Below are 144,179 nucleotides of genomic sequence, written 5' to 3'. Positions count from 1 at the left end.
GGGGTTATATATTTAACCCCTTCCCGACAATTCATCCCACACTCGCCCGCAGCGCTTGCATTCAATGGAGCCGGCTGTATTGCCGGCTCCATTGAATGCAATGCGCTGGACAGCTCCGGCCCGTTTCTAATGAAACGCGGCTAGGAGCAGATTTTCGGGCGATTTTTGGGCCGATTTTTGGGCGCCGGTCACGTGATTTGCGCATGCGCATCCGTCATGCGATGCGCAAATCGCGTGAAAAAATGCCCGTGTGACTAAGGCCTAAGAAGTTACAGAGGGTCATTGGCTGGGCTCACAGCCAGAACCCACTGTGGGCCTCCCATATCTGACCCATTCGTGTGAGCCTGGCCTTAGTCATACAACACCCCTATCTATTGACTGTATGAAACCTGTGAGAATTTGTACAATTGGGGGGGAATTGCCAAACCTTGGTTCCCATTACCATGTATGTCTTGCTCAGACAACTTTGCCTGATAATTCTAGGACTCATAGAATCATACAAAAAATTCACCATATTCTATCAAATTTTTTAATGATTTTTTATTGAAACTAAATAATTGGTGTCACGGATATCAAAGGCTCAAGACACGCGACACAGGGTTGACCTATTCCCGACTCTCTTAATCCTTCACTCAGTGAAAGATGGAGCAGTCTTGCATGCTACAAAAAACCTAGCTGCCACCACTGACTGTTTTACTGCAAGGCAGGTCAGCCACCGAGGTTCTGCTCAATGACTGAATACAGGCCCATCCAGGTCTCACCAGCAGCCCAAATTGTCACACTTATCAGGGTTTAGGGACTGTTTATAGAGCTTTGAGGACGGACTAATAAAGGTTTAAGACTAGAGATGAGCGAGCCTAGTCGGCCACGCCCCTTTTTCGCCCGAGTACCGCGATTTTCGAGTACTTCCGTACTCAGGCGAAAAGATTCGGGGGCGCCGGGGGGCGCTGTGGGTGAGTGGGGGGGGGGGGGGGTTGCAGCGGGGAGTGGGGGGGAGGGAGAGGGCTCCCCCCTGTTCCCCGCTGCTACCCCCCGAGCTGCCACGCCTCCCCCCCCCCCCCCCCCCGGCGCCCCCTGAATCTTTTCACCTGAGTACTGAAGTACTCGAAAATCGCGGTGCTCGATCGAATAATTACTCGAAACGAGTAGGTTCGTTCATCTCTATTTAAAGGGGTTGTCCCGCGCCGAAACGGGTTTTTTTTTTTTTCAATAGCCCCCCCGTTCGGCGCGAGACAAACCCGATGCAAGGATAAAAAAAAAAAAAACGGGTAGTACTTACCCGAATCCCCGCGCTCCGGTGACTTCTTACTTACCTTGTGAAGATGGCCGCCGGGATCTTCACCCTCGGTGGACCGCAGGTCTTCTGTGCGGTCCATTGCCGATTCCAGCCTCCTGATTGGCTGGAATCGGCACACGTGACAGGGCGGAGCTACGAGGAGCCGCTCTCTGGCACGAGCGGCCCCATTCAGAAGGGAGAAGACAGGACTGCGCAAGCGCGTCTAATCGGGCGATTAGACGCTGAAAATTAGACGGCACCATGGAGACGAGGACGCCAGCAACGGAGCAGGTAAGTGAATAACTTCTGTATGGCTCATAATTAATGCACAATGTACATTACAAAGTGCATTAATATGGCCATACAGAAGTGTATACCCCAACTTTGTTTCGCGGGACAACCCCTTTAAGACATAACTTCAAAAAAGGCAGCAATGCTTATAAAAAAAAAGGATATAAAAAGAGTACTATACAAAAGGGAAGGGAACATACATGCAAGACAGTTATTGAAAATAAATGGGCTAAACATGAAAACACCAGTTCTTGCAAAGTTGGATCGATCATCCTGGCTGTGAGTGACATGCGGAAATGTTCTGGACAGTCCTGTATAATAGATATAACCCCTTTGAGTCTGATAATTTTGGGCTTGTGCCCCTAGAGTCCTAATAGATCTTCAAGCCGCACTCCTGATCTTCCACCTGTGACATCAATATGAAAATACAATTCAATGTTTTGGTCATATTTCCTCAATTGATTAATAAAGTATAATACCAGGCCATACTCGCCTGTTGCTCTCCGGCCCCTGGTAGTCGGCGCTGCTGCTCCCCACTGACTTCTTGTTTGTGCGATCATGTGACATACACATGGTCACTGAGGTTGGGAACTGACTGCAGCGATCATGTGTGTCACATGATTGTACAACCTGGAAGTCAGCAGAAGTCAGCAGTGCTGACTGCCAGCAGCAGGGGACTGACCGGGAGGGGAGTATGGCCTGTTTTTTTACTTTACCACATATTTATATTACTGTTTGTAAAAGGGGGTACAAGGTGGCATCTATTGGTAAAAGGGGGGCATCTATCTGAAAAAGAGGCAAAATGTGGTATCCGTCACGTAAAACGGGGCACAAGGTAGCATCTATAGCAGTGTTTCCAAAACACCCCCTCATGGACCACCAACAGGTCATGTTTTCAGGATATCCTATAGTAAGAACACCTGTGGCAATGTCTGAGGCATCGACAATATCCAGAAAACATGACCTGTAGGCCGCCTGCAGACGAGCGGGTCGGATCCGGCAGCGAGAAATCTCGCCGCACGATCCGACCCCAGAGCCTGCAGGGACGAGCGCGTACTCACCCGCGCCTGGCAGCCCCGGCTCTTTGATGTGCCGGCTGCCGCGCAGCCGGCGCATGCGCAGACTGGAGCCGGCGGCCAGGTGAGTGCGTGCCCCGCAGAAAATTAGAACATGCCGCGGTTTGTTTGCCGCGCGATATTTCGCGCGGCCAAACCGCGGCCGTCTGCATAGGAGTGCGTATTGTAATGCACTCCTATGCAGACTTTCAGCGGCGGAAATCCCGCGGGAAATCCCGCGGCGGGATTTCCGCTCGTCTGCAGGCGGCCGTAGGGGGTTCCTGAGGACTGGTATTTGGGAAACACTGATCTATAGTGTAAAAGGGGCAAAAGGTGGCCTCTGTCATGTACAAGGGGGCATATATAGTGTTGAAGGGTGCAAGGGATAGCATCTATATGTAAAAGGGGACAAAAGGTGGCATTCATATGTAAAAGGGGGATGAGGTGGCACCTGTATGAAAAAGAGGGGCAAAGGGTGGCATTATATCTAAAAGAGGGGAAGAGGTGGAATTATATCTTAGGGGGGCAAAAGTGGCATATTAAATCTAAAAAGTGGCAAAAGGTGGCATTGTATCTAAAAGGGGACAAAAGATGGCATATCTACATATTAATATTATATAATTGAAGAACCCAATGAAATTGTGTATGGGCATGGTACTTTAATTGACGTAAAAAGAGAATAATGGAATATCGCCTGAGGACCCACATAAATCTGGAACCGGCCCTGTTAATGGCATATCCTGGACTGTAACCAAAAGAAAGTATGGGATCAAAACTCCTTATCCAGGTGTGAACAGAAAGCTAATACACATTAATGAGCCCAGCCTGGACAGGATGCAAGCATCATAATGTTGGCGAATCTACAGATATCATACTTTATAACAATTGCTACAAGCGGTTGTTGGGGTAATGCCATACATTGCGCATTTGCTGCAGCATTCTGCCGCAATTTTCAAAAAAAATCACTGCAAAAATGCTGCAATAGAACTGTATACTCATTTGGGCATTTCAGCTGAAAAATAAAAATATTTGCAACTACAGTGTGTATATATATATTATATATATTATTATTATATATATATATATATATATATATATAAAGCAAGGAAATAACCTAATTGAAACTCAAATTGCTTTAGGGAAGAAGCACCTGAGGAATGTCATAAGACTTCCTTAAGAGGTGTGTTTTCAGAGGCTGTTGAATACTAAAAGTTTAGGGTAGGTCTCAAACAACAAGAGAAAACATTCCTAAGAGTGGAGAATGCAGACATGGAGGACAAGGATTTTTATCTAATTTAAAAGTCTGACAAGGACAGACCAAACAGATCTCTATTTCCCAAAATGATCCTTGTGGTTCTGTCCTTGTTTTGTCCTACTTTCTGTCCTCATGCAGTTTTCTGCATAGAAGATTGCTAACAAGGACAGAACCAGCGCTGGATCTAAGAGCTCAATGTGTGAAAACAGACTTATCTTAAGGGCTCATGCCCACAGCCGTGACGGACTCCGCCAGCGGAATATCACAGCGGGGTCCGTCACAGCGCCTCCCAAAGACCCCATACTCAGCTCTCCGGATCTCAAATCCCGTGTGGTGCGCCGGCAGTGGGCAATGACGCGGCTGGAGGTGTCACGTGCTCACGCGATACTTTTGCTGTGTTAATAGCGAAAGTATCACATGATGGCCGGCTTCCATTGACTACAATGGAAGCCAACCGCGTGTTTTTCCATGACAATTGAAGCATGGCATGGTTCCTTTCACACTGCGGAATTCCGCGGTTGAATTCTGCAGCGTGAACATTGAGCTATTAGGTTCAATAGAACCTAATAGCTGTGGAATAACGCCGCGTTTCACACGGCAGAAATCTGGCCGTGGGCATTAGCTCTTAAGGGGTTTACCAGAATTTGAACAAAACCCTGTTACATGTGCTGCTGGGATCTGTATGTCTAAGCTTCCTAGCAGCACAACCCTCATGGGGTTAATTGATTGAGCTAGCTGGCTGTGATGATCTCCTGCTAGCCAATCCCCTGGTTCTGTGCTCACATATAAACCCAGCTCCTGGTCAGTGTCTGGCTGGGTCCCAGGATGAGCAGTCATGTTACTTTTGTGTTCTGTAACTTATCAGTCAAGTGCAGCTTGTTCCCTTTCTGATCTGTGTAGTCCTGGTCTGCAGCTAATGCAGCTCCCCTTTCCTTCCCCCTTTACAGGTGCGGCCTCCAAACGTCTTAAGTCTTACTCCGTGTGTCAGTTGGTGGATCCCTGACACAGTTCCCTGTGTCAGCTTGTGTGGCTGATTGTCTATCCCCCCTGTATGAGGGCACATGGAATTGCTGTGAGTTTCATCTGTGTGCATGTGAGTTCTATATGTTGTAGTCTGCTGTTAGCCTGTGCCTGTAAGCAGGTATCCTGTGCTCTGTCCTGTTCCTGTTGCAGCTGACTGTGTGATCTGTGCTCTGTCCTGTTCCTATTGCAGCTGGCTGTGTGATCTGTGCTCTGTCCTGTCCTGTTGTAGTGTGCTGTGTGTACTGTGTCAGGTTCTGCTGGACTCCTGGTTAGTGTAGGGACTAGCGGTATAACCAGGAGCTGTGAAGTTGGCCCGCTAGCTTCCACGTTTTGTACAAAATGTCAACTAATACCTGGTATTTATATTCAGCTTATCATCTGTTACTAGTGTTTGCATCGTGGCTGCTGTATGGTGTGTATTCTGGCTCTGTGTGTCCTGTGGTTCAGTCCCTGTCATGTGGCATGTGAACACATCCTGTTTTGGTGTATGGCTCCTAGGATCAGCTAGGGCCCAGATCCGAAGACCACTGGGCAGCCCTTTATTGGGGCAAATCCCACGCTTAGGTAGGGCCATGCCATCCTCCCGTGTAGAACAGGGTCAGTTGCCTGAAACCCGTGTGACCCTGGCGCAACCTGTGTGCGTGCACCCTTCCAGCCCTCTTTGGTCGTGATCGTGTGGGCCCCGTGCTTAGTCTGCCCACATGATCATAACAAACCCCTGTCCACAAGATAGGGAATCAGAGGCATAACTAGAAGTTTTTTGGCTGTAGCAAAATCTTTAACAGGACCCACTACCTACCATGTGCCATTCATAATACCTACCATGTGCCATTCATAATACTGGTGTTGTCTTATGTGATAGAGGGGCCTTTGGGCCCCCTAAGACTACAGGGCCCGGTACTGCTATCTCTGCATCCCCTATAGCTATGCCCCCATAGATGATAACTTGCAGATTGCTGGAGGTCTCACTCCCGTGTCCCATTCTCCCGTCACTGCGGGAGTTGCTTTTTTTCCTGTGAGGAGGATAGGGACACAGGACCCTTGTTCTTGTGATCAATGGGGGTCTCAGTGCTGGGATTCCCACGGATCAGCAACTAATTCCCTATCCTGTGGACGGGAGGTAAATTCAGATACAACCCCTTTAAAGCAGGTAGCAAATCACATGGCCATATGTATGAGTGATAAGGAATGTAGTTTCATTACCACTACCTAATGGGAGTAAATACCAATAATTACATTACATGAGGTAATTAGTTATTCACTACAGAGTCCTAGGGTGTGGCTGCTCAGTGTTACACAGTACCAGCAGAATATTATGCAGACTTTTCCAATGACACAACCAGGTCACTTAAATGGAAATTATGAGTATTTGCTACTTGAAAAAATACACCAGTGATATCATAGAGTTTAACCCAGAGATGCAGCACTTTTTATCTTAGTTTTTTTTGCTCCGCCTTCCAAGAAGCATAACATCTTGATTTTTCCATTGACGTAACTGTATGAGGCCTTGTTTTTTTAAAAGAGGGGTTGTATTTTTTTAATTATATCATTTAATATACCTTATAATATTCGGGAAAACTTTAAAAAATTAAATGGGGAGCAATGAAAAAAAATGCAATTTTTGGTGGGTTTAGTTTTTCCAGCATTCACAGTGCAGTGACATATGAACTTTGTTGTATGGTTCAGTACGATTACACGGATACCAAATTTATATGGATTATGAACATTTTACTATTTTTGAAAAGTACATCAAGTTTTTTATTACACAAAAAATGCTTTCCGTCACCATATTCTGAGACCTGTAACTTTTTAATTTTTTGTCAATTGGGCTGTGTGAGGGCTTGTTTTTTGCAGAGTGAGCTATGGTTTTTAGTATCACTATTTCGGGGTGTATAAATCTTTTTGTTCACTAATTATGGAAAAAATTTGTGAGCCAGGCTTAAAAAAAAAAAAAAAAATTTAAAAAAAATTGCAATTTTGGCATTCCAAACTTTTTTTTTTATACAGCCTTGACCGTGCGGGATGAATATTGGGATATTTTAGTATATAGTTTGTACTTTCACGTATAAAACGATTCCAAATATATATTTTTTAAATTGTTTAAGAAAAATGAGAAAAGGTTCTTTTTTCACTTTTAATATTATTTGTATTTTTTTAATTATTAAAAAAAAAACTTTAAAAAAAACATTTTTGTACATTTTTATTTAGTCCCCACGGGAGACTTGAAGTTGCAATCATTTGATTGCTTATACTATATACTGCAATACTTCAATATTGCAGTATATAGCTATTTTTGATGTTGTTTTACAAGCTCTGCCTCAGAAGAAACTATGCATGACAGCCGTGGAAGCCTTCAGTAGAGTCCAGGCTGCCATTGAGGGGCTGTGGGGGTTGGCGATGAGGTGTTGGAAGAGATCCCCCCAACCCCCTGACTGCTTAGATGCATGGTAGGCTTTAACTATGGCACCTAAACAGTTTTCCTAGTCTGCAAGTTCCAACACTGTAATTGAAATTAATGGACTGGCGGCATGCATGTGTAACCTCCGCTTCATGCATGCGGGAACTGACAAGGCCCTCATTTTCTCTGACTGTTGGGACCCCCACTGATTATAAAGTTATCGCCTATCTTGTGGATAAGGGATAACGTTAGATCTTGGTACAAACCCTTTAATAATAGGGGAATCTGCCTATATAGTAACTACTGTTACTTAGCTCTCTGCTCTGGCTCATAGAGAGCCCTATGCAGTCCATATATCCTATGAGGGAACATAGAAAACAATTTTTTAGAGCTTCGGTTGAAAGTTGCTGTAAAAAAAAAAGCGTGCAGTTGGTTAAAAGATAGATATAAAAGATAGTGTTGTTAACGGAAAGTGTATTCTGAACAGGGATGAGTTACATATGGGGACCACAAAGCTCTGTCCTGGGTCCTATTTTTTTTAATAAGTGACATAGGGAAGGTTTAAGGCCTTCTTCACACGGGCAGGATCCACTGTGGAATTTACGCTACCGGAAGCACTGTGGAAATTCTGCAACATTTAAAGCACAAGCCATGTGGAGGGGGAATTTTAAAAAATACCCTTTACATGGTCAGCGAATTTCTGCGACAAGTTTCCAACATTTTCATAAAACACTGCAGATTGCGATTCTGCAGAAAGTATATTTCTGCTGTGGAATTACGCTGTAGAATTCAGCCCGTGAAATACAAGGGTTAAAATCTGCAGCTGTACTGCAAGTGAAAACACAGCCAAATCCACACCATTTGGGTGTGGATTTGGCCACCGTGGAATTCTTGCGGAATTGCTGTGGATATTCTATTGACAGCCTCAAGGTGTGTCCACAGTGCTGTCTGGCAGCAAAGAAAGCAAGTAGGATTCTCAGCTGTATAGTTAGAGGTACTACCAGTAGAAAGAACAAGATAGTGATCTTGCTGTATAGAGCTTTGGTAAGACCACATCTGGACTACTCCATTCAGTTCTGGAGACCTCACCTACAGAAAGACATTGATAAAATATAACAAGTCAAATGGTGGGCTGCAAAAATGGTGGAAAGTCTTAAGAACATAACTTATCAGGAAAGACTTAATGAATTTAAAGATTTCCTGCACTTTCACCTTTGCAGCGTCTATGCTCAGTCGGATGTTTTTTTTGCTCCTTCTGGCATCTGAAGACGGCCTCATATAGTGCTATATGGGGTTATATGGAGCCATCTTGAGCTGCCGGACGGAGCCGAAAACGGTCAATGAAGCAGAGGTGTTCCAAAGGTGAAAGTGTGGGTAGACTTAATTTGTATAGTCTGGAGGGAAGCAGGGCAGAGGGTACATGATGGTAACCTTTATATTTGTTATAGCAGGAGTGTCTGGACTTGAACCTGGGACCCTCTGTGCTCATGGATGATGTCTCTCTCCAGCGAGATATCGAGGTTGTTGGACAAGCTCCTCTGCTGAACTTAGCTTTGTTCCATTCTCCTATGAAATCCAGTTTCTGTCTCCCTATCCTGGCCCTGCCCTGCTTATAATCAGGCTCACTATAAAAGCCTGACCCTGCCACCTTCCAGCACTTTATCAATGACATATTTCAAAACCTGTTGGACCAATTCGTAGTGGCATTTCTCGACGACACCCTCATCTTCTCTGATAACTTGGAGGAACATCTCAGGCACGTTTGGGTGGTCTTAAAACAACTCCAAAAGAATAATTCATACATCAAACTAGAGAAGTGCGAGTTTGAACAGACCCAAATGCACTTACTGGGATACATTATCTCCCCAGACGGCCTAAGTAAGGATCCCAGCAAGATTAAAGCCATCCTGGATTGGCCCATTCCAAAAAATTTGAAGGAAGTACAGCGCCTTTGCAAACTTCTACAGAAGAATTATTAAGGACTTCTCAAAAGTCATCTCTCCCATCACCTTCCTCACAACGAAAGCATATACGTTTTCATTGTTCCCAGCGGCACAAATCGCTTTGGAGAAACTAAAGACTCTTTTTACTTCAGCACCAGTATTGATCCACCTAAGACCGAAAATGCCTTTTGTTGCTGAGGTGGACTCCTCTGACTCCACAGTGGGAGTTATCCTGTCACAACGAGTCAGACAAAAGATGCAATTACATCTGTGTGCATTTCCATCCTACTCCTTATCACCCGTGGAGAAAAACGATGATGACGGGAACAAGGAGCTTCTAGCCATCAAGGTCGCTTTCACTGAATGGAGGCACCTTTTGGAAGGAGCCCAGTATCCAGGAATGGTTCTTACTGACCATAAGAACTTAGAATTTTTCTGCAATGCCAAGAGGTTATCTATGAGACAAGCACAATGGTCCTTGTTTTACTCCAGGTTCTATTTTCTTGTGTCCTACCTCCCAAGTTCAAGAAACGGTGTTATCTAGGATGTTTTCAGAGCCTGAAAAGGGGGGGTTTAATACATACTACAGAATTCTGTCCCACAAACTTTTTTTGGGTATCCTGCACTCTGAAGACCTTCTTTGAAACTCCTGCTTCGTTCCTTCTGGTGGCTCGACTGCAGGAGGGATGTGAAGAACTATGTCACCTCTTGTGAAGTATGTGCTTGAAGCAAGATGCCACAAGCTCACCCTCTGGGTTTCCTACAACTTCTACCAATCCCATCCAGGCCAAGGGGATCTATATCTATGGACTTTTAAGTGAACCTGCCCCCCTCTTAAGGAATGACTACCATCCTAGTTGTCGTGGACCGACTCACAAAGATGGGTCACTTCATCCCCATTAGAAAGATTCCCACTGCCAAGCAGATTGCGGAGTTGATGATCCGGGGAGTTTTATGACTATATGGAATTGGAGATGATGTAGTTTTAGACAGAGGGGCTCAGTTCACCTCAAAGTTCTGGAAACACTTCTGCACGTCCCTGGAAACTACCGTGAATCTCTCCTCTGCCTTTCATCCTCAGTTTAATGGCCTTTCCCGAAGAACAAACCAAACTCTGGAGTAGTATCTTCACTGCTTCATCTTCCATCTCCAGGATGATTGGGTGGATTATTTATCAACAGTGGAGTTCACCTATAACAATGCCCAACACAGCTCAACCACCCAGAGCCCATTCTATGCTAACTATGGGATACATCCTGTCTTTATTCCGGGCCTTCCTACCAGTACTCCTGTCCTGATGGTCAATCATAGACTGACAGCGTTAGCTGAAACCCAGGGGAAATTGAAGGAAACTGTTACGTTCATGTGGGCAACTAAGCACCGGGCCCACACGAACGTGACCCAAGAAACGCGGGTTTAAGACAACTGACCCTATGCTGCAGGGAAGATGATAAGGCCCTACCTACTATGCAGGGCAATCGTCTCTATAAAGGCGGCCCCACGCTGGAACCTTAGCCCTGCTCTCCCTGAATGGGGAATACTCACAACCAGGCGGAACTGACACAATGCACCAGCACACCACACAACCTCGCGCTCCACAGCAGATGGAAAAGCTGAATATAAAAGCGCAGTGTTAGTTCGTACATTGGCCAATGAACTTAAGCTGCAAGCTCCGGCAAGGCCCCTCGTGTCTTGCAGTCCCTACTCTAGCAAGACACTAAACCGCAGCACAGGACACCATTCACACCACAACACAATAGGGTTAGCATGCAAGACACCCAACCACATTGAACAGGACAATTCACTCCTCAGGTCTAGCCACCTGCTCAGACATACAGAACTTGACACTGTTCACACCATATACACCCTACAGGGCTATCCACACCTAATGTCTGGCCACCTGCCAAACACTGGACACCAGTCACACAGCGAGCTGCAACAGAGAAGTAACATGACTACTCACCCTGGAGACCAGACAGACACTGACAGGAGCTGGGTTTATATGTGAGCAAAGACCCCTGGGATTGGCTAGAAGAAGATCACTACACCCAGCTAGCACAATTATTCACCACCTGTGGGGCTGTGCTGCTAGTAGCCATAGCACTACAGGTCTCAGCAGCACAACCTAACAGAAACATTGCAAGAAGCCCAGGATGCCTACAAGAGAGCAGCGAACAGACACAGACAAGCGGCCCTTATCTTCCAGGTTGATGATAAAGTATGGTTGTCAACCAAGAACTTGAAGGCCCGTGTACCTTCTCTCAAGCTTGGGAAAAGATTTATTGGACCTTTCCAGGTAACCTCGAGGGTCAGCCAGTTGGCTGTTGGAGCTCCCGGGAAGCCTCAAAATCCATCCTGTCTTCCATGTGTCCCTGCTGAAGCCCTTTCAGGAAAACACCTTCACTGGAAGACAGAAACCCCCTATCCTGTAAAAGTACAAGGGATCTTTTCTCATAGAAAAGATTCGGGACTCCCGAAGGCACCAAGGGAGACTGTAGTGGTTCCAGCACTAGGGTGGAGCCTCAGGTGTAGTAGCCGAAGGTCTGGAGAGTAATCGGGGATGAGCCAGAAGTTAGCAACGGGAGGTCTCGGCTTGGAGGACAGAGGGATGAGGTGGGAAACATAGTCAGATGGAAAGCCAGAAGTTGGTATCAGGAGGAGCAGGCAGAAGTGGAAATGATCTGTGGAGCAGAATAATCATGCAAGCAGTAGGTGGAAGGATCAGGCTTTTATAGGGAGTCTTAATTAACAGCAGTGCAGGGACAGGACAGAGAGGCAGGAACTAGATTGAGAGCAAGGAACCAGAAACAATCCAGGGAAACCGGGCCCCTGGGATGTCCGGAAGATGTCCTGGTAGAAGGAAGCAACTGTCGTGACTCAAACCTGGGACCTCCTGTGCTCTGGACGGTGTCTCTCCCCAGCGAGCTTTCTGAACATTGCTGAGCCAGCTCCTCTATTGAACCTAGCCTAGTTTCATACCCTTGGTGAAATCCAGTTCCTGTATTTCTGTCCTGGCCCTGCTTCTAATCAGGCTCAGTATAAAAGCCTGACCCTGCCAATGTACCAACAAGTGATTATTGTGCTCCTGCATGCTTCTCTGCGATTCTACTAAAACCTCAGTTATCAGCTCCTAGCTTCTGACTACGCTACCCGCCTCATCCATCTGTACTGCAAACCGTACAGATGACTTCTGGCTCTTCCCCAACTACTCTCCAGACCTGCGGCTATTACACCTGAGGCTCCAACCCAGTGCCTCAAATCACTACAAGGTATAGGGGGAACATGATGGAGACCTTTATATAAGTTTACAGGTACAAATCATTTATTAGGAGGGAAATATTGTTATTAGGAAGCTAAACAATCTGAGCACAATCTGAGATTAGGTGGGGGAAGAACAGAAGCAATGTCAGAAAGCATTATTTTTACTGAAAGAGTAATAGGTGCTTGGAGCAACCGTCCCGCATTCAAGTCTGAAATAAGCATCTATCTAACCTAAGAGAAAGATAACAAGGAAATACACTCATTGCCAAAAACAATTCCTCCCCTAGAAATTGAATGAAGCTTTCACTGTGTGATTAAAATGTAGATATAAGTTGATACTGATTACAATATTAGAGCAAAAGGTTAATTTATTGCAGAAAACTGACTTGAAGGGAGGCTCTATTACCCTGCTGTACCGCCTCTAGCTTGGATACAAGATGTGATACGGGCAGGCATAGAGGCTCTAGTACCCTTTTGTACTGCCTCTAGCTTGGATACAGGATGTGATATGGGTGGGCATGGAGGCTCTAGTACCCTGTTGTACCGCCTTCTAGCTTGAATGCAAGATGTTATACGGGCAGGCATGGAGGCTCTAGTACCCTGTTATAACTCCTCTAGCTTAGATGCAAGATGTGATACAGGCAGGCATGGAGGCTCTAGTACCCTGTTATAACTCCTCTAGCTTAGATGCAAGATGTGATACAGGCAGGCATGGAGGCTCTAGTACCCTGTTATAACTCCTCTAGCTTAGATGCAAGATGTGATACAGGTGGGCATGGAAGCTCTAGTACCCTGTTGTACCCCCTCTAGCATGGATACGAGATGTGCTATGGGAGGGACTGACTGTCATATGCTATGCCCCCCAGACCATCACACCAACAGTGGGGGCAGCATGCCACTCCACAGCAAAGGCAGGATTGAGGTGCTCATTTTATCTATAGGCCTCCAAACAAGAAAACAACCATCAGTGCTTAAATGAAACCTGGATTCATCACTGAAGACAACCTGGTTCCACTCCATAGCAGTCCAATTTCGTTGTTCACGACACCTTTGCAAACAGAGGTGATGGGTGGGTGAAAAAGGCAGTACATACAGTATAATGAGACTAAGGCTAATGGGACAGATATGCTGCGGAATGTGCGCAGGGTAGTTGATAAACCATCCTAAAATCTGTAAGACATAAAGTTACTGTTTGTTGTGGTTTTCGTGGCGTTTTTCTCAGCTAATGATGCATTTTTTCTGCGTAGATTTTAGTGTGATTTTGATTTTTGTTAGTTTATGTGGATTTTCCACTATGTTACTATGTTCCTCTATATTAAAATCTGCTGCGGAAAGATGAAGAATAAGCCACTTATACGCTGCTTTTCCGCAACATTGACGCCCCCACCCTTTTCCCGTAAGCACAGTTACGCAGAAGATATTTTCCAATGCATGTAGATGAAAAATCACTAAAACCAATTCATTTAGCTGGGATTTCAAAATGCTGCGGAATGTATGCCGGACAACATTGGAGCCATTCATGCTTGTCGGACAGTCAGACAATCCTCTTTATGGTGGTCTGGCTGTATTCACCCATATGCATCCACTGGTCCCAACACCTCCTAACAGTCTGGTCAGAACGGCCCAGGTGGCGGCAATTCGTCGATACGACCATCCAGCTACTCACATCCCAACAATGCGCCCCTCTCATATTCTGATAACTGGGCAAAATCTCTTTGATTGGTAGAGGCGTCTAGTGGTCAACAAGCTCTACACAAGTAGACTCTAAGAGCCTTTTTTTGGGTCGAAGGTGGAACCAATTTGAGGGCTTCAGGTGGCAAGATTCTTCATCTTATCACGCCACAACTCTAATCATTTGCATATCTGCCTGAGATGTAATTGCATGCTGGGTTTTGCAGCAAAACCAAAACTTCTAGAGGTTGGATTTTTTTTGACAATGAGTGTAATATAAGGGTAGATTAGACGGACCATATGGTCTTTTTCTGCAGTGAATTTTCTATGTCTCTTTGTTTCCATTTAAAATGGCAGGCCTGTGCGGGCTGCGCCTCCAGCTAATGGATGGAAAGGAATAAAAATAGTTCAGTGTTTATTGTGATGTAACTTTTCCCGTCTCTGGCATTTCTTGGCAGGCGTTGTCCTTCAGCTGGAAGTGGCAAAAGCAGTATTCTCTTTCACTAACACGTGGGATGAGAATGCCCGGTGACCACTTACTTTTTAGAGCCAGACAGAAAACAACATGAAGAAATGTGACAATTACTTGAAATATGGAGAGTTGAAACATATCTGTTAGAATATTATGCAGCATAGTATGGGGATAAGTCCACACTTCTATTAGACCAAATGGCACAAATACACGGTGCCATTTGGCTAATAGCAGATATTAAAGAATACAGTAGTTATGAGTCTGCTGTGTTTATGACAGGCGTGCTCCCCAGCCTCCTTCTGTCTCTCTCAACAGTGACTGAGAAGCTCTGATGTAGCAGAAATCAGCAAAATAATTAGGCTGGGTTCACACGGGGCAGATTTGCCGCGGAAATTCCATGCGGAATTTCGCCGCAGCAAATCCGCATGCGGCTGCTAATCCCGGGATTAGCCAGCCATGTGGACGAGATTTCTCAGAAATCTCGTCCACACGGGATGGCAAATCCGCTGTGGCTAAGCCGGCAGAAGCCGCTGCTGCGGCGCGAATTTGCTGGCCGCAGCATGTTAATTTTTTCCTCCTCTATGGGAGTGCCGGCCGTAGCGGAAAAGCGAGCGGCCGGGCCTCTGCAAAGGCGCCGCGGGTTTTGCAGCGGCGGTTCTCCCGCTGAAATCTCACGGTTTTTCGCTGTGGCCAAACCGCGAGATTTCCGCCAAGAATCCGCCCTGTGCAAACCCAGCCTTAAGGAGGTAGTAGCAGAAAGCAGAGTGAATGTGTGGCAGAAGCCACACATAGTGCCAGCAAAGTCTTTTGGGGTTAGACTGTGTGATGTTGTGTCTGAGGAAACACTGCTTAGAGGGTCTTCCTTAAATTCTGCAAGGATCCTGATGACTAAAGCACTTGTACAATACTGCATGGTAAAGCGGGAGGAAAAATTAGTAACATTGGGTGGTATCGGTTGAGCTAAGCAGCAGCAATTCGTTCAAAAGAGTGTTTGACAGTTTGAACGATCATTTTGCATAAACTACTTATGCACACTAATGCCTATTAGTGCCATATTAGCTGCATTTGCGTGTAAATAGGGCTCCCTTCGCTCTATGCAGATAACAGCAGGTGGTCTGTTATCTGCATACAGCCCCTTTGTTCTGCCACGGGGCTGCAGCTGAAAACAATGTTATCAGCGCTGCTGTGAAAACTCAGTGTGCGGTCCCTGCTATCATGAACGATGGATTTCATGCTCACATGGAATCCATCGTTCGGCAGAAAAGTAAACAATGGTAGGATTTACACGCAATGATTATCGCTCAAAAGCCATCGTTTGACCGCATTTTGAGCGATAATCATTGCGTGTAAATGGGCCTTTAGTCAGACGTCATTTGGGATACCATGTCCAGTTCTGGGCACCCCACTTGACATAGAAAAACTGGAGCAAGTTCAGAGAAGTTACCAAGATGGTGAGCGGTCTGCAAATCATGTCCTATGAGGAACGGTTAAAGGATCTGGGAATGTTTAGCTTGCAAAAAAGAAGACTGAGAGGAGACTTAATAGCTGTCTACAATATCTGAAGGGCTGTCACAGTGCAGAGGGATCAGCCCTATTCTCATCTGCACAAGGAAAGACTAGAAGCAATGGGATGAAACCGAAAGGCAGGAGATGCAGATTAGATATTAGACAGTGATGGTGATCAATGAGTGGAACAGGTTACCACGGGAGGTGGTGAGTTCTCCTTCAATGGAAATGTTCAAACAGAGGCTGGACAAATGTCTGTCTGGGATGATTTAGTGAGTCCTGCATTGAGCAGGGGGTTCAACCCGATGACCCTGGAGGTCCTTACAACTCTAGCATTCTATGATTCTAAGACATTGTGGGGTTGAGTCTTCAGCCCTGGGGAAGGTCAGCTCTGGAAGATCTGCATGAGCTGTGAGAGATGTCAGCCCTGTAGGGAGATAAGGTGAATTGAGTAGTGAGAAACGTCAGTACTGGAGAATGCTATAGTTGGGTTAGGGAGAGGCTGAGCTGAGCTTCTGACTAATGACCAATCTATAATAGAATGTACTGTATATTCTTGTAAACCTGCTGCTGCAGGCAATAACGGAGCACAGTCTTTGACTGCACCGGCAGGTTTATGGGATGTCACAGGTTGACTGTGTCTGTAAATAATATGTCACCTGGGAGATCAGGAGCCGCCAGCAGGGGACTTGCGGGGAACAGAGAGAGGTGGGTATACATGTTTTGTTATGTTCTGGCCTATTTTGTTCTATATTCACAGTTTGAAATCGCCCATTAGAGTCTATGGGAGTGTAAAAAATGCAATGCACATGGATGTTGCATGCACGTGTACTGCGCTGTTTACAAGTTGCCAGAAGACATCACTTTGGCCTTCTTCTGTTTCTGTTTTTTTTTTGAGCACATGAATAATGGATGACATATAGAAGGCACACAGATATAAAAAACACACATACACTGCAAAAATGCAAATTACACACATACACACAGAGAGACAATCAGTCCATTTTTTTTTACTGACCAAAATTGCAGACACCTGTGTGAATGATCCATTAAGTAAAAGGAAAAAAAGGGGGTTTGGTACCATATTAGCCAGTAGAGCAAAGTGTGATTGTTCTCAGTGAGAGAAACCAAGTAATCTTGTAGATATGATACCTTTTAATGGCTAACAAAAATACATGATGTTACAGCAAGCTTTCGGGTCTTCTATCGATCCTTAGCCTGATGAAAGATTGATAGAAGACTTGAAAAGCTTGCTGTAACATCATGTATTTTTGTTAGCCATTAAAAGGTATCATATCTACAAGATTACTTGGTTTCTCTTGCTGAGAACAATCACAATGAGCCCTTATTCACACTTTTCCCTGAGCTGGTGAGTGGAGATTACATGCTGCAATGTCTTCTATACACTCCACACATAGGAAAGAAGGATATTGTTTTCTCTATCTCTCAGTAGCACACCCTCATAAGCAACAGCAGCATGGAGAACAATATACAGCAGTACTGAGCAGTGTAGATGTGATTTTAGTAGCTGTGGGATAGTAAACATATACTATTAGCTGCAACGGTGGCTGTGTGAGTCTCTCTGCCTCTGTCTCCCTCCAGCAGCTCCCCCCCCCCCTTCTCTCTCCACATACACAGTGAGAAAGAGACTGAATGAAGAGTTGGTCGTGCAAGTATACTAGTACTCCATTCACTTTCAATAGGACTGCCGAGATACCAGACCGGCATGTGCAGCCAGCGCTCCTTTCAGAGCGACATTATAGCGTGAAGGGGAAGGGAATGCGACCACCTCAGGGACACGAGAGTGGAGTATGGGACTCCAGTTCTTGAGCTCAGCAGGGGTCTTGAGAGGTGAGAACCCCACCGATCAGCAAGTTATCAAGCTATCCCCTATCCTGTGAATAGTGAATAACTTGAAATTCTGATACAACCCCTTTAATATTTAGGGTCCTTTTACACGGGATGACCGGTTGGGCACAGATGGCCGACAGGTCATCTCAACAATGATCGTTCCCGTGCTTTTACATGGGAAACATCCTTGCACAGTGAATGGAGACTATCCGGCCCACCCACCCGTCTCCATTCACAGTTAACAGGCAGTCGTGCATAGATGAACTAAGTTTCATAATGCCATTGAGGTATTAACCCTTTCCAATCCAGTGTCGGACCTCGTCCGACATTGAGATTTCTTTACATAGGTCCGCTGTCAGACAAGCTCCGACGCATGTTTCTAACACTATGCAGAGGAGAGCTGCGATGTCGGACCTCTCTTCTGCATTGTTTATTATACAGAAGAGAGCTCCAATGACAGACGTCACTTTTGCATAGTGTAGAATATGTATATAATATACATATTAACTCACTTTTAGTATAAAAAATAATTTTGCTAATAAAATCATCATGATGGGCCATTTTTATGTGCTGATGTTGAGTAATTTCAAGGAATTCAAAACGCGCTTTTGCACCCAAAATAAAGAAGAACTGGGGAGAGTGTGGGTGGCAGGGAAATTGGATTGAAAAGGGTTAAAGAAAGCAGATCTAGAAGCTGTTTAGTGAGGGATTTGACAGATTGTAATGTTCATACTGGTCACAAGAGGGCAACAAACACAAGAAACTAATGCAACTGAACGACTGAGACAAGATGCTTGATAAATGCCTACTAGAGATGAGCGAGCGTACTCGGAAAAGCACTACTTGCTCGAGTAATTTGCTTTATCCGAGTATCGCTGTGCTCGGGTCTGAAGATTCGGGTGCCGCTGCGGCTGACAGGTGAGTCGCAGCGGGGAGTAGGGGAGAGCGGGCGGGAGAGAGGGAGAGAAAGATCTCCCCTCCGTTCCTCCCCGCTCTCCCCTGCAGCTCCCCGCTCCGTGCCGGCACCCGAATCTTCAGACCCGAGCACAGCGATACTCGGATAAAGCAAATTACTCGAGCGAGTAGTGCTTATCCGAGTACGCTCGCTCATCCCTAATGCCTACCATACTGTCATATGCAGCTATGGGAATTTCAGTTTGCAGCTCTACAACATAAGCGCAGTAACAAGGCCTGATTTGAGATGTGACAGCAGAGTTGCAAACACGACTTGTATAATGGCACTATCACATGGTGCAAACCACTAAACTATTTCTCCATTCATGCTGAAGTAGATGCCAAGTAACGCACATGGCCGGCACATTTTGTACAACACACTTTCAGTCGTTGGGTAAGACTCCCTAGCGTAACTGAAAAAATCACTTTTCATGCCATATTTTGTGTTTTCTATCTTGCATACATTTTAGCTTGTAGTATTCTTTGTGAACACACTAGAATAAAGGAAATCTCATTTTCACTATGCATATTATATGGGGTATAATAGATATGGTATTATGGCATAGTGTAGAGCTCTGCTGGAAAGTTGTTGCCCCCTTCCGACATATAGGCCTGCAGGTGCTGATGCTCACCCTGCGACCCTAGCTAACGTCATCAGTCCTATATCTGCGGAACCTTTCGCATATGCAAGGATATTTTTGTAAAACGGACATAAGGAAGCAGAAAATTCTGCACTAAAATCAGCAGATTAAAGACCCCATTTAGACACAAGGATTATCACTCAATAGCCGTCTTTTGAGCGATAATCGTTGCATCTAAATACGCGGCCGTCGTGAGCTGTTCGTGCACTATTCGTTCATTTTTAGCAAGCTAGAAATCACCCATGACTCTTATCAGCGCCACCGGCTGATTTTCTCAGCAGGCGGCACTGATAGTATTCTTTCAGTAGGTATCCCGCTGCAGTTCTCAGCGGGGCACCAGCTGGAAGCTCCGAGAACAATGCAGCTGTTTGCATATACATAACAGCTGTATTGTTTTCCGAGCTATCGAAGCGATATCCCGCTCTGCCTGCATTAACTCTTAAGTAGCTAATTGGCTACTTAAAGTTATGCGATCATCGTTCCGTGTAAATGGGCCTTAAAGGCTCTTTTGGACACTGATTGTCGCTCAAAAATCGCTCAAAGCTATCTTTTGAGTGATAATCATTGTGTCTAACTGCACTGACATCGTGCAAGTTTCGTTAAGCAGTCGCTGATTGTCTTTCAGTATGCTGAAAGATCAGTGATCAGCCTTATCAGGAATTCACAGCGGGATACAGCTGATACTATTGTTTCAGCTGTATCCTGCTCCCTGAAGACAGGCTGGGTATAAAGAGCAGAGCTGTCTAGCTGTGTTCTTCATACTCTGCACAGAGCGCACAGCTGTATAAGAGCCTGGCGCTCTGAGCAGAGAACAGCCGGGTGCTCGGAGCGGGGAACAGCTGGATGCAGAAAGCAAGCGGCCCCACTTGTCTTCTTCATCCCCCGCTTGTAGCGCTCGGCTGTATAACAGCCGGGTGCTCCGAGCGGGGAACAGCTGGATGCAAAAGACAAGCGGCCCCACATGTCTTCTGCATCCTCCGATCAGAGCGCAAGGTGATCGCTTAACGTTTGAGCAATCACCTTGGGCTGTAAAGAACACAACGATTGTCGCTCAAAAATCGCTCAAAAGATTTTTTGAACAATAATCGTGTCTAAACCAGGTTTTAGTTGCGTCTTTAGGTGTATCTTGCTGAAATATGTGCATATGTGAAAGATCCCTGACATAAGAAGCCTATTTAATTATTCATCCTATGCTTTAGAGAGGACATAACCAGTGCTGCCTGCAGGAGGCAGTATCACTCTGTGGAAAGAGTACTGTACAGGGGGCAGGGGGCTATGGTTGTCACTGTGTATGGGAGGGCATGTGTGTAGCACTATATATAGGGGGATTTGGCTTCATTGTAATTGCGGGGTATTAAGCTTTACTGTAAATGGGCATGTGGTGTCATGATTTTATATGGAGAGGATCTGACTTCAATGCTATTTGTTTGGGGGTAGTGGCCGCACTGTGTGTAGGAGAATATGTGGCCGCACTGTGTGTATACACTGCGTGTAGGATGGTATGTGGCTGCACTGTATGTAGATGGATATGTGGTTGCACTGTCTAAAGGAGGGTATGTGACCGTACTGTGTGTAGATGGACATGTGGCTGCACAGTGTATAAAAGGGCACGTCGTTGCACTGTGTATAGGAGGGTATATGGCTGCACTGTGTATAGGAGGATATGTGGCTGCACTATGTATAGGAAGGTACTTGGCTGCACAGGAGGGTACATGGCTGCACTGTGTATAAGAGGTTATGTAACTGCATTGTATGTAGATGGATGTGTTGTTGTAGTGTGTAGGAGCGCAAGTGGTTGCACTGTATACAGTATAGGAGGGTAAGTGGCTGCACTGTGTGTAGGAAGGTAAGTGGCTGCACTGTATATAGTAGGGTACAAGGTTACAGCATTGATTGATTTAGCTCCACTTCTGCCTGCTCCTCTGCTATTGTGACAAGACCTCCTGATACTGACACCTGGATTTCCATCTGACTACATTACCCGCCTCACCCATCTCCCGTTGCTGACTCCTGGTTCATCCCAACTGTTGGATTTGCATCATTCAGGCTCGGATGTCCGCACGCCACTGCCAACTAAATTTGCGGGAGATCGTCGCCAATACCGAGGTTTCCTAACTCAATGCTGAATATATTCTCAGATGCAACCGACATTGTTTACCAGTGACTGGAAAAAAGTATTCTTTATCATCAACCTCCTCAGTGATGAGACGCTTGTCTGGGCCTGACCATAAGTAGAGATCAACAGTAACCTTCCTGACAGCCTCGATGCCTTCACGACCGGTATGGGTGAAATCTTTGTTGACCCGAACAGCAGTGCCATGGCTGAAGGGAAGTTACATAACCTACGACAAGGGTGACGTTCCGTTGCAGAAGTTCGTTGTTGGGCGAATTATATCACATGGAATCCAGCTGCAGAACAGAGCCAATTTCATTGGGGATTATCTGAGTGGGTAAAGGATGAACCTGCCAGAGTGTAGACCCCTGATAACCTGGAACACTTCATTTAGCTGTGCATCTGAATTAACCAGAGACTTTCCGAGCAGCGAAAAGAAAAAACTGCGGTATTTGGGCACCAACACTCCTTACTCTTTCAGTCAATTCGGGTTGAGTCCCCCACGAGGACTGAAGCCGCACCAGAACCGATGCAGGTCAATGCCACCTGCAAACCTCTTTCCACCGCTGAAAAAGAAAGGCGCTGTGCGGAAAATTTATTGTGGAAGCTCAGGACATTATGCCTTTAACTGTCCAAACAAGTTCCAAAGCACTCTCGACCTGGCCAATGTCAAAACCACAACCAATCCAGCCGTCATGAAACAATAGCATGCCACCGAACACACCTTTGCACCAGTAGTTCAAGACTGTGTGAAAACCTTTCCCCTGCTCCACCATTTTGTCCTCCCAATGGAGATCTTAATAGGTAATCAGAAGACATAGTGCTCAGCAATGTTGGACTCAACAGCAGGAGGAAACATGGACTTAAAATTCGCTTGTAACAAAACATTGCCACCAGACTTAGGCCTTGTTCACATGGGGGACACGGCATCGCTGCGAGAAAATTGCAACGATATCGCATCGCTGGTCCGTGCGAGATCGCTGTGATTGCGCGGTGATGCAGTGATTTTGTAGCATTACAAAGTTGCATGTGGTGCTGCAAAGTCGCGCGTCTTTGTAACACCACATACGAGGATTTTCAGGGAAGGGCTTGAAATATAAGCTCTATGCCAAAAATAAGCCCTAGCTGCAGAAATTTGTTTTTTTTAAAGTATACATCACCTTAGAAGCATTGTCTGGGGTGCCGCTGCATCTTCTCGGCAGTCACCAGCACTGTTCTTCATCTCTTCTGGCTTGGGATTGAAAAATCCCCGCCTCCTGGAGGCGCTGGCTGTGATTGGCTGATGCTTAGCTCGATGAATGGCTGTGATTGGTTCATCGAGCGCTGGCTGTGACTGGCAAAGCGCCAGCGCTTCCGGGAGGCGGCCATTTTTTAATCCCCAGCCTGAAGAGATAAAGAAGAATAGTGGCGGGGTCGGGGAAAAGATGCGGCCAGGCTGACAGTGCTTCTCAGGTGATGTATACTGATTTTTTAAATTTTTTCCTGCAGCTAGCGATTAGTTTAGGCTTTGACAATAGGATTTCCTACTATCAAAGTTGCATCGGACCACACGAAAATCGCGTGTTCGTGCGATGTGATGCAACAGAGAGGAAGGCTCCATAGGGAAACATGGGCTACAAAACCTCACGAGTCGTGTACATATTGCGGGAGCCGCAAGATTTTTCATCAAAGTATTTTTATTGCTTTTTTGTTAACATCACTTATACAATTATTTCGGATATCGTCAAAGCTTGGATACTGCTATGTAAATACAACTTATGAAGATTAAACTGCGGTATTGCTGTATGCATCAACAAATAAACTTCCTTTAAAATCCAGTTTGTTTTGGCTATGTTGTAACTAGTGGTTAACTTTTGCAATGGTGGATGAGGTGAATGGGGTAGGAGGGAAAGACAAACAAGGGGAGGCAGGGGGTAGTGCCAGGACTCTAGGTTGTGTACATTGTTTTGTCATAGGTACTCGTGATCCATCCTCGTCACTCGCATGAACCTGTGTTTAGCCATCTCAAGAATCCAGGCGTGTTGCGTATATCTATCCACGCAGCCCACGTTCGGTAGAACTGGTCATATCCTGTCCCTTCTTCCGTTAGCCTAAGTCTCTCCATGCGTTCTATCTCGTCCATCGCCCCTACCCATGCGCTTCTGGGTATACCTGAGCTCTGTTTCCAGAATCTCGGTATCACCTGCCTTGTGGCCATGATGAAGAATCTCAATAGACCTTTTTGGAGCGACGGGGCACTGCCTGGCGAAATGGATAGTAGCGCCAGCTCAGGTGTTAATGTGAGTGGTTCTCTGCTCACTGCTACGAACAGGCGTTCCATATCTTGCCAGATAGGTGTCACCATAGGGCAATCCCACCAAATGTGTATCATTGAGCCCACTCCTACCCGGCAACGCCAGCATACATTCGGGGATGAGGGGAATAATGCGTGTAGTTTCTCTGGATGTACCATCGTGATATGATCTTAAAGTTTAGCTCCTGGAGCCTACTGGAGATGGACATTTTATGTGCGAGTTGGAACGCTCTGCTCCAGAGCTCCTCGGGGACCGGCCTGCCCAGCGTCTCCTCCCAGGCTCTTATCCACCTGGGTTAGTGATTTTCCAGGCTCTCATCCAACAGCTGATTGTAAAGTAATGAGACTGTGTGTCTGGGGGTTTCCGTGGCACAACATAATTTCTCGAAGGGAGTGTAACTCATGTTCCATCCCGAGCTAGGTTTGATCTTTATTAGGTAACTACGTATCTGAAGGTACTGCATCCATGAGCCCGGGGGGACCCCCCGTGTTCCTTCCAGGGACACTAGATCTCGCATGCCTCCGGGATCCACCACCTCCCCCACCCTGGCCTCCGCTCCTGTTGGTATGAACCTCAGTCTGCGCGCTGATAGTGTCGCCAGGAGTTGGGGATTCCCGACTAGTGGTGTGAGGGGTCCCGGGACCGCGGTCCTGCATCCTCCCTTCCACGCTCCCAACATTGTTCGTATCATGCTTGATGCGTCTGATTAGCTAGCGTCTCCATCACTAATATATAGAGGGTAGGGGACAGGGGGCACCCCTGGCGCGTGCCATTCTTGATCTCAAAAGCCGCAAGATTTTTGTGTCGGGATGTCACATACTACAAAACATCGCACATGTGAATTAACCCTTTGGAAAGCACGGGCTTCACATACATTCGATTTGTAGCATTGTCGCAACGCGACAAAATTGCACGGCTTTGTCGCCCGCGTGAACGAGGTCTTAAGCCCATACCAGTTGATATGGAAACCATGGATGGGTCACCTTGCCCTCGGGACCTGTCACACGGGAGACAATCGAACTGGAGCTCCGCATGAAATCTGACCATCTAGAAACTATGGGTTTTCAGCTCATCTTGTCCCCTAAATTTCCAGTGATTCTCAGGATCCCCTGGTTCCCTACCCATAATCCCTTTATCAACTGGGAATCAAGGACCATTTCCTTACCTTCAGAATACTGTAAAATAGCTACCAAAGCGCATCATCCGCCCCAAAACCAATGAAAGACCCCAAGGATAGTCAACAGGACTTTCAGAAGTTACCAATTCAATACCAAGGATGTCTGCAGCAAGGAGAAAGCTGAACAAGCTTCCACCTCATCGGCCATATTGTCCGACTGTCCTATTGAGCTGCTCTTCTATTCCATTTGGGTGTATCTACAACCTCTCAGAACTAGAGTTAAAAACCCTTTGGGAACATTTGGATGACACTCTAAAGAAGGGCTTCATCCAGCCCTCTTCCTCCCCAGCAGAAGGACTTGAACTGGGAACCTCTTGTACTGCAAGCTCTGACCCTTCTTGTTGAGTTATCCAGTTCCAAGGCCTCTTGCCTTGATTGCATCTCCTATAAAAGCCTGGCTTTACCAGTCCCTCAATGCGTGATTATTGTGTTCCACCACTTTGATCAAACTCCTGTTTCTTCACTGCTTATTGATCCCTCATGCTGCTGACCTTTGGCTTCCATTGACTATGCTTCAGTCTCATCCCATTTGTACTGCATATTGATACCTCCTGTTGCTGACCTTTGGCTTTCATTGACCAGCTTCCGTCTCATCCATTTGTACCGCATACCGTGACTTCCCGCTAATGATTCCTGGCTATTCTGACTACTCTCCAGCGACTAGCTTGGCTACTACACAGCGGTTCCAATCCAGCATTGATAAGATGTGATAACCCATTTTCTTCATTGAAAAGAAAGATTCTACTCTTCAACTGTGCATTGATTACCAGAAACTAAACAAGATCACTATTAAGAATTGCTATCCTCTCGTGTTAATCCGAGAACTGCTGGAGAGGCTTCAGGCAGCCAAGATCTTTACTAAACTGGACCTCAGAGGAGCATATAATCTGGTACAGATCCACTCCAGAGATAAATGGCAAACAGCTTTCAAAACAATATATGGGCACTCCGAATCTCTAAGTAATGCCATTGGGCCTTTGCAATGCTCCCGCCACCTTCCAGCACTTTGTCAATGACGTATTTCGAGACCTATTGGACCAACTCCTAGTGGCATATCTCCACGACAGCCTCATCTTCTCTGATAACTTGGAGGAACATAGCAGGCACATTTGGGTGATGTTGGAAAGACTCCAAAAGAATAATCTCTACATCAGGCTAGAGAAGTGTGAGTTTGAACAGACCCAAAATACAATTCCTGGGATACATTATCTCCCCAGACGGCCTAAGTATGGACCCTAGCAAGATTAACACTATCCTGGATTGGCCCATTCCAAGACGTTTGAAGGCAGTATAACGCCTGATCGTTTTTGCAAACTTCTATAGAAAATTTATTAAGGACTTCTCAAAGGTCTTCTCTCCCATCACCTCTCTCACAAAGAAAGCGCACATGTTTTCCTGGTCCTTGGAGGCACAAGCCGCTTTGGAGAAACTAAAGACTCTGTTTACTTCAACACCAGTACAGATCCATCCAACACCAGAATTGCTTTTTGTTGTGGAGGTGGACACCTCCGACTCCGCTGTGGAAGCTATCCTGTCACAATGTGTCCGAGATAAGATGCAATTACATCCTTGTGCATTTCTGTCCTACACCTTATCACCCGCAGAAAAAAACTATGACAACGGGAACAAGGAACTTCTGGCCATCAAGGTGACTTTCACCAAATGAAGGCACCTCTTGGAAAGGAGACCACAATCCAGTAACAGTTCTTACTGACCATAAAAATGTAGAATTTCTCTGTACTGCCAAGAGGTTATCTACAAGTTAAAGGGGTTGTCCCGCGCCGAAACGGGTTTTTTTTTTTTTAAACCCCCCCCCCCGTTCGGCGCGAGACAACCCCGATGCAGGGGTTAAAAAAACCACCCGCACAGCGCTTACCTGAATCCCGGCGGTCCGGCGTCTTCATACTCACCTGCTGAAGATGGCCGCCGGGATCCTCTGTCTTCATGGACCGCAGGGCTTCTGTGCGGTCCATTGCCGATTCCAGCCTCCTGATTGGCTGGAATCGGCACGTGACGGGGCGGAGCTACACGGAGCTACACGGAGCCCCATAGAGAAGAGGAGAAGACCCGGACTGCGCAAGCGCGGCTAATTTGGCCATCGGAGGGCGAAAATTAGTCGGCACCATGGAGACGAGGACGCCAGCAACGGAGCAGGTAAGTATAAAACTTTTGATAACTTCTGTATGGCTCATAATTAATGCACAATGTACATTACAAAGTGCATTATTATGGCCATGCAGAAGTGTATAGACCCACTTGCTGCCTCGGGACAACCCCTTTAAGCCTGATGAGCCCTGTTCTTCTCCAAGTTTAATTTATTGTGTCCTACTGCCCCGCTTCCTGAAATGGCAAGGCAGATACATTGTCCAGGATATTTTCAGAGCCTGAAGAGAGGTCAAATACAGACTAAACAATTCTGTCCCCAAAACTTTTTCGGGTATCCTGCATTCTGAAAACCTCCAAAAAAAGCTTAAAGGAGATGTCCCGAGGCAGCAAGTGGGTCTATACACTTCTGTATGGCCATAACAATGCACTTTGTAATGTACATTGTGCATTAATTATGAGCCATACAGAAGTTATAAAAAGTTTTATACTTACCTGCTCCGTTGCTAGCGTCCTCGTCTCCATGGAGCCGACTAATTTTTGGCCTCCGATGGCCAAATTAGCCGCGCTTGCGCAGTCCGGGTCTTCTGCAGTCTTCTATGGGGCTCCGTGTAGCTCCGTGTAGCTCCGCCCCGTCACGTGCCGATTCCAGCCAATCAGGAGGCTGGAATCGGCAGTGGACCGCACAGAAGAGCTGCGGTCCACGGAGGAAGAGGCCATCTTCAGCGGTGAGTAGAGAAGTCACCGGAGCGCGGGGATTAAGGTAAGCGCTCCGGTGAGCTTTCTTTACCTCCCTGCATCGGGGTTGTCTCGCGCCGAACGGGGGGGGGGTTGAAAAAAAAAAAACCCGTTTCGGCGCGGGACAACCCCTTTAAGGCAGTCTATGAAAGTGACCCCTTCCTGAGTCGTCCTTCTAAGGATGTGAAGCTTTCTTTCAAGAATGGACTTTGGAGGCGAGAAAACCAACTATGCGTTCCCGAGGCTGGTCGACTCGATGGCCCGACTGCAGGAGAAATATGAAGAGATATGTCACCTTATGCGAAGTATGTGCTCGGAACCAGACACCATAAACTCGCCCTCTGGGTTTCCTACAACCGCTATTAGTCTAATCCAGGCCATGGGGATCTATATCTATGGACTTTATAGTGGACCTGCCCCCCTCAAAAGGAATGACTGCCATCATTGTTGTCATGGACCATCTCACAAAGATGGTGCACATTATCCCCATAAAAAAGATTCCCACCGCTGAGCACACTGCGGCGTTGATCGGGGAGACTTGCTGATGACATTGCATTCTGGATGATCTTGTCTTGGACAGAGCGGTTCAGTTCACCTCGAAGTTCTGGAGACATTTCTGCACAGCCCTGGGAACTACTAAGTCTCTCTTCTGCCTTTCTTCAGTCTAAAAACCATATTGAGAGAACTAACCAGACTCTGGAGCAGTATCTCCTACACTGTATGTAGGAGGGTACGTGGCTGCACCGCGCGTAAAAGGGTACGTGGCTGCACCGCGCATAAGAGGGTACGTGGCTGCGCCGCGCAAAAGGGAGTACGTGGCTGCTCCGCGCAAAAGGGAGTACGTGGCTGCGCTGCGCGTAAGGGGGTACGTGGCTGCACCGCGCGCAAGAGGGTACGTGGCTGTGCCGTGCGTAAGAGGGTACGTGGCTGCGCCGCGCGTAAGAGGGTACGTGGCTGCGCCGCGCGTAAGAGGGTACGTGGCTGCGCCGCGCGCAAGAGGGTACGTGGCTGCGCCGCGCGCAAGAGGGTACGTGGCTGCGCCGCGCGCAAGAGGGTACGTGGCTGCGCCGCGCGCAAGAGGGTACGTGGCTGCGCCGCGCGCAAGAGGGTACGTGGCTGCGCCGCGCGCAAGAGGGTACGTGGCTGCGCAAGAGGGTACGTGGTTGCGCCGCGCGCAAGAGGGTACATGATTGCGCCGCGCGTAAAAGGGTATGAGGCTGTGCCGTGCGCAAGAGGGTACGTGGTTGCGACGTTCGTAAGAGAGTACAAAGTAGCGCCGTGCGTAAGAGGGTAAGTGGTTGTGCCGTACGTAAAACGGTACATGGCTGCACTGTATGTAGGAGGGCATGTGGCTGCACTGTATATAGGAGGGCATGTGGTTGCACTGCATATAGGAGGGCATGTGGCTGCACTGTATGCATATTCACGGTACTGCTTGAGGAAATATATAGCTTATCCCATGTATGCTTGGGTTCTAGGCCTCATTCATACTGGCACTAGCATGCTAATACAATTTCTGTTCTTCTGCTCTGTTATAGAGCAGAACATTGAAATACTGATGGTACCTTAGCCATTATAGCCCATACACCAACATTGTTCGATGAACCCCATTGACTATAATGGGTTCCTTTGGGTTTCTGTTTTCAGCATTTTACCTGTAAAGCACGGCATGCTGCACTTCTATTTCTAGTAAATTTAAAAGAATTCTTAAAAGCTCCTAATAGAATGCAAAGCACATATGTGAATGAGGCCTAAAGGCCCATTTAGATGGAATGTCGTCTCCGCAATTACCCGCTCACGTGCTTTTGCACAGGAGTGGGTATCGTTGCTTCACAGTGGTGCGGCTGCAGGATATTTCTCTCCTCGCACTCCCCCGCCCCTCTCCATTCACTTAATGTAGCGTCCACTCAGTACTGAACAACTGCTGTTTACACTGAGTGATCAGCGATCAGGATTTTAAGCTGCATAAAATCCTGAACGCTGATCGCTCAGTGTAAATAGCAGTTGTTCAGTACTGAACAGCCGCTATGTTAAGTGAATAGAGAGGGGCGGGAGAGTGCGAGGAGAGAAATCTCCTGCAGCCGCCCCACTGTGAAGCAACGATACCCACTCCTGTGCAAAACCGAAACATAAGTACAGATAGTCCCCTACTTGCGAACACTTTCCGTTCCAGGAGCCTGTTCGCAAGTCCATTTGTCGCAAGTCCGAACAAATGGTTGTATGGAGGGGATCGCGGTCGGGTCCCGCTCCATACAAAGTTGGGTGCCGGGTGTTCTTACAGTGGACACCCGGCGGCAGCAGTTCCATCGAGTCGCACTGCTCGTTGGAACTGTTAACACTTTAAATACCGCTGTCAGAGCGGTATTTAAAGTGTTAGCAGTTCCGACGAGCGGCACAGCTCGGCTCGTCAGAACTGCTGCCGCCGGGTGCCAGCTGTAAGAAACAGCCGGCACCCGATGTTCAGGGGGCCTATAGAGTGTCCTGCGATAAGATCGCGGGACGCTGTGCAGTTGCTAGGCAGCCGGGGGCCTCCTGAAAGGCCTCAGGACTGCCAATGCAGAGTGCCTATCAATCACACGGCTTGCTAGGCGCTCTGCATAGGCAGCCCTCGGGCCTTTCAGAAGGCCCCCAGCTGCCTAGCAACCGCACAGTGCCCCGTGATCTGACCGGACAGGCTTGATAGAAGCCTGCCCGGTCCCTGCACAGTATGATGTAATGCCATAGCATTACATTATAGTGTGCAGGGCAGATTGTTCGCATCTTGCGAAGTTCGTAAATCGAACGTTCGCAAGTCGGGGACTATCTGTATAACGGAAAACAAACTCCCCTTCACCCCCACTTTGATTTTAACGGGGCTTCAAAAAATTCGGAAAGAAAACGGAAAGCTTTCCTTTTTGGGGGGGGATGGAAAAATAGTGCTAATTTTCCGCAAAAAAAAACAAACTGAAAATTGACAGAATGGAAGCGAAGTGACACCTTTCTATTTTTTTTTTCAATCCGTCTTTTACTTCAATTTCTCTGCAGAGAGATGGAACGCCCGGACACAGGTGTGACAGGACCCTAACCAGTAACTGGATGGGCTAAGACCACCTATGTGCAGACCACTCATGCTGCCACAGATAGTATATTTCAGTACCCCGATCTTCAACTAACCCTGTGGATGTCCTGATGTAAGAAGCTCTTTTAGGTGACAGCTGTCCCCTAAACAAGAACGGACATGTCCTCCTGCAGCTGACGTAAGCCATTGATGAATCATAGACCAGAAAACTAAATTAAACTCAAAACAGGATTTCAATGCTTCCAAATCCAAAGTTAGCTTCTGTCATGGGACCGGTGGTCAACAATAGCGCTATTCATCCTCTGCCTTCCCAGTTCACAAGATGTATCTAAAAAAGCAGATCTGGAGGCCTGACCGCTCTGCTCCTAGAAATGTAAGGAATGTATCACAGAAGGGGAAACTTAAAAACAAACTCACTGAAAGCGGCCATATACTTACGGTACTAACACAGGAGGGCAAACACGTGCACCACCTCAACCTGCAGGCAGCCCAAACTGCCAAATGAGGGAGCCAACTTACACCTGTGGAGGACACCGATGAGACAGCCACTCACACAGCCTCTTAATATAGAGGGGGGTGGCTGCTTGGTGTATACTCCTGCACAGAGTAGATACAAAGTGTCAGACCATTCTGGTATATGTAGTGCACCATGCAGACTACATGCTGTTGGCTCTGTTCACATCTGCATCGTACTATCTGTCTATAATGGAAACCACGACACAGTGCCGGATCCATTATACGACAGGCACCATCCGCACCTGACGGACCTTATTGCCTTCAGAGTGATGACGTCCTGACATAGTGACTGCTAAGGTGAGCCGGCCACATGTCGAAGACGTTCTCACTTGCTCCCTGCAACCAGAAGTGAGAACCAATGGGAAACTTGACAGAAGTGGCTGGGAGGTGACTATGGCTTCTATTATGTTGGTGAGCAGCTATTGAAGAAAAAAGTTGTCCCCAGATGACCCCTTTAAATAGTGACCGTCATTGTTAAAAATAGAGTCATGATTAGTGATGGTCTGGATGATGAGACCTCACTTATCATCTGTGCACAAATATAAGCCGAAGACTGTATATCGCCTTTACCCAGCTCTCAGAAAAGAGCCAAGCCAACGAGTAACATCGCACAATCAAGTTGGATGTCTCCGGTTGACATTGAGCTGTTGGGACCGCCCACTTGACAGCATAGGGAGTCAGATCTAAGGAAGAGTTCATATGAGTGAATGGAAGTGAGTATAACTAAAAGACGAACAGCAATAGAATCAGCGGGGCAGCAGCTGTAGAGCTCTGCATCCAGCCCCGCTGACATTACCGCATGATGAGTCCTCTTTAACCCTTAAGGACATGGCCTATTTTGACCCTAAGGATGTAACAATTTTTTGGGGATATTCATCTCCACTTTTTAAAAGTCAGAACTTTTTACATTTTCCATCGACATGGCCATATGAAGGCTTGTTTTTCGTGGTGAACTGGTACCATCTCATTAATTGGGTACATATGATGTATTGTAAAACTTTCAACAATTTTTTTTAACCCTTTCCAATCCACTGTCTGACGTCTAAAGACATTCTGATTGAAGGCTGTACAGCTCCAATGTCTGAACATGTCCAGCAGGGTATTCTTACTGTAGATTTCTGGCCGCTCTGCTGTCAGGGGCCTCTCCATTATATCCCACACTGCAGTACTGGCTCTAGCCAGTAGATGGTGCCATTGTATAATGGCAGAAAGAGAAAACCCCCTAGGAAACCCTGAATCCAAAATTGGATTGCAAAAGGATAAAGTCAATGGATGCCATCTCCGTCCGCAATTGAAATTGCGTACGGACCGCTGATTCTGCTGGAAAAGCAGGAGTTTTCAATATTAAAATCTGAACTGAACATCTCCAACGGCGAGCCGTGCGGACCATCCGCAGTACAGATTTAAGGAGAAAACAGGTACGTGCGGACCCCGCTGCTGCCAGGGCCGGATTTCGCATGCGGAATCTGACCCGCCCGTGTGCAGGCGGCCTGAGTCAGTTATTCCTACACCTTGTTTATCATTCGGTACTGACCATTATAAAGGTGTCCTTGTGTGATGCACCGAATTGTCTTCACCTCCTATGATCGTATGCAGTAAGTGAATGAGCACGGGACCACCCTCCTGGCCATACTGTCAATACAAGAGGTGTGTAGATTCCGGTTATCTTCTCCAAGGTCTATTAACCTTCTCCAATCCAATTTGTATTCTGGTTTTCCTAGGGGGCTTACTCTTTTTCTGCCATTATACAACGGCGCTATCTGCTGGCTAAAGCCAGTACTGCATGAGGTGACACGTTGGATAGGCTCCAACAGCAGAGAGGCTGGCAATATACAGTAAGAGAACCCCGACGGAAGTCTACCAACATCGGAGCTGTACAGCCTTAAATCATAATGTCTTCAGAGGTCAGACTGTGGATTGGAAAGGGTTAATGGACAAGTGCAGACCCGGCTTTGTTTGTTGTCTGTACGTTGGCCTAATTCATACTTTAATAGACCCAATAAGTTATTTTTTAGACTCTTTCTCTGTGAAAGGCCTCCTGCACACGGCAGAGCCGGATTCTGCATGCAGAATCCCGCAGCATAATCCGGCTCTGGTATCCGCGCTTAACTGCTCCGTTGCTGGCTTTTCTGTACTGCAGATGGACCCGGCGGCTCGCCGTCGTGCATGCACAGTTCAGATCCCCCCCCCACACACACACATCGTCGCCTATCAGCGACCTGCCGCAATGTTCATTACGGACAGGCCACTGGTCGGACAGCTTCCATTGACTTCAATGGAAGCCGTCCGTGCGGAATCTGCATGAAAATGGAGCATGCTGCGATTTTTCCTCCGCAAGCGGAAATCGCAATTGGGATCTCCATAGGAAGTAAGGGGCAGTATTTTCTGCGGATTCGCGGTGCGGACGCCAACCGCGGCTTCCGCAGCGAACATTCGCCTGTGGGCAAGAAGCCAAAGAGTCAGCTGTGTGATCGCTCAATACTAACCCCGAATGCGCAGGATGTAAATGTACAGCCTGTATCTTTAAAGGGTTAATGCATACATCAAAGCGCCATTAAAATCTTAACTCGATTTTCTATCTGGTCTCCTAGCAAATTGTGAGCGAATCCCCGCCCATGCAAAACGTGAATTGCGTATGCACTGCTCATCGCTCGCATCCATAGAGATCCATGGAGCCCATACGGGCGGAACCCGTGCTAAAATAGAGCATGGTGCGATTTTCCTTCCGCTAGCGGAAATCGCAATTCCTACCCGCAAGTGTGAGCAAACCGGGGAAAGTCCACGCCTTTCAATGCGCGCATATTACTGCGTATTGTCTACGTGGCCGGCGATCGCAGAATCCGCAATTCAAATCCGGTCATGTGAGACCATCCTAATACCGACATTAGCGATTTTGTTTTCCGTTTGGCGGTTTTCTCAGAGGAGCAGCGAAACTGAAAAAGTGAGTTTTCTCGCATTAGTTAGGCCGGGCTCACACGAGCGTAAGATGAACGCATATTATATGCGCGATGTACGTGCATCCGATACGCGGTAATACGTAGGCAATCAAATACGTTGGTTCACGCTGGTTCTCTCATCTTTGCAAGAATTGCGTAATACGTGAGCGCAAAAAAAGATGGCAGCATGTTTTATTTTGCAGCATATATATATACGTGAGATAGGGCCCATTGTTCTCTATGGGTACCTATATACGCGCATCCATACGCAATTACATACGGCGCGAGAAGTGGAAACATAAAAAACAGCTGTACTGCGTGATATACGCTGTCATGCGCAGTACGATGTTGGCGCCATATGCGTTAGTACGCAGGGTCACGTCTGGCTTCGCAGCAGTAAAAACGCTGCAGGTGTAGACGTTCCGCACGCATTTTAGAGCCCGAGCCTAAGCAGCAAAGTGACGAGATTTGCAAAAATCTCGTCTACCCGCTGCGGCCAAACCGCGTGGCGCAGAATTCAAATCCGTGACATGTCAATTGTATCGCCGTCTCCTCTCTTTGGGGAGAAATTCCCACAGAGGAATAGCGGCGGAGGACAAGCCGCTTCAAGCCTGCGCAGGTTTTGAAACTGCCTTTCTGCGGCGGAAATCTTACGGAATTTCCGTGCAGCCCTGGACATTGCGTGAGATTTCCGTTCCGTGGGAACGCGGCCCTACTGCAGTAACCCGCTAACACGAGATGCGTTCCTTCTGTAGATCAGCGTCCCGCATGTTGGATGCATTTTTTTTTTATTTTAAAAATGCGCAATTTGCATTTTTAGCGCACGTGAAAAAAAAAATCCCATACCGTTCCAATAGTAAACCGCATTGCACTCATACGCAAAACGCATGGCGGATAAGTGTGAAACGTTTTGGGTTTTTTTCCCCCCGCGTAAAAAATAATGGGCGATTCTTGCGGCAAAGTTGCCAAAAAACGATCTTTCGGGAAGAAAAATTGCTCGTGCGTATTAACGCATCGAGAGCGACGGTTTTTTTCCGCTTTCATCTCGCAATCGGACGCGGGAAAAAAAACGGTCGTGTAAATAGGACCTGATTTAAAAATGCCCACCTCCCTTTGTATCATCGGATGGGCTCAAAATGAACGTTCTAGAGCAGAGGGTGGTATATAGAACGCGCTCTAGAACACTCTCCGACTCTAGAACGTCTCCGGCGGCCGGTAACGGATGAGGGGCGGGCACCAGACAGCAGGGGGAGGGGCAGATGCCGGCCGCGCGAGGAGGGGGAGAGTCTGGGCTGCGGGAGGGGAGGGATCGCGGAGGATTGTGGGAGCAGGAAGAAGAGCTGAGCAGCCGGAAGGACACGATGCTCCCCGCTCTCCGTCTGGTGAGCCCCCCGCCGGCAGCTCGCAATGCCCGGGACACGGACAGCTGAGACCCCTCGCCGGTAAGTCCCGCGCTGCAGCATGGGGCCAGGATGACCGGCGGCGACGGCGGCCGCTGCTCTGCGGGAGGGGAGGGAGCGCTGCTATTCTCAGCTCCCCGGGGGGAAGGTGGGGGATGGACGAGCTCGCTGCTGCTGACAACGGCTAGGCCGCAGGCTTCCTCGCGGCTCCCTGCTCGGGGCTGCGGGCGGCGGAGGAGGCCCGCAGCTGTGACTCGGCAGCGGCCCCGCCCAGCAGCGCTCTGTCGTCCCAGCCCTGCTGTTTACTAATAGGGAACAATACAGCGGAGAGGGAAGGAGCTGTTGCCCGTAGCAACCAATCAGATTACAGCTTTCATCGAGTAGCGCGCACCACCTCGCTAGAAGCTGTAAGCTGATTGGTTGCTAGGGGCAACGGCTCACTTTTTGTCTGCTCTAACGAGGCGTTAGGCCTAATGTGGGGCTGCCATGTCCAAGGCAGGGGATATAAACATGGTGTGCGGATAACCTGCCCGTAGCGATGGAACTATATCCAATATGTGTCATTTACAGAAGGTGTACGTATTCCACAGCGGAGATCAGTGCTGTTTAGTGAGATGCACATTATGTCGCTGGTCGCCACGGTTACAGCATTGATTGTAACTTTACACTTTTTGCAATATTAGCTGTTTTTGTTTCTTCTTTAGGCCACCTGCACACAGGCAGATTTGAATAGCGGAATCCGCAATTAGCCCCCGTGCGGACGAAACGCTGTTTCAGGCGCCCATACGAATGAATGAGCGCCCGCATCTCCGTGCGGATAGGAATTGTGGCGTTCGTGAGCGGAAAAAAACATTTGTTTTGAGTGGATTCCGCACGGACGGCTCCGTTAGTCTCTATTAAAGCATTCAAATCGCAGTGAATCCGCAATTACATTGCAGATTGGCGCAGATTCCGCGCTAACAGACTCCATTGATCGCTATGGAAACGCTGGAATCCCAGTGCATTACATTACGGATGGCGTGCGGATTTCTAGGCAGAATTTTTTTTTTCTGCGCGGAGAATGCACCGTCCATTCGCATACACCTGCACGATCGCATCTCCGATCGTCCGCAACCACTCGCAGTTCATTTCCACGACAAATCGCAGGCTTTCCGCGGCTTTAGTGTTTTTTATGGTAACAAAATGGGTTTATAAACGTACTAAATCCTGTGACGCAACGTATCGTATCGCGTGTGGCTGGAATTATGGTGTTTCTACGGCTGCACGCGGGCGGGTCGGAACGCGAATGCAAATCTCTAATTTTTTTTACTGCGCGTTTTGCTTAAATATGCCTGCGAGCGAACACGTCCGTTGTGATCAAGAGAGCCTCTCACGCGGAAATCGCGATAAAATAGAACATGCTGCGATTTGTTTGGCGCTCGCGGGAGCCGCAGTACAGATCCGCATGTGTGCGTGGAGCTGCGGGCGACCATTCTTTTCTCTGGCCCCCTGAAGCAGCGAATCGTCCGCGTGGGAGTCGCACGCAAAATCAAATACACCCGTGTGCGCACGTTAAATGCGCTAGTGTGAGAGGCCCCATTGAAATGCATGGAACCTTAGTGCTGTGTATCTGGCGGCCCATACGCAATTAACATTGGTCGCAGATTCCGTGCCATCGCCCAGCGTGGGGAAAAAAAACTCTGTACTGCGCATTTCCGATGGCTGCTGGGTCCGTCCGCAGTACAGAGGTAGAACAGACATGACAAATGCGCACGGGAACCTGTATGTAGAATCCGTCTCTGCTGTGTACGTGCGTATCATACGCTGTGCACCGCGGCAAATCCAAATACATTGATTTTCGTAATTTCAATCCAGTTTTTTTTTTTCATTGCGTTTAATGTTTTACGTGCGAATGAGCCCTAACCTGTCAATGGGTGCCTACTAAACGCTGCGCATGTGCAATGTGTGGTGTTTACACTCAATGGCGCTGAGCGACAGAGCGGGAAATGTAAAAAAAAAAAATTGAAACCAGGAAGCCAAAAACCATATTATGCGAAATCCGCAGCGCTAAACTACCATGTCTTTCAGTGGGGCCTCTCGCACTGGCGTTTTTGCGCCATGTCTTTTACTCGCACAAAATCGCGCGCCGGACTTCCTATTTCCTACTTTTTAGCTCCTATTTCTTACACAAATCACCCATTAAAATGAATGGCGGGCGTTAAACAAAGCGAATACTCTGCGCAGAAATTAAAAAAACACGAAATCAGTGCGTGTAAAACACTTTGTACACGCACATGTATATGCGTGCGAGAACACGCTATACGTAGGGATACGCAGGTCTGTACGCCAGTGAAACACTGCGATTTCTATGCAGCGTCTTGCAGTACAGTTGTGCGAGCCCGTCCGTAAGCAGCTGCATGCCATGCGCGAGAAAACGCAAGTATGTAATGCCCATGCTCTACCTCGGCGTGTATCCGCACGTTATATGCGCCAATATAAAACGTGCTACAATTTTTTTTTTTTTTTTTCACGCAGGTAATAATAGATGCATGAAAAAAAAATCGCAGGTATCAGCCGCCCAATACTAGTCAATGGGCAGTTGGCATCGCATGCTGCAAGCACAATGCCAAGATGTCCGTCTGAGATCGGCCTCGGGTGCAGATGCGCCCGTATTTTCTACCGCCCGACTGAATCCAGTTCGTGTATTTAGATGTGCGTTAAGCAAAAAGGAAAAGTCACAACATGTCTTTTTTTTTGTCACGTTTGTGCACCAGCTGCCCCCGTAGAAGTCAACGGGGGTGCGATATGCAAGGAGATGCATGATCCGCTGGTAAAAGAACGAAATGGTCATTTCAGTCGCTGCGTCTGTGTCCCGCGCACAAATAAAACGTGCGCTTCGGGCGGAAAAACTACAGTAAAATACGTGATATGTACACAAAGACTTGCTCATAGCGCAAAAAGTTGGGCTAAGGCACGTGCAACTGCGCTTACGCTCGTGTGAAGCCGGCCTTACGTTTCCAGTGTGCGTAGCGATGGACTCACGCGTGCATGAGCGCAATTCATTGGGGCAATTCTGTGTTCTTGACTCAAATCTGCCCTTTGATTGTCGCCACAATCACGGTCGTGTGAATGAGCCCTAACTCTGTTGTGGATTTGAATGGAGATTCAGCACTTTTTACTGAATGCTGTTAATATCCACACCGCCGTTCGTACGGTGCGGATATTGAAATTTCGCTTCGTCCGTGCCTGGTGGCGGCACGTGGATTTTCTCTATTGACTGGAGCTATGGCCAGGCTCACAGAGGCTGATTTGGATTGTGGATGCCGCGATCGCCGACCATGTGGGAGATCGGTGGTAAAACGCGGATATTGAAAGGCACTTACGGTTTCGTTCCCACGCGCGGATAGGAATTGCATATTCCATGTGCGTAAGACAAATCGCAGGGATGGCAGTGTTTTGACGTCAGTTTGGCCTGAGAACAAGTCGCTGTGCGTGCGCTCTAACGCTCTTCCCGCTGATGCTTGGCCGGGCTCTTCCCGCTGATGCTTGGCCGGGCTCTTCCCGCTGATGCTTGGCCGGGCTCTTCCCGCTGATGCTTGGCCGGGCTCTTCCCGCTGATGCTTGGCCGGGCTCTTCCCGCTGATGCTTGGCCGGGCTCTTCCCGCTGATGCTTGGCCGGGCTCTTCCCGCTGATGCTTGGCCGGGCTCTTCCCGCTGGTCCGCTACCTCAGAACTCTGTTAAGGCACAGATAGCACCTGACTCCAGCAGCCAATCAGAGACCACAGTGCTTGGGTGCCCTTCTTCTGGAGGGGTGATGTCGGGAGAACAGCGAGTGATTGATGTGGCTTCTGATTGGCTGAAGTGGTCGGGTGGAATCTATTCCTAAAGAGTCAGCGGGGTTGCATTGCTGCATCACCGGGAATGGGGGGCGGTGGAGGACATATGAGTACCACTGCTTTTGTTTTTTTAATGCATTTGCATCCATACTTATAGGATTGGCCAACAATTTCTTTTAAAGGGGTTGTCCAGGTTTAGACAAATATGGCCGCTTTCTTCTAAACACAGGCCACCCTTGTCCGTTGGTTATGTCCCCATTCACTTCAATGGAGCTGGGCTGCAATACTACACACATACCTATGGACAAGGGTGGTGCTGTGTTAAGAAAAAAGCAGCCATGTTTTTCTAACCCTGGACAACAACTGTATTGGCAGTGGAAATCCCTTGCAGACCTGCGAAGTCCACGTTTTACATATGGCGCAGATTTACTGCTAACTTCCCCTCCCATTCGTACGGATGAAAATCCAAACTGCAGTTTAATTTATGCTGCCGATTTTTAATTTTAAATATTTTTTTTGCCATATTGGATTATACTGTAACATGCTGTAGATTTTCTAGCGTGTATGCCATATTACGTTAACACACAGTGGAAATGGCGCAAATTGTCCAGCGGAAAATACGCACTACAGTTCACATCAAAACTGCGTCAAAAACAACGCGATTTTTGTCGCAAACCTGCAGCAGATTTAACGCTTGCAATAGAAGAGGTCCGCTGTGAATCCGTAGCAAAATGTGCGCCAACATTATGGATTTTGCTATAGATTTAAACCGCTGCACCAATTCCGCTACGTGTGAACGAACCCTAAAGATGGTTTTACACAGAAAGTTTACCTGGTCGTCGCTGATGAGTTGGGGCGGGCTCACGCGAACGGATCTGATTCTGCATGTGGATTTCCGCAGTGAAAGACCTGCAATCATTCGCTGAGTGATGGTGGATGCGAGCGGTTTTCCCTGCGGATGTGCGCAGCGCATCGTCCACACAGAAGAATGACAACTCTCCCCTTCGTTATGGCTTTTCCTTTGAAGTTGTGAGCACTTTTGCCCTCGTACGTAATGTTGTTTGTGTATGGGCGACTGAACACTCGCATTCGTTGACTTAAATGTGGGCCGTCCGTGCGAAATCTGCACTAAAATAGAGCATGCTACAATGTTTCTTCTGCTCGCGAATACGAAATTCAAACCCAGAGGTGTGAGCGAAAAGTCGAAAATGAAAGCCTTTCAATGCCCGCGGTTTATTGCGGATCTTCCCGTGATCGAGGAATCAACACGGAAGTGCCGCCGTGCCTTGGAAGGGCGGCTGTAGGGGGTGCCGCCGTGCCTTGGAAGGGCGGCTGTAGGGGGTGCCGCCGTGCCTTGGAAGGGCGGCTGTAGGGGGTGCCGCCGTGCCTTGGAAGGGCGGCTGTAGGGGGTGCCGCCGTGCCTTGGAAGGGCGGCTGTAGGGGGTGCCGCCGTGCTTTGGAAGGGCGGCTGTAGGGGGTGCCGCCGTGCCCCGGAAGGGCGGCTGTAGGGGGTGCCGCCGTGCCCCGGAAGGGCGGCTGTAGGGGGTGCCGCCGTGCCCCGGAAGGGCGGCTGTAGGGGGTGCCGCCGTGCCCCGGAAGGGCGGCTGTAGGGGGTGCCGCCGTGCCCCGGAAGGGCGGCTGTAGGGGGTGCCGCCGTGCCCCGCAAGGGCGGCTGTAGGGGGTGCCGCCGTGCCCCGCAAGGGCGGCTGTAGGGGGTGCCGCCGTGCCCCGCAAGGGCGGCTGTAGGGGGTGCCGCCGTGCCCCGCAAGGGCGGCTGTAGGGGGTGCCGCCGTGCCCCGCAAGGGCGGCTGTAGGGGGTGCCGCCGTGCCCCGGAAGGGCGGCTGTAGGGGGTGCCGCCGTGCCCCGCAAGGGCGGCTGTAGGGGGTGCCGCCGTGCCCCGCAAGGGCGGCTTGTAGGGGGTGCCGCCGTGCCCCGCAAGGGCGGCTTGTAGGGGGTGCCGCCGTGCCCCGCAAGGGCGGCTTGTAGGGGGTGCCGCCGTGCCCCGCAAGGGCGGCTTGTAGGGGGTGCCGCCGTGCCCCGCAAGGGCGGCTTGTAGGGGGTGCCGCCGTGCCCCGCAAGGGCGGCTTGTAGGGGGTGCCGCCGTGCCCCGCAAGGGCGGCTTGTAGGGGGTGCCCCGCAAGGGCGGCTTGTAGGGGGTGCCCCGCAAGGGCGGCTTGTAGGGGGTGCCCCGCAAGGGCGGCTTGTAGGGGGTGCCGCCGTGTTGCTTTACTCCTTGGAGTTAGTTTGTCTGTAAATTATTTTATTGATGAAGCACATGACTATTTCATCCTAAAGCATCTGAAGGGTATTTGTACATGAAGTGTTCTATCGGGCGAGCCCTTGTGCCTTTCAGGCCGGTGTGAACGTGTTCTCCATTCTGTGCCCCATACATTATTTAGTTGGTTGTGTCTCCCCATCTGCCAGGCGTTAGTAGAGAGAACAGAAGGAAAGGCTGAAGCTACAGAACAGCGGGGTCATAGAGGAACGTCTTCCACACATTAAACTTCCTATATAGTTGGTCGCCGCTGGTTTCTACGGATCTTCATGTGTAAACCGACTCGAGGAGCTAAATCTGGCTGCACTTCCTGTTGTCACTCGTCCAAAACTTGCTGCCAGTTCTGTGTCCAACATGTAACAGATGCCAGAAGAGACCGAAGCCGGGTTATCAGAGGATGCTGAAACGTAAAGGGACTCCAATATTGATGACCCGTCCTTAGGATATCACATCAGTGGGGGGTCTGCTGCTTCGGACCCCCAAGGATCAGCTGTTTGAAGGCTAGTGCAATTGAAATGAATTGAAACTTAAAGGGTCACAAGTTTTAAGGCCGGTATTCCATACACTGTGGCAAGTTTATGGAGGCGCGCACTTCTTAAGAAATTTGGCGTATCTCTTGTGCCAGCAAGTCAAATTGTCATTGTGAATACGGACCAAAATAGGACAACCCCCCGCTCAAAAATAAATAAAATGCACATCTGAATACACAGATTTACTTTAATTAGTCCGTGTGCTGCCTGTAATGTGGACAAAAAAGTACGCCCCTGCGAATGGCTAAGTGACCGATGGACGAGTGAGAGGTAGCGGCACAATAGTAATCTCATTGGGGCATCGAGGCCTATGTTAGGTGCCTTCAGCCATGTATGTTATGTCTTTGAGTACTTATGGCCCCCCCTTTGTGACGCACGCTGTTCTGCTGTTGTGCTGTCTTGGTTCTCCGTATTTTGCGCAGTCTGACCGCCGGTCACTCGGTCGGGTTCTTTCATCCCTCTGGGACTGTTTGTGTCTCGGCTTCTTAGGTAACAGAAGTGCCGGCCGGACGTGTTGCTGGATACCGAACGGACGCAGCGCCTTGTTTGCTCTTATTTCTTTGTGTCGCTACATCGCATGTGTAACCCGCACGGAAAAATGACTCAACTCAAGTTTGTTTTCTATCAATTGATTGTCATTCAAAGCTCTTCAGCGGATCCAGAATGATTCCTGAGAATCTTCTGATTTCTGAATGAAGGTTTGACCTTTTGGGACCGTCAGAGAGACTTCATCCCTGCATGGATTTTGTTCAGGTTAGGGCTTATTCACATGAGCGGGCGCGATATCAGCGCTCGCCAACGTACATTTTTCATGGCGATGCGAAGTGTTTTTTATTCAAAATCTCATTCCTTCCGTGAAATTGTGATCCTCAAGCAAGTTTCGCGTGCGTCAGGATGGCGAGGGTTTCCCCATCGACTTCAACGGATCATCGCGCACGCATTGCACGGTATGCAATGGCTTTTAAGGTCCCGTTAAAAACAATGGGTGAGGCGTTCCGAGGGAGCGCCAAGGTGGAACGTGCTGCGATTCACGTGAGTAAGTTAATTAAAAAGAATGGATTTCATAGTCGCTCAAGTTTGTGAACATCGCGCAACACTTGCGCCAGCGCTTATGTTGTCACTACGCGGGCGCATTGCGGATTTTGTGCGTGGAAATCTGCGCTATTTGTGAGTGGAACAATAAAAATCGATGTGCTTTCATTTACGCCTTTTACCGCATGTTATGCGCAACGACTACGCAATGCGAATACTTTCTCGTTGGCCTAAGCATTAGTTGGTGCATAAAGTACAAAGCGTTTTTACTGTGTGGTTTTTTGCGCATGTTTTGCCTGCTTATGTTCTGCCAATTTTACGCACGCAATAAAAAAAAAAAAATCACGCAAAGGAAGTAGAAGCTGTCCCTCTCAGGTCTCCTAGCTCATGCGTAAAATATGCGGCGAATACGCATGAAGCGTGCTGATCAACTGCGTATTGTACGCACCCACAGACTAGAAAGCGGGCGTATTTTACGCACAAAAATAAAATGGGACGCGCTGCAATTTTTTTCAACATGTATAAAATATGCGCCTGAAATAGCGCACGTTTGAGTATTCCGATGCGGCTCGGCGGGGGTTTCAGCTCTACGTACTATGTCCGTAAAAAATACTCTTAGTACGCCGGTGTGGTGAGCCCTAAATGTATGAAAAAATAACCTAAAATATGTAAATTCACCGCGGCGTTGAGAGAAAAAGGTAAATTATCTGAAATTTACTGAAACTGTATATTTTTTTTCCCTACCTTGTTTACAGTAACGAAACGTGGAAAAAACTGCTTCATCCGCGGGTTTTACTTTCGGTTGTGTTGTAACTTTTTTTTTTTACCTGCTTGAGGGAAATTTTATGTAACTCGGTCTGGTTGGCGATTATTTCCGTCTTTTGCGCTGAGTCATGTCGACTTGCTGTTATGATAATAATTTGTGCTCCGACGGCCATTGTGGCCAGAAACGTGAGCGGGGGACTTGGTGAAGGGAAGCAGGCGGCCGTTGCCTTTCATCTCCACACAGAAGGGGAGGTTGTGTGACTAAATCGGTTTTCTTGTGGCGAGGCGGCCGGCCGGAGGAGCAGGAAGTCCTTCACAAGATGATTGTACTAGTAACGTTTAGGCGAATATACGCAGTGTATGTACGGAATGGGTTAATTCACTGAAGTCGCTTGAAAAAAATCCGCGATATGTCCTGTTTTGGTGCATATTATGGGCCATAGAAGTAAATAGCCCAACGTAAATTCGCAGTGAATACGAAGGAAACCCGCGCAGCAAAACATTGTGCTCTTCTGTTTGTTTTTTGTGTGCGCAGAAGGACTCTTTCACATTGGCGATTGCAATATTGCCGCGGCAAAAATTGCAAATTTTGTATGTGTGAATTTTGAGCACTTTTTCATGAGAATTTTGCATCGCTGCCGCCGGTAATTTTCTTGCGTCTAGGAGTTTTCTAGTGTTAAGCGCACCGCACTGCACGACCCTCGCAAGTTCGCGCGTTGCGATGCAATAAATCGGAGCCCCTTCCCTCCCCCAAATATCCCAGCAAAAAAAAGCGCCACAAAGTCGCGCGATCAAATCGTGATATCGCTACGAGAAAACGCAGCGACTTCACTCGGTACACAGTTGTGATTTTCTCATAGTGATATCACTGTCGCCCGTCTGAAACAGGCCTTAAGGAAATTTTCCAGGACTCAGGCCTCCCTCACACAGGGCGTTTGCAGAAACGCAGCGTTCTTCAACGCTGCGTTACTACAGATGCCGCCCCGTTTCAGCAGCGCTGGCATACTTTATGCCAGCGTTTTGGCTGCGTTTTCAGCTCGGCTGAAAACGCAGCCAAGAATGCTGAAAAGAAGGAAAAAAAAGTAATGCTCTCCTAGCTGCTGCAGTCCGGGTCGCGGCCGCTGGTCTCTGCCGCTGATTCGGGCTTCCTCGGCACTCCCAAGTCTATTGCCGGAGGTCAGGTTTGAGAACCCGGCCTCCAGCAATAGAGTGCTGTGATTGGGCATCGAGCAAGCACCGACAACCAATCACAGCCCTTCATTGACTGTCTCAGCCAATCAGAGCTTTCCGGCGTTGGTTGGTTGAGACAGTCAATGAAGGGCTGTGATTGGGCATAGTGTGCCGATAACCAATCACAGCACTCTATTGCCGGAGGCGGGGTTCTCAAACCTGCCCTCCAGCAATAGACTTGGGAGTGTTGGAGAAGCCCGAATCAGCGGCAGAGACCAGCGGCCGCGACCGGACTGCAGCGGCTAGGTGAGTATTACTTTCTTTTTTTTTTCTCTACCTAGCTGGGACTGATTTTCGGGGTAGGGCTTCTATTGCAAGCCCTCACCCCGAAAATCGGCGAGCGGTTAACGCTGCCAAAAATGTGGCACCAAGTGTTGCCGCCTTTTCAGCAGTGCTAAAACCGCTGCCCATTCATTTTAATGGGCGACGCAGGGCTGAAAAGCCCCAAAATAGAACTTGCAGCGTTGGGAGGCGCTGCGTTTTCAGCCCTGTGTGAGCAGCCCCATTGAAATGAATGGGAGTGATGTACAGCGTTTAGCACAGGGCTGAAAAGGCAGCGCTAAACGCTGTATAAAACGCCTTGTGTGAGGGAGGCCTAAGGGCTCTTACTCACTTGCATTTTTTTTTCTTCAACGCTGCGATATCCCTGCGGGGTTTTTTTTTCCACGCGATTGGCAATGGGACTTTCTAATGTTAAAAAGGCATCGCGCAAAAATCGCAGGGCACAAACTTGCGATGCTTTTTTAACATTAGAAAGTCCCATTGACAATCGCGTGAAAAAAACGCAGCGATATCGCAGCGTTAAAAAAAACCCTTCAAGTGTAGGGGGGGCCTAAGGGTGCATTTAGACACAAGGATGATCGTTAAAAAGATGGTTCACACGAGCGACATGGCATTGAACCAATCACAGCCATTCATCGAGCGCTGGGTGCGATCGACTAAGCGTCAGCTCTTGCAGGAAGCCGAGATTTTTCAATCCCCAGCCAGAAGATGATGAAAAGAAACCGTGCCGGGACCCGGTGGCGAATTCCGCAGCAATGTTCGTCCATAGACATGCGGTGTTAAACGATTATCCCTTGCCCACAAGCGGAAATCAACTGCGATTTCCGGGGGAGAATCGCAGCATCTTCTATTATGTGCGGAAAATCACACGGACGACTTCCATTGCAGTCAATGGAAGCCGTCCATCTCGCGGTACTTCCGTGGTGAGCACTGCGGAAGTACCGCGAGGATCCGATTCACCGGTGAGTCACTCGCGGCGGATCTGCGCCGGTGAGTATGTCTCTCTGGGGAAGCTGCGGGTCTGATCCCACTGCAAGCTCCGGGTCTGACTTCAATGGGAGCCGTCCGTGCGGAGTCCACACAAAAATGGAGCATGCTGCAATTTTAATTTATTTATCCTTTTTTCACTAATGATTTCCGTTCGTGTGGAGGAAGCAGCGGATCCCTATAGTAAGTAATTGGCGGTATTTGCTGCGGCTTTAGCAGAAAGTATGACTGCTGGCGAGCAGGATCCCGAAGGGTGCATTCACACTTGTGCTAAAATTGCGCTATGCAAGACTGAGTAAAAACGCAGAATTATGAAATCAATGGCTTCATTCCCATTTGTAATGTTTTCACTCATGCAATGTGTAGCGAAAAAAGTCGCAAAATGTCTTATCTTTCTGCGTTTTTTTTAATCGCCTGTGTGTCTCTATGGAGCCTCTTGCGATTATCTTGCAATGAGTTGTTGAACTTTAGAAACGCCTATTGACGTAAGAAAATTGCACGCGGCTGCGATACGAGAATATTCTCAGGAAAAAGCATTGCACACATTGCGGCAAAATGGCGATCGCCAGTGTGACGGAGCCCTAAGGGTGCTTTTACACGGGACGATCTGTATGGCAACAGATGCCTGATGGGCCGTCCTGGCGATAAACATTGCTGCGCTTTTTCACAGGAACGAACATCGCTAATGAATGGAGGCGGAACGAGCCGTGGATTGCGACGGCACGCTTCCATTCGTGGTGAGCAGGTCATAAAGCGACCAACCGCTTGTTTACAGGGAAACTACGGTTTTCTGCTTGAAGAAGCTGAACGATAAACAAGAAATAACCGACTTCTCGTTCAGCCGGTTCGTGCGAGTAAACCGAACGCTAATCATTCAGATTCTCGCCGAAATGCGCAAATCTGAGCAATATTCGTTGTGTGAAAAAGCTGTCCCGATTCTGCTGACGGGGTCAGGCTCCCAATGGTCTGAAGAGCAGGTCAGAAGTGTCCTGCGTCACACGAACGTATACTGTGCGCAAATTTCGGTCATGCAAAGAAATATGCAGCATGCTCTTATTTTCTGTGCGTTTGTGCAGCAAAAAGGGCAGCGGTTGAACTAATTGCCCAATCCAATTAACGGGAGCATGCTTGTGTGTGAGGTTTTCCACTGCGGAAGGTCCGCACCGTTTCCGTCACGTGTAAACGAACCCTTAATAAATGATCTAGTACTAGAAGCGTGGTCGCTGCGCAGGGTGCAAGGAGGTTGTGCCGATATTTTTAGAAGTACTTGACTGACTTGAAGACATAATAGACAAGCAGTGTCCCACTTATAATAGGAGGGGTTGTTAGCGGAGGTGACGAAGTCTGACGAGTCACCCGCGCCGTAATACATCAGCTTACATAAAGGAGACAGGAGTAACCTGTATGTCAATAATGGAGCTCACATGACCGTATGTGTAAAGCCCAGCGTGAGCCGGTGTATATACACATTGAAACGTGCCTGAGAATCGCTGTTTTTACGGTCATGAGAAGTGCGACCAACAGGTGGTAATCGCTGATTTCCCCCTCTAGGCCTTGTGTAATTGAAGTTTAGGTCAAATATACCTTATTAAAAAATCTACATAATTGGCCAAGTGATTATGTTAATGACAAATCGTAGCTCCCCTGTTTATGGTAACCAGTAAGTTATGGTGCCTTCATCTGCTATTGTAACCAGAAGTAGTCTTGGAGATGACTTGGGATGAAGAGCCACTGATCTCATTACCAGGATAACCACAACTTGTGGGGTCGTCAGCAGTTGCAGCTCTTCACATAGGAAGGCTTTTAAAGGGTTCTTCCCCATGAGACCCCCGGGTTGTCTCGGCCAAGAAGGCGGCTAAGGTCAGCTCATACACCGCCTGCAGGGACGAGTCCGGTCTGTCCAGAAATGGCTGACAGGTTTGGCAGGTACGGGTTTCCTGCTTGTCCTGTCTCTTCATACAGCCGTAGTGTGCTGGGGAAACCCACCCAGACAGTAAGTACTGACGTCTGTATAAAGCGCCACTTACACGGGACGATTATCGCACAGAACACTTTCAACTAATAAATTTGCGCGATAATCGTCTAAATGCGCTGCCATCGTGAACTATTCGCTTACAGTTCGCTGCTCGCTCACTTTCAACCAGCATGAAAATCCTTGCCGGATCGCTGACTTCTCGCTGCGTCTAAGCGCTCCCCGCTTGGCGCTTTGCATAGAATGAAGCGCTTAGCGAGAACGCAGCACTGATATGCACGAGCGGCGACGTCAGTGCCCGTGCAGATCGTTTAGCCTACAGTCGTCCCGTGTAAATGGGGCTTTACACTTCAGGCCGTGCCCACAGATACCGATGTCCGGCCCACTACGCTACCAGCGGGCCGGACGATCAGCTGATCGGCGGAGATGCTGAGCGATGAACTCCCGCCCATCAATGACCTATCCTGAGATAGGTGGCTTCTGGGATATATTAGTTTGGGGTAGTTGAGCCCCTTGATTGTATTCTCTGTCGAGGAGGCCTGAGTGAAGCCCACGCGCTGCTTGTACTTCGAGGGTCCTCCAGCTCTCGGCTTGTGCGTTACACTATGTGGTTTTTACAATGATGGCAATACTGTATATAAAAAAGACCAAAAAAGCAACAAACAACATTGTGGGGGTGGAAAAAACAAGAAGAGAAACTGCCTGGGGGAGGGGAGGTGATATCTGTTGTGTATAGGCCTCTTTAACCATAGAAATGTAACCGCGACCAGCGCATGCGTCCTACCGCTCCGCTATGCCATCCCGTGTGCCCACTGATAACTGTACCCCCTCCCTTCTCTTAATGTAATCTATCCATTCTCACTCTTCCAGCCCTAACAATGACATTATTACTGCTCACTTCCTCTTTTTATCTTAAATGGAGCGCTGTCCCTTTAAGGAGGGCGTTGCAAATAACTTGCAGGAATGAGGAAGCGGGACTGACAGTTGTGTAGTTTGTTAGACACTGAGGTGCTGTCAGGCTCCGCACCCACCCTTCATGGAGGGGCAGGAGAGTGGTGAGTGCGTCCACTGGGGGGGTAGGAGTCGCTCGGCACGTTGCGGGCAGCGGCTCGTCCTTTCTGCAGCGCTGGGTGTGGATATTGTGTAACCTCTGACAGGAAGAGCCGGGGTTTCTCCTTTTTCATGTCATGCAGCATTGTATAGGACTGACTTGTGGGAAAGGCTTGACGTTCTGTTTATTTGGCCACCCTTGTGTGGCACGGCTGCCCAGAGTACAAGCCTCGCCGTGTGGCGCAGAGCATTGCGGGAGGTATAGATGTTGTAGGTCTTTCTATTCCTACTCGCTACATAGTGATCCTGGTATCGCGCTCCATACGTTGATCTTACAATCGCTTTACCATAAAGATTCCTCGTGAACGTTGAGCTTTGTGATATTCCTTTATTCCGCAGTTCGCACACGGCCGGGAAATCTGCTCTGCTTTTGCGCCATTCTATGTTGCGGTTGTCCCGTGCACCCACAAAGGGCACTGCAAGCTATCGTCTACTTCTGGATGGGTCACGACATACTGAGACGGAGCGATCGTCGGGTTAGGGTGGGCTCACGCGAGCGTAATTTCATTGTGTATTTCGCACGCATAATACCCGGCGAGCGGAGTCAATGACAGTACGTTGGTTTTCATTGATCGATTCACACTTGCGGATATTCATTGCGCATAATACGCCCGTGAAAAAAGAACGCGGCGCGGTTAATATTACGTCACATTAGAGCTCTATTTGTTCGCTGTGGGTGCGTAATAAACGCTGTACATACGCAATTACATTGCATGGGTGCGGCGTTTATACGTGTGAGCCAGGCCATAGGCTAACCACACAGACAAGAACAATCTCATATAGCGTGCTCGCCAACATGCGTTTTGTTTTTTTTTTGCCACAGATGCGAGGCGTCTTTGTAACAAAACTTCAGGGAAATAGCGATCCGCCACCGCGGCTGTGTCGTGGTGGAGGAGCGCGGAGTTTCTCCCATTGTTTTCACTAGGGAAATGCCACACCGCGTGCACCTAGCACGTGGCGCGATGCTGCGCGCTCAAAGATGGGATGTGCCACCGTTTTGTTTCCCCCATCGCAGTGCGGGAAGGAATCGCTCATGTATGACCGCGTTCAAAAGAATAGGGTTCGTTCATATCCGTGCGTCTCGCCTTTGGGAGATAAGTGTCTTGCAGGTGCTCTGCACGTATCGCCGTATCCGGATGGTTTGTGTGTCAGTGGCGCTGCGGACGTTACATTTTGTACGTGCAATTAGTTTCCTAAATGATTCGACAATCTCCTCTCTCCCTTATTTGGGTCAATTGTCATTCTGTGCCCATCCTGCCGCTCAAATTGGGCCACTCATTGTTTGGGGTAAATGGGCCGCAACAGGAAATCTTTACAAAACCACAAATATTTAGGTATATAATGACTACAATGGCGCATTCATGTTGCGGCCGGCGGAGATTTGATTTCATGATGGTTTTATTCCAGCAATGTTCTTGTTTTATAATGCAAGCAATAATAATAAAGGCGTAAGTTTGTTCGGGCCTCGCTGTCGGTGCTGTTCCCAAATAGGCGGACGGGCGCTCATCTCTGTTACCGCTGGTGGCGCGACGGTAGAGTTTGGGTTGTAGAAATAAAGGGCGACGGAGACTGGAGGCGGATGTCAACTGTATAGATAGTGCAATATAAGAGTTAATGGGAAGCAGAAACTAAACATTCCTGCAGACGATGGCAGACTCACTTGACCACGACAACCTCTGGCGCCAAATTGAAATGACTGAAACAACGATGCGCCTGCACGACCTCTGCTCCACTCGCTTGGAGACTGGTTGGACCCCCATTCTTGGGGTCGGTGGGAGTTCCACTGGTTGAACCCCCGTTCTTGGGGTCGGTGGGAGTTCCACTGGTTGGACCCCCGTTCTTGGGGTCGGTGGGAGTTCCACTGGTTGGACCCCCGTTCTTGGGGTCGGTGGGAGTTCCACTGGTTGGACCCCCGTTCTTGGGGTCGGTGGGAGTTCCACTGGTTGGACCCCCGTTCTTGGGGTCGGTGGGAGTTCCACTGGTTGGACCCCCGTTCTTGGGGTCGGTGGGAGTTCCACTGGTTGGACCCCCGTTCTTGGGGTCGGTGGGAGTTCCACTGGTTGGACCCCCGTTCTTGGGGTCGGTGGGAGTTCCACTGGTTGGACCCCCGTTCTTGGGGTCGGTGGGAGTTCCACTGGTTGGACCCCCGTTCTTGGGGTCGGTGGGAGTTCCACTGGTTGGACCCCCGTTCTTGGGGTCGGTGGGAGTTCCACTGGTTGGACCCCCGTTCTTGGGGTCGGTGGGAGTTCCACTGGTTGGACCCCCGTTCTTGGGGTCGGTGGGAGTTCCACTGGTTGGACCCCCGTTCTTGGGGTCGGTGGGAGTTCCACTGGTTGGACCCCCGTTCTTGGGGTCGGTGGGAGTTCCACTGGTTGGACTCCCGTTCTCGGGGTCGGCGGGACCCCAACTGATTGATCAATTTTCATCTATGCAGTAAATGGGTGAAAACTTGGGGGAAAAAAAACTTGAAAGGGATATTCCCATCTTGGCTTTTCATGGCCGAATGGGAAAACCCATCCCTCTGTTTCCGACCACCCATAGGAAAGAGTCGAGCGCTTCCGCTCAGCGCTGTTAGCGTAGCTTTTATTGACGTGAATGAGAGCTATATAAGCGCGCGGATGTTTTCGTAGTTAACAGCCCGGTGGCCGATACTTGTAGCAGCGGTTTCCCGCCCCTTTAAGTCTCTGGAATGCACCTTTTTAAAGCATTTGTAAATGACCGATGCTTTTTTTGCACACACATCATCCTATTTTACTGTACTTTTTGCCCCTGCAAGACATTCATTAGCGCAGAAAACAAACGCACCAATTGAATTGGCTAATTAGTCTTTTCTTTTTTTTCCAAGGCAATTACGCAGCGTTTCACGCACCTCCTTGCGTATTGCACCTCCCCATTGACTTCTATGGGGATCTTCTGGTGCGCAAATATGCAGAATAATAGGACTTCTAAAATGTGCGTGCAAAATACGGAAATGTGAATGAACCCTTTAAAATCAATGGTTTATTTTCTCTGTGTTTTGCGCGCACAAACGCCTGTGTGACGCCGCCTTGGGGTCTAGTTAGACCTGCTGATTTCTCGTTTGAACAAGCGATGCCAGGCTGCCCGAGGGACTCTGTTTATACAGGCAGAAGCATCGTTCGCTTGTTAAGACTAGATGTTTATGCTTGCATGAAATAAGCGAAAAGCGACAATTTATCATTCGCCCGATCGTTGGCGGCGTTTTTACACTGAACGATAATTGTTCCATGTAAAAAGGTCTTAAACCCCTGAACACTTCAGGGTGGTGATGGGAAGCTGGCGGGTGTATATCTGACCTCACTTACTGTGGTCTCGAGAGCCGAAATGTCCACAAATGGACTTGAATTGCACAATCCATGCTGGCGGTCGACAGTTTTAATTCGCCCATAGAGATGGGTGGGCGTCCGCACATGACTTAAAGCATTCAGATTGGTTTTGCTGAGCTTTTGGTCCAGAGAACGAATTGCAGCATGCTTCCATTGAAGTCAATGTAAGCCATCCGATCTGTGGCCCTTTGCTGCGAGCTAGTAAGCTGGAAGCTAGAGCTGCTGCCGAGAGAGCAGTGCTGCTGCCAGAAGCCAGAGCTAGGCCAGGCTCAGAGAGAGAGGCTGAAGGCCTGACGTCTGTGGGAGACCAGGCTCTGGTACGGTTACGAGTCTGACAGGGAAGGACGTCTCCAGACTGGCACCCTTCTAGCGTAACACACTGAGCAAGGGGGTGTTTAGAAGTGACGAGAAGTGAGCAAACAGCGACCATTTTTATGTAAGCGGAAACTGAGCGACAAAGGGCGTGATTCACGTTTAGACGTAACAACTATTACGCACTTTGGTTCGTTTCAGCAACGATCATTAGGTTTCCTTCGCAATTGAAATGTTTTCACTCGTGATGTTGCGAGAAAAAAAAATCGCGGTATGTCTTTCTGCGTTTTTTTTTCCCCCTATCTCCCAGGTTTTTCCCTTTTTATCGCGAAGCACAAACTAGCGTTTTCTAACATTAGAAAGGTCTATTGACTTTCGCTTAAAAAAAAATCGTGTTTGAAAAAAAAATGCACGAGAAAATCGCAAGGGGCAGAGATGTTTTTGTAAGAAAAAGCATCTCTGATGCTCAAACATCTCATAAACAAAACTGCGATTTTTCTCGCGGGGATATCGCGGATGCCAGTGTGAAGGCGCCATCACTGGGCCTTAAAAACTGCCTGTTTGTATGGCCCCATTGCCTGTAGTGGGGCTGTGAGTTGCTAACAGGTACAGAGCCCTGATTGCCTTGCTGCAGAGATAAGCGGTCAGGATTGCCTTGCTGCAGAGATAAGCGGTCAGGATTGCCTTGCTGCAGAGATAAGCGGTCAGGATTGCCTTGCTGTAGAGATAAGCGGTCAGGATTGCCTTGCTGTAGAGATAAGCGGTCAGGATTGCCTTGCTGTAGAGATAAGCGGTCAGGATTGCCTTGCTGTAGAGATAAGCGGTCAGGATTGCCTTGCTGTAGAGATAAGCGATCATTACATGGATTGCTTACTAATTGAATGGTGTGATTGGTGTCTCGCCTGTTTGCAGATAGCGGGTTTTCGGTTGGGTCATACCAGCTATCTGCATGTAAGATCAGCCTTGGGTAACGTCTCCGTCCTGCAGGTCTATCCTCCATCTCTCGGTATTATGCAGTATTACATCATGGCTGTCTGGGTAATTGCAAAAAGTACAGTGTGTGATCTCAAGCGAGCAGCGGTGACTTCACCAGCTTTCAGGACTGGAAGACGTTGCCAAGAACCGCTTGATGGCAACTTAGCGGGACACTAATTCTGAAATATGCTTCCTCTACTGTGCAAATTGAATGACATCTGTTGTTCTATGTTATCAGCCGTTTTGGGCTGGGGACAGACTGACTGTGATGCCAGTCCAGGCAGATTCCTGCCCCTTGGATGAGGGCTCGTCACATGGCCTCAGCATACGGATCTGTAGATATTAGCACCTCGTTGGCCACGCTCTCAGAAGTTGTGTTCTTGTGAAGTCTGATTAATGGTGGTAACAATAGTTGTATGGGACTTGTACTGGTTGGTGCATCATGCTGGACACATGTGACTCCATGTCTCACCCATCTCAGGCTAAGTTGTATTGATCATCCTTGTGTTAGTTATCTACTAGTAATTATTAGGAAATTATAGTACCAGTGTTTCTGGTGGCGCAATGAACCACACAGCTCTGCTACATGCACGTCACACACACAGCTTTGCTACATGCATGTCTCACACAGCTCTGCTACATGCACTGCTCATCCCATACAACAGGGATCAGAATCAGCACAGCACTGTAGATGAAAGACCTTTCATGACGTCACCGTTGTGCTCCGCCCCGAACACATAATTGGGATGCTCATCCCAAGTAAATGACTTGCATGCTCCGCTCCCTGATCACATGACTGATGTCATCACAGATCCTTGTGCAGATTACGGATGAACTACAAACTCTCTGTGGCCTCAGTTGCTATGAAAAACTAACAAACGTCTAGCTGGACAGCACCCGTGTGTGTGTACAGGACCTTTGATGTCACCCATCATGTCATCAGGGGCGGAGCATATAAGCCACTCAAACGCACGCACAGATGGACAGGTCGTTGTTAGTATTTTGACTAGTAATCATTAGGAAATTGTATAGTACCAGGGTTTTTGGTAGCGCAATGCGCCGCACAACTCTGTTATATGCACGTCACGCGCACGCAGCACTACTACATGTACATCACATACAGCTCTGCTACATACATTCTTCATACAACAGGAATAAAAAGCAGCTCAGCAGAGTCCTGTGCGCACTGATCACCCCTTGGTCATGTGATCCCAGACTCCACCCACACAGGTGACTGATCACGTGATGGTAACATCACAGGTCCTGTAAGCGCATGGCTGCTGTAGGTGGTCGTTAGTATTCCATCCCCTACAAACCACCTGCAGCTATGGAATACCAACAAACACCTAGCCAGTCAGCAGCTGTGTGCGTACAGGACCTGTGATGAGGTCACCGACATGATCAGGGGCGGAGCATGTAAATCTCTCACAAACCCACTCACACACGGACGGACAGGTCATCGCTAGCATTTTAAAAAACTCATGCTATGAAGCCACTAGTGACTGCCGGATCGCCATCTGTCAGCTGATTGCCGGGGATGCTGTCACTACAGACAGCATAGGAATCAGATTGTGCTGACCATAGCACGGCGGTGCAGTTGGTATTGCACTGAATTCAACGGTAGCTGCACCTACCATGCCAACCCAAGCCACTGCGCTATGGTCAGCTCTTTTTCCTTCTGTCCATAGTGACAGCGGCACTGAGAATTAGCTGATCAGGATTCTGAGCCGTGGACCTCTGCCGATCAAATAAAAAATTATGTACTGCGCATGACTGACGGCGAGTGCCCGCCGTCATCCGCAGTACCGAAAAAGCAGGTATGCGGGGTCACTGCACAAGGTCAGAGCGGATTGCGCTGCCAGAACCCTCATGCGGAATCGGTCTCTCCCGTGTGCAGCCGATGTGAACGCAACTCGCACGTGAAAAGAATACCTAAATTTAAATGATCCGAGATAGAAAAATCGCAGCATGTTCTAGTTTCGAGCGATTGGTTTTACTTTAATTACCCATTATTTCCAATAGGCGTCTGAAACGTCGCGTTTCAGTCACCTGTAAATCCGATTTTCCTATTTTTACTATTGAAACATGCAAATTTTTTTCCCACGTGTAAAAAAATTGCAGCAACAGTGATGCGTCCCCCCCCCCCCCCCCCCCCACTGCTAAAGGCATTACAATCCTTGGTTTACACGTGTGATGTTGCGTGAACTTTGCGTGGATGGTTCTGCTGCTGCGTTCTCACTGGTTACTATATTTGGGTCTCCCACGTGCCGCCGGGTATCACAGCCGCTCTATTCTTGAGTTTGTAAGGCGACCTTTATCTCCCACGGGGTCACAAGATGTCTGGAGATCTGTTACCGGCGTGCGCTTCCCTCTGTGAGTCACACAAAACACGTGACCTCTTTATTTTTACGCTGTTTTACGTCGCTTCGCTTTGATGACTCGCTTTTCCGTTGTGAGAAACTCTGGGAGGGAAGGGGTTAACAAGGCAAGGTGAGGCGTGCCGCCTCCTTTAGCATCCCGAAACCAGAGCTTTGGGACATGTACCTAAATGTGCGCGGCCGTGAGTCACCGCCTGAGTCACTCTGGCAGTTTGTCAGCTACTTGGTAGCCGCTGGTGCCGCATAGATGTGGTTGTGGTGACGGGGGTTCCTTTCATCTGCGGTGTACGATTGGGCTTGTACATTTTATTTGGCGCTGGTCACACGAGTTATGGTGACGTAACGTTTCTGAATCGGCATCCTATGATTTTATATGACCTTTTGCGGCTTTTTTTTATTTTTTGTTTATTTTTTTAGTACTCCTCATATCCTGCTAGTCTACATTTGAAAACCAATCAAAATTGAAACATCTGCGCTCGCTTGAGATTTGCGCTTGTATGCATGTAGCCTAAATGAATGACCACGACTGAACAATTAGTGAACGAGCCAACGATGGTTTTTATGCCTGCAGAAAACCATCAAAAAGCGAACAATTTTATCATTCGTTGTTGGATCGTTGGCTGCATTTACACCGATCAAATATCGTACATTCTCGCCTGTTTGAATGATAATCGTTCAAATTCTGCCATCCAATAGGTGGCGCTGCAGAGCTGGTGTTACATCTCCCTTATTTGCACATTACCCAGAGGAGCATGCATGGCCTTATAAGTCTCCTCTCTCACCTTCTTGGTGCTCTCCCTAGTGTTTTTGCGCAGAATGATTGTCGTTAGTCAGAAGGGCCTTTACATGTGTCGACCCATGACAATAATTGCTAGAAAGAGTGCAGGCAGACAGTCGTTCCTGGTCAGCATGGCCACCAGCAGACTGATGAGCGATAAATCGCCCAACTAGTCACCTTGCGTTACTCCGTGTTCAAAAGTCGTCTGGTATAAAGTCGCAGTTGTTCGTATTTGAACAACTCGTTAACAGATTTGCATGTAGATGCCCTCTAAGGCCCAATGCCCACGGCCGTATTTGCACTGCGGGATCTGGAGCGAGCGTCCACCTTTGGATCCCGCAGCAAATACTCCCCACAGGACATGCAAGGAAAATGGTTTTCCATGTCCACAAGCGGAAATGAACTGCGGTTTTCCACTCCCGGGGGAAAATCGTAGCATGTCCTATTCTAGTGCGAGGCTCGCACAGACTGCTTCCATTGCAGTCAATGGAAGCTGTCTGTCCCACTGCGAGTCGCTGCAGATCCGCGTCGTCGCTGGCGCAACTCTCTGCACTGCACATCTGTGGCAGCGTGCTGGCCAGCACAACTGCAGAGTTGAAGACAACTGACAGGTACGCAGGAGTCACTGACAGCCGCTGCAAGATTTCTCAGTCGGAATCCGACCCGGCCGCGGGCATGAGGCCTACGGAGGATATCTCTAAGGACAACTTATAAAAGCTTTCAAACAAATATTCATGTGCTTAAAGGCCCTTTTACACGGGATTAGTTTTGGGCAAACAATGCCCGACACTCGTCCCCATGTATACTCGCTCCCGTGGTGTTACACAGGAGCGAGTATCGCTGACAGAGCGGCCAGCAGGGTAGCGGGGCGGCTGGAGGAGACTTCTTTCCCCGCCCCTCTCCATTTATGTGGGAGAGCGGGGTTTTGAACAACTACAACGGTTATCGTCCCGTATAAAAGGCCCTTACTTCTCTGAGCTTGCGATCTGCGAGATGGTTGCTCAGGTGCCCTGAGGCTTCGCTCACAGCCATATTGGAGGTGCTGTTCATGAAACCCACAGCAGCAGGCAGCGTTGTTACATCCATGAAAATCCTGGACTGCGTAATGTTACCGAATGGAGCCCACGCTGCGCGGTGTGCCGAGAAATAAAGCCTGCTGCCATTCATTTCTCATGCATATCGATGCGCCGTATCGTATTGTTTACACGCATATGGGTCAATCAGTCCATTGGCTGCATTCACTGCGTATCACCCGGCCTGCCACACACGTGTAACATGTGATCGTCATTTACATTTTAATTTTTAAATGTACAGAATAACCTTTTTTGCAATATATATTATTAGCCGATCCTGTACATTTCTCCTTCAAAACCCCTCTACTGTTATGCAGCCAGGAGAATACTTTGCTAGGGAAATCCATATTCACCTCACTGCATAGTAGAAGAGGCAGTAGAGGGCGCTTCAGGCTAAGGGCTCCCGTCCACGGGCGATGATTTGCCGGCGAATCACGCCGTCTGAAGCTTTCCATAGCGTTGCAATGCCGCGATTCTCCGTGGTGAGCCTATTTGTCAGATGGGCTCACCGCGGGCGGCTGTCAGCTCTCCCCTGCTCCCAGGCGGCAGCTCCCGTGGTGGAGACCTGCTGCGGGATATCGCTACGCCCGCGTACAGGCAGCCTAAAGGTGCTTTTATACATTGAGTTTTACACAAAAAGAATTGCTGCTGTGTCCCCATCAATGTTCTTCTTCTGGCTGCTGTTCTTCCCTGGTGGTGTGCTGTGTATGGTGAAGCTATTCTATGCCGACGGCTTCTCCTCTTTACAGTGCGCGCCCATTGCCCGAAAGACCCTACACACTGTCAAGGCTCCGAGTGCATTGGGTGTACAGTACTGTATGTCACTATATAGTGCATTGGGTCTGGTAGGGAGTCGGCGCTGTGTATGGAGAAGCAATCAGCAGCATAGAACAGCTTTTCACTTTCACAGCATGCCTGCTCCTCACCGTACCTGATGCACGGAGAGCCCTGACAGTGAAAATATAAGCCCTAGCTGCAGAAATAAGACAAAATACATCAACTAAGAGGCGCTGTCAGCTCCGGGGCGAGTCTCCTCTTCACATCCGGCACTCACCTTCAGTCTTCTGCCAGCCCTTCCTACATTGGAGGATCAAAATCCCCACCTCCCGGAAGGGCTGGCTGTGATTGGCTAAGCCACCACGCTTGTAAACCAATCATAGCCAGCCCTTCCTGGAGGCGGGGTTTTTTGATCCTCCAATCCAGGAAGGGCTGGCAGAAGACTGAAGATTAGTGCCGGATGTGAAGAAGAGACTCACGCCGGAGCCGGACAGCGCTAATTAAATAATGTATTATTTTCTTTTTACTACAGCTAGGGCTTTTACAGCAGGATTTCCTACTGTAAAAGTTGCATTGCACTGCATGAAAACTGCGTTTTCATGCTTTTCAACAAAGAGGAAGGCTCCTTAGGGAAACATGGGCTGCAAAAAAAATTGCAAATCGCGGCTGTATAGAACATGCCACGATTTTGTAGTCTCTCAATGTCGCAGGCTACAGAACATAACTCGTGTGGCCGAACCCATAAGAAGGTACGGGCTCTACATATATACGATTTGTAGCATGCGTCCATACCCGGTATCTGAATATTCGATTCCCTTTGGGCTTCATTGACTTCAGTGTCGGAGGTTCCGTTCTCAACTTATTTTTGATTTCCGCTAAAAAAGCAAGACAAAATAGTCCTACATGCGGCGCTGTTCCATCCTGTCAAATCCAGTAAAGCGCCGGACAGCTGTCCGCATAGTCAGGGGGTCCTTTCCGTTCGGTCAGGGGTTGCCGGTTTTTCCTGCTCCCCTGAACGAAGCAGGAAAAAAAGCGGAATCCCCTAGCGCTGATGCGGACGCGCTCTTGCATTGCATTTCGGATTTTCATCTGCTCCTGGTCTCTAACCCCTCTCCTTCTCTCTCCCGCAGGTCACATACTCCACTATGTGCTGACTGTCTGTATTTACAGAAGATATATAAGAAAGACAAACTTTATTTTGGAAAGGTTTTTTGATTCCAGTGGAATCTCTGCTTAAGCTCCCTTACCCTTCGCTTTGCAAGCTCCTATTTTAAAGTGGGACAACATGCCTGTACAAGCTCCACAATGGACCGACTTCCTGTCCTGCCCCATTTGCACGCAGACCTTCGACGAAACCATCCGGAAACCCATCAGCCTGGGCTGTGGGCACACAGTTTGCAAGATGTGCCTGAACAAGCTTCACCGCAAGGCTTGTCCGTTCGACCAGACCACCATAAACACAGACATTGAGTTGCTGCCTGTCAACTCGGCCTTGTTGCAGCTAGTAGGAGCTCAGGTAAGTGCTGATGGCGTGTTGGATGTCTGGTCATGTGCATGCGGGGGTCATCCTCCAGCTGAGCCGCTCTTCGCTATCTACAGGTCGGCCTTAGTTTGGATATGGATGACTTCTAATAGACCGCTTTTAATGGGATGGACAGTTTCTAGTAACCTTTTCTGCTGTGCCATAAACGGTCTTATTCCAGTGACCACCTAAACAAGAAGTGCTTACCTTATTCTTTATGCCCACCGTAAATATAAAAGGGGTTTTCTGGGGGAATATACTATTGATGACCTATCCTCAAGATAGGTCATCGATAGTTGATCGGCTGGGGTCCCGCGCTTGGGAGCCCCACGATCAGCCGATTGTGCAGCCGCTAATTACAGCGCCTCAATTAGAAAGGAGTCGGAGCAGAGACCTCTGTGGCACTGTTAGCAGGTGCAAATTCAGCTGGTTGGTCGGGGTCCCAAGCGACGGACCCCGGCCGATCAACTACTGATGATCTATCCTGAGGATAGGTCATCAATGGTATTCTTCCTGGAAAACCCATTTTAAAATGCTTGTATGGTTGTCTGTTGACCTAGGACTGAATGATTATCGTTAGGACAATCATTCAAGTCAGCCAAACGGAATGAGGATTGTTCATTTTAAACACAGCCAACGACTGAAAGGCGAGTCAGGCGCTTCTCGCTCGCCGCTCCGTTTCAGCTTGCATAAAAATCAGCAGCAGCTTGTCCACTCGTGGGGCAGTTTAACCCTTTCCAATCCAATTTGTATCCAGGTTTTCCTAGGGGGCTTACTCTTCTTCTGCCATTATACAATGGTGCAGTACTGCATGAGGTGACACGTTGGATAGGCTCCGACAGCAGAGAGTCTGGCAATGTACAGTAAGAGAACCCCGACGGACGTCTTCCAACATCGGGGCTGTACAGCCTTAAATCATGTCTTCAGACGTCAGACAGTGGATTGGAAGGGGTTCAACACTCATCATTCAGTGTTTCACACAGATATGCAAATCGATTAGTGCGCCAGAACGGTCTTAACGCTGCTCGTGCGAGCTGGGGATGACCTCACTGGCTTGTGTGCTCGGGCCAACGGGAATTGTGAGATTTTTGGCCTGTGTAAAAGGGGCATTATCCGTCCTCTGCCCTGGCAATAAAGTGCCGCCGCTCTGCGGTCCTCTGATCGCTGCAGCCAGTCGGAGGCAGTGATGTGCCATTCCCCTCATACCATCGCTCAGATGCTGCAAGGGGAATGATATGACCATCTTCATTCCTATAGTTGGAGAGAGCAACGCTTACAACAGACCTTGAAGTAACGAGCAGGATGAGCCCTATCCTCTTATGGAGGTACTTGGAACATACAGAAGCTTATGTCGTAGCAGGAGTTTTACTAGAATGTGACCAACCCCCGTTAAAGGCTGTTAATGGCAGAGGGGGTCAGGGGTGGATACTTTTAATCTGTTTGGAAGCAAACTTGCATCACTTCTGCATTGCGGTCGTGATGTTTCAAATTTTTGTTTTTTGTCCTCTTCTGAATCAATATATGCTACTGTTCATGAGCGCGCCTATTGTTTATTTCTGTATGTCCTGGCGGGTAACTAATACTTTTCCAGTATCCTGTGTGACGATCTGGTTTCTCTGGATGCCCCAATATTCCGCTTCCTGCAACCTCAGGTGTCGTCTTAAGATCACTTCTTTACAAGTGGAAGCGATGTGGCCATCAGCTGATTGTTGCTGGTCCGACTTCGCTAACCACTAGCGAACAGCCGTTACCACCCGGGGGTAAGCTGCGTGTGGCCGGATATTACCCTGCAACGGCCACCTTCAAATGAATGGCTGCCCATGTAATGTACAGACGGGCCCCACCAGATAAGGAGCCACTGTTACAAAGATGCTTTCTTGTGGTGGCCCATAGAGGGATGGTCCCAAGCCGGGACTCCCTTCTGTGAAGTCTGTATGCACTCATAGGGCAAATCCACAGTGGCTGTCTTCATGAGGCATTTAATTGCTATTTAAGCAGTATGCGGTCCATAAAACATGTGAATTAGTCGCCCTTGTCCTCTTTCAGTGCAGAGACCTATGTTTTTCTGTACCATTTAACAAGTCGGTCGGCACTTATTAGGTGATTGTGGCTTTTCCCAGATGAGGAATTGGTGACGGACGTCTTCAGATATGTGGAGGCCTGAGAAATTGGGCCATCTACAAAGAATCCGGGTTAGTACAGCGTGGGTTACAAGACACTGTAGTATGCAAATTAGGAAATAAACTTCAAGTATGACTGTGCTCTCTGAAAGCATGTGAGTTGTCAGAGTTACGTGTTAAAAGTTTTGGGGTCTGGGTGCTGAAACCCCAACGATGGCTAGTCAGAAGCTTGGGAAGCACTTGTCGGAATTCTGGTCAGGAACGCCATCTTTTCTCCTTAGGGAGAGCGCCTAGAAGGTGAGTGAGGAGACTCTTAGGCCCATTTAGACACCACGGTTATCGCTTAAAATTATAATCGTTGTCTAAATGGGCCCATCTTCAGTTCTGCTTGAAAACCATCGTTCAGCAGAACAGCTGATAATATGGACCGCTCGCTGTGTTCTGCTCAGGGAGCGCTGATAGCATTGTAGCAGCTGTTCTCAGCTGTCAGCCCACCAGCAGATCAAAGCGAAAGTAATCAGGGAACAGTGGGAGGTCTGTTCCCTGATTACAGCTCACAGGCTGCTACTTGGTACTAATAGGCATTAGTGTTAAGTAGTAGTTTATGCAAAATGATCGCTCAAAAGCCGTCTTTTGAGTGATCATTTTTGCAGTGTAAATACAGCCTAAGGCCCCCTGTCCATGGCCCAAGGGAGCAGGGGAGAGAACTGACAGTTCTCTACGGTTAGCCTATCTGACAGACAGGCTCACCGCAGAGAATCACGGCAAATCGCAGCATGCTGCGATTTGAGTCCTGCGGGCGGAGGATCCATATGATTCTCCGCTCGTGGATAGGAGACTGCGCTTTCCATTGGAACGCTATGGAAAGTGTGCACTTCATTACTCGTGGCCGGATTATCACCGCGAGTAACGCAATGCAAGATCGCCCGTGGACCCTTAGAAGGCCATTCATGCTCCTCTGGGTAATATGCAAACAAGGGAGATGAAACAATACCTCTGCAGCGCCACCTATTGGATGGCAGCATTTTTGCAAGTCCAGTTTAGAATCTTCATTCAAGCCTTGTAACAATGACTGGGAATTAAAAGCCACGCCAGAATCCAGTCGATTCCCAGGCTCGTATAAAGAGTCTAACACTGACTTGCAGAAATGCTGCTTTCAGTAGGTTGTATTGCAGAGGTATTGTTCTATCTCCCTTATTTGCACATTACTCATAGGAGCATCAATGGCCTTATAGGTCTCCTCACTGACTCGCCTTCTAGCTGCTCTCCCTAAGGAGAAAAAATGGCGTTCCTGACCCCTGTCACAGGCCTCACACTAGCCAAGCCAGAAACCTACTGCACACTGATGAGGGGCAAACACCCCTAAACAGCTGTCTGTGTATGGATTCTGGCTTGGTTTTCAATTCCCAGTCATTGTTACAAGGCTTGTATAAAGAGTCTAACATTGACTTGCAGGAATGCTGCCTTCCAATAGATGGTGCTGCAGAGGTATTGTTCCATTGTCGGAACACTGTTACACTCACTAGCTGAGGTCGGGCCCTTACACCCTCTAGCGAGCAGCAGGACCACCACTGATGGAAACTTTTGATGTGTCCCTATGACGCATCAAACATTTTTGGCAAGCAGAATTACCCTTTAAACTGGTGTAATTCTTGTCACTCTTTAAAAGGTTATTCTCCAGCTTTATCACCTAGCCTAAAAGGCTGACAGATCCCATGAATGGGGTCCTGTGTCGCACATTTCTTTGTCACTGTGGACTCACTGTACGCTTTATGCAGTGACGTGGAGATTGAATGGAATGGCGGTCGCACGTGTGCAACGCAGCACCATTTATTTAAGTGGGGCAAATGGAAATGGGCACACGGACCCCAGAGAACAAGGGCCCTGTGCCCCCGCTCCAATCATGCTCAACCGCTGCTCCATTCATGCTACACATCTCTGCGGGTGGGTGCAACAAACTCGCAGTGAAAAGGAGGGGGGCATGGGACCCTTGCTTTGAAAAAGTGGGGTCTCAGCTGTAAGATGGAAAGCTGATAAGTCTATTTCTGGAATACCCCTTAAATTAACTTCTTAAGGACCAAGCATGGTAAATATACGGTGCTTGGTCGTGGGCTTTAATCCCCACCGATAGCAGAAATACGGCACGGGATTAAAGCCTCTGCTGCTGCAATCAAGCGGAAGCAGGTCGCGTTCTCAGCTGTTAGTAACAGCTGAGAACCCAGAGGAGAGGGGAGAAGCCATGTTTAACCACTTCTGCCTTCTCCTTTCCTGGGGACATAGCGTTCAATGAGCGGTATGTACTAAGAAGTGAAAATCCAATGGCATAAGACAATAAATGCAACGCGTTTCGTTGCTCTCAGGCGTCTTTTTCACGCATCCTCAAAGTTTATCATGGAAGGAGAATCTTCCCCATTTAGGGCCCCTTTACACAACAATTATCGCTCCGTTCCTCGTTGGATCGCGTGAAACTAAAGGCTAGTCGTTCGGTATAAAACCCTAATTGTAATGGAGCGCCTCATAATATTACTACATGGCCAGGACAGATTTACCTACAGAAATGGGGATTGTTTCCAGTCAGTGACTGCAAGCAAAGACTCTGAAAACTTTAAAGTGACGCCCCCCTCGTAACCATGAATATCTGGCATATACGGATCCCAACAGGTGAGGTCCTACAGATTTAGGCAGAGGGGTAGCCGTGCATGTCCGTGGCGCTCACCATTCGCGTCTATGAGAGTGTCGTGGGAACCCCTGTGCTTGCTCAGGTTTTTCTTCCATAGAAGTGAATGGAGAGAGCTGCGCATATATCCATCAACCACTGCTTCATCCATTCTCCTACTGGATGCCACCCCAGCAGGCGCGGGTCCATATTTTGGAGAGCGTTGGGGGTGGAGGTCCCGCATCTCAGCAGATGTGCCAGAAATGTCTGCAGTGTAACCGCTCCGTTAAGGACTGATGCAAAGCCCTGCATCACGCAATGAATGCACTTTATTTGCTGATGCTGGAATATCCCTTCAAGTAATTTAATATATTCAGTTCAGTTATCAAAGGTCAGTTTACCCGCAAAATTAGAATGTCCTCTGTCAAACCTGGCACTGCATATTGCAGTTATTAGTGGTAGGAGGCCAAGCGTCACCACTCTGTCCGTCTCCTTCAGCGCCCGCCGTCCCCATCTTCCAAGGAGGTGAGCTCTGTTGAGCCGCAGGCACGGTTTAGGGTTGTCCCTTCTCCTACACTGACAGTTCTTTCTGGATTAATCACCCTTGCAAATGCTTAATGAAATAGCAGTTGTTCCTCCGCAGTGTGCGGCCTGCCATCCTCCATTGATATGTCCCAGGGCAATGGTGTGAGGATGTAGCGGTGTATCCTGGACCATGCGGCTGGGCAGAATCACCCTGGGTAGTGCAACGTTGTATCAGGTGGCACTATGCTGGTGGTACAGTACAGCTTCATGTCCACGAGCGGGTCGGATTCCACCTGCCGGAGCCGACCCTGGCTGCGGCCAAGGCTCTTTTTTTTTTTTTTTTTTAAATACCTGTCTGGGTCTTCTCCGTGCCGCTGCGGAACTTCTTTCTTCTTCATTGCGGATGTGTGCAGGCGTGACGGAGCGCCGCATGCATGCGCAGAACTTCTTAATTTTTTTAAACTCCTGCTTTCCAACGTTATCCGCGACCTGTCTGCAATTGAATTGTGGGTGGGCCGCGGATCGGATGGCTTCTATTGACTTCGATGGAAGCCGTCCGTGCGGGAACCAAGGAAAATTAAAACATGCCGCAATTTGTTTTCTGGACTAAAAAAGGTCCGCAAGACAAATGCGCAAGCTTTAATGCGTCTCCAGACGCTCATGCTTCCCTATGGGCAGCTTGATTTGCGGATCGTTTACCTATCAATACTATGGATGACCTATTCTCTGCAAATCCACCCCGCCCCATGGACATTGGGCCTAATACCGGGACACTAAGGATCTGCCACAGACGATCGCCCATAGGACTCGTCCAGACAATAAAAACTCCAGCCGGTTCCAGAATTCTCATTTTCTTGTCAAGTTAAATCCTAATTGCATCCAAGAAGTCACGTTGTACTTGCAACGGATGGAGTAGTCCCTGGCGGTATATAAAGGGGACCCGTCGCCTGCCTAAAGCACCATAATATCATTTATTACATCTCTCTCGGACGGGCAAAACATAGAATCGCCACCATCCAGTGAAAAATGTTCCGCTTAATCCAATGGCATAAGACAATAAATGCAATGCGTTTCGTTGCTCCCGGGCGTCTTTTTCAAGCATCCTTAAAGTTTATAGTTCTGTTAAATGAGGTGACCGGGAACCGGGGGATGTATTTTTAATACTCGCCCGTTTCCTGGTGCCCACCTAAGGCCAGTTTCATATGGGCGACAAAATCTCGCGATGCGATAGCACTACAAATTGCATGTATGTGAAGCCCATGCTTTCCAATGGGTTCCTTCACATTAGCGGGGTTTTTTTTTTTTTTTGTAGCCTGCGACATTGCGAGAGAAAAAAATTGCGGGTTGCTAAATATTGCCAGAATTTGCGAGGTTTTGTAGCACGTTTCCCTATGAAGCCTTCCTTTGTGTCGCATCGCACAAAAACAAGTTTTTTTCTGTGCAGTTCAATGCAACCTTTCCAGTAGGAAATCCTACTGTAAAGGCCCGAAAATAAGCCCTAGCTGCATTAAAAAAAAGTCACCTAAGAGGCGCTGTCCAGCTCCGCTGCACTTCTCCTGAAGCTCTCCGGCATAGCTTCCTGGTCAGAAGTTTAAAAAAAAAAAAAAAAGACACCTCCAGGGAGTGCTGCCTCTGATTGGCTAAGCCGCGGCACTCAAGAACCAATCAGAGCTAGTGCTCAATGGACCAATTGGAGGCAGCGCTGGATGAGCCTATCAGAGGCAGCGCTTCCTGAAGTATGCTGGAGATCTTGAAACAGTTGCTGGGGAGCTTTGGGGGAAGTGAACAGCGCCTCTTAGGTGATATATTTCCTTTTTTTTTAATATGCAGCAAAATAGAGCATTACGAAATAACGATATTGCTGTGCGAAAACGCAGCAGTATCGCACAGAACACCGATGGGATATCACTGCGCTTTTTCTCGTGGCCACATCTGTCGCCTGTGTGAAAGAGGTCTAAGAAGTCCGCACGCCATTTGAAAATCGTACTCTCTCCAGGGGAATATTCGCACAGGGCTCTGAAAAGAGTGTGATTTTTTTTTTTTTTGCTCCGCTTCAGAGGCCGCCGCCACTGGATCCCGGATTTGGTGAATAAAAAAAAATAAAAAGTTTGGTCTACATTCTTGGGCCGCTCTCAGACCAATGTATTTAGCCTCAGATTTGGTCCATGTTTGGCCGACCGCGAAGTGGAGCTAATGTAAATCCATTCACTATACTGTAGTTTTCATGGCCGTGCTCCCAAAACGCAGCGCGACGCCGTTGTCGGGCTTTGCCTCCGTGTTGTTTTCTGTTGGGCAAATACAGAACAGTATTTGCTCAGTAGAAAATAAAACCAGTGACAGCAGATACGGATACACAGTTGTAACGTCGTCCGTAGAGATGCGCAAATACACTCGTTTCGAGTAATTACTCGATCGAGCACCGCGATTTTCGAGTACTTCCGTACTCTGGTGAAAAGATTCGGGGGGTGGGGGGAGGTGTGGCGGAGTGGGGTGTAGCAGTGGGGAACAGGGGGGAGCTCTCTCCCTTCCGCCACTCACCCACGGCGCCCCCCCCCCCCCCCCCCGAATCTTTTCACCCAAGTACGGAAGTACTCGAAAATCGCGGCGCTCGGGCGAAAAAGGGGCGTGTCTGAGTAGGTTCGCTCATCTCTTGTCGTCCGTATTACAGGCGGGCTAAGCACACTTGGCTTCAGTGAAAGGGATGAAATCTGCTGGAAATTCACGTTAAAATCGGCATGGAATGCTTTCGCCTTCGGTGTAGATTTTCCACAGCAGAAAGCGACAAGTCAAACTCCGCTATTTGTGAAAACCCCCTCCGGCCGCAAAGGGGGCAAAGCCACTAAATACCGACTGCCGAGACCAAATACACACAACTTCGCTGCGTTAGTTTTTTAGCGGATCTGCCGCAGGATTCAACCCTTGGATCACATACATAGACATGCCGCTCCTTTTGAATTTGCAGCGGTTTCCAAAAATGCCGCAGATTAATTGCGGAAACTTTCTGCGCCGCATTAAGGAGGTATCTGAAGTCTCCTCTGTGCGGCGATTCTGCCACAGACGTTCTGCAGCGTTTATGACCCGTGGAAGACTGCCTAAAGGACACTATTTTAGGAACAGCTTTTTGTCATTTCTGCTACAGTAGACGGATGCGGATACTTTTACGTGTGACGACCCCCGGCCTCCGTTTCCCTTCAGAAACCTGGTGGTCTGGTGGTAAACGCACCCTAAATACCTCTTATGCAGCGTAGTTTGACGGCCGTTTTCCCACACGAGGTGAACCAGAACAGCCGCCATAGTGATTCACATTTGACGATGTGAATCCATTGACTGTCGGTGAGTGTTAGATGCTGAGTACTATAGAAGAAAGCCTAAACTAGCGTCAGGCCGCTCGCACGCAAGCATTTTTTTTCAGTGTTTAGTGTGGCATTTTAAACGCCGCGCTAAATGCTGTAAAATGCCGTTATTGATTTCAATGGGGGCTTCTCAAATGAGCGTTCAAGTTAGAAACGCCACCGTTTTCGAATGCTGTCTACTCTGTTCTAGTGCGTTTCAACGTTTTTTTCCCCTTTTAACGCACCTCATCGCCCAATGATGGTGTGCATTAACCGCTGTCGAACTCGGTTGAAAATGCTGTAAACTGTTGCGTTTAGACAGACACTTGTGTGAGAGCAGCCTCACGGGTCACACACAGCGGATATATAGCTTTTCTGCCACAAACTGCATCAAAATCCGCACCGCTTCCACTACGTGTGAACGTACCCATAACCAGTAAAAGGTAGTCCACAAAGGAAGTAGACAAGTTTCCCACATGTAAAGAGGTTGTCCATGACTCGGCAGAAGGGCGTTTCACCACCAAAACCCGTCACGGGCTGTCTGAAATTATGGTTCATACATATAATCACTTGAATTGGGAGCTCCTGCAGTACCGGGCACAGCCTGTAGACAAATGTGGTGCTGTTCCTTTTTTCTGATTCTAGACAATCTATTTAAAGGGTTTTCCCATGATGGCAAGTTATCCCTTATTCTGTGGATAGGGAATAACTTGCAGATCTGTGGCGGTCCGACCACTGGGGCCCCCACTGATCCTGAGATTGAAGCCTTTGCGCATCCTAAAGTGTGGGCAGTGGAAGACATGCATGTGTGCACCCGCTATTTCCAGTAATCCCATTGAAGTGAATGGAGTGGAGGCACACATTGTTGCCTTTCTGCGCCTCAGGATCATTGGTGGTCTGGCGGTCAGACCCCCACTGATAAGCAAGCAATCCCCTATCCTGTAGATTGGGGGTAACTTTTTGTTGGGGCGATATCCTATTAAAGGGGTTTGGAAAAAAATAGAAAACAATGGCTGCTTTGTGTCAGAAACTGCACTATATAAGTCTGCAAGTTGTCTCGTGCTCAGCTCCACTGCACTGAAATATATTGAGCTGCAGTACCGCACACAACCCGTGGACAGGTGTGGCGCTGTGTTTGGAAGAAGGCAGTGCTGCTTTACTTCACTGCAGCAGGTGATGACTAGTATCTCTAATCCTTTGGCTTGTTTTGCAGGTCCCTGAGCAGCAGCCGGTTACTCTGTTTAGTGGAGCCGAAGACACCAAGCACTACGAGGAGGCCCGGAAGTGTGTGGAGGAGCTGGCATTGTACCTCAAGCCCCTGAGTACTGCCAGAGGTGAGACTAGCGGACAGCTGGGTGGATGGTCGCGTACAGCCCTCCTTCTTCTGCGACCGCGTTCACCCCTGAACACCTTATTGTATTGTTTTCGTACAAGGACGCTTTCACACAGTACACTTAGGAGAAATATTGCATCTTCTTTTCCACTGTAGTCGGGCGTTATGGTAGCGGTATGTCAGTCTGCACATCGCCCTCCCCTTTTATTGCACCATTTTTCATTTTGTGGCCTCTTTTTGGGTCTACGTGTGCATTCAGACGACCGTATGTCGGCTCGGTTTTCACGCCCAGCTGATATACGGCGTCCCTATCTGCAAGGGGAGGAGACGGGAAGAGCCGAGAGCAGTGCACTGAGCTCCCGCCCCCTCTCTGCCTCCTCTCCACCCCCTGCACTATTTTCAATGAGTAGAGGTGGGATGGGGCGGAGCGAATTACCGACATTTAGCCCCGCCTCCTCATTGCAAATAGTGCAGAGGGGTGGAGAGGGGGCGGGGGCTCACAGCACTGCTCCGTGCTCTTCCAGCCTGCTCCCCCTGTAGAGAGAGACGCCGTATATCGGCCGGCGTGAATACCCGGCCGATATACGGTCGTCTGAATCCAGCCTAAGGCGCTTTTTTTTTTTTTTTGTCCCCCAAAGTTTTATTTTCCAGGTTGTTTCCTGTATGATGGCTTATAGGGGTAAAAAAAATGCCCTGAAGGAAATGCATACCAAAAGGCACTAAAAAAAAAGTTTTTAATTTATTTAAAAAAAAAAGCAGAAAGGAAGCCTCCAGGACCCCATCACGTTAGTTTATTCATGAGATCAGTTAAGTATCTCCTAAAGTTCCGCGGGATTCCATGCTGTGATGTGGGTTTGAAATACAAGTTGTGAAGGATGAAAGAAAAGTTAAGTTGTCAATTCTTTTCGGGAAATCCATGCGCAGATCCGCTGCAAAATATAAATCCACCGTAAGCACACGAATTTTACTGATGTGAGCAGTACTGGCAATCCCCGTTCGCACACCCGTCCCTACATAATTGAGGCGGCCTATATAGGCTCATCTGGGAGACCTGTCAGTGCTCCCTCCTCCTCCTCCACAGCGGAATATCGCTAGTGATATTCAGCCTTGGCCGTGGACAGGGGGCCTAAAGGGCTTGTAGCAGAATGGACTCTCCGTAGGATAGTCCGATTGGTGGGGGTGAGACTGTGTGGAGGAGATTGAATGATGTCCGTACGTGTGCAATGGCCAGAGGTAGCAGATTACTTGGCTATTTTCATCAGCCTCATAAAAATGAAAGGAGTGGCGGCTGCGCATGTGCGGCTGCTGGTTCATATGGTCTGACATCGCTGCAGGTGGGAGACACATCCCTGTAGTGATGAGAAAGGGAGGATATAGGATCGGTGGTCTCAGCAGTGAGACCCTCATCGCTCCGGCTTTTACCGCTTGCCCTCTGGATAGGGAATTGGTTCATTGTAGTACAACCCCTTTTAAAGGGATTGTCCAATTCCAGAAAACTTTTGTTTACATTGTTTTTTGTTTTTTTTTAGTTTTACGATACTATAAAATAACTCTAGGCGGAATACTTGCCTTAGTAATCCCCTTCGCTCACCCTTCCATGGTCCTCTTCTGGTCTCTGTTTATCAGGCACCATTGATGACGTGATCACTGCAGTCAGCCAATAGCTATAGCTGCAACACATCGACAACACTCGGGTTACAGCAGCTGCCACTGATTAGTTGCAGCAGGAACATGTTGTGATGACGTTATTACTGGAGCTGCTTAACAGAGACCAGAAGCGGACCTGAAAGTGTTGTCGCAGTAAGGTGATGGAGAGCAGCGCTGCATGTATGTCCATGTATCCACCACACAGAAGGGGAGATGGACGTCTCCATCCTCTGTGACCTAGTGTGTAGGCATACCGAATACATGGCTACCCTGCTGATCTCATACTTGAAACCGTGTACGGATCACACCCTACGATACGCAGATGGAGTCATGGTTTGAAGAGCCGAGGGCCGCCAGTTATGCACCATTCTAGATATTTTTGGTAAAGTCTAGAAAGCTATGGGGTGGGTGTGTGGGATTTCCGTTAGTTTCATGGTGGGCGAGTTGTAAGGGGAAGTGCATCAAGAAATCTTCACACATCCTCCTCTACTATTCCCTGAGGACATGACATTTACCTAACTCGTCCCGAAACAGAAAGTAGTTGTTTGGTACACCTAGAAATGTGATCTGATGACCACCTCTCCCTGGGGTAATGGGGATAGTAACGGGCACATAGACAATATATCTGGTTTAGGACCTGTGTAAGACAAGCAGGCGCTATATAACGGTGCACAGTCAATAAGGGACCAAAGCAAAACACCGCTATATAAATGGGACCTGCCCCCCCCCCCCCCCCCCCCCCCCGTTGTCTGTATACAGACAATGCAGTATACAGACAAGGTTGTCTTCATATGAGACATCACCTGTAAGCAAAGGTAAGATCCTTGAGTGTTGTCACTTTTGTCTTCAAGGTGTCGGTCTGAACAGCACCACACAGAGCGTGCTAAGCCGCCCCATGCAGCGAAAACTGGTGACGCTTGTTCATTGCCAACTGGTGGAGGAAGAGGGTCGGATTCGAGCAATGAGAGCAGCGCGGTCGCTGGGAGAGAGAACAGTCACTGAACTTATACTGCAACACCAGAACCCACAGCAACTCTCCTCCAATCTCTGGGCGGCTGTTCGTGCCCGTGGCTGCCAGTTCCTGGGACCAGGTATTAAGGATTTTGAGGAGTTTGCTTTAAGCCATTTATTACATTTTTTTTTTGTTAACCCCGAGCTGTAATGAATTTGTACAGGTGGTTATGACCGTTTTATATTGTGTTTTAGAAGTCTCTCTCCATAAACTTTCGGGCTGAGTAAACTTTTTTTTTCCTGTTTCTACACTTCAGCCATGCAGGAAGAAGCCTTGAAGCTTGTCCTCCTGGCTCTGGAAGACGGATCTGCACTCTCACGGAAGGTCCTTGTTTTGTTTGTGGTGCAAAGACTGGAACCGCGCTTTCCTCAAGCCTCGAAAACTAGCATTGGGCATGTTGTCCAGCTGTTGTATAGAGCCTCTTGCTTTAAGGTAAAGTCACGTTGTTAACCTATTCCTCTTCAGGGAGTCTATAATTGCAACAGTGTAATATTAGGAAATGGACCGTGTACTAAGATATTCTTTGTTAGGGGGCGCTCACATCAGCATCTGAGGCTAATTGCAGAACTTCCGTCACTGACTTCTATTTAAAAACAAGTTAAAATTGAACCGCATGCTATTTTAATTCGTTCTGCAATATGCTGGAAGCACAGCTTGGAACAAACCGAACGGACCCTATTACAGTCAATTTGTTCCGTTCGGTTCTGTCGTGAGACGGAGCCGTTCGGCCATGGGGTGTCGTTTCCCCAAAAGGAGCAGCAGAACAGAACCCCTAATAAATTACTATCCTATGTGAGACTGTGGTACAATGTTACTGGATTGGTCATAATGGCCTGCCGATCTTATAATTGGCGGTGTTTAGTATCGTACAAGATTTTCTGACATGCTTAGTAATCCCACGGCGTGATGTTCACTCCTTACTTTTGACATCCAGTTGTCCCCAAACTGTTAACGGCTTTTTCTTACTTAATACATTTATCACCTATCCATAGGATGCGTGAGAGGTGTAGGATGTCGGAGGGCCTGGGACCCTCGGTGAGAACGGCGGTCCCCAAGTTCCCTGTGAGGATAGGTGATAAATGTATTTAGTGGGGAAACCTCTACATGCTGTTAAACTTCCTTACAAGGGAAGTAAAGGAGTTCTCTTATGAAGCATATATATGGAAGTCACACAGGCCTAATAAGAGAACATGTCTAATTCATGACCTCGATGTAAAAACAGAGAGCGGATCCCTTTCTGGTGGATTTGGTCATCCGTTGCATGTTTTTACAGTTGATGGAGAGGATTATAGCTAGAGCTCTTCCTTTGGCACTAACGGATGATTACTGGAAAGTTAAAGCCCTATCATACGGACTGATATATCGTTCTGTGTATATGCAGGCAACGACAATGATAAATTCATAGGTTCGGTTTATGATGCATAAAATGTGAACGACGATTCGGCTCGTTAATCTATTAACGACTGCCTATTTACTATGAATGGAGGCGGCCAGAACAACCCCAGCCCCACTCCGCTTCCATTCACTAGCAATGTTCATCCCTGTGTAAAAGCACAAGAACGATCATCGCTGGGATGAGCTGTCGGGCATCTGTGCCGGATAGGTCATCCCGTCTAGAAGCCCCCTTAGAGAAGCACAACTTGCAGCGCTCGGAAGATCATAGCTCTGCCTTTTTTGGTGGTTGTTGTTTAATAGCAACTCTCAACTTTCCTGGCTTGGAAAAACAGACGTCCACAACCCTTCTCTGACGACCTGATGCACACAGTGCAGTAGTATGCATCATTAGTCTAAGACACTATCCCTGCTTTCATTGGCCAGTGCTGCCTACTGAGCAGTGTTGGCCAATCGGTGTAGCAGGTAGTGTCTTAGACCAGGGGTCCCCAACTCCAGTCCTCAGGGACCACCAACAGGTCATGTTTTCAGGATATCCTATAGTAAGAACACCTGTGGCAATGTCTGAGGCACTAACAATAATGACATCACCTGTGCAATACTGAGGAAATCCTGAAAACATGACCTGTTGGCGGTCCCTGAGGACTGGAGTTGGGGAACACTGTCTTAGACTATCAGTGACTACTAATGTGTGCATCTGGTCGTCAGAAGGGGGGGGGGGGGGCATCTTTGTTTCTTTAGATTTGGAGGTTCACTTTAATAGATTGTCTCTCAAGACACAATCATTTCAAGGGTAAGACAACAAGGAGCAGCTGAGAACTACGCCAAGTTTGGTTAGTTGCGGCTTTAAAATGAAGTGTCTGCAAAATCATGCGTACTTGAAAAGTTAAGCCATTTAAATACCGCAAGGATCCAGATCTCTGTGCATTTCTTGGCCTCCCCATTGCTGCTCTGTGTGGCCTTACCCTAAAGGTGTTGTCTACTTGGAACCATGAGAGTTGATCGAGAGTCGGAATACTGGAAAAGCGCTGAAGCAAATGGGTGTCCATGTGACCTGCCGACATGCCGGGTCCGCAGAGCCAGTTTGAAGACTCTTATTATTGTGGTTCTATATAAAATAAGCTTGGAACAATGTCTTTCTAGATGATCTTGTGTGCAGTGGTACAGGCTTACTTCTGATCTAGAATGCATCTGGTTTCTACTAGCTATGTACATGCAGTGGTAGTTGGCGGGCAGATATGTTCATGTATGTGGAGTTTTTTGTGTTTGTCTATTTATAATGAAAGAACTTGTAATTAATTCCAGGTCACAAAGCGTGATGAGGACTCCTCCTTGATGCAGCTGAAGGAGGAATTTCGCACTTATGAAGCTTTGCGCAGAGAGCATGATTCGCAAATTGTGCAAATAGCAATGGAAGCTGGCCTGCGCATCGCCCCTGATCAGTGGTCCTCCCTTCTGTATGGGGATCAGTCTCATAAATCCCATATGCAGTCCATTATTGACAAGGTAACCGCTTCATTTCTGCTCTTTTCTTTAAAAAAAAAAAAAAATCACTTTGCCCTTATTTTGAGTTTTAAGCTTGTTCTCTTACTGATTTTCACATTTGAGCCTCAACTTTCCAGTCGGGTTCGTAATTACGGTTGATGAGTTTTTTACTTTGTGTTTTCCACTTTAAGACTAACCCACACACTAGTTAATTTATTACAAGAAAATTTTTGTTAAGTTGCAGACCCCGGCCTCGTTTGCTCAGAGTGTCCAGGAACTGACCATTGCTCTGCAGAGGACTGGAGACCCTGCCAATCTTAACAGATTACGACCTCATCTAGAGCTACTGGCCAATATAGATCCAAGTCCTGGTGAGTTACCTGCTACGTGCATGGGGAAAGATTGGTTGTCGGGTCAACTTTAAAACTCGTTCCACCTTAATCACCGATATGTTGACATTCGACAGGATCATCGCCTTTTCTGATCTGAAAGCCACATTAGTTCAAGCTGACAATCTCAATAAAACTAAGAGTATTGCCATCTGAGACATTTATGGCATATGAAAGTAGATGTAAATGTCTGATGGTTGCTGCTTTCACTTCCACGGCTCCCTTTCTTTCCCGTTTGCACTTCAGAAAGGAAGGGACCCCCAACGATCCTAAGGATAGTTAAAGTACTAGAGAACCCCTGTTTTGTAATTAGATGTATATGACGCTGAAGTACTTGCTAAGGAACTGCATCTGTAAATTCGTCCCATTCTAGATGCTCCACCTCCAACATGGGAGCAGCTGGAGAACGGTCTTGTGGCTGTGAAGACTGTTGTACATGGGCTGGTTGATTACATCCAGAACCACAGCAAGAAGGGGACTGACCAGCAGCAGGTGAGCGAGGCTCGGAGCTACCACATGATTCAGGTACCACACCATAAACTACAAATGTCTCCAAGAACTTCTCTTCTTGGGAAACAAAGTCTAACAAATATTGCAATGCAGCAGGATTGAAGTGGCAGCCATGTGTGACTTTTTTCAGCAGGAGTTCTTCGCCTTGCGCAGTGCTACATAATAGCCGTAAACACATTCTCCAATAAATGTAGGAGTAGAGAAATGGAGCTGTAATTTACAATCCTCTCCTGGAACCTTATTGCCGTTCTGCTCTAGTTTATGATTTAATATTGCACTTATGATGACTTTGGAGGAAATGTCACAGGGTGTAAATCTGTTGTCCTGGGCCACTTCAGAGCTTGCATGTCTGGATGAATGATCAGAAAATATCTAGCGCTGGTCTGGCATCCTTCTGCACATTTTTATCTAGTGCATTTTAGGATTAGTGGATAGCCCAATTCCCTAATATATACACTCATTGTCAAAAAAAATCAAGCACCTAGGAGGAGTTTTGCTGCAAAACCCGGCATTCAGTTCCATCTTAGGTAGATATGCAAATGATGGGAGTTGTGGCATGACTAGATGAACGGTCTTGTCACCTGAGACCCTAGAAGTGGTAACCTAGTATGTTAGGCTGAAAAAAGACACATGTCCATCTAGTTCAGCCTATCTTCTCCCAATATTCCCTCATTTAAGGGAGAAAACATTCCTGACTCAAAAGGGTGGCAATTGGAATTATCTCTGGATCAGCAAACCCTTGGCCTTATAAAGGGCTCTCGGAGGCTCCTTGTGTGTAGTGACTTCTTGTGTAGAGCTTGTTGACCACTAGACGTCTCTACGACGAACAGAAGAGATTTCACCTGGTTACCAGAGTCTTAGAGGAGCGCATTATTGGGATGTGAGAAGCTGGATGGTCATATTAACGAATTGTCCCCCACCGGGCCGGTCTGACCAGACTGTTAGGAGGTGTTGGGACCAGTGGATGCGTAAGGGCACACAAGGCAACCGGGCTCAGGATGCTGTCGGAAGACCACCAATAGAGAGGAGCGTCTGACAAGTTCAAGTGGCTCCAACTGTTTCATTGTCTGCCATTCAGACACAGGTGGCGCCATCCTTACAGGTCTCTGTGACTGTTGGATTCATTTCTAGGTGCTTGGGTGAAGCACATATGGTCTCACGGTGCCCATTACATGTACTTCCGTTTGGTACCCATCCACCATAACCTCCATGGTGTAATGAATGACAAATCTGGGCTGCTACGAAGTGGAAGCGGGTTGTCTTCAGCAATGAATCCAGGTTTAGTTTTGGCGCTGATGATGGCCATATTCATGTCAGGAAACATCGGGGTGATCACCTTAATCCTGCCTTTGCTGTGGAGCTGCACACTGCCCCCACTGCTGCTGTGATGGTCTGGGGGGCCATCACGTATGAAAGTCAGTCACCCCTACTAGTGGTACGAGGGGCAATGACAGCTCAGCGATATGTTCAGGACATCCTGCAGCCACATGTATTCCCCTCATGGCAGCTTTCAAGAGGCAGCAGGATAATGCTCGGCCGCACACAAGGGGGTCACAGGAATATCTCCACAACATTGTCACACTTCCGTGGCTGCCCGGTCGCCAGATTTATCGCCAACAGAACATGTATGGGACCATGTGGGATGCCAACTTCGACAACCTATCAGTTTGCATGATCTAGAGGCTGGGTTATAGCAAAGGTGGACCAATATGCGTCAGGATACCATACAGAACCTGTATGACTTCATGCCCATCCGTATCACATCTTGTATCCAAACGAAAGGTGTCCCAACAGGGTACTAGAGCCTCCATGCCCGCCCTTATCACATCTTGTATCTAAGCTAGGGGCGGTACAACAGGGTACTAGAGCCTCCATGCCCACCCATATCACATCTTGTATCCAAGCTAGAGGCGGTACAACAGGGTACTAGAGCCTCCATGCCCACCCATATCACATCTTGTATCCAAGCTAGAGGCGGTACAACAGGGTACTAGAGTCTCCCTTCAAGCGGTCAGTTTGCCGCAATAAACTATCCTTTTGCTCTGATAATGTAATCTCTTAGATCAACGTTACAATCACACAGAGAAAGCTTCATTTGATTTTGAGAACTCCTTCCAGGGGAGGGATTTTTTTGGACAATGAGGGTATAAGCCTGTGCTCCTGAGATTTCAATTTCCCCATGGGTGCCATGATTGAATCTATAGACCACTGTTTGCGTCCCTCAACAGACTATGGAGAAAATAGATGCACAGCGCCTTGTGTCATTTCGTAAAAGTGCCTAAGAATATATCCATAAGTACATTGAAGAAAACGCATTTACCTGGTGCTTGGCAGGAAGACTCTATAGGGGTAAACCCGCCAGCACCGATGTGTCCCAGATGGCTGATCACACTTTCCTGTCCTAATCCAGGTGTCTGTAGAGACGTCCAGGAGGAAAATCCCACTGGTCCTCAGTGTTCATAATAACAAGCCCAGTATAGGAACAAAGAAAATAAAAAAACTCTGCGCTCCAAGTATCGGGGTAGGAAGAAATCAGTGTCCCAATAGCTAAATGGTTTAGTTTACCGTATTTATTTAACTATATATCACTAAAGTAAAAAGGAAGAGGAAGGCCGCAACACGTTTCGCTCTGGCAAGCGCCTTTTTCAAGCAAAGACTTGCCAGCGCCAAAACGAGTTGCAACCTGATATATTGCTAAGTATGGTAAACTAAATCCTTTGGCTATTGGGACATTGATTTTCTTCCTTGATCCTTGGAGCGCGAGTTTATTTCCCCGATACCGTGGTGCCTTGGGTTAAGAGTTTCCATGACGGAGCTCTTAACCCAAAACACTCGTAAGTCAAATCCGTTTTCCACATTGAAATGAATTGAAACTTCATTAATGCGTTCCGGACCTCCCTAAAGCCCTTACTACACTACACGTAACAAAACAAACATCAATACTTGCCTACCGCCTGCGTTCTGGTCCTCGCGCGGGTGTCCGTTGCTGTTGCAGGTTGCCGTGTCCTCGTTCACGCCGAAAGAGCATTTCTTCCTGGAAGCGGGGCTTCAATACCCCGCCTCCAGCTAGCTAATGTTGTGATTGGTTAATCCACCGCCAGCTTTTATTGTCTGACGCGGCGCTGGATTAACCAATCGGAGTACTAGCTTGCTGGAGGCGGGGTATTCAAGCCCTGCTTCCGGAAAGAGACGCTCTGTCGGTGTGGAGGAGGACGCGGCAGCCTGCAGCAGCACCACAGGCCATTGCCAGGACCGAAACGCCAGCAATAGGTGAGTATTAGACACGCATCCCCCTTCCCAGCCAGCCCACTGTGTATAGGCTTGCGAGCTTCTTGACTTGTGAGCAGGCTCGTAATCAGAGCAAAATTTCTGGAGAGAGCCTGCTTGCAAGTCAAGAAGCTCGCAAGCCAAGGCACCACCATACTCAACAGACTATAGAGCATAGGATTAATTCTGTTACCAGCAGAGGTGCTAGTAACCGCAGATCACTAATGTAAGCCAGATGCATCCACACCAGAGGTGACTGTATCCCAGTCACAGGTTTTAATTACTTGCATTGTTTTGTATTTTTCCCCCATGAAAGTTTGTCCATTTAAGTTTGAGATCTTCTATATTGGATGAATCTGTTCATTCAATGTATGCAGTGTGAAAGCCACAAAGTGCCATTCAGATTTTCTCACTTATGTAGATTAATTCTACTTGTGAACTACAAGATATCAGCGGTCATTAAACCTTCATTTTAAAAATAAAAATGAAAAAAAGTTTGCCACTATGTATACAGAACAGTAACCGAAGTCACTGCATGATGTAAGCTGAACTTGTATTAAATCTTCCTTTTCATTGTGTTTTCCTATATCTTAAAAACTCTAAAATGTAACCTAATGGTTTAAAATTGAGGGGCTTTTCATGTCAACAGTGATGTGTGATACTTGGAGATCTCCGAGCGGTGCCTGAGGGATTTGAGCACTGCATTGCCCGCTTTCATTCTGGAAACCGGTGGAAGCCTAAGTTGTTTTGGAACTTTTTACTCGCCCGAGTAATTCCTCAAAAAAGTTATCACGGGCGATTGTTGATCCGCATTAACATGGAACCCCCAACGGGGCAAGTGAGCGGGAATTGGTTAGTTGTCGGTCACATGGTTTTTAGGGGAGTTTTTAGCTCGCCTTAAAACCAAGCGACCATCAGCCCGTGTAAACTGGCTGTCCTCCACATATGAACAACCGCCTGCTTAGTCTGAACAGAGCTTGGCAGCCGAGAAGAGATCTCTGACGCGCCCTGCCTCCATTCAGTGAGCGATGGTCATTGGGATGGCGGTTGAGTGCTGAAACACATGACAGTCATTTGGTGCAGAAGTACCAATACATGTCATGTGCCCGTAGCCGATCAAGGGATTGTCTTAACGGTCTTTACCCTTTAACAAAACTTTGGTAGGCATTTCTTTATGTAAAGGTCTTAGACATGTGATACTCAGCAGGGTTGAAAGAAATTGGGTCATGTACCGGGGACGCACGAGCTTGAGGTCACTCAAAGCAGCGACTCAAACAGTGCTTCCCTTCTTTACTATAGAGTTAGAATAGTATGATCCGTCCTCTGCAGGAGGGGCTTCCGGAGAGTCTCGCTCACAATCAGTTCGGACTTGGCGTATCCTATCCATGTCCAGCTCTAGATATGTAACAGTAGTTGTGAATGTATGTATATGGTTTATTTCATTTGTTCTAGGCTTGTACCTGCAGGGTCTGGTCACGACGACTGCCTCCTTGTAGTGACTTTGTCTATGTAAACAAATATCCACCAGTGTTTGTTGGCTTGCTAGTTATTTGCAGGGAGCTTTGGTGGCCATCTGTAATAACCATTTTGTGTATTCTTTGGCACAGCCTCCGCAGCACAGCAAATACAAGACTTACATGTGCAGGGACATGAAGCAGCGGGGAGGATGCCCCCGTGGGGCCAGCTGCACCTTCGCTCACTCTCAAGAAGAGTTGGAAAAGTAAGATGTTGCTGATTTGACAGAAATTGTTTCCATTTTTGTTTTTAATTTTGCCATATTTCCAAAAGTGTCACTAATATTTAAAAGAAAAGCTAACTTCTCAAAGCCATGAGACTGGATCACTACAACAGTGTTTTACTGACGGCCTTGCCCCTCGGCCTTCTGAGGAGAACGGAGGGGCAAGGCTGTTAGTAAAGCACTGCAGGAATATCCTTCTAGGGATCATTGGGGGTCTTACATCTAGACCTCCACCGATCACATCCTGTGGCAGAAGTACAGGGTGATTCAAAAAGAATGCTTGAAAGGTAAAGCTGATTTCTTCATACTTTATAATAACTTCACGGGGGGGGGGGGGGGGAATTAAAGAAGTTATTTATACTGGAATTTTTGTGGAGGGGTTGTAAACTATTGATGGCCTGCCGTCAGGATTGGTCATCAGTAGTTGATTGACAGGGGTTCGTTATCATGAACCTCCCATCAATCAGGCCTGATGCACTCCTGCACTCAGCTGTATTCTGTAGGAAGCAAATAGTGCTGTTCCTGCTGCTGTGGTTAAGCTTTGTATTGCAGGCCAAGTTGAAATTAATGCGACCTTGGCCTAGCCACTGCATTGGGGATGGAGCGGTCTGCTTCCTGCAGAAATTGGCTCAGTGCATGAGCACATGGGGCCAGAGAACAGCTGATCGGCGGGGATCCCTAGCAATGGATCTCGGCCAATCTGCTATTGATGATCTCTTTCAAACAGGCCATCACTAGTTTACGATTAGACAATCCCTTAAAGGCAGCAGGGTAACTCAAATCACACAGATGTATAATGGCAATGTATTTTGTGGTTGTGTCCAAAATTCTGTGATGACCATGAGGTTGGAGCTATAATTTACTGTTCTGCTCCAAATTTCCAGCTTCCCACAGAGCTAAATAAGGGCATGTATACATATCCACAGGTTAGGGCATAAATGTGTGGCGCTGGGACACCCACTGATCATAAGATTGTAGCACTCAGAATACCCCATAGGAATGGAACGGTGGTGCACAAGTGTGTCTACCTCTCCATTTACTTCTGTGGGAAACTAGGATTGCACCCTCTATACCTTTACCCTAAAATACTAGACCTAATGACTAACGCAGAGCTTTTCACACTGATCTGAAGGTAACTTCTATTTCTTTTCCAGGTTTAGAAAAATGAACAAACGCTTGGTTCCTAGGCGGCCATTGAGTGCCTCGCTCAGTCAACTGAATGAAGTAGGGTTAGGCACTGGGGCAATACACCCAGATGACGGGCCCATGGAATTAAATAACCGGAAACAAGGTGCCCTTCCCAATGGCATTGTATCAGGGAGCTCCGTGACCCAACTCATTCCCCGGAGTACAGACTCTGGCTACGATTCTGTTATGAAGCCAGTGAAGTTGGATCATCTAAGTAACAGTGCCCCCGGATCGCCCCCAGAATTGTACACACACTTTTTTTTGTATCCTTTAGCTTATATACTTTTATCAGTGCTTTTGGCAAGCCTTTGATTATGCCTTTTTTTCGCCCCCCATTTTTAGGCTTGACTCCGTCCCCAAGACCTCCATTCCTGCCTTACCAGTCAGTTCTCACCCTCCTCCTCAACGTGTTTCCAGCGATCTCCAGCCTCTGCCAGTGTCTAAGCAGATACAGATGGTACCACGGGGCTCTCATATATATGCTCCTCCTCAGACTGATATCTTTTATCCTGACCCTAGGGGAGGGGGCCCTTCATTTGAACCTGTACCCTATCCGCCAAGTAAGTGGCTTAAGTGTTTGCATTGCATGCCCCCCTTGTGCTTTGTATTTTAGTTATCACTTGTCCTACCTTGCTTCTCATGTTGGCTGTATACCAATGCCACCTCCGTTTGTGACATGTTAACATTCATGTGCTAGATGGAGTTTTGCTTGCAGTGTTTTTAAAGGGTTTGTTTTGTTAACTATTGATGGCTTATACTTGCGATAGACCACCGTTAGTAAATCAGCAAGTATCTGCCGCTTAGGACCCTTTGTAATCATCTGTTCACTGGGCCAGTGCGCTCATACACAAAGCAGATTTCTGCAAGAAAGCAGACAGCTCTGTTTGCAATGCAGTGGCGAGTCTTGGTATTGCAGGCCATTTACTTCTGATCTACTATTGATGGCCTATCCTCCTGATAGGCCATCAGTGTTTCACAAATGGTGTACCCCTTTTAAGACCACCTTCAGACCTTGGCAGAATTTGACACAGATTCTGGTATGAAGTCTGCACTGATTTTGCATCAAGTCTGCATTGCTTTCATCATCTTGTGAATCTAAGCCATAGGTCATGCAGTGCGGATTTGAATGCCCGTGCTTTGAGGAAAAAGGGCCGTGGAACTTCTTAGTGTGGCATCCACGTTGGGTTAGACACCTGTAGATTAAGCCTACTGAATGCGGATAAGCCATGTGTGGAACTGCAGCAGCTGTGAATGCAAATCGCTACAGAAATCCAAGGGTTCTTTAACACGGATGACTGTCAAACGAGCAATCGCCCAACAGTCACCACAGAGGTTATTAGTCTTGTGTTTTAACGCAGGAGCAATGATCGCTCACCAATAGAGGTGGTGTGCGCTGGAGATCTTTTCTGGCTGCTCACCTCCCTTCAGAGAGGCAGTCGTTCATATGAATGCTGCCTTCCAGTAGCTGGCGCTGCAGAGGTATTGTTCCATCTCCCTTATTTGCAGATGTAGATTATACATGGAATGTCGGTGATAGACATAATACATTTATCTAAAAGTCTATATTCCATATTTATTATTCATTCTTTTTGTCTTATCCTTGACAGATGTTTATTACCAACAGCCGGTTTCTCGCTTTGTCAGACCTCAACCATCAGCCCCTGAATCTTCCCCTACCTACCTCGATCACTATCCTTCCTATTTACAAGACAGGATGGTTGGCACACAATACACAACACCAACTCAACAGTACTCTCCCATGAGCCAACCTGTGTATCCCCCACACTACGATAGCCGCCGTGTATACCCTTCTGCACCACAGTCCTACCAGAGAGAAGAGCTTCTGGACATCGCACCTCCTGCTGGCTCCCCCTATGTGCCGGAGGCTCGAGAGAGGTACCAGCAAGTAGAAGGCTATTATCCCGTGCAGGCTCACCCAGGACAGATAAGACCACCGTATAATAGGGTATGTTGGAGAACTTTTTTTTTTTTTTTTCATCCTCACTTTTCTTAAAATATTACACTTAATTAGTGCAGATATTTTTCTTTTCAAATTACAAGTTTTTATCCAGTACAGAAAGCTGCTGGTGAAGAATCATCAGCTTAGATTATGGATTACATGGCTGCCTATTCATTTGAATTGGGGCCAGCAGCTTTCTCAGCAGTAGCGGCTGATGGTCAGTTGTGGGATGGTGTTTAAGAAGCTGACATCAGATTGTATAACTTTCTACTTTGCTATTGGGTTATTACCGCTGTGGCCGCTACTATAGCTCCCACCGTTGGGACCTGTTTTTAATTTCTATAATCCTCCTAATGTATATAGGAGTCCTATAGCCGTCTGCCACCTCAGCATGCAGCACAGCCCCATCCCAGCCTGGATGATCTTCATCGCCGTCGCAAAGAGATCATGGCTCAGCTGGAGGAGAGAAGAGTCATTTCACCGCCTCCTTTTGCTCCTTCACCAACTCTAACTCAAAGCTTCCATCCAGAAGAGGTAAAGAGATCCGCACAAATACTTAACTGACTGAAATTGATTCACATCATTTACTCAAAGGGGTTTTCCCATGATTTAAAGGGCCACTCTGGCAAAAACACATTGGCAGTTTGGAGATCTGATGCTGATCAGGTAACCTTTTGTGGCTGAGATTTTTTTTTGCCTTCAATTTACCATTAATCCTTTGCATTAGCTGAGGCGGTACCATTTTTGTCTGCTGGGGGGACAGTTTAATTATCTTTACCTTTTTATATTCACCTATAGTCGCCTGCACATGGGCGGATTTGCTTCGAGGAATCCGGACGTGCGTCCACCTCCAGATTCCGCAGCAAATGCCACCCATAGCATGCGATGGAAAAACAAGATTTCCTGTCCACAAACGGAAATCGATTGCGGGATCTGTGTTATCGCCTAGCAACGGCACGGCATAATCTATACTGCGCATGTGAGCTGGCTGGCACATCCGCAGCACAGATATGAAGGCGGTGGACAGATACGCTGAGGTTACCGGCCGGTCACCGGGTCAGACTCCGCTGCAGGATACAACCCCGGCCATGTGCAGGTGGCCTAAATAAGCTAAAGGACCATAAGTATACAATCGGGAGGATGAGCTGTGATCCCCTCTATTATAACTGTGTGACAGGATCAGCAGTAACTATGACAGGGGATTTTGTCCCACTCAACACAATTTTTCAGTGGCAGGGATCAAGTAATATCACACAAATTGAGCGTTTGACTAGAAAATGAATGCATAACCCCCAGTAGATCTGAGCTGGTCAGAACTGAGATCATACAACTATCTAAAGAAAAAGGCCAGGAGTTTCTGGCAGAAAGAAATAACTAACCACTAGCCCACTTACTAGTGAGTTAGCTAATTCACATCATGAATTACCAAAAAAAGAAAAAAATCACTGCAGTGGCCCTTTAAAACTGCTTCACAACCACTCTGTCTTTTCTGTTTGCTGCTGACCAGACATGTGACTGCTGCAGGCAATCACTAACTACAACAGTGACCACCTATAACCAGTTATTGGCTGCAGCCAGGGGCGTAACTATAGATGGTGCAGGGGATGCTCTTGCACCCGGGCCCAGAAGCCTTAGGGGGCCCATAAGGCCTCTCTTCTTCATATAGGGAGCCCAGTACTATGAATAAAGCTTTATAGTTGGGGGCCCTGTTAGAGGTTTTGCATTGGGGCCCGGAAGCTTCAAGTTATGCCTCTGTGCAGCATGATTGAGGTATGGGTACAGATACAGATAGAGGGGGGCCCCCAGCTCACCTTTTGCATCAGGGCCCCTGAGCCCTTAGTTACGCCCCTGGCTGCAGCAGTCACATGTCCTGGTCCGCTGCAACCAGAAAGGACAGAGCGGTTGTGAAACAACAATTTTAAGTCCTGGGAAAGCACCTTTAACCCCTTTTAGGGCCAAACCTGTTAATGCCTAAGGCCTCATGTCTACGGGGAAAATCAGGCCTGCTCCGGATTCTCCATGGAGAATCCGTAGTGGGTCCCTCCTGCCCCGCGGACATGAGGGCTGAAAATAAGAATAAACTTACCTCCCGCCCGCTCCGGATCCTTCCTTCGCTGCGGCGTCATCTTCTCTGCGTCGCGGCCGGATCTTCTTTCTTCGGCCGGGCGGAAGCGCAGGATGACGTCGGTGACGTGCCCCGCGCATGCGCCGTACCGAAGCAAAATGATCTGGCCACGACTGAGAGACGGATGGCGCCGCGGCGAAGAGAAGAACCGGAGCGGGTGAGTAAAATCTGATTTTTGTCTCCCGCGGATCCGGACAGCTTCCATAGGCTTCAATAGAAGCCCGCGGGAGCCGTCCCCGCGGGAGACCCGCATGAAAATGGAGTATGGTCCGGATTTTTTCATGCTCCTTTTTTTTTAAAAATCACTTTTATTGACCATCCGCGGGTATTTATCTACCCCGCGGGTGGTCAATGCATCCCTATGGGGTGCGGATCCGCGGGCGGGAGAAGAGTTAAAATCTGCTGCGGATTTTAATTCTTCTTTTGCCCGTGGACATGAGGCCTAAGTCTCCGTGCTAAATGTTAGCTAATAAAAGTAGGCCAATTTGACTTGCTTTTTAATTATTAAAATCACCAAAATTAAGGAAGATTTTTTAAGCTTGGTGTTCTCTTCAGTTGCAGTATGTCAACACAGGTGATATGAATTCATCAGATGTACATTTCCACTTGTTTACTTTATTTTGGATGTACCCCTGAGCAATTTAGGAGACTTACTAATTCTAACTTTAATGTTTTAAAGTTTTGATGTATATTGGTCTTAATCATTTATATTTATTGATTTTTATGTAAGTTTAATCATCAATATCCTGTAGATAATTAGTTGATCTAATATATGTAATGTAACGGTGCGTTCACACACAGTGGAATTAGTGCGGATTTTCCACTGCAAAAAATGTGTGTGAAATCCCGCATTGCGCCACTGGTGCCGATTGTGCCGTGAATCTGCAACAGACTTCAACTCTCCATTTGAAAAAGTGAAATCCGTTGCAGATCGGTGTCAATATTTTCGCACAAAATAGTGCGAATTTTCACGCAGATTTTGTTGGGGATTCGCACCAAAATCTACAACACAAGATATGCGGCAGATTGTAGTGCGGATCTATACCAAAATCTGCATGTGAACGTACAATTTATAAATTTTAATTGTATTTCTAGATAAGTTATTAAAAATAAACCCTACATTATAGGATCGCCTATACGTACAAAGTAGTATAGGTGATTGTAATAGGTAACAAAATAGTATAGGTAATTTCATGCAATACTAAGGAAACTGTATAGGTGAGGGTTAATTTGGGGTGTAATAACACCCCAAGGTAACTTCTATTACACTGTGGCGTTACGGTATGGTAAAGGTTAATTTGGGGTGTTTTACACTCTCCTTCTCTCTCCGCTGATCTCACACTGACAGGAGAGTAGAAAGAGAAGGAGAAATGCTGATACAGCACTGACCTACTGGGAAAGTTTATAGTATACAAACTTCCCTTGCCAGTGCTGTGATTGGCTGTCACTGCTGCTGTCATCGGAGCTTGAACCAATGAGGCCCTGATGACGGCACCCGAAGGGTCTGTTAGTAACCACCTTTTCCGGGTGTTTTAACCAATTAGAAAGGGCTGCGGTTACCAGCGGCATGCCCAACATAAATTTACGTGGCTGCTTCAGAGTCCAGGTAGCGGCAACGTAAACCTGCTTTCAGTAGTCGGGAAGGGGGTTAGGCTTTTATTGGGATGTCATTAATGGATATTGGCTGCCTAGTTTTTAATGTTGCTGCTTCAACGTCTCTTGTTCTTAGTATCTTGATGAGGAACTGAAAGGATCTGGGAAGTACAAAGGGAATGACTACAGCCAGTACTCTCCCTGGTCCTGTGACACGATCGGTTCCTACATTGGAACCAAAGACGCCAAACCCAAAGACGTTTCTGCTGGTGGATGTGTGGAAGTAGCAGTAAGTAGGAATTCATCTTTTCTTAAGCCGCTTTTAAAGGCTATAGATGCTTTTTGGGGGGGGTCAAACTTTCTTCACTTAAATATATGCATTTTGGGCTGACAATCATTTTGTAATGAGGTTTAATTAGAAATGTGCCATTGTTTGTCTTATGGAGCTCCTACATATCACTGCATATAGATACTGCAGTCTAAGGTCCATTCTATACAGGATGATCGTCGAGCGCTTAAGCGTCTGACAGCCGTCCCAAAGATGATTATTCCTTTGCTTTCAGACAAGGGCCTTGGACACTATGAATAGAAGTGGAGCCGGCCAGAGATATCTGTGGCCTACCTCTAGTTGGAGTAAACGGTCGTTCATTGATGAATTAATCAATGCTTACATGGGCCAATTAACACTGAATAAATCTTTCTGTATAATGGAGACTTAAGTCTCAGTAGGAGATCCCTCGGTGAGGCTGGACTGAGGGTTTAAGGTAGCTTTACACGGAGCAATTATCTCCAAACTGCTTATTAGGGGATAGTTTCCCCATGTACAAGCAGGCGCCGACAGGGCACTGAGCGACACATTGTTGGATTATCGGAATCTCTTGGTTTTTAGCAGAACTAAAATCCAAGTGACTCGTTCCGTGTAAACAGGAGTTGCTCAGTCTTTGAGTGACTGTTTACTGTGAATGGAGACGGGCTCTCCCTCTATTTTCTAAAAGACTATTGCCCCTGTGTAAAGCACAAGAGCGAGAGTCACTGGGATGGCTGTTGGACGCTTATGCGCCTGTCAGCCGTCTCCTATGAAAAGGTACCTTTTTAAGGCCCATATAGACACAACGATTATCACTCGAAAGATGTCTATTGAGCGATAATTGTTTTGTCATTTACAGTGCAAGTTGATCGCTCAAACGTTGAGCGATCACCTTGCGCTCCAAGCGGAGGATGCAGAAGACAAGCTGGGCTGCTTGTCTTCTGCATCCAGCTGTTTCCTGCTCGGAGCGCCCGGTTGTTATACAGCTGAGCGGAGGATGCAGAAGACAAGCGGGGTGTCCCCGCTTGTCTTCTTCTTCCAGCTGTTCTCCACTCGGAGCGCCCGGCTGTTATACAGCAGAGCGGGGTATGGAGGACAGAGCTGGACCGCTCTGTTCTTCATACCCCGCCTGTCATCAGGGAGTGGGATACAGCTGAAACAATAGTATCAGCTGTATCCCGCTTTGAATCCCTGATAAGGCTCATAGTTGTCTTTCAGCAGCTGAAAGATCAGCGACGGATTAACGAAAACCAAAGACGGCTTTTGAGCGATAATCGTTGTATCTAAATGGGCCTTTAGTTTTCAGCCCTTAACTCTCCTGTATAGCATTATCATTATCAGTCCAGCCTCACTGACGAATCTCCTATTCAGACTTGGAATGCGGGTGCTATATACAGTTTATATGTAGAAACCGCAGAAGACAAATTGTGCAATATTTTTAACCGCTATTGTAAAGCGATTGTCCGCCCAAAATGCATGCAGGGAAATTTAAAAAATAAAATAAAATGACCCGCCAACAGCGCCCGTAGCCTTTAAGTGCACTCTACTGATTATAGCTGTATATTGGTCTATGCTGCCTTTGGGTTTTTCAGATTTTGAGCATTTTCTCCTTTTTAGCTACTACTTCGATACATTCTTGACTTTGCTAGTGGTATATATGAAGACAGAATAAAAGTCAGGAGATTTTGTGCCAAATATATCATTACTGACTCATCTGTAACAAGAAATTGACTTTTACAAGCAGATTTTTCTTTTACTGTCCCCAAAGTGAGTGTAATTAATAAGCAGCTTTGTGAATAGCGGGCCGTCTTGCAGTTTTCTTGTAACTCCCTTTTAGAAGTGAATTGGCATTACGGAAGCAACATGGCAACGCGAGCTGCACAGCTTCCAAGTAACAGAAGCCATGTATCTTTCTAAGCTACGCTGTGTCTATAAGGCCTCATGTCCACCGGCGGGTCGGATTCCGCATGCGAGAGCCCGCAGCGGAATCCGAGCCTGCCTGCGGCCAGCGTACCTGCCTGGGTCTTCTTTTTTCTGTACTGCAGAGGTGTGCAAAAGCAGTACAGTTCTGTGGGTGGTTTTTTTGGGGGTGGAGGGGGGGTTAAACTCCTGCTTTCCTGCGGATCCTCCGCACAAAATCTGCACTGCAATAGAGCAACTACAATTTTTTTTTCTCCACTTGCAGAATCCGGAAAACAAATCTGCTCATATAAATTGAAGTGCGGATGCCCATGTTTTCCTATGGGTGGCTTGAACTGCGTATCACCTGCGCGGTTTCCGCAATTCACATCTGCTCGTGGACATCCTAGCTCTAACTTACTTAAGTGGGAGATTTAGAAACCTGCTTGGCTGCTTCCATATATCCGGCCAACCTGGCTGTGGCGTACAGAGTAGTATTCACATCCCAGACGTGATAGCCGGAATTAAGAATACCCTCTTTAGTCTTTGTTCTTTACCTATTCCCCATTGCAGAATGTTGACAGCAAAGCCCTAAGGGAACAGCGCCTTGAACTCCAGCGGAGAGCCCCGGAGGCAGGAGAGGATGATCTAATTCCATTTGGTGACCGACCCACAGTATCCCGTTTTGGTGCCATCTCCCGCACCTCCAAGAACTTGTACCCGCCGTCCGGTCTTATGCAGCCGGCACTGGGAGGCCAAGGTGCAGCTACCAAGTCAAGCATTACTGGTGCGTGTTTGCCAAGTTTAAGCTGCTGCTTCTGCAGTGAAGTTCTTGTTTATTCATCTGGTTTTCTTAATTGTTTTGTGTTTAAGTCATTTTATGTATTGTATGTACTGTTATCACATAAATGGCGTAGTAGATACTTGCATGTGTTTATATGCAAGGTAATGGATCCCTAATCATTACTTAGATCTTGTTTGGGAGCCTGCAGCAGGCATTATTAAATGGAGTGAATCCTTACTTATTCAAAGCCTGTAGGCACTAAGAATTCACTTATTTCACTGCTTTATCAAGCTTTTTGCTTTGGATCAACCATTTCTATATGAAGGGTCCCTAATAAAATGAACACATGATGTCCTGCTGTAGGGAAACATGGCAGCAATGATTGCCTGTCACTGCCGGGCCACCACAGGGAAAATCAAGGAAGTATCACACAGTATCCATGGAAGTCTGTGTGTTTAGTGCACATAGGCTTGATTCCAATTGACAAATGTATGCCATTACTGTGACGATGGTACGGCCGCTCTGGAGCTCAATAGAACAGAACTGATTCGGAATCCACGAAGATCCTATCTGAATAAATTTTAGTGATGCAAAATTAAAGGGGTTGTCTCGCGGCAGCAAGTGGGGTTATACACTGCCGCTGCGATGGGGGAGGGGGGGGGGCTGCGCCGGTTTCCTGCTGCCTGGCGGTGGGTGACTGGTCGGCCGTGTTCACTCCAGGGGTCCGGTCGGCGGCTGCGGGGCGTCTGGTTGTCAGGGAGACACAGCTGGTAGCGTCTCGGGAGCGCGCAAGTCGGCCTACAGCAAGCGACGGGAAAAGAGCCGGCGGCCATCTTGGGAAAATTTTTATAAGTTGCTGAAACGGTAAGTACAAACCAGCTAGAAAAGTCATTTACAGGGGGGCTTAGTAATGTATGCTTAATTAGGGGGACTGGGCAATAAAAAAAAATCCACTCCTGCCTCGAGACATCTCCTTTAAGTTAAAATTTCATCACCTATCCACAGAATAGGTCATAAAAGTCTGATCAGTGGGGGTCTCGTCGCTGTGACACCCACTGATCCCAGGAATGGGGATTTGGGTCCCCCTCTCCTCATCACTGCGGGGTCATTGCATCGACTTGCAGTGACGTCAGATTGAACAGAGCTGCTGTTGCCTGTGTGCTGCGCTGCTCCATTTATTTATTTCAATGGGGCTGATGAAAATAGCATAGTATAAGCCTTGGCTAATTTCAGCAGTCCCATTTGAAAAAGAACGCAATGACACCACGAATGCTAGACCGGTGCAGCATTCAGTTTCCTGCTCACTGTGGGGGGTGTAATAAGCTTGCATTCATAAGAAGGGAGGACATTGGACCCTTTTCTCAGAATTGGGTATTTCAGACTTTTACCACCTGATGAAAGTTGTGTTTTGGAATATCCCTTTAATAATTGCAGAAACGTTCAGTGATTTATTACTATTATCATTGGTACTGCCGTGTTTCCCACAAAATAAGACCTATCCGTAAAATAAGCCCTACCCTGAGTTTTTGCTATTTTTGGGAATGCTTGAAATATAAGCCCTTCACTGAAAATAAGCCCTGGCTTGACTACATTAAAACATTTTTGTGTTAAATTAATAAATTACCTAGCAGCCGCGGTCCGGGTCTCCCTGCTGGTCTCCGAGGCTCCGTAGTTCCGGCGCGCATCCTACACTCCTCGGCTGCTGACAGATCATCACTTGCTGGTCGCAAGACTTTATAAATCCAGCCTCCAGTGAGCAATGGCTCTGATTGGTTCAGCGAACACTGCTCTCAGCCAATCATAGCTGGCGTGTTTGGTTTAGTGAGCGCTGCTCTCAGACAATCAATGCTAAACTAATCAGAGCTATTGCTTCCTGGAGATAGGATTTATGAATCCCGCAATCAGCAAGTGATCTGTCAGCGACCAAGGAGTGCAGGACGCGCGGCGGAGCTCAGGGGACCTGCAGGAGGGACCCAGACCGCGACGGCTAGATAAGGAAAATAAGCCATTCTCTGAAAAGAAGACCTAGTGCCTCTTTAATATAAGGCCTCCTGCACACGAGCGGATTTGCATTGCAAATCCAGCCCATAGCATACTATGACTACGCGATTTCCTGCCCACTAGCGGAAATTGATTGCGATTTTCCGCTCATGGGGCAGAAATCGCAGCATGCTGTGATTTTGTGCGTGTTTCGCATGTCCAGCTTCCATTGAAGTCAATGGAAGATGTCCGTGCCGCTGCCATTCTGCAATCATCATTGCAGAATGGTCGTGGCAACCGTGTCATCACCATGGCGACGGTGCAGATCCTCTGTACTACGCATGCTTGTCGGCCGTCACATCAGCTTCAGAGGAGAAGCTAGCAGAGTGGTAAACTGGGATCACCGGCCGGGCTGTGGTTCAAACTCCGCATGCGGGGTTCGACCCACCCGCGTGCAGGTGGCCTAAGGCAGGGTCTTATTTTTAGGGAAACCTGGAATTCTAAACTTGTGATTTGATGTCGTTCCACTAATATGTTGTTGTATTTGCTATTACTTTAAATCTATTTTCTTCTTTTATTAGATTACAGCCTCTATAGTAGTCACAGCAGCCTAGGAGCGCCTCCATATTCTCCCCATCAGAACCTTCCTTCTCAGGGACATTTGAGCGATAGGTAATTTCTGCAGACTAGTTCATTTAATGATCCTGTTTTCTACAGGCAATGCAGAGGTCATCGGCACGATCTGAACAATCTCCTAGTACTGATCTGAAGTGCAGTGTAATACATTGATAGTTGGCTTGCTGTCTTTTAAGATATTTTCTGTTTAAGTGTACAGATTTTAAGTAAATTTGCTGACAATTGTTGCAAAGCCCTTTCAGAACTACACTGTGCAGAATACCAATGTTGGTGTGCAAATGGGTAATAATCTACATCTAAAATATATGCAATATCGATATATCATAAATGTTTGATTGGTGTCCCTCTGGGTGCATGGGGACCTATGGATACGATTGGCTTATGCCCCAAGAGATTTCTAGCACAGCATCAATTGAAAGCAAAACATTACACAGGTTTAAAATCGCCTCCTAATCCAGAACACCAATTGACAAGTAGCATGTTGATCAGTGTTCATTACTGCTATTCACATCAGCAGGTGATCTTACTGATATGGGGACAAACTTTCATTACTATGATCGTTCGTCCCCGTACTTGGAAGCACATCCAATCGTCTTTTATGTCGATATGAAAAATGCAATCAGCTGACAAACGGGCGTGTGCTCGCACAGTTGATCGCCAGCGTATTTCAGTGGGGGGGCTCGTGATGGAGCAAACAAACATTTGGACCCAATGATTGGCTCATGTAAAAGGGCCTTGGCTCATATGCTTGTGGTTGTCCAGTACATTTACTATTGATGACCTATTCTCAAGTCATCCCTAAATTACTGGAGGAGATCCGCTGCTCAGGATCTACTTCAATCCGCTGTTCTGCAGGCCCGCTGTAATTGCAGCCAGTGCTAGAAGCAGATGGTGCAGTCTGTATTTTAGAGAACCTGGTTGAAATCAATGGGAGCTGTGCCTGCAGTGCCAACCCAGACCATTGCAGTGTTGACAAGCGCTATCCACACTGACAGCAGGCCTGGCAAACAGCTGATCAGCAGGGATCCTGACCAATGGACCCCAGCTGATAAATTGATGACCTATCCTGAGAACGGGTCATCAGTAGTAAAAATGAAGAACAACTTTCATGCAAGCTGCACCTTTTTCTACCCACAGGTAGGTTTAAAGCTATTGCCCTATAGTAGTTTTAATCATGCTTCAATGTTGCCTCTTGCAGAGATCGTATGCCCAAGCCTTTACCTACATCTGACAGAGAACAGCTTAGGATGGAGTTACACCAGCTAAACCAGCAAATCAGTCAGCAGACACAGGTGCGTGCGGGGATGGAGGTACCACGGCTATAGTAATAAGTGCACGGTCTTATTACTGTAAATTTGCTTAGCCTTTTATTGGGAGCGTTAGGTTCTCAGGTCCACTTGCACGCACGGATTCTATCTGCTAAATCTTGCAGTGGAATCCAGTCGTGCAAGCAGACATGGACAGATCCAGCGCAGGTCTTCTCCGTGCCGGCCGGATCTTCTTTCTTCAGCACAGCGGATGTGTCCAGGTGCATGCGCAGTGCAATTTTTAATTTTTTTTAAAAAATCTCCTGAGGATAGGACGGCTTCCATTGACTTCAATGGAAGCCGTACCTGCGGGATCCGCAGAAAGAAGGGGCATGCTTTTAACTGTTTTGCGGTTGCTAATGCATCCCTATGGGCGGCTTGATTTGCGGATCTCCCACGCAGGGTCCCCAAATCACATCCGCCCGTGGACATTGGGTCTTAATCTCTCTAAGCCACTGGCATTTGGGAGATGCTTTGCCAAAAAAAAAAAATCAGCAGTTTCTTAATAGCCTACAAACCAATGACAATGAGATCAGAATCATTAGGGCCTTTTTTTTTCTTTACGTTTATTAGAAGCTGACAAGCAACTAATGGATTACCTTCTATGCACTGCAGCTTTTTGACTTTTAAGATGTGTTCACATGTTGCGGTTTGCAAATGACTGCAGATCAAATCGCTTAAATTGTTAATGGCCATGCAGTGAATTGCCATTTTACTGCACAAGCACACAGCCATTAACAGTCAAAGTGCATTTAGCTGCAGTCACTTGCTGCGTCGATCTGCACATCAGCACAGCTTAGCCTCATTACAGCACTATCTGAACCTGGCCTTCGCATTGAGCTATTGAATAGTTAATCTGTTTAATTATCCTATAGGTTGCAAGTAACCGTCTGCTAGTGCAGAGAGAGTCTTCCACTCTTGGAAGTCAACAGCAGCCCCCTCCACCGCCTCCAGCCAAATGGTCTACTATGTTGTCTAATGAACAGCTGAGCCTTGAGCTACATCAAGTAGAGAAGGAGATTGGGAAAAGAACTCGTGAACTTAGTATGGTGAGTACCAGCAAAATGCATAGAATAATATGTCACTGGTTTTCCCACCCTTGCTTTTGCACTGTCTACTAAAGCTCATGAGGAAGTGATCAATAGAGATTATGGAATATTTAGTATCTCCATTACTTTCATTTTTGGCCATTCAACTACTTTGTTATTTTTGGGAGGGTGGGGAGTTACCTGTGGAAACTGTCAGTAATTCCCCTTTTTCTTTTTCCTGCCTTAAGGAGAGCCATCCCATGGGTGTTAAAAGCAAATCGGATGTCATCAAAGTTGAGAATGGACAGCTGGAGCCGCAGGCTAAGGTGATGACACATGAGCTCCCCTTGACTTTCAGGTAAATTAGTCTCCTTAGCATACTTAACACAAGGCAATAAAGGACACAGTGCTCACCTCCGAAAACTTTGGCTGTCAGCACTTCCTTCACCGGACACCCGGTGGCCTGTTCTGAGCGCAGTGACGCTGGTCAGGTGAAGCGACCAGCGGCTCTGCTGTACGAACAGGCCACCGGATGTCCGGTGAAGGTAGCGCTGACAGCTGGAGACTTTAGAGGTGAGCGCTATCTTCTAAAAATCCACTGCGGGTATGTAACTGATTTCCAGTCCAAATCTGCACCAATGATTTCCGTATTGGATGCCAAATTTGCAGTGGAATTTCCGCTGTGAATATTCCGCAACTTGTAAAGATACCCTTAACCATTTAAGGACTACCTGGACGTTTATAGTCTGTGGGCAGTCCTGGTCTGTCTCTGCAGGTAAAAAACATCCCTGCAGAGAATCACCCTAGAGCCCCCCACTGTAATGACATCTCAGATTACAGGGCTGCCTGGGGACTAATCTGCAAGGTCTCCAGGCATGTCATCGCTGTGGCAGCCAGTCATAGCCATCACAGTGAGAAATCGCTGCTGTGCTTTCCCCATCCAACTCAGAAGTCAGGCAGTTTATCTACTGGCTTCCCTGCATGTAACTGTGTGGCCCAGCTGTCCCAAGAGGGCTGAGGTCACACGGCTTTGTCCACAGAGCCACAGAGACTCATCAGTGTGGTCTCTGGGCATGTGATGGCAGTGACAGCAATCACAGTAACGTTAAAACAAAACTAAACTTGTTTACTCTCCCTTTTTCAGTCTATCAAGGAGGGAGATAAATATGTACAATCATTACACACATAGGAAGGGTATGTTCACACGGCAGAATCAGGCGTTGATTTTTCAAGAATGGATTCCGCCATCTATGACCATGAAACCTGCGGCTAAGATGCATGCCTTTGCCACGGATTTAACGCTGTCAATAAGCAACATACATGTGCAAAATTTCCAACATGATTCTGCGCAGATCCAGAATTGCGTTATAAATTCTGCACACAGATTTTGCCCAATGCATGTATGAAGCTGTGGCAGAAGTATGTGCCTTAGCCATGGATTTCTGCTGCAGTCTTAAAGGCGAAATCTACGCCAAAAATTTGTGTCAAGTTCCGTCATGTGAATATGCCTGGAAAATGTCCCAATAAAAGGGAGACTCCAAAATCCTGTTTTTGAGTCGTGCTGCACACTAGAGCCGCATGTGAAACATTTCTAAAAAACTGTCCATTCATGGTGGTAATGAGATCTGTTTTTTTATGATAACTCCAGCTGTGATGCAGAAAAGAAATAGGTTAAAAATCTGTAAGAAAAATTTGAAAAAATGCAGTGAGATCGGGGGAGCCATGCAGATGTCATGGCAGCCGGGGGCCTTCTAAAAGACCCCAGGGCTGCCTTGGGAGACTGCCCATCAAGCCATCACAGTGGGGTGGCTTGATAGGCTGCCTGTCAGAATGCAGAGCGATCAAAGTATCACATGTTGTAGTCCCCCAGGGGGGCTTAAAAGAAAAATGAAAAAAATAAAATAAAAATGTATAAAGTTTTATTAATTGTATTAAAAAAAAAAAAAGTTTAAATCACCCCTCTTTTGCCATATTTATAATAAAAAAATCTAAATCGTAAAAGAAAAATACATATTTGGTATCGCCACGTCCGTAAAAGTCCGATCTATCAAAGTAGCACATTATTTTTCCCGCACTGTGAACGTCGTCCAAAAAATAAGGAACGCCAGAAACACACCTTTTCAGTCACCCTGTCTCCCGGAAAACACGCAATAAAAAGCGATCAAAAAGTCGTATGTATTCCGAATTGGTACTATCCAAAACTACAGAACATCCTGCAAAAAATGAGCCCTCGCTCAACTACGTTGACGGAAAAATAAAGTTATTGCGTGCAGAAGCCGGCAGCAGAATATAATTGGAAAAAATTAACGATCTTTGAAAAAAAAAAATAGTACTGTAATAAAAAGAAAAAAAACCTACACAAGTTTGGTATCGTAGTAATCGTACTGACCATAGAATAAAGTTATCACGTCGTTTTTGTTGCGGTTTGTGCGCCGTAGAAACAAGACACACTGAAAGATGGCGGAATGTCATTTATTTTTTTTCCATTTTACTCCACTTTGAAAGTTTTTCAGTACATTATATGGTACTTTAAATAGCACCATTAAAAATACAACTCGTCCTGCAAAAAACAAGCCCTCATACAGTAACGTTGATGGATAAATGAAGGAGTTACGATTTTTTTTTGGGGGGGGGGGGGGGGGGGCGCGTCATTAAGGGCTTAATGTGGTTTGGAATACTTTGAGAGATGCCATTTTTATAACGGAGGGATGTACATGGGGTTTCTTAATACATAAGCCCATCAAAGTCACCTCAAAACACTTGTAGCATCCGGAAAAAGTAAAAAGGATAGTTTAAAAAAATCTTGATGACATAACGTGGACATATGGTAAATGTTATTTATTAACTATTTTGTGTGGTATGACTGTTACAAGCAGATATAGGAGATGATTTTTCTCGTCTGTATCATTGGGGGGAGGGTATAGGTTGTGACACTAAGCATAAAAGTGTTAACTCCTCCCACTAGCTATGCCCCTCCTGCAAGCACCAAGCTAGCTCAGTCTGTTATTAGGACTGTAACATATACTCCTCTTGGTTGAAGGGTTCTTAGTGCCGTCGCACATGGTGGTAGAATGAGTTACAGTTCTTAAGCACTGCTATTCTTTAGTTATTGTTACTGCATCCTACTTGGCTGCTCCTACTGCTTGCATACAAACTGATCAGCTTGGTGCTTGCAGGAGGGGTATAGCTAGTAGGAGGAGTTAACACTTTTATGCTTAGTGTCACCTCCTAGTGTCAGAAGCTATACCCAAGGTCTTGCTGTGTCCCCCAATGAACATGACGAGAAATATTTTACGGTAACTTTTTTTTTACAAAAATCTTGTTTTTTAAGTTTTCTCTAAATCTTGGATTTTCTCTAAATAACCGCAAAACATACCACTCAAAATTGACCATAGATAAAGTAAAATGTGTCACGAAAACACAATCCCGATATCACTTGAATAACTAATAGCATTACAAAGTTAGTACCACTTAAAGTGATATGTCAAGATTTTAAAAAATTGGGTCACATAAGCCAAAACTGGCAAGTCTTCAACTAGTGTGTCTATATGGGACGCCCCTGAAATTGGACTCCCCATTGATCTATCTATAAGAGTCATATTGTACGGACGGCTTGTAGGCCGTCACTTGTTCTCCCTTTCATTACAGAAACCATTAATCTGTGTTTTACCTATATTGCAGCAACGAGGTGCCAAATGGATCTAGCTTGGCCCAGGACATCACTATGCTTTCTGGCAAGACGGCTTCTTTAACCCTTTCAGAGGATAACCAAGCTGGCGGGGATAAAAATGAGTCCCTGAGAACTGGAGTCAATTCCACTACCGCTCCCTAAACGACGAGGGCTGTTTCCCCCCCCCCCCCCCCCATACATTTAACCCTTATAAGTTTTATCTTAAGGCGTTTTCTGTTTAGTGGGAGGTAAAAAAAAAAGAAAAAAAGAAACAGCATTTATATTTTTTGTTTTTGTTCTCCTATTTTTTTTTTCTCTTTGTGGTTTTCTTTGTGTTTGGAGGGAGAGTTCAGAGCATTTTGGGGGTTATCAGAAGAAGCTATTATTATTTAAGATTTGCCTACATATCCCCGTTTTTGGGGGTCAGTTATGGGAAGAACCTGTGACCCTGCTCTCTCGTTCCCTGTCCTCCAAAGCATGACAGACTACATATAAAAAATGTGCATTGAAAACACCACTAGTAAGAACAACCTCTGCACATATTTTCACGTTAACACATTTTTTAATAAAAAAAAAATATACTGAATACAAAATATATATTAAAAAAAAAAAAAAAAGACACAGATGAAAATTAGCAGTATCTGCAAGCAATTCAAGATTAGTTGTTTTTGTTCTGTGAATGAACTTAATTTTAATACCTTTCAATGCCTTGGATGCAAGGCTTTAAAGACAAAAAAGGAAGATATTATATATATATACTCTGTTTGATTAATTGTACGATCTTATTGCTGTAGATTTACATTTATTTCTTCTTGTTTTAATAGGACGGTATTACATAACCAGGTCATCTGTGACTGCCATCGGTCCCTCAATGACAAGGCGGGCTTTCCCTGTTTAGTTTTAGATCATTTATGCCCTACAAGAGTGGATGATGCAGATTTTGCCCCAAGATGCTTTTTGAGTTTTACAGGCAAATTTTCCAGGAAATTCTTTTCCTTGTCTTTTTCACCTTTTTGCTTGCAAACCTTATTTTATAAAGTTTTATAGGGGGACAGAGGGGGAGGAGGAGGTCCAACTTTGCGGCTATTTTTTTTTTGTGTTCATTGCTCCATTGCATCAAAAATGAATTCACTTTCTAATTAGCCTTAGTGCATTCACATGGCAGATTTTGATGTAGATCCGCACCGAAATCTGTAACACCACATCAAAATTTGCACCAAATCTACTACTTGTGAACACACACATAAAGGGGTTTTTTTTGAGTAGAGAGACAGAGAAAAAAAAAGGGCTGGGAATGTAATAAGATGGGAACATACGGTATGCTCACCTCCTTAAAGTGCTCCCCATTTGAGCAAAAGAGCCCCGGTCCCTGCTACTGCGATGTCAGAAGGAGCTGCAGAGGTCATGTGCTGTCCGTGGTGCATGTGACCACTCGGCCAATCGCAGGCTACAGCAGTCACTTGTTCATGGCAGTCCCACCACTGAAGCCTGTGATTGGTGGAGCAGTCATGTGTACCACGAACACCATGTGACCACTGCAACGACGTCTGGTATTACAGTGGCAGAGACTGGGGCTCCTGCGTTGACCCTGGAGGGGTATTTAGGAAGGTAGAGGTATGTCTTTTTCTATTTTATTACACTCTTGGCCCATTTCATCTTTTTTTTTTTCCCCCCTGACCTGGAAAACCATTATCACAAATTTTATTCTGTGTCTACAATACCTATGCAGGCCTTTATGTTTCCATGGTAACAGACTACGAACACTTCTGTAGTCTGATCCCCAGTCCATTTCAATCTGTTCCCGAATTGTTACAAGCTTACATTTTTGGTATGTTTGCAAGCAGTAGGAAACCGATGGATGACTGCTCTCACAAAGCCCACTTTTAACCGCGGTGCTTCAAACGCTGCGTTAATCGCGGTACAACACCTCCATTGATTTCAATGAGGCTTCACAGCCAAACGCTCGAACACAGCGTTTCTAATGCCGTGGTTTTCGAGCACTGTCTCTTCTATTTTCTTGTGCTTTTTTTTTTTTTTTAAAGCACCTCATCAAAAATGCTGTAAAATGTGTTCAAATACGCAGCTCAACATCGCGGTGAAACTCTGCATTTTGAACATGACCCTTTCTGAACACGTGTGAGAGCGGTCTAAGACTGCAGGACCAGACTACACAGGGTTTCTTGTTTGTAGTCTGTTACTATGACGGCACACGGGTATTTGTAGGGTTTAAAGAACTGTAGACACAAAAAGGTAGAATACTTTTAATGATGACTTTTCGCAAACGTTCATCTAGATGCATTGGGGCAATAAAAAAGAAAAAAAATTTGCTAAAATTACATTGACTGCGTCTATACGGTCTAATGCATACGTAGGTAAGCTCCTAGTATCAGACAGATTCATAGACGCGCACCTCTATACCTGCACTAATCCATATGGGGGCTTCCAGTAATAAAGTATACCATGCAGGTTTTTTGTTATTTTGGGGGGAGGGTGGTTGTTTTTTTTTTGTTTTTTTTTAAATTTTGCATGTAAACCTATAGGTGACAGGTACCACTGTGTGTCTATATACAATGCATCCGACAGAGGTATATGTTGGGAAATTCCCCTCGACACCGTAAGCGCAGTTAGAAAGCAGCTTAATAGATAAAAACTTCTTTCCCATAGCTCCAACACAAAACCCGGCTCTGGTAACTGGACTCTGTTGCCTTCTGAGCAGTACTGCGATGTATCAAGGGGCAACCAATATACATTTGCCTTGTAGATAGTCTATAAGTGCACAGAAGGCTTCCAGTGGAATTATGTAGTGACATGTAAAACTTTACAAACTTTTTTTTTTTTTTAACTTCGCCCACAAATTGGGAAGAAGTGTAATAATAAAAAAAATATAGATTATTATATAATTTTTTTTTTTATTTGCTGGGAAGCGACGGTTCCTTTTTCACAAGGAATGAAGCAGATGGGCAGACAACTGGCTATGTAATACTTTCCCACATCGTTTTGGTGGGGTAAAAGCGAGAATTAATTACTTTTTTTTTTTTTTTTTTTGGTTCTTTGTATTTTCTTAGTGTTTTTCCTCCTTTTTATTTCTTTCCTTCTCCCCTTCTCCAGTATCTCCTAAATCTTTAACTCCTGCTGGGTCATTGTCCGCCTCAGCGTTACGTTCCATGAATCCTATTTTAGAAAGAATTGTAATAGAAACTCGTACAATCTCTGTACTTTCTCCAAGGAGTAGATGGGTTTTAGGTTCTCCGCCTGCCTACCAGTTGAGGCTTCCAATACTGAAAGGTGCTTGGAAAGAAGCGCCTGTTTGATTTTTCCTTATTGCCAGGAGGAGGCACCGCGTTTAATATACTGTTTCACATTGAATTAAATTGAACATTTCGGACCTGCTGGTCACACATTTGATATTTACATGTATCGGCTTGGAGTTCAAGCTAACTATTTTTTTTTTTTTTTAATTTAAATAAAATACCATAGTGTTATGTGTGTTTGTGTAGGTCTGCAATTATATGCAAGCACATATAATCTCTTTTTAAGGGTTTATTTTTTCTTTTTGGATGAGTGCAACTTCTAGGCGCATGGAGATCTACTTAACGATGGCACGGAGCTTGGCTGGTTATGAGTTTTTATTTATTTTTATTTTTTTTCAGCTTCATATTCAGCGAATCGCGAGCATAAAAAATGGGTTTGGAAGTGAATATAAAACCCCCGTTGACTTGGTGCTATGTCTTTTATCTTATCCAAAAGTGCTCCATTTACTATTCTCGCAAGGACAGCCCTAATGCAAGCTTTTTGGCTTGAGGCTACGATGTTGCCTTAGTAGACAGGAATTCAAGAAAAATACACTCGAGTCATCTAATTCCCTGCTTGGTAAATCCCTCTTAAGCGCTGGTACGAACCATCCCCTAAGGTTACGTTCAGCAGTTATGTGCCTTATGGGGTTCATCACACCATGTCATGTACTATTTGACGCCTCCCCTACGTAGCCTGCTTTACATATATATCGTTCACCTATAGATTTAGGTTGCATTTAAAGCTGTGTCTTACAAGCGATGACCAATAAGGTGAAGAGGGATTTTTTTTTTTTAATAGGTGAGAATAAGAGTGGGGAAACCAAATTCCCTGTGTTTACAGAGCGGGGTAGGAGCTGTCAGAATGCGTGGAAGGATCCATCACTCTTTGATCTCTACTGAAAGGATATGTACGCTTTTGCGAATTATGTATCGCTCCTGTGCATCTAGGGGAAAAAGTTAGGCAACTTTGCAGATGTTTTTAAAGGGTGTTCCTATCTTGGCTTTTCATAGCTGGGATGGGCAATTGCTGCTATGGTTACTGGCCAGAGCCTATGGAAAGATGTCAGCCGAGCTGGAAGAGTTACGGAAATGGCGTTAGCACAGTGCTAGGCTGGCTCTGTAGCTTCCATTCACTTCATTGGGAGCTGCAGAAACGGTGCTCGGCTCTTTCAACAGGGCATTAGGACAAAGCTCTTGCTTGTCCCCTGTCGGCCACGAAAAAAAAGCTGAGCTTGGAACACCCCATTAAGAAGATCTCACATTTGGGGATCGTTCAAACAAGCATGAGCGTATTTTGGTCTGTGAATGCGCAGCGTATTCACAGACTGAAAAAGGCAGATCCCTTTGTGGCCCTTCTGCAGTTTTTCTTTTTTTTACGTGCGCAGCGTATTTAGATGTGCAGAGAAATGCGTAGAAGGGCCCATTATTTTGATGCGCAAATACATAGTGAATACGCAGCTTTCCTGTGCATTTCCGCTGGCCCATTCACTTCTCAAGTCTATTTCGGCGCATAATATAAAATAAGACATGCTGCGTATTTTTTCACGCCACCGAAAATATGCATATGTGAACGAACCCAATTAAATGAATGGGTTGTATTATGCAGCGTAAATACACATGTGAATGAGCCCTTAGTGTCTACAGCATCTATGCATCTCCATGGTGACAGACCACAAAACAACCCCTGTTGTAGTCTGATCCCGCAGTCGTGTATTAGTCCCTCCTGTCTGCCTCATCTTCTACAGTCTATAGATTAGCAAGAAAAGCCGGCAGATGGGAAGGAGTGACGCATGACTGTAGCATCAGACTACACGCAGCGCTTGTAGTCTGTTGCCATGGAGACCCACAGTTCTTTATGATGTATACACAAAACGGAAGGAGGAGGCTATAAAAGTGTACATATTCTTGTACCGCTGCAGTGTTATCTTTTTGTGGAGAATACCGAGCCCCGTGGTTTCTGTCTGACACTCCTTATGAAAAATCTAGTATGGATCTTTGAATTCATTACCATCTCCTTGACTTGCATAATCGGTCTTCTATCCCTAGAAGCTGCCTCATCAATGCTATGAAGAGAAAAAAAAAGAAAATGAAAATGCATTCAGACGAATTTGTTTAGCACATAACTTCTGTGAAGTTGCTGTTTTCTAATGGTGTTATAACTCAATAATGTAGAAACGTGGGGAAGCCCTCAACTGGTAGGCACCGTGCGCAATAGTAGGGATCTTTCGTACGATGAAGATTTGCACATTGCTGTATTACCCATGGAAGTTTTCAGTCTTGTGATGATCTTTTCCTCTACTGCGACTGGGAGACCTGTAAAGGACGGTGATGGCCTTTCGAGCTGCAGACTTGCCACTTGAGGGGTTAATGAAGCCGTATTTTAAAGGTCTTTCAGCTGGGATTGTCACGTTAGCAATTTCTTTTTTCACTATGGGCAGCAGATACGTTTTTGGAGGTGACATCGGCTGACTACTTTGTATCTGTTTTTAGAATTGCCTCTTCCTGTAGGGTTGGTGTTGTACTGTGCTGCTCTTGTAGGAGTAGCAATGCAAGTTTTGTAGGAAATGTAACGACTTGGCTAATTTACTACATACTGTAAAGTTACTAAATGCCTGGATAACTACTAGTACAGATCACTAACACTGGATACATGGTGAACAGACTCTTCCAATAGTGAAGGATTCATTTGCTCTAGAGCACCATACAAGATGATTCTTCCTGAGAAGCCTGGCCATATAGGACTAGGCTCATTGATTGCCATTGCTGAGGTAGCTGCATAATGGCGCACTATAGGCCCAAAGCACAACCCACCCATCTATATTTTGGCGGCTGTGGTGAGTTTGCAATACTGTAAGTTGCCAATAGCAGCAGATGATTGGCCATTCTCCATGGGGTTTATCTTAATGCGGTTACAATATTTGCATTATTTCACGACAGGAAGACAGTGGAGACTGATGGTATCTTTATAGGCTTAAAGGGGTTGTACAGCTTTAAACTATTGATGATCTTTCCGGTACAGGCCATTAATAGATCGGCCTAAGTTTCCCCATGCTGATCAGCTGTTTGTTGGGTTGGTGCACTTGTGTATGGAGCTGATGTCGTGCGGGAAGCACACGGTTCCTTTCCTACTGCAGTGGCCCGGCTTGGTCTTGCAGGCATTCACTTTAACTTTGCCTGTGCCTATAAGACCAAGCCGGGCCACTGCAGTGAGAATGGAGCTGTCTTCTCTATGCACACAAGCTCTTTGCACGAGAGCCACCAGTCTGGTGAACAGCCGATCAGCATGGTTCCTGGGTGCCTATCTACTATTGACGACCTAGGCTTAGAATAGATGAATAGTAGTTTACCGCTGGACTAAATCCACATTGAAATTAAGGGCATGAATCCAAATGTCCTTGCCACCTTTCAGCTATTTTTAAGTAATTGACAATATTCCACACTAATGTCTAGGGGGCACACGCTGCGCCAGGGGACCTGGTAAGTATAGAAAGCAGATCCCAGACCTCCTGTCCTCATCTTTGAGCCTCGTGTAGTTTATGGGGCTTTAAAGGTGATGACAAATGCCCTTTTAAATCTACATATAGTGTTAAGAAATGTGAAGCAAGTTATTTAAGCAAATCGCTCATCTCTGATTTTGGAGTTAAAGGGTATTTTTTGTGACTTTAAACATTGATGGCCTAACCTTTAGGATATTTCATCAATCTAAGATCAGTGGAGGTTTCACTCTTAGCACTACCGCCGGTCAGCTGTTTGATGGGGCTACAGCGCTCAGCAACGGCTGAGGCCTGCGATATCCATTTCATCATTCTCATGGACTTTCTGTGATTTGGTGCCATTCTAGTGAACCAGATTGAGCCGTAATAATACAGTTGCGATGCAATCTACAGCTGTGCAATGATTAGGTCGCAGCGCTAACTTGGATTAGTTATACACAATGCACTTTGAGTCCATAAAGTTGGCCAGGTAAGCGGTAGCCTGTGCAATACCATCAGTCGCCACTGCTTTCCTGTATTCTTTTATGCTTTTGTTTTGCTAAAATTGGAGTTGGGCTTTAGTTGAGACCATCAATGGTGTCTCTTGTTCAGGTGCAACCTTTAGGCCAGTGCTGTAGTAGATACAATGGCTTCCTCTATAGAGAACTGTTGAGTGCACTTTGTAAAAGCCTCGAAATGCATTAAATGGCATTACCTTGATTGATTTGTTTTTGTTTTTTTTACCCCCCAGCATACGGTTTCGTACATCCCTGATTTTATAAAAATGATCATCTGCTAAGTTTATGCAGAAACCAATATGATACTTTGTAGCAAAGTTTATTTAATCATCACAAGACTGACTTCTATCTTTCGGCCTAATCAGCTTGTGCAGGAAAGACCCATCACGCGCCTGTGATTTGTAGAGTGCTTCAGGTTGGAAACGTTACGTACAGGAACATTTACATTGTACCAATTCCTATAAGGCAGTTACCACAATGATTCCCTTTTGGCATGGGTCGAAATAAAAACACCCGTAAGGAAGAGATCTTTTCTTTCAAGTCATTAACTTATTATAATTGACTACTTTTAGGTATGTCTCCCACTCGGTTCTTCCTGAATGGTCCGTCTGCTTAGGGCAGCGGTGTAGGGAGGGGTGATGAATCCCTGCAGAACTAGGCAGATTTGTCTATCAGGAGTCTGGGAAAGCTGAGAGCCAACTATAATGGGAACGGTAATTACGGTTGTGTTTAGTTGGCACCCAGCTCTTCTCAAAATTTAAAGGGGTAGTCCAGACTAAAGGGTCTGTGTGGGTTTTGTTTTCTATGGAAGATAACTCTACGCCCTTGTCCTGGACTTACACCTTTCAGGCATGACATTTTTAAAGGGAATGTATTATCAGAAAATGGCCTTTTTTAAGTTTTAGTGATATGTATATATTTTTTGTTCTTTATGCCACAGTATATTTAAAAAAAAAAAAAAAAAACTTGTATTTTTCCACTCTGGCCACTAAGCCTAATAATAGTCTGACATTTCCTGTTCAGCAGTCATCTCCTAATCATCACGGGCAGGATTACAATGAAAGGTCGCACCTGTGTGTAGATAACACAGGATCAACTGATAACAGTACTTGTGGTGGTCATAGCTTCCCTCCCTGGACAGCCTACAGAGCAGGCCCACAACACTCTTCTATAGAAGTTAATGAGTTGTCTGTGGTCCAGGAGGCTGCTGTACAGATCACGATGTTTCACACTATTAGGCTTAGTGGCCAGAGTAAAAACTACAAGATATTAGGATTTTGTTTTAATATATAAAGTAAAAAATAAGTGTTGAGATGGAAAATCAAGCAAAATCGCCAAAAATGATTAAACCGGGTAAAGGGGACCTGTCGCCAGGATCTCGCTGCTCAAACCACTGGCAGCATGAAACCGAAGCAGATATTCCTGTTTAGCTTATGTATGTTTTATTTTGAAACGCTCTTGCATTTCAGAATAAATTTACTTAAGAACTTTCAGGCTGGGGTCACAGGGGGCGGATTCCCGCCGGAAATCTCGCGGTTTGGCCGCAGCAAAAAACGCGAGATTTCCGCCGGGAGAAGCACCGCGGTGAAACCCGGGGCGGCTTTGAAGCGGCCCGGTCACTCACTTTTATGCTGCGGCCGGCGCTCCCATAGAGGAGAGCGCAGCGGAAAGGAAAAAGAATGGACATGCTGCGGTCGGCAAAGCCACGCCACAGCCGTGGTTTCGGCCGGATTAACCGCAGCGGATTGGCCGTCCCATGTGGACGAGATTTCTGAGAAATCTCGTCCACATGGCTGGCTAATCCCGAGATTAGCGGTCGCAGGTGGATTTGCCGTGCGGAAATTCCGTCCGGAATTTCCGCGGCAAATCTGCCCTGTGTGAACCCTCCCTCAGAGTTCAGCTCTTGAGTCAAAGGGCCACGTCAAGTTGGGCTGTCTCTCTGCCCACGTCATCAAGAATGACCGCTCCTCATCCTTGCCTGTGTGTAGGGAGAGAGGTGGGCAGTGTTGATGACGTGGGTGGGTAATGCCCGGCGTGACCCACCGCTTTGAGGCGGAGCTTTGTTCCAGCTGAGCTTTAAGTCTAATTTCTAAGTGTACGTGCTCTAAAAAAAAAAAAAGCAGCATTTCAGTATAGAACATACATCGGCCGAATGGGCATGTCTGTTCTTGAGTTCATCCTGTCTGTGGTTTCGGCAGCATGAACCTGGTGACTGGTACACTTTAACCTAAAAACTTAGCTGAAGCAATCACTTTCTGATGACATGTTCCCTTTAACAACTTGGTGGAAGAACATAAATCCCTAAACTGGTGATTTTTAAACTCACAATTATCAGAAAAAAACATTTTAGTCTGGATAATTGGCTATTCAATATAATTTATAAACCAAATAAAAAAATCATTTGCCAATACAGAAGGCAACATATTCTAGAATTTGTATCCTTTACCGAAATGCTTTCATTTTGACCCAGTGCCAGTAGGGAATGGGGATTACACGGACTCTCTGACTGTGTATCCCCAAGTAGGCCTGCCTTCTAGTATTACATATCACCGACTGTTTACTGCTAATGATGAAGCACCTCTCGCCTCACAGGCCGCCGTCTGCACCTCTTATCAATCTGCATTCTATTCTTTCAGGCTGGATTCAGTTTAAGATTATTATTATTAATAATTTCCTTGTTCTTTGGCTCATACCAGTCTCTCAGAGACATTCTGCAGCTATTAATCACCTTTTTGGGTGGAGTTAAATTTGTTTATTTTGTTTTTGTTTTGTTTTTTTGTTTTTTTTCTTTTTTTTTAACTTTTTAACTTTTTGATGCATTTTGCTTGAAAAAGAGCTTGTGATATTCACCAATCTTATTGATTGTTCTGTGACTGTGCCCTGCAGAGGTTTAATAAAATGATATATAAAAAAAATTGCCTTGGCCTTTTTTATGTGTTTATGCAGATTGTATTCATGTGCAATGATCCACACTTTATACTGTTTTGAACTAGTGTTATACTGTAGATTATATTCTGTATATAATTGGGCAGATTTATTATTATTGAATATTTAACAGGTGTTTTTAGTGCAAATTGCATTGGAAAACTGCCTTACTTGGTTTATGCCATATTTATCATGCGTTTTTTAGACTTTTTTGGCCACTTCGACTTAGTCAACAGAGATGCGGCTTCATGACATGCTCAATCGTGCGTCAAATTTTGGCACAGTTTTTGCTGTAAACTAAGCCAAAAATGTATATTAGACTAGACAGTTTGTTTTTCTAGATGCACCGGATTTATCCTTCAGCAGTTGCTGACATAAATCTGGCGCATTTAAAGACTGTTTGTCTGTTTGCACCATCTAACTATTAGACATAATTAAATCTGCCCCGTTACATTTTCAGAATCCAGTGCTAATTCCATCCTTCATGCAAAAAATACATGGGGACTAATCACCTGGACATCACCGTAGGAGAGAATATGCAAAATTAAGACCCCTTTCGTATCCGTCAGTGTTAAGTGGAGACCAAAGAGCTTTCAGTATCACATTCTTCCCTATGATTCTGTACTAGTTTCCAACCCCCAGAAGAGATGTCTGATGCGCTCCACCACCATTCTGTGAGCGATAACCGTTAAGTGCTTAAGACGGACATCCTGTGTAGTAGTACACTTAAACTGGGTTCAGACGGGGTGGAATATTTGTGCGCAATTTTAAGCCTGAGACTAAGCAGCAAAGTGTATGAGATTTGCAGAAACCCTTTCACACACAGCGGCAAAGCCGCACTGAAACTGACATGCGCAGAATTCAAAGCTGCGGCATGTCAATTGTATCGCCGTTTCCGATGCAAGCTCTCCCCTCTCTATGGGGAGAGATGGCCGCAGCAGAATAAGCAGCTTTCAAAACCCGCGCCAAATGTCTAGGGACTTTAGCTGCGGAAATCTAGCAGAATTTCCATGCACTCGCACTGCGAACATTCCGCGGGGTTTCCGCACCGTGTGAACCCAACCGTACTGTCCTGTTTCTTGCTGAAGTACCCCTATGCACGGTAGGAGGCATCCATGGTGGGCATATTGCACACGTTGCACAGCTGGGACAGTATAAGCGTTCACACATAAGCTATATTATTGGAAGAATAGAGGAGAGGGAATGCCCACTGAGCTCTGTACTTGCAGCTCATCACACAGGCCTTCGGAATAAAAGAAGAAAAGTAAAAGTCCACCAACAACATTGCAGCTTCACACTCTAATGGATAAGTAGTCACTTACCTTTTTCATGACCAAAGTGCACATCCGCTTTTGAGTAACGCTGGCACATAGCTTTTTATTCTGCACAGTTTGGTAGGCAGGGTACGGCCTTGAGCCCTTCACGTTGGAATTAAGGCAGTAACACTTTGTATAAAAGAAGCCTGCTGACACACCTTGGTGGCTGAAGCATGTATTCGGAACAATTACAGCGCTTTTACACGGGGCAATTATGGCTTCTCTGCTTTCACACAGGAAAGATAGTCGTTCGGTGAATGAAGGAGGAGCGCGCTGGAGATCTATTCTGGCCGCTGCCTCCATTCACTATGAACAGACGGTCATTCATAGATGAACGGCTGCCCACTTACACTAAGAAAGAAGTCGCTCAGTTGTAAGCTGAAACAAAGTTACTAGCAACTAATGAGCAATTTCTCACTTTTACAAAGGATGACTACTGGTAAAAACCTTTTGTTTGAGCAATTTTGCGACGAGTAGTCGGTCCACGTACAAGTACCTTTAGATTCCATGGCCAAAATTCATTCTTTAAAAGTGTTTTGTCATTTAAAAAAAAAAAAAAATCAATACTTATTCCTCCCAGGCAGTCTTCTTACCACATCTTCTCCTCGCTGATCTTCTCCAGTTCGCCGGGATCACCTCACCTCCAGCTGCCCGGATCCTCCGCCTCTTATGTAGTGTTCTTTCTCTGCATTCTTCCTCTGGCAGGTCAGTGTAGGTTGCATTACTAGTGACGTAACATCCACTGCCTAGGAAGGAATGTCGGTCTATTGCCGAGACTTCGGATCTCGACACGAGAGTTCATATACTATTAAAGAGTGCATGCGCAGTCTCGGTAATAGCTCGGCACTCCCTGCTAGGTTGTGAACGCTACGTCACTAGTGATGTAGTATGCATTGCCCTGCAGGAAGGAGACTGCAGAGAATGGACGTTTTGTCACTGGTCGAAGAAGAATTGGCCGCCTTGCAGTGAGGTGACCCGGGGGGAACTGCAGGAGACAGGTGAAGATCGGCGGGGAGAAGATGCGGTAAGAAGACTGATGGGGAAGAAATAGGGGAGTATAGAATTTTTAGTTTTCTAATGGCAGAACCGCTTTAAGGAGACAGAACATGGCCCCTCTTCCTGACCAATGGGGGAAAGAGTAGGGAGTGTCTTGCATTGTTTGGGTTATGGCACCTTTCTACGGGACGACTATCAGCTGAATAATCACTCGAAAGAGAAAATTCTAACAGTAGCTCAATATAAACATGCCAAGTGATGAGGCAACAGTCATTTAGTTTCAGCTCACCCAAACAGTCACTGATCAAAATGGTGTAAAATCACAGTATTTTGGATTTGAATGACGTTTTCTATGAGCGAGATCTTGTAAAACCAAACGATGATAGTTTGTACGCTTCAGCGACTGTTTACTATGTGAGCGAAAATTGCTTAGTGTGAAGCCACCTTTTAGAATAAAGATCTTTCCAAGCTGATTGGATGCCATGGCACTCCGGGGAATGAATTTGGATTTCCATTAAGTCTGTTCTGCAGATGACCACTTGTTTTCAAGGCTGTTAGGTAAATAGGCAATAATGCACTGCATATTCTTGCTGTTGATACGGTTACTATTTGTTTTCTGGCTCCTGCACTATTGCACAGAGCATCTGGTTGTGTATGAAGATGTGGGTCGAGGGCCTCTGCTCCAGGAGTGCTGGCAATGGATTCTTTGTGGAGATGCAAGTTCATACATGTGTGTGTTGGAATGGAACTCTTATGTTACACGTCGACTCTGGGCGAAAACGTGTGTATCTGGGTAAAGAGCTAACTAGGAGATAGAAAGCAGAGGGTGGTAATAAACGGTTCGTACTCTGATTGGGCCACCTTTGCTAGCGGGGTGCCGCAGGGTTCAGTATTAGGCCCCATTCTGTTCAATATATGTATCAACGACCTGATAGAGGGGCTGCACAGCAAAACATTGATATTTGCAGATGATACAAAATTATACAATATAATTAATGCAATGGAGGACAAGGCTACAAACTGACCTAGATAAGCCGGGGGCTTGGGTAGAAAAATGGCAAATGAAGTTTAATATTGATAAATGTAAGGTTATGCCCATGGGCAGCAAGAATGGATGTTACCAATATTCACTTAATGGGGTACTGCTAGGGAAAAGTGAGATGGAAAAAGACCTGGGGGTACTAGTGGACTGTAGACTAAACTGGAGCAATTAATGCCAGTCAGCTGCTACCAAAGCAAATAAAGTCTTAGGGTGCATTAAAAGAGGTATAGGGGCGAGGGAGGAGAACATTATTCTACTCCTAAATAAGGACACCGGTGCTCAGGATAGACATTGCAGTGCTTGAGAGGGTACAAAGAAGGGCAACTAAATTAATTAACAGAATGAGAGGACTGGAATACCCTGAGAGGCTAACAAAATTGGGATTCTTTACCCTGGAAAAAAGGGGCTAAGGGGCGACCAAATAACTATGTATAAATATATTGGGGGACAATACAAGGATCTCTCCCATGATCTGTTTATACCCAGGACTGCGATGGTAACGAGAGGGCATCTGCTACATGTAGAAGAAAGCCGGTTTCATCGTTAACACAGAAAGGGGTTCTTTACTGTAAGAGCAGTGAGACTGTGGAACTCTCTGCCTGAGGAAGTGGTGATGGCAAAATCCATAGAGGAGTTTAAAAGGGGAGTAGATGTATTTCTAGAGCGCTATGATATTACAGGATCTAGACATTAAGTGTCCAGGGATTACTCGGGCTGCCGTTATGGAGTCCAGAAGGAATTTTTTTCCCCCACCAAATGAGCTAAATTGGCTCGTTTTTTTTTTTTTTTTTTGCCTTCCTCTGGACCAACAAGGAGGAGGTTGAAACAGGCTGAACTAGATGGCCATTGTCTTCGTTTGGCCTAGCATACTATGTTACTCCCAAGTAGTTGAAAGAACGGATACATCTGATTGACCAGAAGCTAGATTACCACTTACCAGAGTCTTGATGCTTTGAAAACCATTCCCTTATGCTGCTCCTCCTTGAATTGGATGTAGCAGTGATGCAATCTGTAAGTGGCAACTTAAAACTTTGCCAATTCGCACATCTCTATTCCCCACGTATGCGAATGTGGAATTTTTGCTGGTGAGAAAATTGGGCCAAAACTAAATGGCTCACAGAAAAACTGGTCATGGTGCCCATAGAAGCCAATAACCTAATATCTGCCCTGGAAAATAAAAGCTGCATTGTGATGCTGTTAGAACCAAGAAGTCCAGGATTTGGGACCAATATATCCGAGGCCCACTATTTGCTAAGTATGAAACGCCCTGTAGACAACAGCAGATTTGGGTTAAAGGGGTATTCCAGAGACTGGGCAAAAATTTCCCTAATATTTCCACATATTGCCATTATTCTAAATGTCCCATCTAAGTTGTCAAACTGGACTTCGGCACCTTCAGATTTTCACATTTTTCCTTAAAATGGCCACCAAGGAGTGCAAAAACTACATCTCCCACAATGCCCCATTACCAGTTACTGACATTTACGACTTTACAGACTAAGTCATCATTACAGAAGTTGACGGCACTGAGCATGCCTGACCAGTAGCATACAGGTCGTAACTGTTGGATATCAATGGAGAACTAAGCAGGGAGAAAGTAATATCTCTGCCGCTTCGTAAAAGAAGTTATTGAACATTATATTGCAGATTTAATGTTGCTGCCTTATGAACCGTATAACTGTCACTTTGAATCGCCGGAATACCCCTTTAAGTGTTTACACAGCGCTCAACATCAATCAAAAAAAACATTGGCCAGCTGTTTTTAGATTGACCATGCCAACACACATCACCCCAAGCCTACAACGAATAACATTTTGCCTGAAGTTTTTGTTCTCTGCTCAGGACTGTTGGTCCTTCCTACTTTGTTTTTTTTCCATAACTTCTTAATTCTGTATTTTTATTTCCAGAGAAGAATTAAGGTACCTTCACATGCAACAACTGTTGGCTGCATAAGTGCCTGGATGCTGTCTCGGTGACTATTGCTTTTGTGCTTTCACACAGGAGTGATAGTCGGAGAATGGAGGTGAAGCCCCTCCAGAACGCTCTTCTGGCTGCCTGCCTCCATTCACAATCGTTCAAAGCTTGAACACCTCCTGTTTACACTGAGTGATAAGTCCTTGTGTTTCAATGAGCTGAATGGAATGGCTCTTGACTTCTGAGCAACTTCTCCCTCAATGCCATGTTAAGGCGGGTGGGGAGGGGGGAGGTCATGGGTCGGCAGTCGCCCATAATTACAACTTTTGAGCAATCTATGCAGGCGACTATCGTGTGAAGGGACCTTTACAAAATGACCAGTTATTGGTACATAAAAATCTTCAAATTCAAAAACAATTGCCCACTTTTTACATTTGCCTTGTGAAGTGAGGATGTTATACCATATTCCCCATATTGCCAATGGCATTCAAAATTTTTTGCTTTATGCTCCCGCCCTCCCCCTTCAGATGGGGCACATCTGTAATTCGAATCACAAATGCCACATATGACTCCTATTTTGAGCCTTCATGGCAATTTTTTTTTTTTTTAACTGGCTCATTCCGAGTCAGAACTTGTTTTTCTTTTCTTTTTTTCATCAGCTAATGGATCCTGCATCTTGTCCACTTTTTAGGCTAGGAAAGATCCCCGAAGAGTAGAGATGAGCGAACCTACTCGGACACGCCCCTTTTTCGCTCGAGCGCCGCGTTTTTCGAGTACTTCCGTACTCGGGCGAAAAGATTCGGGGGGCGCCGTGGGTGAGTGGGGGGTTGCAGCGGGGAGTGGGGGGGAGGGAGAGAGAGAGAGAGAGAGAGGGCTCCCCCCTGTTCCCCGCTGCTACCCCCCGCTCCACCATGTCTCCCCCCGGCGCGCCCCGTATCTTTTCACCCGAGTACGGAAGTACTCGAAAATCGCGGTGCTCGATCGAGTAATTACTCGAAACGAGTATATTCGCTCATCTCTAGCTCATCTCTACCGAAGAGCCATTGGAAGCGTGGGCGGTGGAGGCCCCTTATGGTCTTCCTTTGGATTTTTAAGAGCAGAATTGACTGTGTTTACCTGTTTACTGGCCAACCTTTGTCATTGAGTAACCAGGCTTAGCTATGTCAGTGTCCGATGGGACGTAGTAATTACTGATAAGTCACGTTACTCTGTCTTGCAATACAGAAGTCCATGTAAGGGCACATTCATACATGGCTCTCTAGTGCACTGCAAAAAACACAAAACATGTATTTGGCACAATTGTGGCTTTTAATATAATTTAGTCGCAGAATTTTAGGCCATGCAAAAACTTATTTTAGTAAAGTCCACTTTTTTCCTTTTTTTTTTTCCCAAACTTTGTTATTGTCATTCAAAAATATTAAATCTAATAAGGTAAGAAAATAGACTGTGAGGGGTCCTATGTGCACCACGGAAGAGTTGAGAGCGTTGGGAGAGATTTATCAAAACTAGTGCAAAGTATAAGCGGTGCAGTCAGCCGCAGCAACCAATCAGATCACATCTCTCATATTTCGGAGGCCTTTTAACCCTTTGCAATCCAATTTTAGATTTAGGGTTTCCTAGGGGGCTTTCTCTTTCTGCCATTATACAATGGCGCCATCTGCTGGCTAGAGTCAGTACTGCGGTATGTGACATGCCGGAGAGGCCCCCAGAACAAAGCGGCCGGCAATATATAATAAGAATACCCTGCTGGACATCTTCCGACATCGGAGTCGCACAGGCTTCAATCAGAATGTAGGAAGATGTCAGACAGTGGATTGGAAAGGGTTCAAATAAAAGCTGAAAATGGATTGCTTGCTATGGGCAATTGTTTGCACCAACTTTCATTAACCTTCCACAATTGTCTATTAACTACTCAGTACCGGATGATCAGTGTAAGGTCTCGTCCAGACCAGTGGATTGAAATAAAAGGATACACACGGGCACAGTATATGGATTGACTAGTCTGTATATTGCTCTTTTTTTAAGGCTTGTCTTTTTGCTTTGTTAGTCTACTTTTTGCCATTCTTCATTTCCATTGTCAAGCCACAAATATGGATCAAAAATGATAAAAGATGCACATTTTTTCAGCTTCAGTTGACTTTTACGGGCAAAGATGAGATGGCAATGTATATTTAAAGTAAAGATTAAAAAAATACATATTTGGTCATTTACTGCGTTGGCCGACATTAAACATGGGCATGAAATGGGTTCCTGTGAATGAGCTCTAAAATGTGTTAATATTGACCTATTTTCTGTCTTGGTGATTGACACCACAAAGCAGTCTGTTGGTGTTTGTGAAGCGTTTTAGAAGATCCTATAGCTGGATCTGGTAACAAAAGAGTTAAATATAATTCCCACCCAAAGCAAAGAGTCAAATACGGGTTTTAGATTTCAACTGGCTGGTCATGCACCTTTCACCTGGCGGCCCTGACCCTGGTGGGGGAGTGGGACGTTCAGTACCTCTACTGTGAGGACATTGCGTAGTTCACCTTCCACAGTACAAAGAAGATCACTGAAGAGCAGAAGGACCAGGACCCGGTAGGACCGCGCACTTTTACTTATTTCATAATTTTATTTTTTTTGTTACAAGGCCTTCAGGTTTTCTATCACATTTACAAACGTATATGTGGTTGGGTTCCCCATTCGCAGGGCACGTTCACATGTGGTGGTTTTTATATGGAGTTTCAGTAGCAGACAATTTGCAAGGTCCAATACAGACCAAGTAGGGTGGATTCGCTGTGGCTTTCAACCAATGAATTGATGGAGGGGAAATCTCAGACGAATCCACATCAAAATCCGCAACATTTGCTGCTGCAGAAAATCCGCCATGTTTGAACATGAATGTTCTTCTAGTCCTGGTTTTTCTGAAGCTTCGGGACCCCTTCAGTACTAGATAGCTATAATGGGGAAAGGATTAACCATTTTGGTGGTAGTGGGAATTTTCCAGATTGCAAAAATGGCATAAATTGTGCCAAATATGTCAAAATTGTCCAGATGGCATACAATTTGGACAATAATATGTACTAATCTATTTGGTACAACTTGCTAGACATATACCACTTATGCCATATCACGGCTGCCATGTACATCTACCCCAATAGATTGAACTAAAAAATGGCCACCAGCATGGAGATTTCCATGGGGTCAGAATATGACTGCAAGAATTGAATTGGCTCTACTGAACTCAACATAAGAACCGTATAGTGATCGAAGTGCTGTAGAAACTGTGGGGGTTCAGGTTTAGTGTTTGCAATAGTCATCCTAAAATGTGTCTGGAACCAGCCTCCGGTATAGCAGTGTTAGTGCTGGCTATGTGTAATGCACAGCTGCATGACTGCACGGCTGCATGACTGCACGGCTGCATGACTGCACGGCTGCATGACTGCACGGCCGCATGACTGCACAACTCTTTAAAGGCCATCGGAAGGGAATGTATATCATTGCCCAAGTCTGCAATTTAATCATATTACTGATTGACTGTGGAGTGCAAAAATTGTCAAAGTTTCCTACCTGTTGCATATCTAGTGACTGCGTATTGGAGAGCGCAGTGCAGAGAAGACCCATTCTCACAGATGCTCACGGTTCAGTTCCCCTATATGAAGCATACATACATATAAACTCACAAGGCTCTATATCGCAGGAAGCCGGATAAGTTTTTGAAGTGTGGAAAGAAACTGGAGGAAATCCATATGAATATGTAAAAAAAACTTGTAAAGTTGGTCCTCGTTATATGAAATGACAAGATAAGGGACTTTTTATATGGGCCTGGTGTACATTGCAATTGATATCCTTGCCTGTATACAAAACTTGGTTATACTGTAGTTAGACTGATTTATCGTCAATGACCATTTATGAAAAAAAAAAAAAAAATCCCAGTAAATACTGAGAAGTGCCTCAGATCTACAGAACAGGATAAATCATGTAGCGCCATTGGCCAACATGGACAAATAGGAAGATCCCCAAGGCAAGTATTTAGTCACCTAGATAGGGACTTTTGGGGAAATCTTGTAACTTTTTTACTCCGAGAATATATAAATACGGTAATCTAGTTCATCGTAGTTTGTCACCGTGAAAAGCTGCCTAGTCGGATCTGGTAGGACTCCAGCTGACCTGCCCATAGGGTTTGGACTTTGGGAGAGCGCAGGGGGCCTATAGAATCCCACACTAAAAACTTCACTTATTTGTAAATGTAGAGTTTCGATTGTTTGGTCTCTGATTGCAAATATAAATAGAGAACATTATCTTAAGTGGACTTTAGACTTGTGGTAAAACCTGTCAGCCCCATAAAGGCAGAAACTTCCTATCCGTATCTAGACCTACAGGAGCCGCTTCCGGCCTTCTGTATAAAGTGCTGGAAGAACCCGAATCCTCCACTTGGATGATTATTTACATTGGTTTCTACTGGATATCAAGTGGTTGCTGTAATGCTGCTATAAAGTTGTTAGTCAGTTATAGAAATATAAAACAGGAGAAGCTATTAACCCCTTAGTACCAAAGCCGGTTTGCAACTTAATACCTGATTTAATTTTTTTTTTCTCTTTTCATTCTTTCCCAATTTTTGGGGAACATATAACATTTTTCTTCACTTATTATTCAATTTATTTCTAGAGGCAAGATTAACAAAATCTGTAATTACCATTTTAGCGACATTTACGATGTGGTATATGTTAAATTATTTCTGTGGGTCGGTACGATGACGTCGATACCAAATCTATATAGACATCTCTATACAGTAGAAATCAGAGACGTAACTTGAAGCTCCCGGGCCCCGATGCAAAACTTGTAACAGGGCCCCCAACTATAATGGTTTATTCATAGTACTGGGTTCCCTATATGGAGAAGAGAGACCTTATGGGCCCCCTAAGGCACCTGGGCCTGGGTGCAACCGCATCCCCTGCATCCCCTATAGTTACGCCCCTGGTAGAAATGCTGTGGGTGCTACTGGCTCATTCACTGGGCAGCCAGAGGAATGCATGACTTCCATGTGATTGACCAGTTGTTCATATCGCTGCACTTTGCATGCATTGGAACTTGTTATTGGTCCTTGGATTGAAGAGTCCTTCTCCGTAGCACCGAGAATCTAAGGTGTATGGGTTCTTCAAGAAAAAGGCAGGCATGCTCGATAGTAGAGGACTGGGTGGACCGAGGGCTTCCCAAATGTTCTCTTTTATTAGTTAATGTTTTTGCCCTTTTTGTGATTTGTTTGTGGGGTAATTTGAGAGTTTTACGTGTGCGCACCAATATTACAGTAACCATTTACGTGTGCGCACCAATATTACAGTAACCATTTACGTGTGCGCACCAATATTACAGTAACCATTTACGTGTGCGCACCAATATTACAGTATCCATTTACGTGTGCGCACCAATATTACAGTAACCATTTACGTGTGCGCACCAATATTACAGTATCCGTTTACGTGTGCGCACCAATATTACAGTATCCGTTTACGTGTGCGCACCAATATTACAGTATCCATTTACGTGTGTGCACCAATATTACAGTATCCGTTTACGTGTGCGCACCAATATTACAGTATCCGTTTACGTGTGCGCACCAATATTACAGTATCCGTTTACGTGTGCGCACCGATATTACAGTATCCGTTTACGTGTGCGCACCGATATTACAGTATCCGTTTACGTGTGCGCACCGATATTACAGTATCCGTTTACGTGTGCGCACCGATATTACAGTATCCGTTTACGTGTGCGCACCGATATTACAGTAACCGTTTACGTGTGCGCACCGATATTACAGTAACCGTTTACGTGTGCGCACCGATATTACAGTATCCATTTACGTGTGCGCACCGATATTACAGTATCCGTTTACGTGTGCGCACCGATATTACAGTATCCGTTTACGTGTGCGCACCGATATTACAGTATCCGTTTACGTGTGCGCACCGATATTACAGTATCCGTTTACGTGTGCGCACCGATATTACAGTATCCGTTTACGTGTGCGCACCGATATTACAGTAACCATTTACGTGTGCGCACCAATATTACAGTAACCATTTACGTGTGCGCACCAATATTACAGTAACCATTTACGTGTGCGCACCAATATTACAGTATCCATTTACGTGTGCGCACCAATATTACAGTAACCATTTACGTGTGCGCACCAATATTACAGTATCCGTTTACGTGTGCGCACCAATATTACAGTATCCGTTTACGTGTGCGCACCAATATTACAGTATCCGTTTACGTGTGTGCACCAATATTACAGTATCCATTTACGTGTGCGCACCAATATTACAGTATCCGTTTACGTGTGCGCACCAATATTACAGTATCCGTTTACGTGTGCGCACCGATATTACAGTATCCGTTTACGTGTGCGCACCGATATTACAGTATCCGTTTACGTGTGCGCACCGATATTACAGTATCCGTTTACGTGTGCGCACCGATATTACAGTATCCGTTTACGTGTGCGCACCGATATTACAGTATCCGTTTACGTGTGCGCACCGATATTACAGTATCCGTTTACGTGTGCGCACCGATATTACAGTAACCGTTTACGTGTGCGCACCGATATTACAGTAACCGTTTACGTGTGCGCACCGATATTACAGTATCCGTTTACGTGTGCGCACCGATATTACAGTATCCGTTTACGTGTGCGCACCGATATTACAGTATCCGTTTACGTGTGCGCACCGATATTACAGTATCCGTTTACGTGTGCGCACCGATATTACAGTATCCGTTTACGTGTGCGCACCGATATTACAGTATCCGTTTACGTGTGCGCACCAATATTACAGTATCCGTTTACGTGTGCGCACCAATATTACAGTATCCGTTTACGTGTGCGCACCAATATTACAGTATCCGTTTACGTGTGCGCACCAATATTACAGTATCCGTTTACGTGTGCGCACCAATATTACAGTATCCGTTTACGTGTGCGCACCAATATTACAGTATCCGTTTACGTGTGCGCACCAATATTACAGTATCCGTTTACGTGTGCGCACCAATATTACAGTATCCGTTTACGTGTGCGCACCAATATTACAGTATCCGTTTACGTGTGCGCACCAATATTACAGTATCCGTTTACGTGTGCGCACCAATATTACAGTATCCGTTTACGTGTGCGCACCAATATTACAGTATCCGTTTACGTGTGCGCACCAATATTACAGTATCCGTTTACGTGTGCGCACCAATATTACAGTATCCGTTTACGTGTGCGCACCAATATTACAGTATCCGTTTACGTGTGCGCACCAATATTACAGTATCCGTTTACGTGTGCGCACCGATATTACAGTATCCGTTTACGTGTGCGCACCGATATTACAGTATCCGTTTACGTGTGCGCACCGATATTACAGTATCCGTTTACGTGTGCGCACCGATATTACAGTATCCGTTTACGTGTGCGCACCGATATTACAGTATCCGTTTACGTGTGCGCACCGATATTACAGTATCCGTTTACGTGTGCGCACCGATATTACAGTATCCGTTTACGTGTGCGCACCGATATTACAGTATCCGTTTACGTGTGCGCACCGATATTACAGTATCCGTTTACGTGTGCGCACCGATATTACAGTATCCGTTTACGTGTGCGCACCGATATTACAGTATCCGTTTACGTGTGCGCACCGATATTACAGTATCCGTTTACGTGTGCGCACCGATATTACAGTATCCGTTTACGTGTGCGCACCGATATTACAGTATCCGTTTACGTGTGCGCACCGATATTACAGTATCCGTTTACGTGTGCGCACCGATATTACAGTATCCGTTTACGTGTGCGCACCGATATTACAGTATCCGTTTACGTGTGCGCACCGATATTACAGTATCCGTTTACGTGTGCGCACCGATATTACAGTATCCGTTTACGTGTGCGCACCGATATTACAGTATCCGTTTACGTGTGCGCACCGATATTACAGTATCCGTTTACGTGTGCGCACCGATATTACAGTATCCGTTTACGTGTGCGCACCGATATTACAGTATCCGTTTACGTGTGCGCACCGATATTACAGTATCCGTTTACGTGTGCGCACCGATATTACAGTATCCGTTTACGTGTGCGCACCGATATTACAGTATCCATTTACTGCATCGTTGTAGAGAGGGAGTTGATCCCGGGATTTATTGTCCTGTTTATGAAATACGGTTTCCCTCCTAGGATGGTGTTGCTGCCTTATAGGATCTTTTGCCGCCTTCTGGGTCGACATTGCAGGATAATAGGCTGGAGCAGATGGACTTCTATCTTTCTTACTGTGCTATGTTACTATGTAGCTTTATAGGTTCTGCTAGACCTCTAGGACTCCATTCTCAGTATCTGACCCATTACGCCTTTTTTTTGTCATTATGATATACTATATAAGGCTGAAAAAAGGAATACACTATCCTAGCAAAAGTCATTGGAAACTTCGAGCAAGAATCTAGAGGAGTATTTATTTTCATATGTTAATACTTAGTGGGGCTCCTTAGGTCTTAATGACAGATACTCTCCGTGGCATACTTTCTGCTAAATCTGCTAGACTTTAGCTGGTATTTCCCTCCATTCATCCTGCAAATGCTGGTCAGTTCTCTAAAAAAAAAAAAAAAAAAAAAAAAAAAAAAAAGCTGCTGTTCATATTACCTGACTTGACGTTCTAGATCGGCCCAAAGATGTTGAGTAGGATTCAAGTCGGGACTCTGAACAACTCTATCCTCAAGTCATCGTAAAACAGTGTTGGATTTGTGACAAGGCGTGTTGTCTTGCTGGATGTACGGCCGACCATTCCCAGAGTATTACCACATTGTTGGCAGCACATTATTGTCTAGAATGTCAGGTACACCTCCGTGTTCATGGTTCCTGTGACTGCAACCAATGGACTGAGACCATAACGAAACCTCCACCGTACCTAACTGGTGGCACAACACACTCAGGCAAAAGGCATTTTCCAGCATCCTCCACACCCAGGTATGTCCATCTGATCTGAAGATGGAGTAGTGTGATCAGTTACTCTATAGGACGCTCTTCCATGGCTCAACTGTCCAGTGATGATGCTCCTTACACCATTATAGACAGGCTGATGTATCTTCTCTGAGAGAACTCACCAGACGTTTGCAGGATAAATGGAGCGAAATACCAGCTGAGGTCTATCAGACCTTAGTAGAAAGTATGCCAGGGAGAGTATCTGCTGTTATTAGAGTCAAAGAAGCCCCACTAAATATCAACCTATGGAAATAAATATTACTTTAGATTCTTGCTCAGGTTTCCCATTACTTTTTGTAGGATAATGTATGTTCAGCCTATTATCTTGCAATGCTGATGCAGAAGAAGGCAAAATGGGCAGGAGAAACGGAGGTCACCAATATACACTAAATGGAGTACTGCTAGGGAAAGTGATATGGAAAAAGACCTGGGGGTACTAGTGGACTGTAGACTTAACTGGAGTAACCAATGCCAGTGAGCTGCTGAAAAAGCAATTAAAGTCTTGGGTTGTATTAAGAGAGGTATCGGGGCGAGGGACAAGAACATTATTCTCCCCTATATAAGGCACTAGTCAGGCCTCACATGGAATACTGCGTACAGTTCTGGTCACCGGTGCTCAGGAAAGATGTTACAGTGCTGGAGGGGGCTCAAAGAAGGGCAACTAAACTAATAAACTGAATGAACGGACTGGAATACACAGAGAGGCTTCAAAATTAGGATTATTCACCCTGGAAAATAGACAGCTAAGGGGCGACCAAATAACTATGTATAAATACATGAGGGGACAATACAAGGATCTCTCCTATGATCTGTTTATACCCAGGACTACGACGGTAACAAAAGGCCATCTGCTATGGTTAGATGGAAGCAGGTTTCATCACCAACATAGAAGAGGGTTCTTTACTGTAAGAGCAGTTAGACTGTGGAACTCTCTGCCTGAGGACGTGGTGATGGCAAAATTAATGGAGGAGTTCAAGAGGGGACTAGACGTCTTTTTAGAGCGCTATATTACAGGATATAGACATTAAATAATCAGCGGGGTTGTTGATCTGAGTCTTGCAGTCAGTTAGGAACTAGAGATGAGCGACTATACTTGCTAAGGCTAACTACTCGAGCGAGTAGTGCCTTAGCCGAGTATCCTCCCGCTCATCTCTAGTAGGAACTTTCAAATGTTAATCCAGGGATTATTCTGACTGCCAATATGGAATCAGGAAAGAATTTCCCCCTCCCCAAATTGGCTTCTGCATCATTTTTTTTCAATTTTTTTTTGCCTTCCTCTGGATCAACAAGTAGGGGGTGGAAACAGGCTGAAACTAGATGGACATTGTCTTCTTTCAGCCTAACTTTCCCTAACTTTAGAGTAAAAAAAAAATCCTTCTTGACTCCAAATCTATTGCAGATTAGATGTCAAATTAAAGCATCTCCTGCTTTCTTCTATTTATAAAAGATCTATTCTAAAAAAGAAAGCAGGGAAATTAATTTACTGTACATATTAGGAGTTACTTGCTACTTCCCACAGATTACAACTAATTGCAGGAGGTTCCAGCAGTATTGCTCCCTGTATCAAAGGGATATAGTAAATTGGACAACTTCGTTAGTCCCACACCTCTTGCATCAGGTATAATGAATTCAAGAATAAGGAAACTCCAATGAGTGTGGATTATAATACAGGAGAAATTCTTAATGGTGACAAGGCTATTTTATAGTACAGTCTAAGGCTGGATTCACACGAACGTATGTCAGCTCGGTTTTCACGTCGAGCCGATATACGTTGTCCTTGTGTGCAGGGGGAGGGGGGAGGATGGAAGAGCCAGGAGCAGGAACTGAGCTCCCGCCCCCTCTCTGCCTCCTCTCCGCCCCTCTGCACTATTTGCAATGGGGAGAGGCGGGGCGGGGCCAATTCTCGGAACTTAGCCCCACCCCCACCCCACCTCCTTTCATTGCAAATAGCACAGAGGGGTGGAGAGGAGGCAGAGAGGGGGCGGGAGCTCAGTTCCTGCTCCTGGCTCTTCCATCCTCCCCCACCTGCACACGAGGACAACGTATATCGGCTCGGCGTGAAAACCGAGCCGATATACGTTCATGGAAATGCACCCTAAGGCAGTGATGGTGCACCTTTTAGAGACCGAGTGCCCAAACTGCCGCCCAAAACCAACTTATTTATGGCAAAGTGCCCACACATCAGGGGGTGGCGCTTATCACAGTGTATGATTTTACCCCTGTCGTTCTAAAAAGCACAGGGCCGCTTCAAAATAGACAGTGTGCAGATTTTGACTTCTTTTTGGATGCAGTAATACTCAGCGGAAATTTCTGTGGAAAATTCTGCAGCATTTACGCATCCAAAAAGCAGTCAAAAACTGCACACTGTCTATTTTGAAACAGCCCTGCCCATTTCCGCCACCTGTAAACATACCCCAGCGGTAATAGTGACATCCCCCAGAGCGGCCCACAGTATAATAGTGACATCTCCCACGGCGGCCCCCAGTATAATAGTGACATCCCCCACAACGGCCCCCAGTATAATAGTGACATCCCCCAGAGCTGCCCCCGTGGTAATAGTGACATCCCCCAGAGCGGCCCCCGTGGTAATAGTGACATCCCCCAGAGCAGACCCCAGTATAATAGTGACCCCCCACAGCGGCCTCCAGTATAATAGTAAGACCCCACAGCGGCCTCCAGTATAATAGTAAGACCCCACAGCAGCCCCCAGTATAATAGTGACTTCCCACAGTGGCCCCCAGTAGTAATTGTGCCCCCCCACAGCGGCCCCCAGCAGTGACAGTGTCCCCCTGAGACCCATATACTTACCCCTTACTCCTTGTGGAAGCTCCGCTGTTCCTTTGCCCGGCACACTGGCAGCAGCACTGATCGCAGGTGCACACTGTGCCGTCAGTGTGTTCCCAGATGCCTCCTCCCCCTGCTCTCACTGAACCTAAGAGGAGACGTCAGGGGAGGCGGATCCCGGCTGCACACTGATGTCAGTGTGCGCCGGGATCAGCGCCGCTAGCAGGGCAGTGAGTGAATATCGTCAGGGGAGCCGCGGCCGCTGCCGGTATTCACTGCTAACGTGGTGAGTGGCCGGAGGCACGTGCCAGTAGGGTGGGCTCTGTGTGTCGCCTTTGGCATGCATGCCATAGGTTCACCACCACTAGTTTAAGGTGTCTTATGTAAGTGGCCATGGCTTTGTGCTGTAGTGTATATTAGTAGAATAAGTTTCCAGATCTCACTGTAGCTTGGGATAAAGTTTAGAGCACTAGTCATATAAGAACAAACATGATTTATTCTTACTTTTTTAATTTCGTCCTTGGAAATGACTGCAAGTCAGGCATCCAATAAATGGGGTTTCATAAAGGACCTTTTTCCTATAACATTATCATTATCGTAGAAAATCATGAAGGGGTTTCTGTCAGCTTGATCATGCTGTGCAAACTGCCCGCAGTATGTTATAGAGCAGGAGTAGCTGAGCAGATTGATATATACTTTTATGGGGAAAGACTCAGTAGAACTTGTATTTTATTGGTTTATATCTCTGCACATTCTAGGCTGAACAGTCCAATGGGCAGAGCTATCAGATCTCCAGAGCTCCACCCACTGGACTGTTCAGCTCAGAATGTGCAGAGATATAAACCAATAAAATACAAGTTCTACTGAGTCTTTCCCCATAAAAGTATATATCAATCTGCTCAGCTCCTCCTGCTCTATAACATCATGCCTGCAGTTTCCTTTTAAGCATGTGACCTTTTCAATGCTGTCTTCTCACATCTATTGTAGGTATGCATCTCCTTCCAGTAATACTCTTAAGTCTTTTGGGCTTGGTTTCATCCCAAGCCCAATATCCTGACATTTGCTTAGCTAAACCCAAAGACATTCCTCTGAATCCCATGTGCGTCTATCGGAAAGAAGTGGTAGAAGATGAGGAACAAGAGACTAAGGAAGCCTCTCCTCCAGAGAAGATCCCTGAGAATACTAATCCGAGGGTCTGGGAACTCTCCAAGGCAAATTCCAGGTTTGCTATGGACTTCTTCAAAATTGTAGCAGATTCTAAGACCGAATCAGAGAACCTCTTTATGTCACCACTGAGCATCTCTCAGGCCTTCACCATGGCAAAGCTTGGGGCTTGTGAGAACACTTTAAAACAGCTTATGGAGGTGAGTACAGAAATGTTACTGTAAGTACTTACACTGCAGGACTGCACAATGTTCTGGAGTTATTGTTCGAGTTTCTTAGCGTTTGTATTTTACATTCTTATTAACCCCTTAATGGGAGTCTGTCATCTACATGTGTTTTTAACTAATTTAGGCCAGATAGAGAAACATCTTAAGGCCCATTTACACGGGCCGACGATCGCTCAAAGATCGCTCAAACGACAATTTGAGTGACAGCTTTGAGTAATCATTTTGCATAAATTTTTAAGTAGCTACTCAGCTACTTAAGAGCAATTAAGTGTGCAAATGAAGCCTTTGCTGAATGCAGTTAATAGCCCAAGGCTATTATCTGCTCTCAGATCCTTTGTTCTCCAAGGGCAGACCATGCTATCAGCACTCCCCGTGGAGAACTGCTGATGAGGCTGACCGATTTTTAGGTTGGACTGAATTTAACAATCTGCTAGCAGTGCACGAGGGGCGCACAGTTAGACGCAACGATTATTGCTAAAACGATTGCCTTTTACGGATTTTTTTAAAATTTTTTAAAGGGATCATCGCTCTGTGGAAATGGACCTTTACATTTTCCTACTCAGTTTTTATGATTTGTAGAATTTTTTAATTCGGCTATCTATACATGACTATGGGGGGTGGCCATCGTGCCCGAGCTAAATTTAACAGCATTTATAAGATAAGCTTTACAGCCGATTCATGGGCCATTCAAACAATGGAGAGGAGAAGCCCCATTGATTTGTATGGGAGACCGGTATGGCAATGCTGTGTGACCTGTGCAGAACAATTTTACAGGGAGGGGGAGTAGATAGTCACAGCTTATACATATTGTGAATGGTGGATCCTGTGTTCTCTACATATAGGTAAACAAGGGAGATGGAATAATACCTCCACAGCGCCACCTATTGGAAGGCAGCATTCCTTCAAGCCAAAGTTAGACTCTTTATACAAGCCTTGTAACAATGACTGGGAATTAAAAGCAAAGCCAGACTCCATGTACAGACAGCTGTTTCAGGGTATTTGCCCTTCATCAGTGTACAGTAGGAGTCTGGGTTTGCTAGTGAGAGGCCTGGGACGGGGGTCAGAAGCGCTATCTTTTCTCCTTAGGGAGAACACCTAGACAGAGATATATAATTAGTGCCGCAGACTGGGTAATGGGCATACAGGTAACTTTCTAATATTCAGTATTGAGAAGTTCTGTGCCATTTACTTTATATAGCCACAACCTCTTCTTCCCAAATAGCTATGCTGCCCTTGTTCTTCAGATGGCCACAGATAGTGTGGCACATGACATGGTCTCATCCATCAGTGCATTGCCCCTTTGCCACTAGTGGCATATTGCAGGCAGTGGAACATTGTTGCCAACAGGCCCTTCAATTTTGGATATGCAAATATTTCCAGCTAAACCCTCATGTCCTTTCATCCTATAAATAGGTTTTCCACTTTGACGAAGTTTCTGAAAAGGTCTCAGATCAAATCCATTTCTTCTTTGCCAAATTGAACTGTCGATTATACCGAAAAGCCAACAAGTCCTCAGAACTGGTGTCAACAAATCGTCTTTTTGGAGAAAAGTCTTTGACCTTCAATCAGACATATCAGGATATCAGTGAAGCCGTTTATGGGGCTAAACTATGGCCTCTGAACTTCAAGGTGTGTACAAAATCCAAATGTATTTCTGAGAAGGTTTCGGCATCGTTATGTTGTTCTTAAACTATAGAAGTGCATTAATTATATGACTACAGGCGGTTAACATGATCCAATTATTCAATTATGATCTTTTTTTTATATTAGGAGAAGGCTGAAGAGTCTCGGAAAATCATCAATACTTGGGTGGCCAATAAAACGGAGAACAAAATCACTGATGTGATCCCAGAAGATGCCATCACAGCAGATACCATCATGGTTCTGGTGAACGTCATTTACTTCAAGGTGCGAAATGAAACCAAATATTCATTTCTGTAGGGACAGATTGGGAACTGAAAATGGGCCTGGGGAAAAAAAAGTCTCAAAGTGGCCTTTGTTGCAGGTGGGTCCAAATTACTAGCAGAGGGGGCCAACACAAGTAGGAAGGGTTATCAAAATGCCTTGTATAGCCACATTGGTGGGGCCTAGGAAGATAGTATAGAACGTGTGCAAAGTCATGGTACCATTCCTTTAAATTTTGCTGACTTTTCTCTCCACATGGTCTGTGTCAGTCCCCTCCTCCTGGGGAGCAGGTCTGCAGAAGGTGCTCCATCTTCCCTTCAGCTGCAGCGAGCTCACTGTAGTGCAGTCAGTCCCCACATTTAACCAAGTCCCGGCTCCAGCCTTGCTTGACCATACCGGCCCCTGGCCCAAGCAGGATCCCTCCCTGTAGAGCCTATGGACCATCCACCCCTGCACATCTAGGCCTGGGCCTGGCACTACCAATAGAGATATAACTTTATTAGATCCCTTTTCCTTCCTTATCAAATTTCGAAATATTAAATTGGCAAAAATTTGGTACAAGTGAGGGTAGTTTACAAGACCACAGTACACCATGCAGCAGAGGTGTAATTCACAATGTGAAAGTAATCACATATAACCTAAACAGTGTTCCCTTCCCCCCACCCTCCCGTTCTTAAAGGGTAACACCAGTCTAAACCATAATTTCCCAAATAAATTGTCACCTGTTGTCCTGATGCCTGACATGCATCAAATGAAGAAAAAGCTTGGATACAATGAATCTGGTTCATGGCATAGCAACAATCCAAGAATATAGTTGGTGACGACTACAAATTTGCATAGCCCTGTGTATTCTGCTATTGTCACTGACTACTCTTCAGGCTCCTTTATATGATGTAGGGCTATTACCAAGCAGTCATCCCTGTTCCTCACTGTACTGGTTTGGAGTATTCACACTGCCTGTGACATGCATGCTGCTGTGCAAGGCACAGGCTGCAGCCTCTCCTGTGCATCTGTGGCTCTACTGCTCAGAATGTGGAATGATCTACAACTTCTGCTCATACCAACTGTATGGATAGCTAGGTGACTTTGTTTGTTGTGCTGCATTAAAAATATAATCTTTCTAATTGTTTTTAGGGTTTATGGGATTCAAAGTTTGATGCCATGAATACGCAAAATGCTGCATTTCATGTCCCAGGCAAAGTCGAGCATTGTGAAGTCCCAACTATGTATCAGGAGGGCAAGTTCCATTACTATAGGGATGATGCAGTCCAGGTTCTTGAATTGCCTTACAAAGGCAACGATATCTCGATGGTGTTGGTTCTGCCATCAGATAGCACATCACTCGCCACAGTGGAAAAGACCTTGTCCTTGGAAAGGTTCTTAGAATGGACGAACAATGCTGAAGAAGTCCAACTATCTGTGCATCTGCCCCGCTTCAGGATTGATGACAGCTTCAGCGTTAAAGAGAAGTTAGGGAAGATGGGTCTGGTGGACCTGTTCGACCCATATAACGCACGGCTGCCAGGTAACTTGTGTGCGGGTGTCCATGCGACCGCTGATGTATACTTTAGGCTATCAATGTATAAAATATCTGGTATATACTGGGCTGTAACAGCAATTATAATTATGAGCTTTTGACATGCGCATGATCAGCGGATTTGAAGCAATTCGCATATCTGATTGGATAAACCGTTTTTGATTCAGGTATATCTCCTAAAATTTGAACTCCATTCGTTGGACCTTTTTACACCAAACCATTTCAAGGCACATTTGTATAAGATTGGTTTTATGCAAAAATCACCCAAAAAGTGATGATTTGGCTTTAGGTCACTACACAGATTAAAAAAAACCAAAACTTTTAGTAAGCTGATCAACTGATTTGGGATGATCCTAAATCCAATGTGAGTCTTGGCCGTTGAAACAAGCTGCAATATTGTGGTCGCGACAACCCAACGATGCAGCAGTTGTGTAAGGCTAATGTATGGTCGTCGCCTTATTGTCATTTGCTCCCCTGTATAGTCCAAATGCAATCTTCAGATTTCTGGTTTAGACCTGGAAACGGTCGCCCTCTTTTGACAGTTGTGCTTCAATGTTTTTTTTTTGTAAATGATCATATGTGACCATTTTATTCTTTTTTTTATCATAGGGATTGTTTCTGGAGGAAGATCAGATTTATACGTGTCGGACGCATTTCACAAAGCATTTTTAGAGGTAAGATAAATACCTTAAATGGGTTTTCTGGTTTTAGGAAATATTTATATAATGAAAAGTTTTTTTTCCCCCATATGCTTTCTATATCGGAGCTTCTCGATCTGGGTCTTCATCAGCCAGGACAGGGTGCTGTTAGGACCTCACCAGTGTTCGAATTCCAGGCAGGCCAAAATTTAATGGGTTGTCTGGCTACTTAGTTTTTAAAAAACAGCTCAGAGTGCTTTAAAATAATAATAAAAAAAACAAGTAATGCTTTATTGATCATCTGCTCATCGCATTTCGACACTAGCCGGGTCTCCCCACCACCGGTCTCTGTATTTCATGGCCTCTGTCGACAAACGTGACCACTGCAGCAGTGGCCTGCTACAGCCTGTGACTTGTTACAGCGCTCCCATGTCTCTTGGAATGGTGGAAGAGAAGAAAATAGGGTGGCATTCCCCTGGAAAATGATGTATGTAGTCAATGGGCAAAGTGAAGAAAGGGTTTACGGTAATAGATTGGGAGGCGCTGCCGACCCAGGATAACACCAGAGTGCACCGTGGGCTCTGTGTGGTCCATTGCCGATTCCAGCTTCCTGATTGGCTGGAATCGGCACACGCGGCGGGGCGGAGCTACGGGATGACACGTAGAAGGGGCGGAGCCAGAACGCCGCTCGTGCCCGGACCGACCAGAAGGGAGAAGACCCTTCTGCGCAAGCGCGTCTAATCGGGGGATTAGACGCTGAAATTAGACGGCACCATGGAGACGGGGACGCCAGCGCAGGGAAGGTGAGTATATAACTTCTGTATGGCTCATATTTAATGCACGATGTATATTACAAAGTGCATTGATATGGCCATACAGAAGTGCTGAACCCCACTTGCTTTCGCGGGACAACCCCTTTAAGTTGGACAAGAAACCAGTAAAATGACACGTTGCGGGGCAATGAGCCCTTTCCTCAGTGATGCTGGGGGATATACCACTATGGCCGGGTGGTGAGCTTTAGCTGTGCCTCCTTAGTTATGTAGACACAGGTTTTTGAAAACTACGGGGATACAGTCCACTTGGCCATAATGTTGCACCTTCCAGTATCACTGAGGAAGGGGCTCGTTGCCACAAAACATATCTTTTTGCTGGTTTATTGTCTAATAAAAGAGAAGTCAGGTTCAATTCTCCTGCTTTTTTTAAGTTTTTTGTACACTTTCTGATTTAAAAAAAAAAAAAGTGTTTGTGTCCTCGATGTTCACGTTCCTGTTGACAGGGATGAGCACAGCCAGTGATTTAATTGCAGCCGTCAGGATTTACTCTGCTTTTTACTCAGAAACCCTGTTCCAAATCATATAAACCCTACATATCCTGAAGCTCACCTTCTCGCTATGTGCTGAATTTCAATAGGAACCCCCACCGATTAGCTGTTGTTTGGGCTGAAGTGCTCAAGCACGGCACTGAGCTGATTTAATAAAAACCTCACATGCTCGGCTCAAGGACTTCACCAGAGCAGCACCCATCCTCTGGAACGCTCTACCCCAAGGCATCCGGACAACTCTTGAAATTTCAGATGCGCCTTAAAAATTCATCTCTTCAGGGAGGCATACCAAACCCCCTGACCTAGTCCCCCTGCCCCTTCCTGTGACTCCCACACCTTCCACCCTGCCTATTGCATACGTCCTCTACCCCTGCACCACCTTACCACCCCCACCCTGTTTATGGTTTCCACATGAAATTCTCGTATTAACTGTGTTCCCTAATGCCTCATTCCCCCCTCCTTGTACCTCCTGTATCACCCCTACCCTGTTTGTTTCAAACTCATTGTATATCACATGTAATTGTTGTATTGTCTGTGTTTCTTCCATGATTAAAAGCGCTGTGGAAGAAGTTAGCGCTATACAAATAAAGATTATCATTATCATCTGCTGCGGTAAAGCCGACCGCTTCATTTCTATTGCAGTGGCTTGACTTGCTACTACATAAAAGATACCTTCTCTTCAATGCAAACTTTGCCTGTAATATCAAGCCTGGTCACAGTATAGGAAAATGGTGCTATTAGCTCTGTGTACAATCCCACCGGCCCAATAAACAGCTGATTCGCAGGGGTCCACCATACTATTGATGGCCTTTCCATCAATAATTTACAAATCCCTTTAACTCCCCTATCCACTAATGAGATGACTGTGCTCATCCTGTTCCTGTCTATACAACAAAGCTTACAAGAGACCTGCAGATAACAGGAAATATTAATCTATGCTTTAGTGGCCTAAGTGAAAACTGTAGTATTTCAAGATTTATTTTTTTTCTTTACATGCAGAGTCAGATGAAAAAAAACCCACAAAAAGTGTTTTAAAACTAAGTTTATACTTTAAAACCTAATAGAAATGTCATTTTCTGATGATACGTTGCCTTTGAGATCTCGGAGTACAAGGTTGTGCTTAGTGCCAGTAAACAGGATTCTCTAAACGGCAATCGCATGAAAAAAATACGCACATGTGAACGGACCCATTGGAATCAATAGGTTCTATTCACTGCTTCACATATATTCCGGTATGGATGAGTCCAGAGTTTCCTAAGCAGCTTTAACTCAACAAGAATGAAATGTCCCCTTTTTTCAGGTCAATGAAGAGGGCAGTGAGGCTTCGGCAGCGAGCACTGTTCTGGTGACTGGACGCTCGTTCAACCCAAGGAGAATCATATTTAGAGCCAACAAACCCTTCATGGTCTTCATTCGCGAAGTTGCACTCAATGCTATTATATTCATGGGCCGAGTGTCCAATCCTGGATGTAATTAAATGTAGAACGACCATCATTCCAGCCACTTCCACAATTCTGCCTTCTAGTCTTCTTAAAGACGTGATATCATTTGTTTTCACCTGTTTAATGGAAATATTAATATTTGATGCTATAATAAAAATCATATTCTAGGCCCATCTCTTGTTTCTTTGTGTGTTAAGAGGAACGGATCCAAGTGAGGACAAATACAATACTTAGGGTTGGTAATTGTTAGACATGATAGATTAAAATGACTTTCCATTCCTAGACAAACCAAGATGGCCGCTCCACTTCTCAGGGTATCTGATGGACACTGCGTATTGGTAGTACATTGGTAGTCTAAGACAATACATGCTGGCCAATCAAAGACTACCGATGTACTACCAATATACAATGTCCATCAGGTACTCGGAGAAGCGATGCAGCCATCTTGGTTTGTCTGGGACCGGATGGTTCTTTATAATAACTTGACCTATATGTGTAGGAAACCAACACCCGTCCATATGCCATTTGGGTCTGCACTCTATCAACTAGAACGGAGTACTGCTCTGTAAGCATGCGTATAAAACTAGGTATAAATGCTTTATTTTCCCTACTGTAGTTGAAAGATTGGGCGTGTTGGATTCAAGGTGCCTGATTCTTTCGGCCCCTGGGTGATAAGTCAGTGCCAGAGGGGGCTGATAGTGAATTTTCCCCTCTTACCATTGTAACAAAAACATACATCTAGTCTATCCTACTGTGAATGTTTATGACACAGAGACTTAAAGGGACATTCCCAAGACTAACTTGTATCACCGATCCCTAAGATAGGTGATATAAGTCTAATCGGTGTGGGTCTTGCCGTTGAGACCACCATTGATCCCAAGAATGGGTGCCCTGTATCCCCCTCTCTTCCTCACTATGGGCTCACTGCCCCTCTTATAGTAAGTAGCAGCTTGTATGGAGCGACAGTCCATCATTTACAGTGCTGCTTCATGTATCTTCAATGGGACTGGTGGAGATGGCCAAGTGCTTGTACTCGGCTATTTCCATCGGTCCCACTAACATGAGTGGAGAGCCGCTGCACATGCTCAACCTCCACTCCATTTGATCTCCACATCACTGCATAGGGTGCAGTGAGCCAGCAGTGAGGAGGTGAGCGCAACACGGGAAACCCATTAGTGTTGTATCAGAAGTGAGACCCCACACGGATCAGACTTTTATCACATGTTCTATAGATAGTCAATCTTGGGAATACCCCTTCCCGCCCCATGATGTAAGGGTACGTCATCAGAGCGGGGTACTTCCCGCAAAATTACGTACCCTTACGTCATAGGGATTGCGCGAGATCATAGCAGATCTCGCGCTATCCCGCAGCGGGAGCCGGCTGTCAGTGATAGCCGGCATCCCGCTGTGACGGCGGGGGCATCAGAGTTGCGCCCACCCGCCGTTAACCCCTTCCCTGCCGCGATCTAAGTAGATCGCGGTAGGGAAAGGGTTCACAGACGGAGCACGTTCCCTGTTACAACCAGCCGGCTCTCGCGATAACATTGCGAGAGCTCGGCTGGTTGCTATGGCAACAGGACGCCGGATACCGGCGTCCTGTATTGCCATTGCCTAAGATCGCTGTAATAAGTGATAAGGTATGGCAGGAGAGAAGTCCTGTCATGCCTTATTGCAGCGATCTGCAGTGCTGTGGTGAAAGTCCCTTAGAGGGACACAAATGTTGTAAAAAAAAGAGAAAAATAAAGATATAAAAATGTAAAAAAAAAAAGTTAAACCCTTTTTTAATGCTTTTTCTTATATTAGCATAAAAAATTTAAAAAAATCCCACGTATTTGGTATTGCCGCGTCCGTAACGACGCGTACAATACATTGAACACGCTTTTTATCCTGCACGGCAAAAAGCTTAAAACGCTAAAAAATTTAAATGAATACTATAAAAGGAAGCAACAAACTTTTGCCCCATGTGGTGTGAATGATTTTGTGTTTTCAGGTAAGTTTGAAAGGTTCAGCCAGCGGTGATCGTGAATTATGAAATTTAGTAAGATATGGGTGGAATTGCTCTTGGACTTTGTTCAATCACATATTTACTGACCCAAGACTGAAAAATGATCTAATTACCAGTTATATCTAATTAAACCTTAATGAGCCGTCAGCTGCAACTGCACTATATACAGTCATGAAAAAAATCTAAAGACCCCCTCTCTGCATTCTTTGATTTTGCATATGAGAATATAACAAAAAACATCTGGTCTTTTGAAGGTCTTAAAATTGGGTAAATTCAACCTCAGATGTTTAACAAAAACTAGGCAAAATGCAGAAGCAGTGTGTGAAAAATGAACACCCATTGAATCAATAGCTTGTAGAATCACCATTAGCAGCAATAACGTCTCTTTACAACGTTGCTTCCGCTCATTGAGGTTTGTGGACATTCGGTTATGTGCAGCTCTGTTAAGGTCCCACCACAGCATTTCGGTTGGGTTGAGGTCTGGGCTTTGATTGGGCCATTGCAACACCTTCATTCTTTTCTTTTTTAGCCACTCGGATGTAGATTTTCTGGTGTATTTGGGATCATTATCCTTTTGCATGACGTAGTTATAGCCAAGCTTTAGGATAGATGGCCTCACCTTGAGCTCCAGAATACTTGGTATACAGAAAAGTTCATGGTCAACTTGGTGACTGCAAAGTGTCTAGGTCCTGTTGCTGCAAAACAGGCCTAAATCATCACTATGCTTGGCAATTGGAATGAGGTGTTTGCACGGTGCTTAGTTTTCGCCAAACGTGGCGCTGCATATTATGGCCAAACCTTTCCACTCTGCCTAAAGGAGATTTTTCTAGAAGTCTTGTGGTTTGTTCAGATGCAACTTTGCAAACTTTAGCCGTGCTGCCATATTCTTTTTAGAAAGAAGACTTTCCCCTGATAGGCCTTCCAAACAAGCCATACTTGTACAGTCTATTTCTAATTGTACCGGCATCAACTTGAACCTCTAATATAATAACGGAGGTCTTCAGGGTGTGAGATGTAGCTTCTGAGTTTTTGTGCATTTTGTCTGAGCATCACAGTCTGATCTTGGGTTGAGTATGTTGAAACATCCAGTCAACTGTCTTGAATGTTTTCCACTTGTGAATAATCTTTCTCACTGTAGAATGATGGGCTCCAAATTGTTTGGAAATAGCCTTATAGCCCTTCTCAGATTGATAGGCAACAACTGTTGTTTCTCTAAGATCACTGCTGTTGTCTTTCCTCCTTGGCATTCTGTTACCACGCCTGAATGCTACAGACCAGCAAACTGCCAAACCACCTGCTTTTATAGAGGTGGTCACACTTGCTAATGATCAATTAAAGGGGTTGTTCAGCTTTACACTATTGATAGCCTACCTTCAGGAAAGGTCATCATTACTCATCAGTTAGGGTTTGCCACCCAGAACCCCCCACTAACCAGCCATTTTCTGGACTTATGCACATACAGGTAGCTGATTCCTGCAGGAAGCAGACCACTCTAATCCCCAATCAGTAGCCTGGCTTGGTTTTACAAACATTCCCTTCAATACGAACTTTGCCTGTAATACCAAGTCGAGACACCGTATTCGAAATGGAGCAGTCTGCTTCCTGTACACATCAGCTCTTTGCATGAGCACACTGGTCCGGTGAACGGCTGATCGACGAGGGTCCCAGATGGTAAACGCCTGCTGATCTACAACTGATGACCTATCCCGAGCATAGTCCATCAATAGTTTAAATCTGGGCAATCCTTTCAGGTCTATGCAACAGTATGGTGGGAAAGAAAACCTGTCTGGTTTAATAAAATCAAACACAACAGCAAAAGTTGCACTCACATATATCTTTTATTCATTTTTTGTGCCAATTTAAAACCCCTTGTGAGACTCCTGGATACAAAGCTCCAAAATAAATGTTAGGGGCAATGAAGGTAAAGAACCCCCTCCCCCCCCATTCTAAATGGAAATTCAAAAGACATCTCCCCCTCCAACAAGCCCAGTATCCTAATGTGTGGAGTTATTCTCTTACAAGAAAAGCATACATTTTCACAGTCGTAGAAGAGTTAAGAGTCCGATAAAAACCGTGTTCATTATAAATAAGTGATAAATGGATGTCAGGTTCTTACAAAACATACTCTGTACTCAAACACAAAAAGCATCAGTCAGGCAAATAATAAAAGATTTCACTTGAGTAGTCGTATGCGGCAATATATGACGTCCTGAATAAATTATCCTCATTTCTCAGACTCGGCATGCAAATGTCAATATAAAGAATAAAAGGTTATTCACTATGATAAGACTTGTACCAGTTATGTGGAACCAGAAGAAAATGGAGTAGAGCTAAAAGGATGAAAAGTTAGAAAAAGAGTAACATTTGCAATGCAGCTGACCTGCATACAAAATATAAGGATGATCCTACTCGATGCATGAGTATATACCAGGGTACGGAAGTAAATATGCAAATAAGAGTGAAAATAGGCCAACCCACGAGGTTCTCTTTTGCAATTCCCCTATTTCATATGCACCATTAAAGTATTATTTCAACTGCTGTGTCAATACTTGAGTCCACCTTTATAATCAAGGGCCAGTTTCACCCAAACCTAATATGGTTACAATGCCCTGATCCGCCGTGGTTCTACTCAAGTGAGCCTGGATGAGTTTAGTTCCATAGAACTGTCCATAATGTCGAAATGCTAAACTAGCTTCATCTTTATGAGCAGTTTAGATTATATTATGGCCAGGAAACATTCATATAATGTATATGGCATCTGTATTAAACCCTACCACCCCCCATTATTGCCCTCTAGTGTCAGAAACCACCTTGGTGTAAAATAAAAAAACAACACTGGTGTACCAGTAGAGAAGTTCTAACCACCACTTAGGTCCAAAAAAACCATAGAGCGCCGTGTAATAAGACTGCCTTTATTGACCAAATGGTTTAGTCCACCTTTATAATAGAAGCTCAATGAAGACGTGTGATCCCAGACTGCAATAATCCACAGGAAAAGCGGTGGGATTGCCGAGACCCCCATGATAACAAGACTGGAGCACTCCAAGCCCCCCAGGTGAATGGAGCAGCGGTGCACGTGAGTAAAGTCTACCCCATTCACCGTCTATGGAGATAGCCGAGAGATGTGCTCAGCTTCATCAGTCCCGTAGAAGTTATTGGAGCGGTGGTTACACATTCACTAGTGAGACGTTGGGATCATACTTTTATTAAAGGTTTTGGTGGGATAAGCACTTTAGCCTTGAGTACATGAATCACAAACTTAGCCCTAGATCCTCCAAAAAGTAATGCTTGACATCCTTGCTCATGATGAAGTGCTACTTTTTGGATAGAGTTGTTCATCGTTGGCTAGCAAAGCCTACTTAACATATGGCAAAAGGTTTAAAGGGGTTTTTCTGCGAAAATACTATTAATGACCTAGCCTCAGGATAGGTCAACAATTGTTAAGCGGCCAGGGCCTGCAGCTCAGGACCCTGGCCAATCAGCTGAATGGGCACCCACTGACAGCGCCAGTATACACTGGAGTTGGAGCAGAGGCCGCTGCTCCGAGCCATGTAGTGGCTGGTGCTTGTAATTGCAGGCACAGTTCCTATTGATTTCAAGATTTGAGAGCTGCAACAACTGCAGTAACAAGTGGATGGATATTGTAAGTGCTCATGAGTTGCACAAAAGTTAATCCACACAATTCAAGTTGCACAGCATGGCTACTCTCAGTCTTGAGGTGGCCATACTCTTTAGATAGCTGTCATCCAAATACTTCTTTAGTCAACTTCTATCTTCCCAGACTCCTCCATACACATGCATGCTCCTCTTATTGATAATAGAAAGATCGGGCAGCTGAAAGCCAACTTGTCCGATCCTCAGCACCCATGACAGATGCCATCGGGAAAGAGGACTGGGAGGTATGTAAGGAGCCCCCTCCATACACATTCGATGACTGATAGGTTCGGCTAATACACATCTAAGGGGTATGGCCATCTTTAGGGAACTAGAACGTTTCTTCGTTTTTTATTTGCTCTTGCTAAAAGCAATACATTAAAAGGATTGGCTTAAATTAAGAAAAAAGGGCAGCTTAGTTTCCACATCCAGCGCCAGTCATGTCGGTGGGCCTTGTCTGGTATTGCAGCTCAGTCCTGTTCAAGTGAATAAGGCTAAGTTTTAATACCACAGTTCGTGGAAAGAGCATGACGCTGTTTAGGTCCAAAAAAAAGTTAGACCCTTTTTTTTTCTAATTTCAGACAACCCCTTTCAGATTTCTTAATGCCATCGGTCTGCAACATGTGGCTTTCTGGCCGCTGCAAAAACACAAATCCCTGCATGCCGCTATTATGCTGTTGCAGAAAAACGGGTTGGAGACCATTGCTCTACAGAGATCAATAAGGGTACTTTTACACGTACTAACAGTCGCCCGAGTAACTGTTCAAAAGAGCGATTACGGACAACTGTTGTCCCATGTATACACAAAACCCAACAGGGCAAGTCAGAATTGCTCACCTGTCGGAGTCGCTTTTTTACTCTTAACCCTTTCCAATCCACTGTCTGACCTCTGAAGACATTATGATTTAAGGCTGTACAGCTCCGATGCTGGAAGATGTCCATCAGGGTTCTCTTACTGTATATTGCCAGCCTCTCTGCTGTCGGGGCCTGTCTAACGTGTCACCTCCTGCAGTACTGGCTTTAGCCAGCATATAGCGTTGTTGTATAACAGCAGAAAAAGAGTAAGCCCCCTAGGAAAACCAGGATACAAATTGGATTGGAAAGGGTTAATGGAAGAAAGCAGCCGGAAGAGATCTCCGTTGCCCTGCTCCTCTGTCCAGTGAGCGATCGTAGCTCCACTGTGAAAGCACATGAACGACAATCGTTGGAACAGCTCTGAGGCATTTAAGTGCCTGACGGTCGTCCCATGTAAAAGTACCCTTGGGGCTCCTTGATACAGGCGCATGCATTTTTGCACGTGTAGTAGCACATGTTGCTGTACTTTTTGCCCTTGCTGGGCATGTTCACATGGGCGTAGGACCCCGCCATGATTTAAAAGGCCTAATGAGGTCTGGCTGTGTCCTTTTCCCCATGGTTTTGTGCTGCATTTCACGCATCCCCCTTACGTATTGGGGTGTGCATTCGCGAACCCCAACAGATTTCCATGGAGCAATTTGGTATGCAAATGCACACAGAATAGAGCGGGTTCTATTTTTTTTGCATGTACAAACATATCCGAGTGAACAAGCCCTTATTTTACTATAGCATTAAAGTAATAGGTTCCTCCAGTCGGGGGATACATTTTTGGTGAATGGATCCCTCCGACTGTAGCGTCAAGTGAGCCTAGGGCAGATGTACTTTAGACCAGCAATGAACACCTCTCTCTCAGACCCTCACACAGAAAATAACTGAACAGCGGCGCCTTCCAGATCATTCCTCCTGCCAAGACCGTAAGACTCAGTGATCAGAAATAAAACTGTGCAAAAGCGAGAGGTAAAACAAGAAGTGGATCCAGTGTATTCTGGCAGAAGGAGCGGCCGTTCCCTTCTACCCCAGTATAGAAATGTATCTGGATTACTAAATGTCACAGTGGCAAAATTCACAGATGAAACATGCTACAAGTTTCGCAAATGAACTAGAATACACCCAAATATCCATATTGTTTCCCATACAACACCCGCTCATTCATTCTAGCTTTATAAAAAAAAATCACAAT

The 144,179-nt window shown here is 46.2% G+C and overlaps 2 protein-coding genes across 4 annotated transcripts; both read left to right on the top strand.

The window, feature by feature from the left end:
• Positions 1 to 35,845: 35,845 nt before the first annotated feature.
• Positions 35,846 to 101,233, top strand: RC3H1 (ring finger and CCCH-type domains 1). Of its 3 annotated transcripts, none has more exons than XM_066597500.1 (20): positions 35,846 to 35,974; positions 60,700 to 61,085; positions 70,938 to 71,058; positions 73,556 to 73,795; positions 73,973 to 74,148; positions 76,414 to 76,614; positions 76,838 to 76,964; positions 77,356 to 77,507; positions 82,367 to 82,479; positions 83,652 to 83,930; positions 84,028 to 84,245; positions 85,293 to 85,651; positions 86,009 to 86,179; positions 89,500 to 89,652; positions 92,143 to 92,356; positions 94,915 to 95,005; positions 96,168 to 96,261; positions 97,152 to 97,325; positions 97,553 to 97,662; positions 100,986 to 101,233. In XM_066597500.1, the coding sequence occupies exons 2-20, from the start codon at positions 60,855 to 60,857 to the stop codon at positions 101,134 to 101,136; spliced, it is 3,375 nt and encodes a 1,124-aa protein (XP_066453597.1). In that variant the 5' UTR covers positions 35,846 to 35,974; positions 60,700 to 60,854; the 3' UTR covers positions 101,137 to 101,233. The 3 variants fall into 3 exon arrangements, with proteins under 3 accessions (XP_066453597.1, XP_066453598.1, XP_066453596.1); XM_066597501.1 differs by having other exon boundaries at positions 76,832 to 76,964; positions 77,356 to 77,474; XM_066597499.1 differs by having other exon boundaries at positions 76,832 to 76,964.
• A 17,709-nt stretch (positions 101,234 to 118,942) lies between these two features.
• SERPINC1 (serpin family C member 1) lies at positions 118,943 to 136,658 on the top strand. The gene is made up of 7 exons (XM_066594755.1): positions 118,943 to 119,028; positions 129,239 to 129,615; positions 131,056 to 131,271; positions 131,413 to 131,550; positions 132,682 to 133,072; positions 133,694 to 133,758; positions 136,344 to 136,658. The coding sequence occupies exons 2-7, from the start codon at positions 129,241 to 129,243 to the stop codon at positions 136,518 to 136,520; spliced, it is 1,362 nt and encodes a 453-aa protein (XP_066450852.1). The 5' UTR covers positions 118,943 to 119,028; positions 129,239 to 129,240; the 3' UTR covers positions 136,521 to 136,658.
• Positions 136,659 to 144,179: the final 7,521 nt, after the last annotated feature.

Source organism: Eleutherodactylus coqui, chromosome 3 (genome assembly GCF_035609145.1).
Source record: "Eleutherodactylus coqui strain aEleCoq1 chromosome 3, aEleCoq1.hap1, whole genome shotgun sequence".
Classification (NCBI taxonomy): domain Eukaryota; kingdom Metazoa; phylum Chordata; class Amphibia; order Anura; family Eleutherodactylidae; genus Eleutherodactylus; species Eleutherodactylus coqui.
This window is presented reverse-complemented; position numbering and strand designations above follow the sequence as displayed.

Coding starts and splice junctions, on each gene's coding strand:
- SERPINC1 (XM_066594755.1), top strand. CDS start 129,241: ATGCATCTCCTTCCAGTAATACTCTTAAGTCTTTTGGGCTTGGTTTCA. Junction 131,272..131,412: donor TATGGCCTCTGAACTTCAAG/GTGTGTACAAAA, acceptor TTTTTATATTAG/GAGAAGGCTGAAGAGTCTCG. Junction 133,073..133,693: donor ATATAACGCACGGCTGCCAG/GTAACTTGTGTG, acceptor TTTTTATCATAG/GGATTGTTTCTGGAGGAAGA.
- RC3H1 (XM_066597499.1), top strand. CDS start 60,855: ATGCCTGTACAAGCTCCACAATGGACCGACTTCCTGTCCTGCCCCATT. Junction 61,086..70,937: donor TGCAGCTAGTAGGAGCTCAG/GTAAGTGCTGAT, acceptor CTTGTTTTGCAG/GTCCCTGAGCAGCAGCCGGT. Junction 89,653..92,142: donor GTGGATGTGTGGAAGTAGCA/GTAAGTAGGAAT, acceptor TCCCCATTGCAG/AATGTTGACAGCAAAGCCCT.